The 141,038-nt window shown below is 33.0% G+C and overlaps 15 protein-coding genes and 1 non-coding gene across 23 annotated transcripts in view; 11 read left to right on the top strand and 5 right to left on the bottom strand.

Annotated features, from left to right (window-relative positions):
* The window catches only part of LOC129884755 (uncharacterized), a 2,255-nt gene extending 1,511 nt beyond the window's left edge, over positions 1-744 (top strand). The window contains exon 3 of the mRNA XM_055959039.1: positions 24-744. Coding sequence (XP_055815014.1) covers positions 24-481 — 458 coding nt within the window. The 3' untranslated portion in view covers positions 482-744. The remainder of the gene's footprint in view (positions 1-23) is intronic.
* A 10,516-nt stretch (positions 745-11,260) lies between these two features.
* Positions 11,261-14,786, top strand: LOC129886631 (UDP-galactose/UDP-glucose transporter 4-like). The gene is made up of 7 exons (XM_055961403.1): positions 11,261-11,757; positions 12,700-12,728; positions 12,831-13,035; positions 13,435-13,677; positions 13,796-13,897; positions 13,971-14,078; positions 14,213-14,786. Exons 1-7 carry the CDS (start codon positions 11,632-11,634, stop codon positions 14,456-14,458), a joined length of 1,059 nt encoding a protein of 352 aa, XP_055817378.1. The 5' UTR covers positions 11,261-11,631; the 3' UTR covers positions 14,459-14,786.
* A 2,334-nt stretch (positions 14,787-17,120) lies between these two features.
* Positions 17,121-19,612, top strand: LOC129886630 (protein CCC1-like). The gene is made up of 3 exons (XM_055961402.1): positions 17,121-17,513; positions 18,299-18,510; positions 18,975-19,612. Exons 1-3 carry the CDS (start codon positions 17,330-17,332, stop codon positions 19,356-19,358), a joined length of 780 nt encoding a protein of 259 aa, XP_055817377.1. The 5' UTR covers positions 17,121-17,329; the 3' UTR covers positions 19,359-19,612.
* A 15-nt stretch (positions 19,613-19,627) lies between these two features.
* On the bottom strand, positions 19,628-27,857 carry LOC129886629 (uncharacterized). Of its 2 annotated transcripts, XM_055961399.1 has the most exons (16): positions 27,671-27,857; positions 27,475-27,565; positions 26,795-26,969; positions 26,619-26,724; positions 26,306-26,388; positions 25,622-25,648; positions 25,330-25,496; positions 25,090-25,200; positions 24,103-24,183; positions 23,923-23,987; positions 23,077-23,133; positions 22,345-22,416; positions 21,997-22,245; positions 21,144-21,259; positions 20,351-20,446; positions 19,628-20,236 (listed from the first exon to the last, which is right to left on the bottom strand). In XM_055961399.1, the coding sequence occupies exons 1-16, from the start codon at positions 27,719-27,721 to the stop codon at positions 20,086-20,088; spliced, it is 1,698 nt and encodes a 565-aa protein (XP_055817374.1). In that variant the 5' UTR covers positions 27,722-27,857; the 3' UTR covers positions 19,628-20,085. The 2 variants fall into 2 exon arrangements, with proteins under 2 accessions (XP_055817374.1, XP_055817376.1); XM_055961401.1 differs by lacking the exon at positions 25,622-25,648.
* A 10,645-nt stretch (positions 27,858-38,502) lies between these two features.
* On the top strand, positions 38,503-51,218 carry LOC129886628 (SPX domain-containing membrane protein At4g22990-like). 2 transcript variants are annotated; one of them, XM_055961398.1, is made up of 11 exons: positions 38,503-38,676; positions 44,434-44,516; positions 45,239-45,359; positions 45,504-45,815; positions 46,027-46,131; positions 46,898-47,352; positions 48,051-48,199; positions 49,516-49,700; positions 50,177-50,367; positions 50,632-50,765; positions 50,866-51,218. In XM_055961398.1, exons 2-11 carry the CDS (start codon positions 44,464-44,466, stop codon positions 51,102-51,104), a joined length of 1,944 nt encoding a protein of 647 aa, XP_055817373.1. In that variant the 5' UTR covers positions 38,503-38,676; positions 44,434-44,463; the 3' UTR covers positions 51,105-51,218. The 2 variants fall into 2 exon arrangements, with proteins under 2 accessions (XP_055817373.1, XP_055817372.1); XM_055961397.1 differs by having other exon boundaries at positions 48,051-48,352; positions 50,866-51,217.
* A 1,377-nt stretch (positions 51,219-52,595) lies between these two features.
* Positions 52,596-58,022, top strand: LOC129886627 (ATPase GET3A). Its single transcript, XM_055961396.1, has 7 exons — positions 52,596-53,032; positions 53,550-53,674; positions 54,718-54,868; positions 55,045-55,155; positions 56,703-56,841; positions 57,255-57,370; positions 57,567-58,022. The coding sequence occupies exons 1-7, from the start codon at positions 52,769-52,771 to the stop codon at positions 57,735-57,737; spliced, it is 1,077 nt and encodes a 358-aa protein (XP_055817371.1). The 5' UTR covers positions 52,596-52,768; the 3' UTR covers positions 57,738-58,022.
* Positions 58,023-58,213: 191 nt separating this feature from the next.
* Positions 58,214-58,294, top strand: TRNAL-AAG (transfer RNA leucine (anticodon AAG)). The gene has a single exon. It is a non-coding gene; the product is annotated as a tRNA-Leu (tRNA).
* A 107-nt stretch (positions 58,295-58,401) lies between these two features.
* On the bottom strand, positions 58,402-61,196 carry LOC129884754 (ubiquitin-related modifier 1 homolog 1-like). Its single transcript, XM_055959038.1, has 4 exons — positions 61,030-61,196; positions 59,182-59,257; positions 58,988-59,070; positions 58,402-58,700 (listed from the first exon to the last, which is right to left on the bottom strand). Exons 1-4 carry the CDS (start codon positions 61,050-61,052, stop codon positions 58,583-58,585), a joined length of 300 nt encoding a protein of 99 aa, XP_055815013.1. The 5' UTR covers positions 61,053-61,196; the 3' UTR covers positions 58,402-58,582.
* A 623-nt stretch (positions 61,197-61,819) lies between these two features.
* LOC129886625 (peroxisome biogenesis protein 16) lies at positions 61,820-67,384 on the top strand. 2 transcript variants are annotated; one of them, XM_055961394.1, is made up of 8 exons: positions 61,820-62,179; positions 64,844-64,901; positions 65,258-65,474; positions 65,575-65,873; positions 65,966-66,234; positions 66,728-66,795; positions 66,910-66,971; positions 67,078-67,384. In XM_055961394.1, exons 1-8 carry the CDS (start codon positions 62,111-62,113, stop codon positions 67,137-67,139), a joined length of 1,104 nt encoding a protein of 367 aa, XP_055817369.1. In that variant the 5' UTR covers positions 61,820-62,110; the 3' UTR covers positions 67,140-67,384. The 2 variants fall into 2 exon arrangements, with proteins under 2 accessions (XP_055817369.1, XP_055817370.1); XM_055961395.1 differs by lacking the exon at positions 61,820-62,179 and having other exon boundaries at positions 64,838-64,918.
* Positions 67,385-68,882: 1,498 nt separating this feature from the next.
* Positions 68,883-69,806, top strand: LOC129884753 (transcription factor TCP9-like). The gene has a single exon (XM_055959037.1). It carries the CDS (start codon positions 68,899-68,901, stop codon positions 69,631-69,633), a length of 735 nt encoding a protein of 244 aa, XP_055815012.1. The 5' UTR covers positions 68,883-68,898; the 3' UTR covers positions 69,634-69,806.
* A 1,924-nt stretch (positions 69,807-71,730) lies between these two features.
* LOC129886624 (phospholipase D gamma 1-like) lies at positions 71,731-85,742 on the bottom strand. The gene is made up of 11 exons (XM_055961393.1): positions 85,530-85,742; positions 83,519-85,453; positions 82,743-82,859; positions 81,911-82,105; positions 80,508-80,753; positions 80,344-80,412; positions 79,864-80,011; positions 75,213-75,361; positions 74,889-75,056; positions 74,375-74,572; positions 71,731-72,314 (listed from the first exon to the last, which is right to left on the bottom strand). The coding sequence occupies exons 2-11, from the start codon at positions 85,232-85,234 to the stop codon at positions 72,021-72,023; spliced, it is 3,300 nt and encodes a 1,099-aa protein (XP_055817368.1). The 5' UTR covers positions 85,235-85,453; positions 85,530-85,742; the 3' UTR covers positions 71,731-72,020.
* A 3,083-nt stretch (positions 85,743-88,825) lies between these two features.
* On the bottom strand, positions 88,826-92,445 carry LOC129886623 (subtilisin-like protease SBT1.1). 3 transcript variants are annotated; one of them, XM_055961391.1, is made up of 2 exons: positions 92,227-92,445; positions 88,826-91,386 (listed from the first exon to the last, which is right to left on the bottom strand). In XM_055961391.1, exon 2 carries the CDS (start codon positions 91,379-91,381, stop codon positions 89,081-89,083), a length of 2,301 nt encoding a protein of 766 aa, XP_055817366.1. In that variant the 5' UTR covers positions 91,382-91,386; positions 92,227-92,445; the 3' UTR covers positions 88,826-89,080. The 3 variants fall into 3 exon arrangements, with proteins under 3 accessions (XP_055817366.1, XP_055817365.1, XP_055817367.1); XM_055961390.1 differs by lacking the exon at positions 92,227-92,445 and adding an exon at positions 91,518-91,840; XM_055961392.1 differs by lacking the exon at positions 92,227-92,445 and adding an exon at positions 91,535-91,840.
* Positions 92,446-95,626: 3,181 nt separating this feature from the next.
* On the bottom strand, positions 95,627-99,899 carry LOC129886622 (subtilisin-like protease SBT4.14). 3 transcript variants are annotated; one of them, XM_055961386.1, is made up of 11 exons: positions 99,355-99,895; positions 99,169-99,260; positions 98,975-99,066; positions 98,745-98,888; positions 98,559-98,664; positions 97,616-98,129; positions 97,364-97,461; positions 97,068-97,292; positions 96,871-96,979; positions 96,581-96,794; positions 95,627-96,405 (listed from the first exon to the last, which is right to left on the bottom strand). In XM_055961386.1, exons 1-11 carry the CDS (start codon positions 99,451-99,453, stop codon positions 95,849-95,851), a joined length of 2,250 nt encoding a protein of 749 aa, XP_055817361.1. In that variant the 5' UTR covers positions 99,454-99,895; the 3' UTR covers positions 95,627-95,848. The 3 variants fall into 3 exon arrangements, with proteins under 3 accessions (XP_055817361.1, XP_055817363.1, XP_055817364.1); XM_055961389.1 differs by having other exon boundaries at positions 96,313-96,401; positions 99,355-99,899; XM_055961388.1 differs by lacking the exon at positions 99,355-99,895 and having other exon boundaries at positions 95,629-96,405; positions 98,975-99,010; positions 99,169-99,228.
* Positions 99,900-103,184: 3,285 nt separating this feature from the next.
* Positions 103,185-109,149, top strand: LOC129886621 (CRS2-associated factor 1, mitochondrial). Its single transcript, XM_055961385.1, has 5 exons — positions 103,185-103,851; positions 105,211-105,338; positions 105,556-105,781; positions 105,859-105,986; positions 108,829-109,149. The coding sequence occupies exons 1-5, from the start codon at positions 103,311-103,313 to the stop codon at positions 109,039-109,041; spliced, it is 1,236 nt and encodes a 411-aa protein (XP_055817360.1). The 5' UTR covers positions 103,185-103,310; the 3' UTR covers positions 109,042-109,149.
* Positions 109,150-113,565: 4,416 nt separating this feature from the next.
* Positions 113,566-126,887, top strand: LOC129886620 (lysophospholipid acyltransferase LPEAT2). The gene is made up of 14 exons (XM_055961384.1): positions 113,566-114,174; positions 116,541-116,721; positions 116,938-116,997; positions 117,901-118,064; positions 118,143-118,206; positions 119,317-119,385; positions 120,387-120,482; positions 121,211-121,255; positions 122,250-122,320; positions 124,220-124,286; positions 125,638-125,688; positions 125,937-126,047; positions 126,136-126,183; positions 126,545-126,887. Exons 1-14 carry the CDS (start codon positions 113,696-113,698, stop codon positions 126,680-126,682), a joined length of 1,644 nt encoding a protein of 547 aa, XP_055817359.1. The 5' UTR covers positions 113,566-113,695; the 3' UTR covers positions 126,683-126,887.
* Positions 126,888-135,402: 8,515 nt separating this feature from the next.
* Positions 135,403-139,707, top strand: LOC129886618 (MADS-box protein SOC1-like). Its single transcript, XM_055961383.1, has 8 exons — positions 135,403-135,510; positions 135,789-135,980; positions 138,175-138,256; positions 138,360-138,421; positions 138,756-138,855; positions 138,957-138,998; positions 139,180-139,224; positions 139,364-139,707. The coding sequence occupies exons 2-8, from the start codon at positions 135,799-135,801 to the stop codon at positions 139,496-139,498; spliced, it is 648 nt and encodes a 215-aa protein (XP_055817358.1). The 5' UTR covers positions 135,403-135,510; positions 135,789-135,798; the 3' UTR covers positions 139,499-139,707.
* Positions 139,708-141,038: the final 1,331 nt, after the last annotated feature.

The following is a 141,038-nucleotide window of genomic DNA, read 5'->3' as shown; positions in this document are numbered from 1 at the left end:
AACTAACAATTTATTAATTACAGAAAGGAAAAGCATGCTCATGCAAAGAATTCAAAAATTTGAGAGTCTTGCTGAAGAAAACATCAGCTCAAAAGGAGAAGAAGAACTAAAAGAAGATGAAGAAATTCAAGAAATTGAAGAAAAGGCAAAGCAATTGTTGATCAATTGTGAAGCAAACTATATGGATGATGAACAGCTTCTCTTTGATTTCTTATGGAATGAATTGATTACAAGTAAAAATCATCAAAACAATGTTGATGAAAAGCTAATGAGAGTGGCAAAATCTTGGATCAATGGTGATTACAATGAGGAATTTGAATGGGAGATTGAGGACAAAAGAGAAGCCTATATAAAAGACATGGAAAGAGTAGCAAATTGGAACATGTTTGAAGAGGAAAAACAAGAGTTAACCTTGGATTTGGAGTTTGAAGTGTTTAATGATTTGATCCATGAAATCTTGGAAGATGTTATTTTCTCATAATTGTTAGATCATATTTATAAAAATTAGAACATAGAATTTGGAAAGAATTTCATGTATCGTATTATTAACATGTGTAGAACATGTTATACATACAAGTAAATTGTAGACCGGTTAGATATTAAGAAAGTATTATTTTTTGCGACTTATGTATAGTACTAGTTGATTTTTCAAATTTCGCAGACAAATTATGTTTCCCTTTCAATCAACGAAAGAGGAGGAAGTATAAAAATAGAGGTTTTGTTGTTGTTGTTGCTGCTGCTGCTTTTGTACATAATAAAAAGTATTTTTTGTTTCTATTATTTTCTGTTGTGACTTTTGACCCCGCTAAGGGTTAGCTAGAGTTTTTATTATTTGCAAAAGCAAAATGTGAGATACTTTCATTTGGAACGGAATTTAAGTTTTAATTGGGGGATTTTTAAAATTATTATTTCATCCGTTTCAATTTATGTGAGGTAGTTTGATTTACCACGGAGTTTAAGAAAGAAAGAAATATTTTTGAAACTTATGATCTAAAATAAATTATAAATGTTTGTGTGATTATAAATCATCTCATAAAGGACAAAATGGACATTTTAAAACTAAATTAATATTAAATATAAAAATGTGTCATTCTTTTTCGAGAAAATACATAAAGTTCCCCCTAAACTTATATCTGTTTTTTAAGTAGACACTTAAAGTTCGTGAGGGTTCTATTACCCCGTGGAACCATTTCCAACCATTATGAAGACACCATTTTAACTCATTTTCACAACAACTGTTATATCACATTTGAGAAGCGCGTGAATGAATAAAATCCAGCTCCAGACCAGTGCATAAATGACACGTAGTATTGCCAATTTGAACCCCCAATTACTGCATCTTCTTCGTCTAAGGAAGAGAGCAACAAATGTGAAGAACTCGCAAATCCTGAGCAAAAGACTTTAGCGGAGTTGAAGTAGTTGTTGAAGATGCTCTTACTGCTCCACCGCCACCCCCGCTGGCCAAGCAGGAGGAGAATAAATCAAAGGTTTAAACAATAAAATCAGAGGTTAAAACAATCGAAGGGATACCAACTAGGCGTCGATGAAATTCTTCGCCGACGGAGAACACTGTGCAACCAGTTACAACTGAATTTCTCCGTTGAAATTCAATCTGAAACAAATACCCATAACTTAAATAGTGAAATTTGATCGATTTACAACGACTTCAAAATTTTTAAAAAATAAATTAAATTGAAGCCATTAAAGAGTGACCAATTTCGTTGTATATGATAAAGATAGAAGATGTGCCGAGTAAGCATTTTTGATCAACACCGAAGTATCAATTGATAATCCAAACATCAGATTTATTCTTTGTTTGCTATAATTTGCAATTGATTTTTTCTTGTTTATGGTGTAATTAGTTTTTAAAAAAAAGAGAGAAGATTTCCACAGTAGTTTGAGAGGAAAGGAGAGAGGGGAGAGTGAAATGAGTTATCCGGTTGGTTTGAGGGTCAAAATGTGAACAAATTGGGGTTTTACCCGATTCTTTATCAATATGTAACAAAAAATAAAATTATATTATTTTATTTGGGAGTGAACACACGCGCTGGCTTTGAGGTTAGCATTGTTGTCAAAATGATGTATTTATAATGGTTGAAAATGGTTCTATGGGGTAATAGGACCCTTGCAAACTTTAGGTGTCTACTTAAAAAACAGGTATAAGTTTAGGGGGACTCTATGTATTTTCTCTTCTTTTTTAGACTGATAGAAAGTGAGTCATATAAATTGTGACAGAGGAATTACTATTTTTTACTGGATATTATTTTAAAAGACTAGGTGTATTATGAGGAATTCATATCTCGAATTAGAGAGATTTTTAGGTGGAATTTTAAAACAAAAATTTTGAAGATGAACAATTGAAGCCGCCCAATCCGACTATGTGTCCGTTTGGATTGGCTTATTTTAGGTATTTTTAAGCCAAAATAGATTTTAAGCAGTTTTGAAGTGTTTGAGTAATGTTAAAAAGTGTTTATAATCACTTATTTTTAAGCCAAAATAATAAAAATAAGTCATAAGTTAGAAATTATAACTTATGGCTTATGGCTTTTGGCTTATAAGTCATAAGGCAAAGTCAATCCAAACAGGCTCTATATCAACAATCAACTTGTATTCATGATTTCAAAAACATACTTGTATTCATGTATCTAGAAATCACGATTGTCGATGGCAATGATTTAATCTAACGAAATTGTATCATGTGTTGATATAACTAGATTGAACAAACAAGTACAACATATCTAACAGATATAGCGTGAACATATACAACTCCAGAATAATATTTATGAATTATAATTAGATAAATTATTACTACAAATGGTAATTATATTTATTTATAAAATACTTCCGATTTGAAAAATCTTTGGCCCAATAAGTAATGTAAATTTTTTAAGAATCACATAGTTTAAGGAACTAATTACTATTTGTCCCTATCCTTTTTAATATTACATAAATCCCTTCAAAAATAGTCCATCCGAATACATTAATTCAGATACATTAATTAACAAATCAGTTGAGCTAAAAAAGGAAAAGAAAGTAGCAATTATCCGAATACATTAATTTGGAAAAATAATCCATTGGAATACATTTTGTGGTATCCGAATACATTAATTAACAAATCAGTTGAGCTAAACAAGAAAAAGAGAGTAGCAATTATGTATCCAAAAAAATGGGGTTTAGGTGTAAAATAAGGGATTTTTGAATTATTTTAAAATAATAGAGAATATTTGAAAATATGGTAAATAAAGTTTCACGAATTAACTTGATGGCCAGTGTCTAGTTTCACGGCTTGGACCCAACATTTTCATTTGGGCTGTTTCTGACCCATACAATCTGGCCTCTTCGTCTACCCGAACAAGTGGACTTTTCCTTCGTTTTTAGGTTATGTTTCAACAAAAGATTGATCGATGTGCATACTTTTGAGTTTTGACATGATGCTACATAGCTAGAGGTAGATCTAGGAAGGGGCGAGGATGTTTATTCGAACTCTTCAGAAAAAAAATTTATATTATATATATAAGGTATTTTTATAAATCATAATATATATAAGTTTGAAAGACCATCTCTTTGATTTTTTTTTTTAGATATTTGAGCCAAAATAACTGGTGAATATTGAAAATTTTAATAGTCCTATAAGAGATTTGAGTCAATAATAAAATGTAACTATGTGTATGTCTTAGAATTTTTTTGCTACCTCGCACATTATTTTATTATCTGACGCCCATTCAGAATTAGTGCAAATTGCTGTCTATTACTAGTATTTAATTAAACACACATTACTTGGGAATGATAAACAACAGATTAACACTTTCTTATGTCTCAAGCAATCCTATTAACGAGTCTGATTAAGAAAAAAAGAAGAAGTAACTCTAGTCCCTATGCTTTTAATACATAATGTATTTATTCTACTAATTAGGATTATGTGTAAAGCCTTAATCAAATAGGGAAGGCGTGAAGGCATTCTCTGATGGTCCTAAGTTAGGTGGAAAATTATTTATTGAATTCCATCTTCTCTCGGTACTAACTACTATTTGAGAAAAACTAATTTGTTTGGATGGTTGTTACGTATTATTTTATAATGTATTATTTTGTATTGTATTATACTCAGGATCATCTCGATCATAAAGTCACTAAAATACTTGCTTGGGTTTCAATATTTTTGGAGCCCCCATTTTTCTTAAAGATGTATGTATATGTATACAGTATATATATTGTTAAAAAAAATCATGTATTGATAAATTTCAAAAGATTTTTTGGGTATAAAATATAAGAATTTTTTACCTCATTTAATATAAGAATCGTAGTAATAATTGAGAAATAAAATAGTGTTTAATTAATTGTAGCATTCTTTCTTATTTGGCTATATTTTTTGTTGCCTCATTTATAATCTGACGATTATCATTAACCAACATTATTATTCTTACGGTTATTTTTTTGTTCCCCTTTCACTATTTTTATTCTCTTATTATTGAATATTCTAAAGTCTATCAAACGGTCAAACCTTCTACATTATGCAAAATCTATTGTTGTGTGTTTATAAAAAGATCAAATTTATTTTTTGGTGTCTTCTTCAAATATCAAACACTAAAACTAATCAACAATTCAACACTATTTTAATATTTTTATATCAACTTATCAAATTCAATGCAACGCTATTTTAATATTTATATAAACTTTTTAAATTTTTTAGTCAGTTTTTATTATTTTAACTTTATATTATATATTTTTTATTGAAACTTTACATTGTTTACATTCTTACTACAGAACGTCCGTGTATATCCTACCTCTCCAGACCTCATTTGTAGAATTACATTGAGTATGTTATAATTATTCAATTTATATATGTCAACTAAAAAATATAAGGCCTCTTTATGAAATTTGACTTTAGGCCCTAAAACTTGTTGAGACGGTCCTGATTGTACTGTATTATTTTAATGAATACACTGTTTGGATAGAATGTATCGTTCTCCGTCGTTACATAATGTCATACAGTCATGATTTGAATGATAAATTATAAGAAAAGTTGGATACAGGGTAGAACTTTTATTAAAAAGGCAAGGTAAAAAATGAAATACAATTATTAAATAAAAATAAAGACAAAATTAGAAGCAAATATTAAGGTGACGACGTGATCACAACAGATCAGTCGTTTCATAAAATGGTTCTTTTCGTCGTTGTCTAACGGTGGATTTAAACGATATTATACAATAGAATTTAAATAACAATCAAAACAAATATTGTATTTAAATTAACAATACAATACAACAGGTAACAACCATCCAAACAAAGTGTATTAAAATATCTAAAAACATACCATTATAATATTTTCTCCATCCTAATTTAGTTATCAATGTTTCGATTTTGATACACTTTTAAAGAAATTATAAGTAATACTTTCTTGCTAATTTGTCCTTGTCTCTTTTTAATGTAAATGGAAAAAAGTTACTCCTCCTGTTCCAAAATAAATGTTAGTTTAGGAATTCAACACAAAAATAGTACTCTAATTGTTTCTAACTTTACCCTTGTATTAAAGAACTACTTCTTAAATTTTAACAATGCTGAATTCTAAAAATATAATTATCTAATAAATAGGAGTAACTCAGTAATATTATATCTTGTTACTTGCTATATTCTCTCCATCATCTCCTTTTTTATACCTGGATCTATTATATTTGAGCCGAGGATCTTTCGAAAATAATTTTTCTACCTTCACAAGGTAGTGGTAAGGTATGTTTAAATTATTTCTTCACTTGTGGAATTTCACCGAGTATATTATTGTTGTTGTTAGTAAAACCATACATTCCATTTATTACTATTATTTTTCTTAATGGGCATGAAATGAATTAAAACGATATTTTTTTTATACATATGGAGTAATTAATTTTATCTTAATTTTTTTATTTGACAAACATTTTGAACCGAACTTATTTCTAGTGATGTTGAATTGTTGATAGCTAATACTCCTAATATCTAAAAGATCTCTCGTACTATTTATAGACATGGAAAAAATCAGTTAGTTTGATTTTAAAAGAATAAATGGAAGCAGAAAAAGTAAAGGAAACAAAATCAACCTAACAGTTTTGGATTATAAATGGAATCAAAGAAGAAATAATTACTTGAAAATGATGTGAATTGTGGACCAATGACAAACTTTAATTTTCGAAAATAATAATTTACAAAAACCATTTTTTTAAGAAAAAAAAATAAAAAATCTTCAAGGATACACATTGAAAGCTAGCTTGAAAAAGGTGATTTCAATTAACCCATAATCCTATGCTCCATGTGCATTTAATGTGTCTACTAATTAATACCCAAATTACAGAAGTGGCAAAGGTATGGCAAACATGAACCTTTTACTACGACTTTTCAATATCATTGCATGTGTTAACCATTGACCATATTGTGTTTTTTCCTTGATTCAACTCTTTATTTGTTACAATAAATAGTCATTATATTTACTGTTCCCTTCGTCTCATATTAAATGAACACTTTCAATTTTATATGATGATTAAAAAATTATTAATACGTTAAATGACTTTATTATTTTATCATTTATTTATATCAATGCAATATACATAAAATATTGAAATAGCTAGTATTGAGAATTATTTACATTCAAAATGTCATATTAATTGTAGGGATAAAATCGGAAAAAAATAATTAATTATATCTTGATTTAGTAAGTTATCAAATAATATGAGACAAATATTTTTAGTAAGATGTCATCTAATATGGGACGGAGGAAATAGTAAATATTATTCAGATCTGATTTGATTCGATTGACCATCTAAATACGTGCGTGATAAAGTATTTTTATTAAGCATTTTTATTTAATGAATTTAACTTGAAAACATTTAATAAAAATATTTTATTATTATGTGTTCAAATATTCAATTAAAATAGGCCATAAATCTCCCGCCAAAATTTAAGGGGCAATACCTATGTAGCCACAAAATAAAGTAGAACTAATATGACACCATTTTAAGTACTCTTTCCGTCCATCTTTATTTAGTTCCTGTTGTCTTGACACAGAAATTAAGAAATAGTAAATAATAGGAGTAACTTTACCAAATTATTCCTATTTAATAAATAAGTCATCTAAATAATTAGGATTAATTAAATCTAACTAAAAAATTTGTGTCAACTATAAAAACTCCTTGAAATTTCCATCCCAACTTTTAAAAAAAGAATTTTAAAGTGACGGATGAGTTCAGAAGGAGCATACTCCATTTATATTGGAATGGAGGGACATGAAGGGACGTGTATTTGATCATTTGTAAGACTTTAAAAGTTTAATTTTGATTTATAATTCCAAAGTATTGAAAAATCTAATGTAATATTAAATAAGAGTAAAATGGATATAAATAAGTAAATTATTCATTAATTTTAGAAAGTGGACAAATATTGTTAGACATCCAAAAATAGTATAGGGTCAAGTAAGAATAGACGAAGGGAGTACCAATTTGAAGAAGTAATTTGACTTATTAGATATTGCTTCCGTTTCTTTTTAGTTGTTATGTTATATTTTTCGAGAGTCAATTTAATTAACTCTTAAAATTAAATTAGATTACATTAATTTGATATTTTAAACATATAAAAAATAATATAAATTATAAAAAAATTATTAATATAATAAAAAATATATTTTAAAATATTAATCAAAGTTCATATACTTTTAAAATATCGAAAATTATAAACAATTTATTACTGGGGTGAAGTCCAAGCAAGAGGTATACATTGGGAACCATCACACTTCACACCATCTATCAAGAATGCCACCTGTCTCACACACTAATGCGTGTACTCAGAATAGTGATTTATTTTATTATTATCTTAAAAAAATTTCCCCTCCAACTTTATTTATGTTGATCGCTGAAATAGTACTATATCATAGCACCTATGATTTTGTTAATGATCGTTCTTATGAAAGATGCTTTTAGAACTTTGAAGTGTTGAAAGTTATTTTTATAAATAAGCAGTTAAGTGCTTGGATAAAAGTGCTTAAATGAAGAAAATAATGTGAATTTTAGGATTAAAAGAATAAAAATGATAGTTTGAGAATTTAGTTAAAATATAAGGGATATAAAAGTAATTTTCTTGATAAAAAAAAATGACTTTAAGCACTTAGAGAAAAAAGTTAGGAATCCTAACTTTTTATTTTTGACTGACTTTAAGAACTTTATGGCTTAAAGTTAGTATTAGACAAACACGTCTAAAAGCTAAAAAGGGCGTTGGTTTTGATCAACTTAATGCTCATTCAAACGGGCTCTAAATCAATAAATAAAATGCATTAGCTTTTTATAGGATGCCGTTACATTATTTATTTATTTTACAATTCTTTAACATTCTTAATTAGAGGAACTCAATTAGAAACTAATGGTTAGAATACTATGGGTTTGCACCTTCTGACCATATTGTTAATTTTTACAAATACAGTTAGATATTTTTATAATGGTTATCATCATAACATCTCTCACTATAATAATTCAGTTTGCTTGAAATTCAATTACGTTTTATTAATATTTTTTTATAATAATATTATTAGCTAAAAAAATATTCAAACAGATGATATTATCATTAAAAAATTGACTGTGCAACAAGTCGGAAGTTTTTTTCAAAAAATAAAAATAAAAAATCACATGTTTAGTGCTGTTATCACATGATGTGATTCACATCTTTTAGTGTAATTGGCTTAGGAAAATTACAAGTGCTCAACAATAATTTACACTGCTAATATTCGACTTTTCTATGCAGGTTGACTCAGCCATATATTTATTTTAATATTAAACACCAACAAAACGTAGTTTTTAGGAAAAAAATATTTTTTTAACTTTTGAAAAATAACCTATGCTATTATTTAAATTTATTTTTTTAAAAAACTTGATCAAATACATAAACTCTCTAAAATATTATATATATATTTTTAAAAAAAATATAGAGTTTTGACTTCTCAAAAAATTGACAAAAAAAACTAGTAATATAAAATTAATGTTAATAAAAAAGTTTATCAAAATAAATAGCAGAAACTTAGAGATTGTGATTACGTGAAATTAGAGTAAAGTTTGATGAGTCCGTCCAAAGCAAGAGCATCAAAAGTTTTGTCTTGATCTTATGGCTCAAGAAAAAGGTGGACCAATAGAAGCCTTTGAGTATGTTGGTAGTACAAATTAATTTATTTTTAAGTTCTATCACTCTCGTATCATAACTAAATTTATTGGAAGATGTGAAATCATAAGCCATTTAAACACTAATATCTGATGGAGATATTTTACCAAATCATTCAAGAAAATGATTTTTATTTTTTTGGCTAAGCATATGTAATGATTATATTAAAAACTTTAGTAAAATTCATTACACAAACTAGAGCTCCGAAGAGCATAATTGTTTACCAATTAAATATTGCACATATTATGTGATAATTGTCCTAGGACAAGTAGTTTCGAATTTATCCGCAATATTATAAGTGATAAACTTAATTCATGAGAATATACTCAATTCATTTTGAGTCGGTCAATTCTACTCATCTAAAAAGGTGGATGGTTAGACGTAAACAATGTCTAACAATACATATATATGTTAAAAACTTAAAATAAAGATGCAGAAATATAGTACAAGAGACACACTTTTGAAAGAAATTTCGTCTTTCTTCTTGTAATTCAATATTCATAATATCACATCTTTTTATAATCTAGATTTAACTTTTTTGTCTGAAATACCATATTAAAATAAATATATGGAATCAACATTTTATTCGTTTTTTGTTATTCAATATCACCTCATTTTATTGCCTAGGCTTGATTTTACCTTTTCAAAGAAATCACAAGTTCATCTTTCCAGAATTTTAGTTTAATTATCAATCCTTCAGTCCTCTACTACATCAAATTCCTACCAGTCACATATAAATAAATTTAAGCACTAAATTACACCAATTATTTTTGCATTACAGCTACCAGTCACATATCCTCTATAGGAAAACATTTCTATATTTGCAATACAATGATTCATTAATCCTCGTTCAATCATTGAGTGCAAAACAAATAGAGTGCAATAACTAGCTTAATAATTTGCTACTAACTATGCTAATTAAACTAACTATTCGATCTTAATTTGCATTTGAGTTACTCAAGTATTTTCATTATGCTTGACAACAATATACAATTATATCTTATATAAGCTTGGAACTTTATACCATGCATTATTGAAATTACCCCATATTCTATAAAGATTAAATTAAGTTCAAATTTTGTAGAATAAATAATTGATTCATATGAAGTAATAATCTCTATGTATAACGTAATCATTTATAATATAACAATTTTATATATACTTTATTTTTATGGATATATAAGATTGATCAAGAGCGATTGTTGTGCTGAAAATTATGAATATATAAGATTGTCTGACATGTTCTTCACAAAATTAATATTAAGTGGAATAAGGTAAAAGTATTGTGCTTTGCTTGGTTCATGAGATACGAGATACAATTAATTTATTTTGCTTTCTAATTTAGAAATAATTTACTATATACTTTGCTTGGTTCATGGGGCAGAAGACAAGATTAAACTACTATTTGATTATTCTTTTTCCATAGTTTATGAAGGCGTTGATTGATACTCTCATATACGTTAGTAAGACTAAAGACAAAATTTCCTCCATTTTGACGTTTCAATGTGCTTAGATATGTTGACATTGAAGTTAATAGAAAACTAATTAATCTTTACTTAATTATAATAATCAAGAAGGGAAGGTATAATTATACTTTTGGACTGTCAATTAAATAAATGTTTATTTGGTCCTCAAATATTTAATAAAACGCGTTAAATCTTTAATTAAGAAAAACATGTATTTTTAGTCTTGTAAAGCAAATTAAATGGTATCTAAATTATTTTTATGATAAATATTACCTTTTAAAAAAAGAAAAACTTACAATCATACGAGAATAGTCAAATACTCCTTTTATTCCTATTTACTTGTTCAAACTATATAAATTTGACTAACATTTTAATATATTTTTTCTATCATATTGATATGAAAAAAAATTTAATTGGATATTAAAATTTTTATTTTAAAATTTTTATAATTTAATTTAATTTTAAAAATTAGTTAAATTGATTATTGGAAAGGGCAACGTGACAATTAAAAAAAACGACGGACAATTTTTTAATTTAGAAATTGGAAGGACCAATTTAGTCGCACAATTTAATAATAGAGGGTCTATATAATCGCATTGAAGATTAACAGAATCTTCTTCTTCTCTATTTTCCTTATACTCTGTCACCTCAAAACTGTGTAGACTCCCAAGTCTCCCTCACCCCACCCCCACCCCCACGCCCACTCTCCTCTTCTCTTCTCTGTTTTCTTCAAAGCTTCACATTTTCTTGATTTTTTATTGAAGCCCACATGTGTGTCTATGATTAATTCTTGTTTTGTTAACGTAATGGAACCGATACGTTTTCCTTAAATTCTTAAAATTTGTCTGTTTTTTCTGTACCCAAAGTCAACATGCAAGCTTTGAATCAGCTAAGTTGATTTATTACTAAGTTCAAGAACACTTTTTGAGGCCGCCCTTTTTAAATAAAAGAAAACAAATTGTTTGCAGAAAAGGGGAAGAAGAAAAAGAAAAAAGAATTAAAGATGAAGAATGATGAACAAGCTCTGTTTCTCTTTGGTATTTCTCTTTCGACCCGACCCAGATGGCAACAGTTCCTTTTGTGCTCTTCTGGGTTCTTCTTTGGGTATCTCGTTAATGGCGTCTGTGAGGCAAGTTTTATGAATCTGTATTTTTTTCTGCACTTTTCTTGTCTGGTGTTTGGCCACCAAGAATTGCCATAAAGGAATTAAATTGAATTGCCCTTTTTTTATTGGTGTTTGGTCACTGAGAAATCGTCATAAAAGGAAGGGTTTTGATTTTTTTGGGTCAACAAGAATTTTCTCAAAGAGAAGTAGTTGGGAGTTGTTGTTTTTGATTTCTTTTCCTTTTTGCATGTTTAGTACTATGTCTTGTGCTTAATTTTTTTTTGGCTGAAAATGGGTTTGGTTTCATGTTGATTATGTTAAGAGGAAATTTCTGAATTTTGTTAGTATTATATTTTTGATGAGGGATTTGTCTCTGACAATGTAGTCTTGAATGCACCAAGTTTGTAACATAATGTGGAGATCTTTATCATTAATGATAACTCATTTATATAATTGTTGTTTTCTAATGTCTGTACAATGTTGAATCTTTTTTCTTGGGACCCCCTTTATGGTCCATTTTGCAGAAGTAATTCTGTTTACTGTTAGATAAAGAAATTGATGTTTTCCAGCTTTTGCCTGTGTTTTCACTTCAAGAGCCCTTGCTTTTTTCCTTGTTACGCAAGTGTAGCTAGATGTTTATTGCAGTTTTTTCTGGCTCCATGTTATTCCTGGTATCAATTGACATTATATTGGATTTTTCTAGTGCAATTGAGTATTTTTCCTTTGTAAAGGTGAAGCTGATTTTAGCTTTTACAATGTCATGATTTAGAATTTGCGTAAATGCTTTCATATGTTGAGGGGCGAGTGCCTGCTAGAACATAACTACAGTTTTTCTTAGCTTATAAGTTATATATACCGAAGTATTTCTCTTTCGCAGTTGAGTTACAAAGCATGTTCTATATCTTTCATGATGAGCATGTTATGAATATGTCTGATTGTCACCTTAACTTTTATGTTCAATTACAGGAATATGTGTATAATAGGCTTCAATTCAGGTAATTTGACATGTCCCTTTTAGGATCATCATTAATTACATTTGGCTTGATCTGTGTTTAGAGATTAATTTGGTTATGTGGTGGGTATTTGACTAAATGCAGCTATGGATGGTACTTTACCTTTGTTCAAGGATTGGTTTATGTGGCTCTTATTCATTTCCTCAATGGTTTTACTCCAAAGCAAATGGTGAACCCATGGAAGGATTATGTTAAGCTCTCTACCGTTCTCATGGGCTCACATGGGTTAACTAAAGGGTCATTGGCTTTCCTCAACTATCCAGCACAAATCATGTTCAAATCTGCCAAGGTGAATAGCTAAGTCAACTCCTCTACCAACCAGCGTTCTCCGTCTTTAATAAATTTGGTAGACCAATTTTATGATAGATCTCGAAGGACTTTTAAGATGTTTCTTCTGCTTGACTTATCAATAAGAACAATAAGGGAAAAAAATAAACAACTATGATATTTCCGTTAACCAAGTGCCTTTTTGGCGCACCTTGACAACTGGCTTTCCTTTAACATGAGATTTTTGCAATAAGAGTTGTAACTTTTTATTCTTTATAGTTCATGACAGAATAGGATAAATGATAATTTTGGTAACAAATAATAAATGTGGAATAACAACTGTGTCATTGATTAGTGGAATAGAAGTTTATTAGTCTGTTGTACTTTACAAGCTTCATGTTCCAATTTACAAATATTTCAGGTTTTGCCCGTCATGGTAATGGGGGCTTTCGTGCCCGGTCTGCGACGAAAATATCCACCCCATGAATATATAGCGGCAGTACTCTTGGTAGCAGGGCTGATTCTTTTCACCTTGGCTGATGCACAAACCTCGCCAAATTTCAGCTTGATCGGTGTGCTAATGATATCTGGTGCTTTGATTATGGATTCCTTTGTGGGGAATTATCAAGAGGCCATCTTCAAGTCGAATCCTAACACATCACAGGTTTATTTCATGTTCTTTTGCATTAAATATGATGCTTAATCACGAGAATAATCGCTCATGACAAACTCATGACCAGTTCACACCTTTAATATTGTTTGTTTAACCTTTAACTTTACAGATGGAGATGCTCTACTGCTCAACAATTGTCGGCTTTCCTATCTTGTTCGTGGCTATGATTGTAACAGGAGAACTAAGGATAGCATGGCCTGCATGTGCTCAGGTAATCATCACCAGAAACATGCATCTTGTTTGAACCTTGTTTCCTGCTTACCTTGTTTCTTTATCTCCTGCAGCATCCCTATGTTTACGGAGTCTTGGTGTTTGAAGCCTGTGCTACTTTCGTGGGGCAAGTGTCTGTCCTTTCCCTCGTAGCAATATTTGGTGCTGCCACTACTACAATGGTTTGTTTCTATTTAGACTTCTCCTTTTAACGAATTTGTTTGATTATCTCATTATGACCCTGTGTGTACATCTCCTACTTGAACTCGCAATTTACTTGAATTTGTACAATCCTTAACTGCATTGACATTATCAGATTACAACTGCAAGGAAGGCTGTAACATTATTGCTTTCATACATGATATTCACAAAGCCTTTGACCGAACAACATGGTACCGGATTGCTGTTGATGTCTATGTGTATCATAATGAAGATGTTGCCTGAAAACAAGCCCCCGCAGAAAATTATCCCTCTTCAACAAACTGAAAAAACACGCGAGAATGAAGATAACAGATTTCAAATAGGCACTGAAGAGGAAGAAGAGAAGAGACCTTTGGTCTAAAACAAAAAGTAGAGAGTCTATTATTTCAATTTTTATTAGCTTATAGTTGTAATATGGCAACAAAATGCTATGCTCTTTTTAAAAAAAGAATATATACTTTATTGCAATTCATCTAAGGTGGTAAACATTTGTCAGAAGTAATTTATATCTCTTGAGGGTATTTAGCCCATCTTTAGATGATGAATATGAAGTTATATAGGTTGGGGATCTCTCCTTAGGGACAGTAACAATAAATGTTACTAATGATCCTTCTATATGAAACTTATATTATTATAGTGGAAAGTTCAAGGTACAAGTGGACAACAACAATGTACAACTTCTAAAGCAATTATTCTTTTTCTTGTCCCCTTTTTTTGTTTTGGCCAAAACTTAGAAATGTTTACTTTCAGGATCAAGCGATGAAGTTGGTAACCTCTCTCACACTAGAGGAAGGCTAAGTTTTGGTCAGACAGTTGGTTAGCCTCTTTAACTTGTTTAAGATTTAAGTCGAGCCTGGATAACATCCAGGGTGTGATCTAGCGGCCAAAATGAAGTGAGTGAATATTTCAGAGATTTGAGTTTAAATCTTAGTAGAGACAAAGTTTACTAATCTCCCCTTTCCTCCCTAAGAAGATAACCCACCATTGTAGATCGAAAGCTTATGAGTTTTAATTCGGAGCTTATACCTTATTTGTTTGCACATAAGAACAGTTTTAGTTGGTAATTAATTCTGGTTGTTTTTAGATTTGAATCTTAATCATTCAAATTTTAACGTTAAGTGCATTTATTATTATTTTATAATTATTTAATAAGTTAGATTAAATAATTAAGATCTATAGCAAAATTTTAATATCATTCAAATGTCTATTAAAAATAAATATAAAAATACCATCAGTTTATCATGACTTTATTTACTTTGTGTTAGAATATACTATTAACCATGCCTTTAGATATAGTATTATTTATTCAATTTAATAAAGTATTACATTAAATAGATCATTTTGTCATATATGTGTCCTCAACTTATATAGTAGATGATTTGGTGTATAAAGTTTGAGCTTATACACAGATGATTTTTTAAATCATCGGTTCTTATAAGTTAAAAGTTATAGTTCACAATTGTAGATGAAGATTTGGACAAACCATCAGAAAGATTGTAGCACGAGATTAAATGTAATTTATCTTGATTATGAGAATGACATAGTTCTAACTTCTCGAGCTAGTGGATTTTGTATGTATTGAATGAGACCGAATAGAGATAGATGTTTTAGACAGACTGATAAAAAATATATTCTCTAAACTATTAAATGTACTTATATTCTCAATCTTTATATAACGATTATGATCTGTATATATTAATTATCGTTTTAAAAAATTAAAATGTGAGGTTCTGAGATGAGTCAATATGCCTGGTAGATTGGATGATAATAATATATATTGGTGAAATAATTAGTTAGTTGATGGAATCCATATTTCAATATAGCGATTGATGATACACTTTTTTATGAGAAGCTTATAATTTTTCATGTGCAAACCCAGCCGGTAGATTTATGAATCTGACGCATGAAATAAGTTAAGTATTGCTCTAAAAAAAATTAACCATTGAATTAAATTTGTCAGTAATTTAATTTATTGATTAGTATCTATAATCTTAACATAGGAAATTACATAAGTGTTTAATGGGAAATTTTGAAATATAAATAGAGGAGTGCAATTACGAATTTCTAGTGAAATGATTTGTAATTTACTATGGTAAGAATAATTCAAATTAGTTTTTTGGAATTATTTTCATAATAAGAAGTTTCAGTAATTAATTTTGTGGTCCGTACAGTGCTCATATTTAACTAGAACTCAAAATTCTATTTCTAAGCGAAAAGGGAAGGAAGCACGTGGTTTTTCTATTTGTTTAGAGAAAAACCTAGTTTTCTTCTCCCTTTTGGACTGGGAAAGAATCTCTATAAATAGAGATTCTTCTAACCTAGAAAGACAATTAGTTTTCTATACGATACTTGCACACCCAAGTATTGAGAGAGTTTAGTTATTAATTAATTTGGAATCACTGTAGAAGACCCTAGAATTGGAGTCTGACTTGCTTCAAGATATTTGTTCAAGCTTCAAGAGGTATTCCTTGAGTTAATTTTTAGCATACTTTGTATGCAATACGTATTTGTAATTATTGTCTATAATTCATGTAAGCAGTAAAATTCTGAAATGCTTTCGTTGTGTGCTATTTTCCAACACTTTAACCATTAATTGACGTCATTGCTGTCGTCGTGCATACCGCTCACCACCGCCATGTCATTACTATTAGCCACTATTTACAATCATTATCACCAACCATCATTATCACTACTAACAATTACCATCATTAACCATTACTATATATGTCGACAATCACCATTATTATTCATCAATAACTAATATTGTAGTCCATCACCAACCATCACTATCCATAATTATTATTAATCACTATTTCTTTCTATCATTACCACTAACTTCTACTTGCAAACAATAGCTTTTAGCCAATACCACTCCCAATTTACATTAACCATTAATTTTTAATATATATATATATATATATATATATATATTTTGATTCACGATATCAAATATCAAATATATTCATACATGTTGATATTTATAAAAACAGATGAGGCCTAAAATGGGGTGTTGTTAAATAAAAGTAGCCCACATGAAGGGTATTGTGGCGGCCGCACGCCGTTTATGAGATGCTAAAAAGTTGTATGGACACGTGACGGAAGAAGAAACATTCATTGATGACAAATTCTTCACAACACTAAATAAGAGCTAAACACGTGTACATTTCAATTGCATTAAAATAACTCGATCGAGTTGTGAGGAAAACAGAGAGAAGTGAATTGTTGAGAGAAAATGGCGGAAACCAACAGCAACAGTGCTCCATTACTGAGATCAATAGATGGAGAATTGGAGAAAGGAAGACCCAAAGAGCCATGGAAAGGAGAAGTAGTGAAGAGCATTGTATATGCAGGCCTTGATGCCATTGTCACTTCTTTCTCCCTCATTTCTTCAATCTCTGCTGGTCATCTTTCCTCTGGTACCCATTAAATCATTTCCATCTATATGATTTTGATATATATACTATTTTTCGACAAAGGATGTTCACAACATGTGGTATCGGGTTTATCTGAACAAATTAATTTTGATGTGAAGCATAAATTTATGTATAAAAAATGGGGGTCATGGATAAGAACTTAAAGGTGAACTGGTAGAGTTTAATACATAAACACGTCCATTTAACTTGTATGCCTACGTGATGTCCTATGTGGCAATTTACACGAGATACACTCAAACTGAGTTGTATTACATCATGTAGGATGCCTACTTAGTATTTAGTGTGTTGGGAGGAAGCACTACAACTAAGTTTGATATCATAATAAATAATGAAAATAAATTGGACAAGAGAGATTGACTCACCTATGCATCCCGACTAAGGTCTCACAAACGTGCACAACTTGTAAAAGAGACAACTCACTAAGAGGACACTTTAGTGACACTCAAGACTACAATATTTATCTTGGTGTATAACTCTCTTTGTGTTCTTAATCTTTTTTATTGTATTATTTTTGAGATGATCTAAATGAGTCAAAAAGCCTCTATTTATAGGAAACAAAAACGCATAAAGAAATTCTTGGACGGTGCCTCCTTTTTTGGCTTTCTTTGACTTTCTTACATAGTGCGTATGCACGCCCAAAATTGGAGGCCTTAGATGCCAGCTAAGGCCAATTGCCACGTTTATGTATTATGCCTAGAGTTTATCCATGTCTTTGTTTATGTAGATTGGAGAATATTGCAGCTTACTGTGTACATTTTTGTTTGCAGTTGATGTTTTGGTGTTAGGTTTTGCTAATTTAGTTGCTGATGGAATATCTATGGGGTTTGGGGATTATGTGTCAAGCAGCACAGAGAAGGATGTGGCAGCCAAGGAGAAGAAAGTGACCGAGTGGGATGTCATTAACCAACACAGGCCTCAGAAGCAGGAATTACTTCGACATTATCAGGAACTTGGAATGAATGATACTGATGCTACTACAGTATGCTTCTACTTGAATTGAATGATCCTCTGTTTTTTTTTTTTTTTTAGTTTGAAGTTCTAGCTGCATCTTCTTTTTATCCGTAGACGCCACTGATCCCCTGCAGGAGTGTTTCTTTATGGTTCAAATACGATGATAAACACGTTAGGACTCTAGCTAGCTGTTAGCTATGAAAGTGATCACTTAGTGGTTTAATTTATTGATTAAGAATACAACTTCAAATGTGTGCCGTGCGTTTTCATCCCTTCTTTTCTTAGAAGGTGTGGATATGAGATGCTTGTAGTGTTCAATTTTTAACTTTGAGGTACCTTGCTAGTTGAATGTTAAAAAATGCTCTAGTTTTTGCTTCAGTTAACCTCATGTTTCTGAATGTTAAATGAACCATAAGTTAGAAAAAAGATAAGTACTCTAGTGCTTCTGTGATATAGTTGTCCATGGTTAACAATCTCTACTGTTGGTGCAAGGTCGTGAACATATTTGGCAAGTATAGGGACATCATGGTAGAGGAGAAGATGGCGATAGAGAAAGGATTATTGCCACCAGATCAAGCTGACAAGCCATGGAAGAATGGGCTAATCACATTTACTGCCTTCATTGTGTTCGGTTGTGCCCCGCTTCTGGCATTCATCGTGCTCATCCCGTTCACAAACAATGACAGGCACAAGTTCATAGGTGCCTGTGTGTTCTCTGCAGTTGCCCTTGCACTGCTGGGGATAGCTAAGGCCAAGATTGCTGGTCAGAATTATGCTCTTTCTGCAAGCATCACACTTTTCAATGGACTCATTGCTGGGGCTGCTGCATATGGTATTGGCTGGACACTCAGAAATGTTGCTGGCTTGGAAGAGTGATCACTCCACTTGTCACTATTATGTTTCAAAACTGGTTTTGCTGCTATGGGTCACGGAACGGGCGAGCCCTTGGTGATTTCCTAGTTTTTAACAATTTTGTTGACGACAAAATCATGTTCTAAATCATCTTGAGATATTACTGTCCTAACTTTATGTAGTGAGTGACTTTTTTTTGTCTGACTAATGTACTGTTATGGTAAAGGTTCTAACGTAATTGGGATTAGGAAATAAATGACATGACAACAAAATTCAAACCTGCAAAGACTACAAAATCTAAATAGAAGAAATTCATTTCTACCCAAGAGTCTATTTCAACACTTGTTTGAAGGAATTGACCCATCTATAATAAAATATATCAGGAAAATATACTGATAATTTCTTCGAGATATCAACAAGTTGCTAACAAGAATCTCGACTTCAATATGAAGAAAATTTCCCTCATTCTGTAATTATTTGGTTGATTTGATATTTATAAACTTAGTACTGTTCTTTCCTAATTGAAGACTCAGAAAAAACCAATAATATCTAACTAGAACCAATTCGCTCTCACCAGCACAAGTACAACATAACTCTATCTGTCAAGGCTTAACTCTACAAGCAAGATAATTATCAAAATCTTGGGTATACATCTAAGATTCCGTCAGAAAATGCTACCTGAAATGCAGGCTCTCTTGTCTTTTCCTAATCAGGCTATCTTGCACAATGTAAAATCTCGGGTTAGAATTATCTAGAGTTCCTCGGTCAATGCTAATTGTAATGCGTGCTCTGCTTCCTTCAGGAAGAGACGAGTTAGTTGTTTCTGCCCCCGCCGGTATATTATGCTAGATTGCTTATTTCTGCTCAGCAAATGATTCTGGGCAATGTCACTGGTCCTGGATCTGCAGCAATAAAATAAGTTTTAACAAAGTTAAATTCGCATGCTAATTTCATGTTGGTAAGCCAAGTAATAAAAACTTCTCTTAAAGGTATAAGTTTGTAGTTTTCGATCATACACTCCACAATCTTCTGGGGTTTCCACGGTGCAGGCTTTCTCAAGTAATTCAGTGTCATTATCCTCTGTTCCTGAACCTTCTTCCAGATCCAACATCCTTCAACAGAAAACAAAGTTTGGAGAGTGAGTAAGCAAGTGAAGAAAAAAAAATATGTTGTCAACTGTCGAGAGATACGAGTAGCACAAAGAATCTATAAAAAGTCTTTCAATTGGGCTCATTTCCCCACCAAATTTGATGAATTTACAGAATTGGATCAAGACGGAGTAGACTGTTCCTAAAACACAGCAACAGCCTTTTCACGAAGATTCTGTTTTTTCTACATAGATTTCTCGATGCAAATCGAGAATGATCAAAGTGAACATTCTGTTCTAATGATCACTGCCATTGTGTTACAGATGCTGGTTAGTTTGTCTGTGTGGAACTGTATTCCTAACCAACAAACCTCAACCAACTCATTTTCCCATTGTATTGTGCAGAAAAATATGAAGCAGCAAGAAATGTAGGAAGTGTAAATAGATACAAGCAATTTCAACTTTTTGGCTACAGGGAGTATTGAGATGCTCTTCCTGACGTTTCATGAAAATTCAGGAAGAAGGATGGTATAGAGGATAAACCATAATCTGTTTTTGTCCGACTCTTTGATTCAAGTTGATCTGTCATTTCTTTAGGGTTTGAGAGGTGGGCCAGGGGCTAAATAAGCATATTTTGGATCTAAAGATGAATGTCCACTCTGTAATAACTTTGGTGCTACACTACCAATGGCAGCATATGATAGTACTAGGAAGAAGGTTACTTCATGTTAAGCAGATCAACAAGAAGTTGTAAAGCTCCAGAATCTCCACAAGCCTCCCATATTGCTGCTTGAACTTCTGTGTCAGTTGGCTGCCTTTCTCCTCCAGATCCAACAAGCTTTGAGAAATATAAAAGAATTAGTGATCTGTATAAAATGGCTTTTTCTTGCTTAAGCGGTTAAAAAGATTAATAAGACAAAAAAAACCTCTACCATTTTATGTCTCACACTTCCATATTTAGTCTGTTCCATAAAGAATAACATCTTCCTATATGTGCTCTATCAAACACCTTCACAAGGAGTACTAATGAAGCATCTGTACTCTTTTTAATCTAATTAGAAGACATGGAAGTGTTCGCACCTTGGTTTCTCAGATGGCTCCCAAAGGGACACCAGAAAATACCAGAGTTTAATACTTCTTGGTAAATTCATCAGTTTAAATTCCATGGGATCTTTTAGTTCATTAATAGTAAAAGTTTTACACATCCTTTAACATGTCTCTAGATTACTCCATAAGCAGTTATATTTAAATTCAGAAAGAGCATTTTGCAGAGAGCTTGCTAATTTCACCCAGTTCATATCCATTACACATGCTTATTTTAGCATTTAGATGACGTCTAGTTCCCAACAATGGAGCAAATGAAACTACATCGTAGCAGAAGTCAAAAGAAAAAATCTAATTAACATAAGAGATTCATGAAATTCGCGCGACCAGGTATTCACAGAACTGAAACTGGAGTTGTAGGAACTATTAACCAGAAGCATATTTGGGGATTTCAGTTTTTATCCATTCTTTTCCAATTCAAAAAAAATAAATGAAAAAAGATCAAGAGATGTTGCGGAAGATGGATCTAACCTCCTCAAGTAGGGAAGAAACACGATAAAGCTCATTTTCTTTCATTGCTAATGTTCTCAATGCATTCAAAAAGTCTGCAGGAAAAACTAGCTTATGCAAGTAAGAGGGCGTCTTTCGCTGACCACTCCAACTATAATTGCAAACTTGACTACTGACGGATTTATCTTTGTCTTCCACAGATGAGTTGGATGGAGGGAAAGATCCACGATTTAGCAAACTTCTTGGTAAGAGACATCTCAATTCAGCTTTCTGCAGACAGAGATGAGCTTATCACTGCACACAGAAGGCACCAAGCCTGACTTCTGTTTAGAGTTCTATGAGATTATTTGTAAGAGAAAGCCTGCTGACCTGTGCTTCAAGAAGTTGAGCTTTGGACTCTGAGAAATCAACGTTTTGAATAGCTTCCACAGGATAATGAACCTGAAATTTGTTTTCCAATTGTGTATGTTTAATCCAGACTATTCTATCTGTTATTTGACCAGTTAACGAAGGTAAGCATCCAAACAAATTGAAGAGGATGAAGTAGTTCAAGGTCTTTACTAAGAACCTTTGGCACTTGATTCTGATCCATATGGACCTCTTAATGCCCAGTGCTCCATGAGGTTTCACTCAAAGTGACTTGATGAAGCACATTCAGTTGTCGCTATGAGGCTTGAAATTAAACAAGGACTGGACAGCATACCAAACAAAGGCCCTAGCTTGATATGTTGTTGAAGAATGCCAGCAACACATCCAATATGTTACGTGAAACCCAAAAGTTTAATTAAGACCTTGAATACAGCAATTTAGTTGACACAGACCTCTACTTCTTAACATGGGCCATGTTTTGTTTTTTTTATGATGACAAGGGAAACCCGCATCCGCTACCCTTTGGGTGCACACAAGGTAAAACCCCTGCTCCTATGCAATAGCTCGCAAAAACCACACATGCGAGGTAACCCACACTAGGCAAGCCCGATGCGAAGAGGTTGACCCAGAAGGCAAACATGGGCCATGTTATAACATGGACAAAGACGAGATCAAGCAAGCATTGCAACCAGTAATGATTCATAATACCAAATATTCATTTAGATAGATTACCATGAGATAGTCTTCAGGATTATCATTAATGACGAATCCATACAGGTACAGCAGTTCCTGTCACAAGATAACCACCTACGTTAGCAACTTAGCATGAAACATTAAAAGAATAATAGGAGGGAAACATAAAGGACAGGTTGACTTTGCTTAGGAAGTTTCAAAATCCTAATGCAAAATCATAAAGCTTATGATTCATAAAGTTAGTTTAATGAAGTTACTACGCAATCAGGCAGGATATCAGCTGATAACAACTACATTAGCAATAGTACACTCCATAAAAAAAAACATTGATCTCATAATCTGAGAACCTTGCATGTAAAATTAAAAAGAAAAAGATATCAGAGATCCATTATTCTGCTGCAAGATGACAATCATTTTCAACAACATAGGAGATTAAGATGCTGCTTGTAACCCACCCCCACCCACCCAAAACCTTTCTCTGCCAAGAAGAGTCATTCTTTTCCATTTTCAAGTAAGGATTTAACACTGTAGTCTACCAAACAGCCGAGTCAAAACAAAGATCTAAAAATGCTTTTCTACTGCTTTATGATCCAGAAAATGGCAATACGACTAAAAGCTGCATTATTTTCTAGTCATTACACCAAAGCCAGATAGACATCACAGGAAAGGGTTCATTAATGTAGCAGTTCAGCCACCATTATGGATACACCTTTCTCTCTCAGCAGGATCCTCTTTAATAATAAGTGTGATGAACAGTGGTAAACATACTAAAAGCTACCAGCTAACTCATCAATGGAGAAGGCCACATTATCAGCAAAATTAAGCAACGCAAAGTTTCAGACGCTAAATTTGGTGTATGAAATCTCACATAACAGGTGAATGTACCTCATTTCCCTTGTTACCATAGCTAATTGATATCTCTTTCTCAATCATGGAAGGATTTTCTCCAGCTTTTTAATCAGGAAACACACAAGTTAGTTGGCTAACTAGCAAAGAGTGTATGGTATGGACTGGAAAAAATAGCATATACTAAGAAAAATATAATAAATTAGTTAAGAATTCTACCAGAAAGAAGGTACATGGAGAAAGTAACTCCAGTTGTCGCTCCTGTTCCATCAACTTCCCATGTTGCTGCAGCTTTGAAATCTATGGAGCAATTTTAGCAGAAAAGGAAATAGATAAACATGAGACTCGTTGTGATCCAACAACAATTACACCTCAATTCCAAGCTATTGGGGTTGGCATATGAATTCACACTATCTAGTTCTCTCCAAATTGGTCCAGTAATTGAAAGTAAATGATGAAGCTTTTAGAAGGCCGAGAACACCATCAAGAAAGCTAGAAATAAATTGATGCACGGGAAAATTTGCCATGAAAATGAAGCTGAAATAGCTCTACCAATATATCCACTCTTCATATTATTCAACCACTCTTTACAACAAGTAGTGAAGAAAAAAAAATACAAGAAGTATAGATCCAAGCAAAAACTTGATTGAGTGTGCCTGATTGTAGTAAGCATAAATTGATACTTACTTTAAACAACAGCTTTCTGGAGATAACAGAGGTACCTCAAAAAAGAAGCTAAATCTATCATAATAAAACCAAAATCATAAATTCTTGGAAAGGAGTTTGCAGCAGAAGGAAGGTTAGTTCAACAGAAACCACACAGTATGAAAGTAAACAACAGCTGCACAAGTCTTGCAATTGGAGTCAATATTGTGATACTTTCTCCTAATTGAAGAAAATGCTTAGAATAACTTTGTACTATGGTCCTTGAGATACAACATAGCATTATACATGTATCTAAGACATTTGAAATAGTTGAAGCCAACGAAGAAAGGAAACAAGCGAAACAAACAGCCTCTAAAAATTACAGATATCAGGGAAGAAGCAAGTTGGAAGACGTCTTTTAGGTCGTTCTGCATATTCGCATTCAGGCTCCATCATACTAATCAGACAGAAATTATTAAATAGTTAAAATAAAGAACTGCAGAGCAGAATATCAGTGAACTAATCCAGGAATAGGTGGGGTACCAAAGGACTGCTAATTACCATGGTTGCAAAAATCGATGCCTGGGACCAGACCTTCCACCCAAACTATCTCTCCTTGTGAAATGGAAGCAGTAGAAGCAACTTTATCTTGAAGTGAATCATATTCCGGTACTGAAATCATAGGTATTTAAATTACAGACAGAACTATATCTCATTCTACCAAGAAAGAATAAGGTTCCTTAATTGGAGATGGGACATTGTAGGAAGAAACATAATAAAGGCAATGAACATTGTTCTCACCTTTTGCAGACTCTCTATTAGATAAACTGCCGCCACCATTAGTTTGTGTTGCAGAATTGACGATTTTGCCAGAAATGGCACTATCTTGTCCTTCTGAATCCATAGGAAATACATAGCAGCGCGGAAAAGGGATATTTAGTGCTCGACTCCAAAATATGGAGTTTGCCCTATGATATCCACGAGATTAAAACGTGTCAGTAGCTTACATAAAATTAATATAATATTGAACTGTGAAGATGAGAGCCATTGTTTAGGAAGAGAAAGATTGTCTAGCTCCTAGAAAGATGCATACCAAAGGAAGTCTTCGAATTTTACATCTCTGCCAAAAAAAAGCAACAAGTTCAGAATAAGATTTCTAAATAACCGATGCACTTTTAAAGTCCAACACATCATAAAAACCACAAGACCAACACACTGGGCTCGCGAGCCGTTCAACTTCAAAAAGGTGAAAGTGCCAAAAAAGATTATTATGTAACACTGTTTGCACTGAATCTAAGTATACTGTGTGCTAATATAATATGCATTCTCCATTACACACTGGTGAGTACAGCATATAGCTTTTTATCTAGCATTAATTGTTCAATAAACCATCAATCCATCAGTCGTGAACTCAGCATAGAGACCAACCATGAAGGCATGGAAGTATGGATTATGTCATTTTCCACCTGAAGGTACATTAACCACAAATATGATTATGATTCAAAGTAAAAGCAAAAAGCAAAAAACCAAAAAAGTTTTATTAGTGACAACAATGAAACTGAGGCTACCAAGTTTCCTTGTATGCATAGGTAAAAAGTGGTTAGCACATTATGTAACATCCCTTGCACCAAATCTAAGCAAAGTAATTCACTATGTATTCTCCACTGTAAAAATGAAGATTACAGTGTATAACTTTGTTTTTAGCAGTATGATATTGTGCAGGCAAGGGTGAATTGTACACTCAACACTAGTTATAAAAGATTGATATTGCACATACCTTTCCGGATGTCCATCGAGAGTTAAAAGCTTCTCAGCCAACCTCTTCACCTTTTCATCAAATAAAGACTGCAATGTTTTTTTCTGCAACAGAAACCTGCCTTAGGTCATGTGCTTGATAGTGAATGTGAAGAACAATTAACATTCATGCTAAAGTAGTAAACCAATTAGCTATCCAAATCCAAGAGGAAAAGAATGTCGCCAATTCATTTTATTAAGCTCACAATGGCATAGTGGCAGGTACCAGGGATTTATGTATCACCAAAGAGAAAGACCTAATTAAAAGTATGCTACTATATATTAAAAAACGATACCTGCAACTGAGTAGCCCGATACAATGTGGTTCCTTTAAGCTCTAAAAGCTCGTCATCAGAAAACCAAAGTGGATTTCCAAATGTGGTTGGAAGCATATCAAAGTACCTGTTGTCTTCTAGCAATTATTGCCTTAATTTTCTATTTAGAAATGAACCCTGATTAATTTAATACTTACGGCTTCCATGAAGAGTTTTCTCGTAGGTGTTCCACGGTTAGAAATAAGGTAATCAAGAGTCTGTCATCTACTTCCCCTTCCTCGAACATAGCCCTACATTCAGGTCCAAGAAGAGAATCCTGAAGTACCCTCATTGGAGTTATAGCCAAATCTAATGGAACCACCAGTAGTATCCCTGATACAATTTGACACCGCGCAAAATAAGTATATGCACGATTGAGAGCATTTTCCATCTTATTCCCATATAGTTAAAGTTTTCATCGAGAACCAAAGAACATTACTACAATTCAAACGGAAAACACCCCACGACACAGTATTGGACAATAATGTTGCTAGAAGAGTCATTTTAATCAATCAAAACATTTACAGGCTCAAGTAAAAATCACAGAAATTTATAGAACATCGATAATTTTGATACTCAAACTCCAGAGTTGCAATAAAGCATTATCTCTCTCCTCTTCACCCTGAAGACCCAACAGGAAAAAAGCATAACTTTCACAAAGAAACAAATGTACAATTGAAACCAAGATAAATAAAAGAGCTATCTATTAATATGAACTTGCTTTCCTATCTACAATTCCACATTTACTTACCAACCAAATAACCTTTAAACCAAGAAATGCTGCAAAAATTAAACAGCTCGTGCAAGAAAATAAATACGAAAAAAATAAAAACTTTACCATCAGATGCATGATTAGATGAGAAAATTCCAAACCCTTTACTGGAATCACTGTATTTGATTCTACAACCACGTAGTTCTGCTCTGTTCAACTGAATTTGAAGTCCAAGTTAGTGAATAGAGAGTGACCCATTATCATTTATGCAAAATTATGCTTAGGGGTATAAATATAAATTTCCAAGAACCAATTTTGAGACCTCTAGCCATTGAAGAAACTGGTCAAGCTTAGTTTCTTCAGGAGTCGCCATTGCCGAAAACACTGTTCAAGCTTCTGTGTCGCTCTTCGAAGGAGACAAAATTGTCGTGTAAAGGGCCTTGATAAAGAAATTAGGTGAAGTAATCTACCCTGAACTTTTTCCAAGTTAATAATGCACCCATTGTTATTTCCAAAACTTACTTGAGAGCCTTATAATTAAATTGAATGAATCAATTAGGTACTATTTTTTTGTAGTCTACCATTATAATTGATATACTGTATTTATTTTATTAGCTCAAAGGTCAACCATCTCCTTAAAACTAGATGCTCTTTAAATCATCACAAAAAAATATTATAAGAGTTGGATATTTAGAGCCCGTTTGGATTGGCTTTAAGTTGGTCAAAACCAACTTAAAACTCCTTTTTAACTTTTGGACGTGTTTGTCTAATGCTAACTTTAAGCCATAAAGTTCTTAAAGTCAATCAAAAATGAAAAGTTAGGATTCTTAACTTTTTTTTTCCAAAGTGCTTAAAGTCATTTTCTTTGACCATGGAAATTACTTTTATATCCCTTATATTATAACTAAATTCCCAAACTACCTTTTTTTATTCTTTTAACCCTAAAATTCACATCATAAGCACTTTTATCCAAACACTCAACTGCTTATTTATAAAAATAACTTTCAGCACTTCAAAGTTCTAAAAGCACTTCATATATAAAAGTTACTTTTTTAAGCTCATCCAAACGGGCTCTTATTATAGGAAAAAATGATCAAAAATGTCCTTAAACTATTGAAAATGAATAAAAATGTCCTCCGTTTATATTTTGGTCTAAAAATGTCATGCCGACAATACTTTGGTCCAGAAATGCTCTTATTATTATTTAATGGGTGAAAAATGAACTTGAGGTGTCTAAAATGAACAAAACTTAGTTGAGGTGTCTAAGTAAAAGTTGATGCCAACTTTAGGGGGACACCAATGGATTCCGCCAAATCATAATTTCATATATCATAGTCATTATCATAGGTTTGAAATCATAGATTAACTCATTTTCATAACATACTTGTAATGTGAGAATTATCCTTTCATCAGTACAATCATATTTGCATAATTCATATTTTTAGGCCTTAGGTCACCACATACGGTCTTAAGTCACCTTACTTCATAACTTGCGTGAAATTCATATCTTGAACTTAGAGTAAAACTCAATTGTATAATCAATTGACTTTGAAAATCATGTAATTCACTTGAAAACATGCATGATCATAAACTTTATATCAGCCTATACATAATTCATATAGATAATATCCCTTGGAAGTACAATTCAAAATACTTATAATTTACATCATGAATCCTAGAAATCAAAATAGGAGAATTCATGGAAAGACTCTTCAATTTAATGCAATAACCATCAATTTATATCAAAATAGACTCATGACCATACTTTGAATCATAATTCATGCAATTGGAATAGGGATCATAAAACCTATAAAATACCATACTTTAATTTGATAGAAAACCTTGAGAAATTGATTGAGCTTCATTGACGAAAGAATCCATGAATCAATACTCATATACCTTAAGTGAGAACACCAAATAATTTGGAAGAATTTGAGAGTTTTCATGGAGAGCTTGAGTGAATTTACTTGAAGTCTTCGATGAAGTCCTTGAGAGTCTTTTGTAGAGAGAGAAATATTTGAGTAGGTGAATTGTAGAAGAATGAATAGAATTAGAGGTTTATGTTAATTTATAGAGTTAAATTAAATCTTAAAACGTCTAGGTTCATTAGCTAACAATTTAGGAAAAAGTCTAAAGTGCCCTTACTAAAAACTAAAATCGGCCAAAAATACACTGCCAGGTCCGCGATGTGGAGGCAAGAAAATCCGCAATGATGACTTGTCGCGGACCTTACTAGTTTGCGCAGTTACTTGAGAAATCTATATTTCGATCTATGGATCCTAAAAATCCACAAAGACTATTTTTCTACAGGTTTTGACACCTTGATCGATATTACGAACTCGAATTTTTCAAAAAGATTAAGGATAATGCATTACTTGAGCGGCCTATTTTTAAGGCATTCTTAAGGCATTTGTGAGCATTTTGAGGGATGTTACACCTATGTAGCTAGTTGTAATATACTGTATTTATTGAAAATTTGCTGAGAGAACTAAATTGGGGAATTTTCCTGATATATTGAACTTATTCTCAAAATGAGAATATTACATCTATATATACAGATAGAAGATGACAATTGTACTCCACTAACTAACTTCCATTAACTAACAAATTTTATTGTTAACAAACTCTGCCCTATATTTGATCTTAAATACCCATTTGTAGCCTATTGCAGATTTCTTCTCAAGTAGTTTCACTATCAGCCAAGTCCCATTTTCTTTCAAAGCTTTGATTTCTTGTTGCATGGCCTTCACCCATTTGGATCATTGACAATTTCTTCATAAATTTTAGGCTCAATCTCTTTAGAAAAAGATCTAACAAAAGCACGATATCTAGGAGATAAATGTTGGTAGGAAATATAGTTAGCAATGGAATAAGGGTGGTTATGAGCTGAAACATTAGTGACATAATCTTTCATCCATAATGGAGGATTAGACATTCTACTGGATTGTCTGCCCCATGGTTCTAATAAAGTAACATCAAAAGCATCATATCCTGGAATATTAGGCAACATGATAGGATTGTCTGTGGTGGAATCTATGGGATTAAGTGGTGGTGGATTGTGTAGTGAATCTGTATACTTCATATTGTCTATAATTTCATGAGTGGTATCCAAAGAATCAATGGTATCAGTGGTATAAATCACTGACTGGCGAAACAATAAAACTAGTGGTTTGGTTTGTTTTTCAGCAAATAGATATACTCTTTTCTTAAAAATAACATCTCTGCTTATCAACAACCATTCTTGACTCAGGCTATCTACAATGTACCCTTTTTAAATAGCTGAGTATCCCGTTAATACACAAACATCAGCTCTTGGTGAAAACTTATCTGCTTTCACAGGTTTGGTAGCATAATATAAGCAACCAATAGTTCTCAAATGAGTAAGATTAGGAAGGTGGCCATGGAAATCAACATAAGGTGAATGTTTTTGCAATACTGCAGTAAGCATCCTATTGATCAAATATGTAGTTGTCAAGACACATTCTCCCCAAAATCTAATTGGAATAGAATCTTGAAATCTAAGAGCTCTGGCCACTTCAAGAATCTAGCTCTTTGCAATAAGGGCTTTTTTCAGGACAAATGCCAAATGCAAAGAAAGCAGCTGCTATTTTCTAATTTCGTGCCACGATATAGAATATTTATCGATGGATGAAGTTGTAGTGAAAGTGTCTGTGTTTTTTTTCCACCACTCTATTTTGTTGTTGAGTGTGTGGACAACTACTCTCATGAATAACTCCCAAAGATTCAGATAAAGAATTACATTCTTTATTAAAGAATTACATTCTTTATTAAAGAATTCAGTTCCATTGTCTAATCCAACTCTCTTAACAAGCTTACTGAACTGATTTTGTACTAAAGTAAAGAAATATTTGAGAATGGAAAAAATATCACTCTTGAGTTTCATCAAAAAACAACTAAGTCATTCTTGAATGATTATCAACAACTGTTACAAAAAATCTGAAATCAGCATGAGTAGGCACTCTATATGGTCCCCATATATCTAGATGAATCAAATTAAATATTGCATTAGCTTTATTCATGCTTAAAAGAAATGGGAGTCTAGTTATTTGACATAGGGACAAACTGGGCAATTTTTGCAAGTGACTTCATCTGCAGGCTTAAGTAATGATAAGTGCTTCAACACCTTTATTGAGGGATGACCTAGTCTATTATGCTATAGAAGACCTTATGATTCCACAGTATGCACCAATAAGCTGTGGTCAACATGCATGATCTTTTCTAAAAGATGACTGAGAAAATAATAAAGGCCCTCATTTTTCTTACCAATCCCCTTCACCCTTCCATTGAAGAGGTCCTGAAATACAAAAAACTCAAAAATTCATAGAACATTTCAGTTGCCTGGTTAATTGAGATACTGATAGTAAGTCAAATATAAAATCAGGGACTACTAACACATTGCTCAAAATACCACCATCAAGCAACCTACAACTGAAGTTGTATCACCATTAGGTAGATGTACCCTTATTTCTACAGTTGCACTAGATACTTCATTTAGATGACTAAGCTTAGAGGTCATATGACATGTTGCTCCTGAATTAACTATTCATTCATCCGTACTCTTACATGCATCCTTAGCCTTATTAGTATTTAGGGAATTAATTGATAAAACAGTAACATGAGTATCTGCTGCTGTGTTTACTACATGATCAGTTGTATTCTCTTTATCAATGATCTGAAAAATCTCATTGTACTAATTAGGAGTGAAAGTTGGTTGTGTTGCCAACAGTTGAGAATCACGACTGCCTTGTTGAACCTGCATAGCACTATCAGAATATCTTGAACTATCAGCTGGTCCTTGTCCTGGATATATCAGGTCATGACCTATATTTATAGAATCAAATGCATCCCTGGTGTCCTTGTCAGTATAAGCATGATTTGCAATTCATTTTCCTGTATTTATCATGCCTGTCCCTGGTCCAACTTTCTTCTTGAACTTCTAGTCAGCTGGATAGCTAATGAGTCTATAACATATATCCTTAGTGTGACCATGCAACTTATAGTAATCACAAACTAGATGTCAATTCTTCTTTTGCCTGTTGTTGTTATAATTATTGTTCCTAACATTTGGATAACCATTTTTTCTAGCATAGAAAACCATTGAATCATTAGAATTAGGATTATAAACACTTTTCCCTTTTTCCAACATACATCATGTAATATCTGCATTTCGCACAGATTGACTACCTTTTCCAGCATATAAAGCCATAGACTCAGGAATATCCCCAACTACTCTAGATCCATCTTTCATACGCTGGCTCTCATCAGCTACTATCATAGCATATACTTGACTTACACTAGACAATAGATCCATCATTGAAATTTGACTTTTTGCATGACTATATGTTTCATTCAATCCCATTAGAAAAGCAAACAGTCGCAAATAATGCAAGTGATAGACATATATCTTTGATCTATCACAATTGCAAGTAGGTTGAGGCACTAATGCATCAAATTTATCCCATAAGAGATGCAATTTAGTGAAATATTCTAAAACTGTCGAGTTACCTAGATATAGTGTGTATATCTCACGATGAAGTTGATAACTCCTAGATCCATTAACCTTGTTGAATCTCTCATTCAGATCTGCCCAGACCTGTAACATCCCTCAAAAATGATTACAAGTACCTTAATAATACCTTGGGAATAGGCCGCTCATGTAATACGTTATTCTTAATCTTTTTGGAAAATCTGAGTTTAAAATATTGATCAGGGGGTCAAAACCTACGGGAAAAAATAGTTTTGGTGAATTTTTAGGACCCGAATATCGAAAGATAGATTTTCGAAGAAATTCACGAAATAATAGGGTCCGTGAAAGGTCCGCGACGCGGACCTGAGAGAGTTTTCTGGCCAAGTTGAATTTTTTTTAAGGGCGTTTTAGACCTTTCCCAAATTATTAGTCAATGAACCTAGACATTTTTAGGGTCTAATCCAACTCTATAAATTCACCTAAACCCCTAATTCTATTCATTCTCCTACAATTCATCTATCAAATATTTCTCTTTCTACAAAAAGGCTCTCAAGGGTTTCCATTGAAGAATTCAAATAATCTACTTAATTTGTCCATCAAACTCTCAAGTTCTTCCAATATTTTTGATGTTCTCACTTAAGGTATGTGGGTATTGATTCATGGATCCTTTCATCCATGAAGCCCAATCAATTTTTCAAGATTTTCTACCAAATTAAAGTATGATGTGTTATGGGTTTTATGATCTCTATTTCTATTGCTTGAATTATGATTCAAAATATGATCATGAGTCTATTTTGATATAAATTAATGGTTATTGCATTGAATTAAAGAGTTTTCCCATGAATTCTCTTATTTTGATCTCTAGGGTTTATGATGTAAATTATGAGTATTTTAAATTATATTTCCAAAGAATATTATCTATATGAATTATGTATGGGCTGATATAAAATTTATGATCATGCATGTTTTCAAGTGAATTACATGATTTTCAAACTCAATTGATTATGCAATTGAGTTTTACTCTAAGTTCAAGATATGAATTTCACGCAAGTTATGAAGTAAGGTGACTTAGGGTCCTATATGGTGACCTAAGGCCTAAAAATATGAATTATGCAAATATGATTGTAATGATGAAATGACAATTCTCATATTACAAGTATGTTATGAAAATGAGTTACTCTACGATTTCAAACCTATGATCATGACTATGATATATGAAATTATGATCTTATGTTATGTATGTATTCCGTAGGATTTGACTTAGCACCAAGTGGACTTGAGGTGGGGGGGCCTACCAAAAGCCTTAGTAGCAGCCTCATGTCCCATAAACTATGTGCCACCGTAGGAACAAAGGGATTAGAGGCGAATATCCAAATCTCTAAGAGGTGAGTACCCAAAATATCAAGGCTTGGAGGTGAGTACCCGAGTCTAAGAACTAAGGGTGAGTACCCGGTTTACATGATCGCTTAGTGGATCCACTTAGGCATATAGGAGTCTACCTTGGCAAAGTAGCCTCCTCCTTCTCGATGTGGGTATCATCGGATTCCATGTTATAGCTCGCATGATCTTATTATCGGTTATGATTCCTATCCCACATATGTATGATCTCTTAAGTATGTTATGATTTTAAATTGATGCTTTTTAAATGCTTTGGTCAATATGATTTTCTCAAAACTTTACTTATTCCATCGTATTATGCGTTTTACTTGATCTTTGCATTCTATGATTTATGTTGTGTATCATGCCCTCATACTTAGTACATTCCAACGTACTAATGCATACTTTTTGCCTACATTATCTCATAATGTAGGGGTTGAGGTTGAAGATCACACTCATTTATGTGGCTAGTTAAGCTTTTCTTTTCAGCGGTGGTTGTGGTGAGTCCTCGTTTATCGAGGACTAGTTATCGAGTTGGTTATTGTTTCAAAGACTTCTCCTATGTTTCATATTGAGGGTGAGCTAGAGACATGTCTTAGCCCCCGCCCATGTTCATGAGTAGAGGCATCTAGTTGGACAAATATTTCGAGTCTATGTTGTCATATGACATTCTTAAATTTCTATTCATAGTTTAGACTCTCTTATGATGTTTTTGCTTTTATTTTACCTTGTGTATGCTTATGATATGTGCAAGAGGCTTGGTTGGAGCCCTTTGGAGTTTTGATCGCCGTGTTACGACTAAGCCCTAGATCGGGTCGTGACAAGACCATTGCTGCATCTGATGCATACACAATTTCACTCAGCAATTCTTTTAAAACAGTGTTCATGATCCATGCAGGGACAAAAGCATTACACTTCTCCCATTGCTTTTCCAATTCTTGCTTGTAATCGCACTTACGACATGTTCCAAGGACAAAACAAGCTTGCTCTTAGCACGAAGGTTGATCATCATGGATCTGCTCCATAGTGAGTAATTTTCATTTCCTGTTAGTTGAACCGATGTTAATACACTACCTGGAGTGTCTGACGGATGAAGGTACAGAGGGTGATTACGATTCTTCTCAATTCCATCAAGAGTATCTGTTGAAATTGTAGATGCAGTAGCTGCAGTATCGTTTCCAGATGCTGTCACCATTGTTCATCAAGCTCTGGTAATGGTTGAAATTTCGAGAACAAGATCAAAAAAGAGACGAAGGCTCTGATACCATATTGAAACTTTGCTGAAAGAACTGAATTGGGAATTGTTTTGGTATATATTGAGCTTATTCTCAAAATGAGAATATTACGTCTATATATACAGATTGAAGATGACAATTATACTCCACTAACTAACCTTCGTTAACTAACAAATTCTGTTGCTAACAAACTCTGTAACTAACTGACAAACTAACAACCAAGAGAGCTAATTAATTACTACATAATAAAATGATTAACTAGCTCCATTAGTATTTGCCTGTAACTAATACTTTCTTGACAACTTAACCTAAAATCCAATCTGAAAAGCTCTCATTTTAGGTTGGCTATGTTTGTCCCTAACAATTGGAGACAATATAGAGCTTTATTAAATTAAATGATGAAAATATCCATGTTAATTTTTGTTAGAAAATGATTTGATTTGGACAATTATATGTAACGTTGGGATGGAGAAGATAATATTCCTTTTTTAATAGCTCATATCCAAATTATTTTATGTACACCTTAACTATTTCATCAAATACTTAGTACTTTATAAACGATAAACATCACACATTTTGAGAAATTTTGTCCATCAAAATTTAAGGTATTTATTATTTTAACGAAAATAATGAAATTTAAACAACTCAGATTTTAGAATACATTTTCACATGGTTCATTGATCGTCATGTCACCATTTGGGCCGGGTAAAAAGAGGGTATATTCCTTTGGAAAAATTACTTGATTGAGTGCTTTTTAAAAATTAATTACTGATTTTAGCGATATTTTTTATTTATTACCATTTATAGCAATATATAGCAGTATTATGATAAATCTACACTTGTATTAAAAGTGAATTATGCATACAATATAAATGTATTATAAGTGTTTTAAAATATATATTATGTTTGTGTAGTAAGAAACTAATATAATGTATTATAAATCTATTAAAATATGTGATAAATGTATTATCCATCTATAAAACTTGTATTATATATGTTTTATAAATAGTTCTCTGCAATATGTATTAAAACTGTATTATAAATGTATTATAAGTGTTCAGTGAAATTATTTTTTTATTGCTATAAATGATAAATATTTTCTTAATATTGTATATTTATGTAAGTTTCCCAATTCCTTTTATCTTTTATTGGATGCATATCATAGTCATAATATCATTCTAATATCTGAAATTTGAGTCCACTACATATCCAATAGCCAATGATATTTATGAATTAGCCAATATATAATATCATTCTAATATTTGAAATCTAAGAACCAATGGATTTTGTAGTTCATGACCATTCATAAGAGCCGTCCAGTTGTTAGTATCTTATGTGTCAGTTATGATGTTGCTTTCCACTAGGTATATATCCACACAATAGATAGATTTACAATCACGGACCACTTCTACGTATAAAAAACGAAAAGAATAAAAATTTGATGTACTAATTTTTTTTATATGCGGGATTTGGAGAAGGATCAAATCGCAAGGTATATTATATTTGCATAGGCTTATCTTGTATTTCAGCAATAGGTTGTTTGCACGCTCGAACCTATGACCTCTTAATCACGTGATAGTAACTTTACTTGTTACATTAAGGCTTCTTTTTATCACTTACGTATGTACATCAAAAGAATTAATATGTACAATTAGCGATAGAGCTAAAATTTTCATTAAGAAGTGTCAAAATATAAAAAAATAAATTCACGAAGAAGTCAAGGGTGTCAATATTTAACATATATGTACATAAAAAATGTATTTACTTAGCTACACAATGTAATTTTCAGATGAAGATATGTCGATTAACAGCCCTCGAGTACATGTGGCTCCGCCACTGTGTACGATCAGGATGATGAACTACCTCAAAATGGTGGTAAAATGATCTTTTCATTAATTTTTCACCCGATAATTGTTATTTCCATCGGAGATACAATTAATCAAATTTGTGCCGCATAAGGCTATTTAAGAAAAACGTGCTTACTAATCAAAAAAATTCATAATCCTCAAAATTTGAACCAGACTTCTGATTAAAAATGAGAGTATTGTATATATTCAATATTATTCCACTGCCATCCTTATTTGCGTGGTAAATATATGGTATAGTACTTAATTTAATATGGTTGTTGCACTCTCCTTTTCATTATTTACCAAAAAAGAACAAAATTCTATTTTTCCTTTTTATTCCCCCCTAAATTGTAATGTGACATGATCAATGTGCTACATTTTGGCAACATAATACGAAATATATGCATAAAGGTGGAATCCTTCACGTGAAGGTACGTATAAATGACAGCAAGACCCAAAAAATTATTTTAAATATATTAGACAAACAAAAATGTAATAAAAGATATAATTTTTTATTAGTTTGTTTTTTAAAAAATTAATATATTTATATCTTTAAAAATAATTAACTTCAAACTTTTCGTTTTATCATTAATAAAAGGTTGTTATAATCCACAAAAATACCAGGAAATGTTTAGGATCATACATTTTAAAAGTATTGTAGTCTTACAAATAGTATAACCATAATTATTTTAAAAAATTATAATCAAATAAATATTATAACATATTTAAAATCATAAATATTAAAAACCCTATTGTTAGTTAAACTTTCATTTTCAATTAAACTATATAGCAAACAAATTGAAAGGGATGTCTACTTTCCTTTTTTTTTTAATGAGTAGTGTTATTTAATTAGTTCATATTGTAAACGTGTCAAATTCTTAGAGATTAATGAATTAGAGGCCATTTGAATTGACTTATAAGGTGCTTATAAGCTGTTTTCAGCTTTTTTGAGTGTTTGACTGACCAACTTAAAGTCATTTTGTGCTTAAAATAAGCCTCAATAAATAGTTGAGTTTATTTGGATGAGCTTATTTTAAGCAGTTTGTAAGTTGAAAACAGCTTATAAGTAAAAAAAAAATTGGCCTACACCTTTTTTTTTTAAACTTATAAACAATTTTCAACTTATAAGCTGTTTAAAAATAAATCAATTCAAACATGCTATTACTTGGTTAGAGCTGTTCCTACTTTCCATATGGGCCTTGAATTCCCAAAAGGCCTTAACAACCCCCCATCCCCACGCCAACCACAACTCTTCTCTTTAATAATTTGCTTACAAAAACCCCACAAAGATTCTTGTTGTGCACATTCACTTTACTCTACAAGCATTTTCCCCATAAGTATGCTCTCATTAGATACTACTCTCTCAACCAGCTTTAAAAATGTAAGCACTTCTAATTTCTATATTATGTCTCTTCATATATCATCTCCATGAATTTCTTCTTTCTGTTTGATCATCTGTTTAATTCTTATACTAACTTTTACCTTCAAATACCCGATTAGGAAGAGTAATCAATAAATCTGTTCAACTATTTGTGTAAAGATTTCTATTTCTTACTCATGTTCATAGTTAGTTGCATTTATATATTCGTTGAACAAATACGCACTACTTACCTTCCTTCGTTTCATTAAATTTTCGTGGAAATGATCTGTCATCATTTTTGAATTAATTACATTTATTATGTATAAAAATTATAAATTTTTTTATAAAACTAAAGTTTGTATTCAAAATTTTGTAGAATAGTTAAGTGAAACTTACACGGTATATCCATTGGTGGTTGGGATTTTTTTTTCCTTGGTTATATCCATTAGAGAACTTTTGGCGCATTGTTCCTCCTGCTTTTAAGAAAAGCCTAAAACACCAAAAAAGAGAAACACTTTTTATACAGAAAAAAAAAGGGAAATTGGGGGCAGAGGTAGTAAACTGAAAGGTGCTCAATTGATGTATACATATACTAGTTAGCGTTTATTTTTATATGTCATATTTTTACTTTATAAAAGTCAATTTTATTAATTTTAATATCTGAAATTTTAAATCTAGATATTTAAAAATTATATGAAAGGTACTACATAAGTTACAATCCTTCTTATATTATTTTGATGAAAATTTACATTATAAAATATTGATAAAAATTCATACAGTTTAATTCTCAAAAAATAAAATGTAACAAGTAAAAGTATATGTAATAATCTTCAATATTTGTGGTGAACAATTACTTGCTTTGTTATTTTTTATTTTTTTTCGCAATTGGCATTTAATAATTGTGTTTGGAATTCAATCAAATTCAAATTCAACTAAGAACTTTCACAGATAGGAGTAAAACGCAATCTAACAAGCCATACTAAAGAGATTCGAAATCGAACCATTTAATTGGTTAAGGACTAGCTTCGTTCTCTTCATCTCATATTAATTGTTTATTTTTCCCTTCTTTTAGAAATTATAAATAAAAAAGATAGTTTTACTAATTTATTCTTTAATTTTTTGAACAAATTTCTTTACTCTTTAAAAAAGAATTAACTATAAAAATAAAATTAAAAAAATTAATTATTTTATAAATAATAAATTATAAATTAATAAATAATTTGAGATATGTTAGGAAGTGGATGTCTTTTTTTAAGTGGGACTCACCCACTTGACAAGTTGACAACTTGGGCAAATTGTCCTCTTCTTTTTGTGCTTATATAATAGGCAAAATTTTATGAAATGTAAATGAGAAGATACAGAAAACACACGCAATACTTTCATTTTCTCTTTCTCTCCCTAGATATATCTCTTTTAATTAATTTGCTAAGTTATTTTTCTTCATAACAAGATAACTATTTTTAATAATGTGAAAAATTAATATGAGATGGATATTGTTGTGGCTATAATATACTATAAATCGACATCAAGAATCCAGGAGGGAGACAAAAACGAAAAAGGAAAAAAAGATTATGTCCCACTTGCAATTTGCAAGTGCCACGTGTAAGTCATTACTCAATATACAGTGTATCCAAAAACTCAAAAGGTGGTTGTCTCTTTCAAAAAAGTAATTAAAGTCTGAGAATGAAGAATTAATAAAGGATATGGATGACTCCACAGGCAAACATTCCCTTCCCCAGTGGCGGAGCCACCTTGTGCCGAGGGATTCATTCGAATTTCCTTCGGCGAAAAATTATACTATTTATATATAGTTAAAATAATTTTTTACGTATATAAAGTAAATATCGAATCCCCTTTAACTAGCTCGTATGTCTACTTATTTAAATTTTGAACCCTCTTATTTAAAATTTTAGCTCCGCTATTGCCCTTTCCGGGAAGGGGATTCTTTACCATATTTTACGAAAAATATACATTAAAGATATGAAATTAATTGAAGAAACCTGTTATTTAATTATAGTATCACCACTTAAAAAAATAAATGAATAAACAGAAAAGAAGTGAATAATTTATCACTTGTTGGTAAGCATTGAATATGAATTGAGTTATATTTGAAATTAGTGAATCAAAACGATAAAATATCAATATATATTTATCTAGATGTATAATTGATTTCATAGAGAAATATATTTGGGTAGTAATTAATTGACTTTCAACAAAGTCATAAGTTGTTATTTTGAACCAAAAGAAGAGATAAACTTCCGACAATAATTTTTTATATAAAATATAAAATAAAGAAAAATCATAGAGAGAACTACAAAAAATAAAATAATTAATGCAACATCATTCTTACAATCTTAATCATTAAAAAATAGAAAGAAAAAAAAAAGAAATCAGTGGACAATCTTTCAAACTCTTGTCGACACCATTCCTACAAGTCGATTAACATTAAATAGCCTTCATATTATTCTTTAAGTTAAACTAAAGAATGAATAAAATAAGTATAAAAAACACAACAACTTAAAAGGATAATGTGATCATTTCTACGAAGTTTTACAATACCTCTATTTATAGGACTATAATATGAATATGTCATGAATATGACTATTTATTATTTTAGGGGTTATGATAATAAAAAATCACGGGGGTAATGAAAATAAAGACCATTAAGTTATGTAGTAAAGAATATGAATAAACGGTTAATTGACATATTTATTATTCTACAATAAAAATAAAGAAATTAGAGAAATTGTCAAAAAAGAAGAAGAAGAAAATAAACATATTTCTTAGCCAAAAAAACTCAAGAGACTCAAGCATTATTGTGTAGATTTTAGTCTTATTTAAAACTTATAATGAAAGATTTGTAATTGAAAATTCATGGAAAAGAAATTATATTTAGACATTTTAAGGAAGTAGAAGGCCAAAAGAAAAGATAATTATGTCCTACAAAGTCATAAATCATTATTTTGAATCAAAAGAAATTATAAATTTATGACAATCAAAACTTTATATAAAATACAAAATAAAGAGAAATCACGAGAGAACTACAATAAATAAATAAATAATGCAACATCATTCTTACAATCTTAATCATTAAAATATTTTTAGAATATATGAAATCAATGCACAATTTTCTGAGTTCTTTTCGACATCCACTTTCACAAGTTACCATCAACATTTAATAGCCTTCATCTTATTCTTCAAGTCAAACCAGAGCATCAACATAATAAGCGCGGAAAACATGACAACTTAAAATGCTTATGTGCTCATTTAACAAAGTTTTACAATATCTCGATTTATAGAACTATAATATAAAATACCAAATAATGTCATAACTATTAATTATTTTGGGTGTTATAATAATAAAAATAATAGGAGTAATGAAAATAATGACCATTAAATTTTACATTAAAGAAAATTAAAAACGACCTTTTAGCTTCTTAAATTTGCATATTTAACATAATTTAGAAAGTTAAATGAGTGTTTTTTTAAATATTTTTAATATAGCACATAAATAAGGAAAAATAGAGAAAAGTCCCCTAAAATTATAAAAAAAAATAATTGTAGTTCTTGGCCAAAGAGAGGTGTGATATCACTTATTCCTAATTTTGTTATTATACATAAATATAAATTATTATTTTTCTCTTGCAGTGTATTTATCATGATGACTATTTAAAGAGCCTTTTTCTATATTGTCTCAGTTGTATTTCGAGCATTTTTTTTTCATTTTCAATAATATTTTGTTGAAGTGGAGAATTAAGCATCCTATCCTACAAATCACTCACCAAAATTCATATAAAAGTGAAAATACAATCATTAGGAAAGTTTGATGAAGAAGTTTATTTGCACAATGATTTGACTTTTTCCCCCCTACATGATCGAATATTTTTTCTATAGCAATTTTCCTTATTTGTTAATTTTTCCCCACTTTTTAAATTAAGTTTTTTCATCTTATACGATTTATCTTTGTGTCTGCTATTTGTTCAACACTTTTATTGACAGAATATATTAAATTTTGCATAACTTGAAATTTTTTTTCGAATTTTTACAATAAAATTCATGTAATAAAATTATGACTTACATGTAAGTAAAAAAAGAGAAAAATAAAAATAATTATACCTTTTCGCCAATAATTTTGTGGAGGACTGTTTAGATTTTTCTCACTAAATTGCTAGAATGAAGTTCTATCCGTTGATCAAAAAATGAATATCATGAAAAAGATGAAAAATTTTCATGAAATAAAAAAAAGCACCTGCAAAAAAGTGATCAAATCTCATATATGTAGAAAAAAAAAAGCAATATATAAGCTATAAAATACTTTTTTATAAATTTATAAAAAAATTGTGATTCTTGGCCAAAAAAAGGAGCAAACTTCACTTATTTAATCTCTAACTTTACTATACATATAATTTGATCATCTCTTTTGTAACAAAATTTTCTAATGCCTCTATTTATAGGACAAAAATATGGAATACCAAATCATTTATTAATATGATTTAGGAGTTATGATTATAAAAAGTCATGAGAGTAATGAAAATAAAGACAATTAAAATTTTAAATTAAAGAATATGAATAAATAAAGTAGTAATTGACACATTCATTTTTTGTACAATAATAATAAATAAATAAATTAAAAAAGGTCAAAAAAATGAGAAGAAAGATAAATAGAATCCTTGGCCAAAAAGAGGTGCCACGTCACTTTTCTTTTATCTATCTTTATATTATATATAGATTGAAGTTAAAAAATAACATTTGAAAGTTAAAGTCATAATTAAACGTACAGTTTACACAACAATGAACTTTTTAAACATATTTTTATCTTTTTTTTCCATTTCAAAATATCAACTCAAAAAGAAATTGAAAGATAGACTTATAAGTTATTATTAATTCAAAAAAAATAAAAATGGAATATATATATATATAGAGAGAGAGCAATGAAAAAAGGTAGGAAGATGAACTTTTTAAAAATATATTTATAAACAAGATAATATATATAGCTCTAATTGTGGGATTACTAAATTTTTTTGAAACAGATTTATATGAGGTATATTAATTATCTAAATTATGATTATGGTTTTCCATTAGTTAATTAAATCTTACCTATTAATTTTAACAATAGTGTCCCCAAGCAAAAGTTTGGGGAAAATAAAGAAAAGAGAAATGGAGAGGAACCGAGTCCTTATTTGTTATACTAAGTAAATTTTTTAATAATATATATTTTTTTGTCTCAAGCATCATTTGAATATCGACAGTCAAATTTTTCAATTTTGATACCTATAAATTATATATTTCGAAATTATTAAAAAATATAAAGCGAGTTTTATGAGCAACTTGTTTTAGTATTTGCTTCTCATGCATGATTATTTTATAGTGTGGTTTCATAAATTGATTTCTCTGTGTGAAAAGAGAGAAAAAAAATTCTAGAAATTTTGACTTGCAGAAAAGATGGAATCTTTGACGTGTTCTGTAAAATTTGCATGTTTGCCACATGTACATGCAATTGAACTATATATATTTACCATCAGAAATAGTTTATAAAGTTTCTCTTTTAGGACTCTGAATCAAGATTTCAATTGGAACACTTTGTTATGAATGTTCTGGCAAAACTAATCCCAACATTACTATAATATTCGAAACAAACAATGATAAGTTTATGTTACTTGGAAAATTTTGTTTGAGTCTATGGAGTTTGCAGAATTATTGATTTCACTTTTAGTGTATTAGTAGTTTGAATTATCAGCTCTTTAATCTCTAATTATTATCTTATCTTCATGTTGTCAGATTAACATTTCCCTGCTTCTTTATTGAAAGATGGTTGCCTTCGGGAAAAAGTTGAAAGAAACTCAAATTCAAGAATGGCAAGGGTACATTTATCGTTTTTCCCATACTTTATTCATTTTCGTATGATGTTTCAATGGTTAATTTGTGTGTAGTTTGTCTTTTGGGTTAATTTTCCATGGAACGTACTATGGAAAATTAATCTGGTACTACCATCTCATTTATTGAAACTTTAATGGGTCGGTTAGAAGTCTGTATAAAAATAGTACTGAATAGGGTGCATTAGTAATGTTGAGATTAGTTATGAAGGGGGTTATTTCTTATCCTGTTTGATTTGTTGTATTCAAGGGCAGTTTTGTCTTCAACCATACTTTTGGTATCGCTAATACCATGGGTTGCTAATAATATTGATTAGCATGTATTAGTTATATTTTCTTTGAAAACACTACCAAACAAGGTATTAAATAGTATCAAGGCTAATGTATTATCTTCTTAACCCATCCTGCCAAACGACCCCTAAGAGTCTCTAATATCATGCTTCTGCTGTTCTTTCTTTATGTCTGGTAGCCTATTACCAAATGAATAGTCAGATTTATTATAGTGTTCTTTTTATACAGCATTTTTTTTGTCCTTTTACATTACTTTCTAAACCGAAACAGGATCATGTACACTTGTAACAAATATACCCTCAGCCTAGCTGTCACAACTTAACTAACTGTAAATTAGTTAATCATCTCTAAGTTTTCTCTTCAAACAGTATTATATCGCGGAGTGGCTTAATGCTGATGGTTACACTGACTCGTTTCAGATATTACATTAACTACAAGTTGATGAAGAAGAAAGTAAAGAACTATCTGCAGCAGATTGAAGTTTCTGAACAAAGACGCGAGTATGTTCTCAAGGACTTCTCGAGGATTCTAGATAAGCAGGTACAAACATAAACAGAAAGTATCTAAATTATACCAAATATACGGATAAGAGAGGGAGTACTCATAAGAGAAGTGCAAATGAACTATATATGTTATACAATTGCTGCTGCTGTTAATTAGTTAAACATTACCTCATGATTTCAGATTGAAAAGATTGTCTTATTCCTGTTGGAACAACAAGGGGAACTGGCAAGTAGGTTATTTATTCTTGGGCAAGAGCATGATGTCCTAGTACAGCAACAAGATGGTTCAAAATTATCTGAACTTCAACAGTCATATAGAGACGTAGGCATAGAACTGCTACGGCTTCTCTTTTTCGTTGAAATGAATGCCATTGGTGTGCGCAAGATACTGAAAAAGTTTGATAAGAGATGTGGTTATAAATTCACCAATTACTATGTGAAGACTCGAGCAAATCATCCTTATTCCCAGCTGAGACAAATATTTAAGCATGTGGTATGACAACTGAACTCAACTTTTCTAGTTTTCCGTTTTCATTACTTTTCTTGAGTTCTTTAGTAGCTTATTCTGTTTTCTCTAAATTACTTTAGAATACAACTTTTAGGATAATAATAGTTTTCAACAGAATTAGATGAGACATTATTTCTGTAATCTTTAGCATGAATAAAAAACATAACTAGCTTACAGCCATGCAAGTCACATGCAGGGTGTTTCAGCTGTAGTTGGAACCATATCTCGCAATCTTGCAGATCTCCAAGACAACAAGGGGAACTATACTTCAATATATGATCACCCGGGTCTGCCCTTTCAGGTTCTCTCTTGTCCCTTTAACCAATTCAGGTCACTTTATTACTATTTAATTATCTTGTATTAGTTGGCACAAGATTGTAAATTTCTTTTGTTATTCCATTGTACTTACATAGTTTGTCAGCTATTCTTCTCTGTAACTTATGAGTTATGAGCAGATAGAAAGATAATTCACTCTTTACATCTAATACATTCAAAAGATTGACACAGACTCCTCTTCCTTTCCACACACAAATTCATATTTGATATGACTGCACAACGGCTCTATCATTTGTTAAACCTTTATTTTGTCTATAGTTAAACTAAATTTGGTTCTAGAAAGTAAATCCCGTGGGAAAAAGTCACGAAAGATAATTCTCGTTGTTTATTTCCCTGGGGTAACACTACTTTAAGAAAATACATGAAGTAACTCTGCTCAATTATATGTATGCCACCCAATAGTTTGTATTCTGTGATAACTCCACTTGTTTGGGCAATTTCTGTAAGTTCTAGTCATCTAGTGATTTAAAGTGGAAATTTCAACCTTCTTGTGTTAAAACCAGTCTTGTGACGGACTCTTGTTCAGGGTGTAGTTGCACCTCTCGTATGAGAGTGAGGACTAAAGAAATCCGTCAAGGTTTGTGGTATCAGAAAGAAAATTTCCTTCTTGTAACTTGACTGACACCATTAGAAGTGAAATATTCAGAGGCATGAGCTAATATAAATATCACTTACCTGTAATTCCAATCATCCGGATATTGTTTCTGAAAAATCTTATTGCTACCATGCAGGACCCGATCATTGCTTCTATTAATCAAGCAGTAAATAGACTAACAAATTCAACTGATTTCCTTCACTATTTGGGGAAGCATGCACTTATTTTACCGGAAGAACTACCAACTCCTTCTGAGAATCATGCTGCCGATGAGAGATATCACTTGATGTCACTTCTTCTGAACTTGGCCAATGCATTCTTGTATATGGTTAACACATACATAATAGTCCCAACAGCAGATGACTACTCTTTGAGTCTTGGAGCCGCAGCAACTCTTTGTGGGGCTGTGATTGGGTCTATGGCTGTTGCTCAGGTGTTCTCTTCAGTGTATTTTAGTGCATGGTCAAATAAATCCTACATGAAGCCTCTTTTGTTCAGCAGCATTGTCCTTCTTGTCGGGAATACCTTATATGCACTGGCTTATGATTTCAACTCGATATACTTACTTCTAATTGGACGTCTATTTTGTGGGTAAGTAGTCTGTAATTCTGTATCCCTTATTGTACAATTATACTTTTAGCTTTTGGTCTTAGCTTTTTTTATAATAGTAATTACTTGAAAGGATATCCTTATTTACCAGAGGAGGATATATCCATTAGAGTTCATAAGTTATACAGTAATATAGAACATTTTGACGAGTCTGACTTGCACTTTGTTGGGTATAAACAACATAAGTTGGTATATTGTTTGAGTTGTGGAAATGATCTGTTCCTCTAATTAAGCTAGAGCCTTAGATATCTTAAATTTATTAAGGAGTCTGGGCATTTTGGATGAGACGGCCGAAGATCCTAGGAACAATTAGGGAAAACATAAAAGGAATTGGAAGAAATCTTGTATTCTCTTTGTTGGAGTCTCAAAAGTTTATCCATCACCAGGACAATAATTTCTTCTTGGTTTCCAAAATAGAGATTTTGTCAATATCAGGAAAAAGAAAAAGAAAAAAGGGAGTAGCTCTAAGTATCTATTCCATTCTTGTTTTCATTGGTCTTAAAATATAAATCTGAATAGCAATTGGTTTTAATACTGTTCGTTCAATTGAAATCATCTAGTTATTGATGCACTATGTGTTTGTTTTCCACATCATCCAGAATAAATTTTCAATTAATTATTTCAATTGCATATTCAGGACCAGGAAGTCTTTATCATTAGATAGCTTTTTACTATTTCAGGCTTGGTTCGGCAAGGGCAATTAACAGGCGCTATATCACTGATTGTGTTCCTCTGCACCTGCGAATGAAGGCTTCAGCTGGTTTCGTCAGTGCAAGTGCACTTGGAATGGCATGTGGTCCAGCTGTTGCCTGCTTACTTCAAACTAACTGTAAGTTCCTGAGGATCACTTTTAACCAAGACACTTTACCAGGATGGATCATGGCTCTTGCATGGTTTCTTTACCTGTTATGCTTGTGGACTACCTTTAGAGAGCCTCCAATGGAGGAAATAGAGGATGTTCTGCTACCAAAATCCAATAGTGGTATGTCATCTACACTAACACTTAGGTTAAATCTTCTTTTTGGGGGCTCTTTCACTTGATTCGTTATTCACTTCTTGAGAACCTTCTATAAGTTGCTGCACCAGGTGCCTCCTAACTACTTGCAAATTACTTGTTGCGTATCTAGTCTCATGCATTCCCAATATATATACATAGACCAGTTTAATGGACAATCTATTTGATAGAGAAGTCACATGATTGTCATAGTGAGATGAATATATCGGGGAATCTTAGTAGCTTTAGTCGGCTACCTGACTTTCACTTTGGTGAGGGTTCGATTCCCCACCTTGTAATCCCCTTCCCCACCAAAAAAAATAAGTTAAAAAAGAAAAAAATTGAAGATGAAACTATCTGTTGTAATGTATACTATGCACTAGTGCATTTGTGATATGCATTACTTTGAAAACTCAATCATGGAGCAAAACAGATTTTTAGAGTCTTGTTTTCCATGCCCCTTATGTAGCAGAATGATTGTTGCCACCTGTGAATAACACTAGAGATGTCATGATCTCGCGGTATACATTTCCTACTCTTATGATCACTTGAAACCTAGTGATATTTCTATTCATTTTCTTTTGTTTCTTCCATAAAGTCTCAAACCTGTTGTTTACTGTTTGTATATTTTCATCTGGAAGACTTTGAATCTCTTAGGAGGCCTTGTAGATCTAGTCCTTACATTGGTCAAACACAACATATAAATGCCAAATTGTTGGGATGACAGTATGCACATGATTATATGATACAAACTTTTAAATGGCTCGAATCTGTTATTTTGCCTTTGTAGTTTAATAGATGATATGATCAATCCCTTTTACTGCTTGAGAGTTTTCCCAGATTTCTCTGCTCCCCAATAATCAAAGCATATAGAATTTTGTTGTTCATTAGGTAGACATTCCAGTTGGAGCAACCAAACCAAACTCCCCTTAATAGTAGCTCCACATGTGGAGTGCTTATTTTTACTTTCAAGTAATCCTTTCTAAAGTTGGTTACCACATTCAACAGTTATACTCTTACCCAATATCTGTGACAGATGAGGCACATTATATGCAACAGCTCCTTGCTCGTTGTTTATGATTTTCGCTCCAGAAATTTAAAATCTGCTGTAATCAGAATTCCATCTGAAAGAACTGTTTTTTGAGTTTCAGGGAAGATTGAAAATGGCTTAGTGCAGAAAGGTATTACCCAGCCACTGCTTTTAAGTGCAGAGGAGACGAAACAAGACGAAGATGAAGACCAAGATTGTGATAATAGTGAAGAATCAGCAGAGGAGATCCAAAAACCTGTTACTTCCATTGTCTCTGCGTATAAGTTGCTTACCCCATCAGTGAAGGTTTAAATTTAAGTTGATTTCATCAAGTATGATAGCTTATAAAGGGTTAACCAAATCTCTATAAGAATTTTAATAAACGACAGATGGTTTGTTGACATCGAATGAAGACCTTCTATGCACACGTCAAAATGATGATAGTTTCTGGGGTGATATTGAACCATTTTATCTCAGATTTAAATATCTTACCGTTGTGAATATTTTAACCATGGATTTCTTGATAAATGGAATCATTAGGTTCAGGTGGAATGAAAACACAAGGCTATTGTGCGAAGAATTGTTTAAGTGTGATAGAAAGTCAATCGAAATTGGTTTTACCCATTAAATTCTCTAGACTCAACCTTGTACACAAATTGGTAGCCTTAGGAACACATTGGTGCCTCTGCATCTTTCTGTGGGTTGTGCAGACAGAAATTGCATATTTAATTTCTCTCTATCTGTCTTCTTTAACGGGATCAACTGTTTATGTTTCTGAACAGGTTCAACTGCTCATATACTTTATGCTGAAGTATGCGATGGAGATTTTACTTGCTGAATCAAGTGTTGTCACCACGTACTACTTCATTTGGTCTACAAGTAATGTGGCCATTTTTCTTGCATGTCTTGGGTTGACTGTCCTTCCAGTGAACATTCTTGTTGGAAGCTACCTCAGCAACATGTTTGAGGAGAGGTAAACACAGAAGCTGTCTTATCTATCCTGACATTTTCATCAATAATGCATGCATTGATGTTAAAAAGAAAGTAGTCACGAAACAAAGGTAAGTGCACATTTGGATTCAGATCATAACTAGTTGAATTTGTAATCCATCAGCAGCCACTAGTTTTCCATAATAGCCCAACAAACTAATGTCGAAGTCAATTTTGCTATGCAAGAAGAGCAGACAAGTTTGTCTATTATCTGGTGCTGATACTAAGTTTCAATGATTTCCTGCAGACAAGTTTTGCTTGCATCAGAAATCTTGGTATGCTTGGGAATAGTTCTGAGTTTCCATGTCGTAATCCCTTATTCGGTACCACAATATGTCTGTTCAGCTCTAATCACATTTGTAGCTGCTGAGGTACTCGAAGGTAATTCGTGATATATAGCACCAATGACTTCAAATGCAACAAACATAACTAATCATAGTTAACAATATACAATAACACATTTGTTTCTTCGAACATGCAGGCGTTAACCTTAACCTTCTATCTCGAGTCATGTCTTCAAGGCTTTCTAAAGGAACCTATAATGGTGGACTACTTTCAACAGAAGCCGGAACTTTAGCTCGAGTATTTGCAGATAGTACAATAACCTTGGCAGGATACTGGGGAATGAGTAGGCTTTTGAATATCACATTGCTACCTTCACTATTTATCTGCATCTTCTCCATTATAGCCACTTGTTTTACTTACAATTCTCTGTATTAATAATTATCATCACAATCCAACCTTTTTCTAGCTCTTGTACATAGTAACTACATGTAAGAGAACTATCTAACTTGAAAACTACGAATATAAAGTTATATTATGACTTTCAAAATCTCTCTTTCAATCAATTTCAGGTGATACAATAAGGATCATTCCAGCCTTTACTTGCATATGTTGGGGTATTGGAAAAATAGATTAGTTAGTAAAGATCGATAAAGCTGTTAGAAAATTATGAACTTTTACCCCTAAGTTTTGTAGCAGTAGAAGATGAGGCAAATATAGTTAGCTAGCTGCAGTAAATTTATTTCCATCAGTTGCTATACAATTTCTACTTTTGGTAATAACATCCATATAATTACCAAAACAAAAAAGACTTTTAGATAGAATTGACACAATTATTACATCACAGATTGAGCGGTCTAAAGAGATTATCTTCTAATTGATAAAATTTATAGCTATTCATAAAAAAATAAAAGCTAAAAAGTAATATGAACTCAAACCTTCTTGAATGTGTAGTTGAATAGGAGAAATAACTCTTTTTTCCTCAATTGAATGTATTCTACTCTGTCACTGTGAAATCACGAGATAAAAGGGAAAAATGTTTGATATACCTTTTACTTTGCAATTGTTGATATATTTTTAGTTAAAAAATAATTTACATATATTTTTATTGTTCTATAATTGATTTCAATATACTTTTTTTGGCTGATGAACAATTACTTCTTGGGAGTAGAAGCATTAAAGCTTGCCCAAGCCTGTAAAGGGGCTTGGGAATAGAGGATTTTTTTGGGGGAGAGAAAGTTTTTAAACCGATTTTTTTGGATCAAATTGTACTAGTTGGGTAGATGGAGATGGTGAAATCTAAGCTTTGCATCGATCTTCTTTACCAGGCAGATAGCTAAGTGAAAAAATTCACTTTAAATTTGTTTTTATGATAATAAAATAAAATTTATATAGCAGTATATTTGATTTTTTTTACACGTGATTTTTTTCTTCTTTAATTCAATGCTAATTTTAATTATCAAATTTATTTTTCACTCAAAGATATAAAAAAATAAATTACAATATGATCGCACAAAAAATTAGTTTTAATTTTTTCTTACCTTTTTCTTTTGTCTTTCACTCACGCTTTATTACTTTTATTTCTCATATATTCACATGGAAGAATGAAAGCAAAAAATGAAATAAGAACACGGAATTTGAATAATGATAAGCAAATAAATTCATAAGAAAGATATTAAAACTTAAATTAACCATTAAATTAAAGAAGTTGATAAAGATTCACTATGAAAAGGAATATAAAATTTTGTGAGAAAAATTAAATATATTTCTAAAAGAATTTTGTTTTAATTAAAAAATAACTTTTTTTTTTTTTACTTTTGTAAGCGGAAAAAAGAGTATATTTGAGCGATATGTGTACAACATAACAATATATGTGAAATATCAATAACTTTCCTAGATAAATTAGATTTGATTGTGAAAATCTAATCTTAATATTATTGAGGTTTGAAAGATTGTTACTTTTACCCCTAAACCTCTTGTACAAGTCGTCCAGATCCCTTACCGCTGTCTCAAACAAACAAATTCGAGTTTCAACTATAACAAACCAGGACTCTTCTTGCTTTGGTCTCTCTATTTTCTCTCCCTGGTCTTCTGAGTTATCCATGGCTTCCAATAATCAAGATTTACCAGAAACCACAGTCCAAAACGTGCTAGAACAAGATACCCTTAAGTGGGTATTTGTAGGGGGTAAAGGTGGGGTTGGAAAAACTACATGTAGTTCAATTCTTGGTATCCTTCTTTCTCAGGTCAGATCCTCAGTTCTTATCATATCTACTGACCCTGCTCACAATCTCAGTGATGCCTTCCAGCAACGCTTTACCAAGTCCCCCACCCTTGTTAATGGCTTCTCCAATTTGTATGCCATGGTATTTTCTTTCACGCCCACTCCACTTCTCTTTAAACAGATTGCATTTTTACTTGGATCTTGTTTAATTCTGGGAATTAATTGGATAGCTTGTGAATTAATAGTTGTTATGTTGAAAAATGATACCTTTTCTGTTTAGGGAATGGAAGGTAGTTCAATTTTGTTATATGTTATGCTTAATGTAACAAAAAGATGTGTCTTTTCGTGTATGAATTAAGACAAAAATAAAAATAAAATGAAAATTGAAAGACCTCAAAAGGCATGTTATTTTTTTTTGGGCAGTGGGTTGGGTATTGGGTGTTGAGGAGTTGTTTGTTTGGGATTAAACCTTGGCCCCTTGAATTAAGGTAATACTCAGCTTTACCAAGCCTTCTGAAGTCCTGTGCTTATGTTGGGGGTGTATCATTGTATTCAAAGAGTGGCCTTTACTTGAATAAAGTTGACAACTTTTTTGCAGTTCGAGTGTATGTTCAATTTCTTTTTGGTCATGATTTTTTGATTGAACTTGTGTTCTTTAGGAAATCGATCCAACTGTGGAGAAAGAAGACTCAGTCAGTTCAGATGGGATGGACGACTTTTTGTCTGATTTGACAAATGCAATTCCTGGAATTGATGAAGCTATGAGTTTTGCAGAGATGCTAAAGTAATTGGTATTCCTTTGTAATAAATCCCGTAATTGTTAACTTGTTTGACAAGAAATGTTTTATGAACCTCCAATGAAAGTAATAAAGAATTATTCTTGGCTCCTTACAATTGAATTGTCCTTCACTTGCTTATCAGGAGAACAAGATATTAAACCGGCCTTTAATGGTTTTTTATGCATACATGAATCATGATCTGCTTTTGTTATGTGGTCAATAGACTCACCGATCTACTTTAGGAGATCGCATAAAAATCTTCCTATCTTGATGATTTTTTTTTAAAAGGTTTCTTTTAGTATTTAGGCCTAGTTACTTATCAAGAAAGTGTATAGACCTTATCCCGTATTAAAGGAGCCATATCTTTACCATACTAGATCCCACTAGAAGAGGAACTATCTCAAAGCACGCCACAACTTAAGGGTAATCTCCATGTGATCAAGGAAGCCTCCCCAATTGGGTGTATGTGGATCTATAATACCTGCCCCCATCATATATATAAGGAGCCCTCCTTGAATTTGAAAGGACACGAGTGATTCCGCTAGATGATGTTTAAGCATCAACTTAAGGAGGTACCAAATTGAACATGTTAACGGACCCTGTATTCACACTCCTAGCTATTAATGAAATAGGACAAGGGATGTTATTGAAACTGAAAGAACTCATCGTGACTATTCTTTTTCTTGAACATAGTGGTCAATGAAGTGGGTTGAATCTCAGGTTCAATTCCCAGCAAAGACAAAAAACTAGGTGATTTCTTTCCATCAATTTCTAGCCTTGGTGGACTGAGTTACCTATTGCCGGTGAGAGGTAGCAAGTATTCCGTGGGATTAGTCAAGGTGCGCGCAAGCTGGCTCGGACACCACGGTTATCAAAAAATTAATTTGCTAAGGTCCTCCTAACATTTTTGGTTCAAAGTGCATTTACTTATGGTACATCTATAGTGCTTAAATGTGACTACTTTCTTACATTTGTTTATCGGTAGCTTAACACTGCTGGTTTGTTAATCAAATTTGGCTATAAATTTTTGGCTTTTATTTCTTTCCAGATTGGTGCAAACAATGGACTATTCTGTAATAGTGTTTGATACGGCCCCAACAGGACATACTCTTCGGCTGTTACAATTCCCGTCGACTCTAGAGAAAGGGCTTGCCAAAGTGATGAGTTTGAAGAGTAGATTTGGGGGCGTGCTGAGTCAGGTAATCTCTCCTCCAAATAAAATCACCCATCTAACCCCAAACACACACAAAAATCCATTTTCCTCTTTTCTATAAATGCCTGCTTCTAAGCTTTGCTAATTTGAAGCCCAAGTTTGATGCTATTTGCGGGAAAGGAAAACATGAAATTTACTGAAGTCAATTTCTGTCCATCTCAGATGACTCGACTATTGGGTGTTGATGAAGAATTTGGGGAGGCTGCTATCCTTGGCAAGCTTGAAGGCATGAAAGATATTATTGAAGAAGTGAACAGACAGTTTAAGGATCCAGTAAGATTCTTACCTCGAAATCGTAGTTCGATTTAGTTTTGGGGGTTGGTAACGGAGAAATCTGCTGTGAGATAGCTTATCCCAATCCAGTTGGTCCACAAGTTTGAATCTCAGGGAGTATTGACCCACCCCTCTACCCGGCTCCCACATAAATTCCAGGTTTCATTTCAGTGGTAGGTTTTGAACCCGCGACGTGCGCTCCAATGTGCATATTCCCAGCTGCGTGTCCTTACCATTGGATCAAAGTCCGTGGAGAAAAATTGTCATTCTTATATAGACATTTTTTATGTGCTCCCTCTGTCCCAGTCCATTTTGGCACTCTTCCCTTCCTTTTTGTCCCGGAAAAGATTGGAACCTTCATGTATTTTGAAACTTTATGATCTTTATGTTACCATTTTGCCTTTAATAATATGCTTTTATAGGAATCAACATGATTTTCTATGGACCCCACTAGAAAAGTACTATTGGTACTTTGTGTATATTTCGCTTATGAGTTATGTTTTAAAACTTAAAAGTCTTCATTTCTATCTTAAACTTAAACTTCATGTCCAGTTAAATATTGCCAAACAATTGGGAAGAAGGGAGTAATTATTGCTAGATGGGAACCTTAGTGGCACAAACTAGTTTAATGTCAGAGTCATTTGCTGTTGAACCTAGGATAACAGGTTAAGTTTGAGATAGCAATCAACAAATCAGGGAAACTGGTGGCACAATATCCTTTAGCTGGATCTGCTCTACTAAAATCTGTTGTGGTTTAGTGGAAGTACATCTCCTTTACTTATTGATCAGAGAGAACCACAAATCTGTATAACTAAATTTGAACCTTTTCTTTGGTATTTTCTCCCCCTGTTTCACTTTATTTTCGTGGTGTTTTGGGGGGTGGGGGGGAGTTTATTCTATTATGCTTCTTGAACTTGAACTAGAGTACCATGGGTGAGATCGGCAGCCACTAAAACCTAAAGACTGAAGTAATGCAAGTAATGGACTCATTAAATTTTCTAAGTCTTGCATTTATTATCTCTGCCAGATGCTTCTACTGTTTCGAATATATGTTTCACCGAAGAAACGTCATCAAAATTAGTCTCTAGGTGAAGAGTTCATGCAACCTTGTGTTGTTTGTTATATAACTACTGTATGACTGTTTTAGTAGAAAATAGTTCCTCTAGTTATTCATTTAGTTCTTCATGACTTTGATTATACCAAACTGGTTCCTTGTGCTTTTTAAGTTGGAATGCTGAGTATTTTTGAAGTTGGGAGCGGAGCATGTAGATATAATCAATGCATTTCTTCTGCTTCTTTTACTTTGATTGTGGAGAAATCTGCTCTTGTTTCTGGTTGATTCAAGTTTTTGTGGTATTTTGATTGCTGGAGTTTACCACCTTACCCTTTAAAAAAGAAAATAAGGATTTTAGTATGTCTCATTACATTCACAAAGCTAAATATCCTTTTCTTCTCTGTTCTCTTATGCTGCTTCTATGTTTTCAACTTTCAAGTTCAACTGATGCATTAACACAACTTTCTTTTTTTTTCTTTTTCTTTTTCAATAGGACTTGACAACATTTGTTTGTGTTTGCATTCCGGAATTCCTCTCTCTATATGAGACTGAAAGACTAGTTCAGGAACTTGCTAAATTTGAGATCGATACACACAACGTTATAATTAACCAAGTGATTTTTGACGAAGAAGGTACATTTCCCGTCTTAACTACTGCTATTTCCTCCCCCCCCCCCTTTTTCTGTTAATTCTCTCTGGCTTGTAGATTTCGCTTGTTAATTCTTCGTGTGTCCCGTCACCAATTTATATGACATTCTTTCTGTTTTGCGAAGTTCCAAAAGTGTGACACCCTTCTATCAGTAATTTTATTTATTCCATTTTCACAATGTTTCAAGAACTCAGATTGATGTATCTAATCAAATTTGAAGTTTTTAAACTGTTCAATTAGTATTTTGATTTGTGCTTCAACTAGTACTGCTTAACATGCATAGTAAACCAAATATTTCAAGTCCCCAATTGGTCTTGTATAAAATAGGACACAAGGAATTGTACTTTCTTCCACTAGAAGTGATAAACTAATTCATAGGAATTGTAATCCTTTTCAGTTGTTGAATCCAAGTTGCTGAAGGCTAGAATGCGGATGCAACAGAAATACTTGGATCAGTTCTACATGTTATATAACGACTTTAATATTACGAAGTTGCCTTTGCTTCCACAAGAGGTATGAAGATGCTGTTGCGCATAGCTGGATATCAGCTTCTGCCTTTTCTTTCTGATTTATATTTCTATGTACTACAAAAGTATCGACGATAAATTCACGAGTCTTCACTAGTAGCCATGGCATGAAAAATACTGAAGTATACGACCAATGTAAGAACCTTTGCCAATGTGCCACTGATGAGTTATTTTTTTGATAGGTTTGTGGTGTTGATGCCCTGAAAGAATTTTCGCATCATTTTGTAACGCCATACCAGTCTTCTCTTGCTCGAGGCTCGGTGGAGGAGCTGGAGAATAGAGTTGCTGCGTTGAAAGAACAGTTGAAAGATGCTGAAGCAGAATTAGAGAAAGTTCAAAAAGGCAAACAGTAGATATAACCAAATCCCAGACAACTTGGGCGATGGAGCGTGCTGTTTCGCCACCTTCGCTTTTATATATTTTTTTTAGGAAGTGGATCGTTGGAACATATAATTCTGTATTCCTCAAGAGGATTTTCATGTACGATTGTTTCATTTATTGTTGAGGAAGTTCTTTTGTACCTTTGACGAAGCAAATAAGTCAGGTTATTTAGTCTTACAATGTACTAGTAGAGGAAGGAGGACCAGTGGTATCTTTAGAGTAAACTGATTTATCAAGCCAGTGTTTATTTAGTGAAACCTAAAGCATTAAAGTTTTTTTCAAGATGATGAGCAATTTTTATTCCAATCAGGAATTACAGTGTGAAGTTTATGTTACCTTGTTATTATGATTTGTTCTTTAGAATTAAGGTGTTTTTATAATGTAATCAACCGATTACCAAATTATAAACATATGTACAAATAAATGTATTACAAATAATATAATCAAAGTTGAGATGGCCGAGTTGGTCTAAGGCGCCAGATTAAGGTTCTGGTCCGAAAGGGCGTGGGTTCAAATCCCACTCTCAACACATTCTAATTTTTTTCCCCAGATTGTTATATCATTCTTAATGCTGTTTTCTTGAGCAAGACTAGTAAATCTTAATGCATTTTTCTCAAATAAAAAATTTCTTTGTAATTAATCAAGGAAAAACATTTATTATCATTTTTCTTATATTAGCCATCATACATTCAATACAGTTCATTCTGTTTTTCTTGAAACTCAATACACTTCATTCTTGACTAGTACATGACATAATTAATGACCAAAGTTCTATTAGACTCGAGGTTTCAGAAGCTCGGGAAGTATAATATCAATGTCAACCGCCATGCAATGTTGAGATGAAAACCACGTTATCTTTCTCTTCCAGCACAGTTTCAAGCTGGCCACTTAGTTCCCAATCAGTGTCATTTACAAGGACGAGAACTCCAGGCCTCCTGCAACATACAAGTTATAAAAAGCTATCTTCAGTTACGTCTTGGCTTGTGCAAGTATGTGCTGTTCAAACAAGACAAGGATAAGGTGGTATCAACATGATTGGCACAATATTTGAAGGTCACCATTTTACTTAACGTAATATTCTGCTATGCCATAAGGTAAGGTATGCATAACTGGAGGAGTGAACGAGAGGACTTTAACATGGGATGAGGTTGTCATGACAACAGCATAAAGAAAACGTGTATTTAAGTGTTGCTGAGGTGGGTAAAAAGATATTTTAACTTACACTGACTCTCCTTTCATGAACATTTCAGGCCTCTCCTTGATCACATTGGTGCGTACCCATGAGAGCAAGTTTTTCATCGTCAACTGGTTAAAGAAAAGAATGACTACAATCATACCAAATATTCCCCCTAGAAACAAAATTATATGCCAAATCTGTTCTATGTATGAACACAATCATTAAAGAGGAAGTTGCACCTGCTGCTCTCCATTTTGAGGGTCAACATTAATGTTATGGCTCTTCACAGAATCACAAAGAAGTTCCAGTCCTCCCCTGTGTTTTGAAAGTAAAAACATAATTGAGAGATGTTAATAGAGATCAGATGCATATGGTAAAGCATTTTACAAGGAAGCAGAAAGACCAACACATAAAGAATGTACAAAAGCTAATCACTCAGAGTCATACTGACAAAAAATGATAGTTTCTGACTATACTCTCAAGTACTTCATTTTAGGGTCACGAAGTTTGGTGCTAGATGATTGAATGCTAAGCTGTTTTATCAACAACCAACATCACTACTAGATAGAGTTTCACAATTGTATCCACATTAGCAGAACACAAAAGTTATCCTTGATACAGTGCCAGGTCACTGAACAACTACAATAAAAGTAATCAGGTAGAATCATAGGCAAGAGTCACTTAACCATCACGTCATATATAACAAGTATTTGCGAAAGATGGTAAATGACCACACTGGTAATAATGATGTCTTTTAAAATTTTGGAGTCAAAATTCAAACATTCCTAGGTGCTGAACAAAATATCATTACACTGAAAAGCAGACAGCTATATCTTAAATGTGAAGAGTCTAAGCCTTGAAGGGTTATTTATTAGAACAACATCTCTTACATGTCACATGTTAGAACAAAGTCCAAATTATCAACCAAAAAAAAAAAAGGATTTTGGATGCGGTTTAACTAACCAACTTGAGAGAGAAAAAGAAAAGAGATTGAACAATGTACAAAACTACAAATTCCATCTCTCGAGAGTTTCATGAGTTACAACCGATTTCCGTTGTCCATCACTAACGTGCTCATTATTTATCAAATTGCCAGTACTAACTTTCTTCATGATTTTCACAAACTAATCACTTCAATTGTAAGATCCCAATTTTCCCTCGGGGCAAGGAGAAGTAACCTTTAGAGCACTGTAAAAGAGTAAGAACAATTTTCACAGGAAGCAATAGGAGCTTCTTTTAAAGTCGCAAGGCAGATTCAGTTTTTGGAGTTAGACAATGTGCGTGCTCTAGTTTGTACTATTCATCTAGTAAAAAGACAAGCTAAATGTAGCATTTAGTATAATATTTAGAAAATCATTTAACTTAACGCTTCATAACAAACAAGAGCAACTCTTTGTAAATTTTTAAAATAAAATAAAAATCTCTTTGTGGAGCCTTGGATGCGAACTATTAGCCTCAACTATCACATTTTATGCACGAACAGCTGAAACTACTATCTTTAAGCAAACATCATTTGCATACATTATGCTGATACTCAAACACAGTTCTCTTTCGTCTAGCACAAACAAGCACACAGTGATATTACAGTGGGAACCGACTATATGAGTACCTCCAATTTTTCTCATCCAATAGACTGCCAATGTTACTCAACATGGGGAAAACAAAAATCAATATTGGATAAACTTCTGGAGCAGTGAAGAAGAATTTCTAAGTGCTCTTGCTTGGATATTTCGTTAGCACTCAAAATCTGATATGGCCTAACAAGCCTTAAAGAGCAAGTGTCACTTTCTCAGTAGCATGGCGAAAACAAAGTACTACTAAATATCATATACAGGAAAGAGCCAGGAATTACAAGGAAATTAAAAAAAAGGGAAACATATATTGCAAGCAAGATTAAATCTTTCAACAATTTGTTTAGTCCCAAATTTAAGTCTTCCCTTTCAGCAATCGTCACTCTACAAAATACTCTGAAAAGGGTTTCAGCAAAAAAAATCTTATCTTTCAAAGATTACATCCCAGAATTGGATCAAATATTGATAATTAGTTGAATTTGGTTGTAACATATGAAAGAAAAATATAAAAATTACCCGAATTCAAGAGTCAGTTGCATCTCTAATCAAACAGAACGGAATTTGAAGTTTATGAAAATCTCAAAACCCTAGAGGGATGGATGGATGACTTGATTTTGTAGGGTTTATCAAGAGGGTTGAAAGTTGAAACAGGTCTGCCTTTTAGAGCTCTTTATTCCCCTATAATCTTTTTTCTCTTCCTTTCCTCACTTTTTCTTCAAAATTTAATTGAAAAATTAGACCTCAAATTTTAATCCTGATTAAATTTATGCAAATATTAATAATAATATATAATTAGTTATAAAAAAATTATATATTATTTTATCTAATAATTAAATAGTCATTGTTTCTAAATTACAAATCAAACACTACATTAATTTTATACATGATCTTTTAATCAGCTATCAAATATAATATTTTACTTGTCCAAAAAGAATTTAATACATACATTCGTCATCTGTAGACCAGCTACCAAACAAGCCCTAATGTATAAATCTTTTCAAAATAAGTGATAATTAATTTAACTACTATTAAGTAATGAAATAAACAAGTTAAAAGGCAGTTTCAATTATTTTTTTTTAAAAAATGAAGTGGTCCATCTATGATTAGTGAAATTAACTTCTTCTTTTTTTATAATCATAGTGCTGGTGCAAAATTAAGAATAGATCATCTAAAATTTGTATTGACATTTCAAACTAAGAACCACACCCTTTGGATGTATTCAAATAACTTTCCCTAATTCAATATATTTTTTAAATAAAAATAAAATTAGTTATGTTTGGTTTATGCAAAGAAATGAAAGAGGAAATAAAAAAATGTTTTAACTCAACAAAACGACACCTCTCATCACAACACTCTCTGTTGTGCCCAGTTCTTGTTCATCCGTTCGAGACGATTTTCTTTACGGGCCCAGACTGCAACTTGCTGTAAATTTCAGCACAAGGGGCAATTCCGTCACCGTATTATCCATCTGGGTTTGATCTGAATTCTTGAAAGACTTCAGTTTTAGGTCTTTGTTTTTCCTTCCAATCGAGAGCTGTTAAAAAGGAGCTACAAAAAGACACTGTTCTTGGAATAAAGATTCAAACTTTCTGCTTCTATGGAGGCTTACAAGAGATGGGTTCGAAGGAATCGCGATTATGTCCGCCAATTGAGTTCTCTAGCCAGTGTATGCCCCTTCTTATTAAAGTCTTTACGTTTATTGTTCTCAAGTAATTTTTGGAATCTTTTTTTTTTGCATCTTGGTTGTTTTTTTTATGAGAAGGAAAACCGCAGCCGCTACCTTTGGGGTGTGCACAGATAAAACCCTTCTCTTATGCAATAGTTCACAAACCACAAGGAGAGGTAACCCACATTAGGGAAGCCCGGTGCGATGCATCTTGTTTTTTTATGGAGTTAGTTATTTGGCTTCTGTCAACTTGCAATCTTGATAATAGTTTTGTTAGTGGCAAACTGGCAATTGTGTGTGTGTGAGAGAGAGAGCTATTCGTGATTCTAGTTCAGTTTGGGATGGCAGTTTCAAGATTGGCACTGATTGTGGTGTATGGCTAGTTACATAGCTGGCTCATAATTTATGATAATTGTTGATGAACCAATTGTCTATTATTGTAATAACATGTCTCGAATGGAACGGAATGGCATGGAAATAGCCGACCCCAACTAATTGGGGATTGAGACATAGTTTGAATATTCTTAATGAGCCAAAATATCTTTATTAAGTTGGATGTTTCCTTTTTCTTTTGGGTTTAGATGTTTCTTTTGAATTTAAATAAGGAAGAATGGGCATCTAGGTTTTGATACAGCTAGCGGGCAGTAACAGAGTTGGTTTTAAATCTCCATTCAGACTTCTCTTGGATATCTTTTCTAATTCAGCTCGAGAAATGAATCTGGTTACAACCATGGATTGTTAGCAAGATTCTATGGGATGTTACCATGCAAACATGTGAGGCATATTTCTAGAGGTTTAGTTAGTTGAAGGAACTCTGATATCTATACATGATCTGCGCTGAAGTTAATTTTGATATTACCGCTCGTAATTTCTTCTTATGCTTTACCATACCTCTCCTCCCCTCTCTCCTGGTTGTCCCAATCATCAAGAAAAAAATGAAAAGCATGTATTTGTGCTGCCCCTATGTTTGCGGTTGAGAAAGTCAAGATTGTAAAGATTATGATTCTATGTTACCTTTTCCACAAAAAAAGAAAAGAAAAAAAGATTTATCATTTTCAAAAGTTTCTCGGTCTCCACAGCTCAGATCTTGACTTGTTAAAGTAGAATTTTAAATAGGAAAGATGTGCCTTTCTGGAAATTATTAATAGTTTTAACTATGTTATGTTGTTCAAAAAGAAAATAGTATCTGTCCATAATGTACTTTAGAGACTTATGATAGGTATAAGACTGAGAATCTTATCTTTAATTAAAGGGGGGTTCTGGTGCCTTTGTCTTATTACGTTTGTCTTTATCTAAGACAGTATGGGGAGAATTACTGAGGCACTAATTTACAAATGGTAATCAAACAGTCCAAAGTTCACATACAACATGGTCTTAAGGATTTAAATGTTTATTAATTGAGCACAGGTTTTTCCCATTCTTGTAATAGTTGAATCTTGTTATTCACTTCATGACTGAATTACAATGTGTAAGTCCTATATATAGTTGAGATAATTAACAGAATGGATACACGATTATTCAACTAACTAGTAACTGAAAACTGGAAAGATAGTTACTAAGTTATAACTGTAATTAGGAACACATGTTTAAGAGCTGTTTAGCTCTCGTTCTGCACTGCTCTTATCATCCTCAACATAAAGTGTATAAGATACTTTGGATGAATTACCATTACAGCAGAACATTCTTTTCCCCCTAGAGTAACATTAGATCATTTTTGGTAAATTAGTCTATTGGTCTATCAAACTGAAGAAATAGATCACAACATGTCAATTATTTGCTAAGGCTAATTGAAAAATATTATTCCTTTTCAATTTTTTTGTGTTACTTTCCTATTTAGTCCGTTTAAAAAAGAACGTCTCTTTCCTTTTTTGAAAACTCTTTAATTCTAACTTTCCACATGACACGTTTGAGACCACAAGATTAAAGGAAATTTTGGTACATTCTGCATATCTTTAGTTTAAGACCACAAGAATCAAAAGTTTTCTTTACTTTCTTAAACTCCGTGCCTACTCAAAACCGACAAGCAAATTGAAATGGAGGGAGCATCATTTTTCTGCACTACACTCCTATGATGAGAAACAAATTTGAGCATGCATCACTCCAGTCATGACAGAGATGACACTTCTGTTATATATGCCTTTTACTTATAACTTCACTCGCTAAACCTTCACCAATGACAGGCTATTTGAAGAAAGTGCCTGAGTGATGGCAAACATAGGGGATCCCATTTTACTCCATTCTTTATAAAGATTTTCCTTCTACACAAATGAATCAAACATTTTTTTCTCTCTTTTGCCAAAAATATACTCTAGCATAAAGACAATCATTAACTAATGACATGTATTCTCTCGCTTCACTTTTTCCATTAGAATTGGATGGAAGGCTTACTATGCTCCCATTTTGTGTAGTGTAATGGCTTGATCAAAACATAAAGAATAGATTACCAAAATTTGCCTGGTCTCCCTTTTTAAGACATTTGTTTGTTTTTTTACTTTTGTTTACTGCAATGATATATACTATGTAGTTTTTGTCGATATTGTCATTCACTTCTACTGATGAAAAAAGGTTCGTCATTACTTTCATTAGCACAGTTTGATCATCAGTTTGATAAAAATCTAGTAGATGTTGATAAATGATAATCTTGTTTTTATAATGTATATCCAGGGAATGACATGGCTTCTTCCAGAGCGGTTTGCTGCATCAGAAATCGGGCCAGAAGCAGGTTTATTTGAAATTTTGGTAACCTTGAGCTTCTTCTTTCTGCTTATAAAACTCAGAATAATACATTACTTCTTTTCAAAATACATCTACCATTCTTATCTTCTTAGAAAGTAATCCACAAAATATCGGCAGTTAATATTTCTGGTTTAATCTTGTGGAAGTTTTGCACTTTTTAACCAATCAAATTGAATATTGGGTTTTCCGATTCTCTTGATGTAATGTTTTACTTTCCTTGGTAAGTGTTTTCGTGAGCAGCGTGTTGTGTAGATAAGTAACTTATTGAAGTTATTGGTTTAGCTATGTTGGTTTTCCTATCCCGCATGGTTGTGTTTACTTATTGCCCCCTATTTTTGGCAGTCTCCTCGATCCTTGGAATGGTTACCACAGTAAATGAGCATATTATAGAGACAACTCCAACTTCAGTGCATACAAGTTCTGCAGAGACTTCTTTTCTCCCTTTGTCATTATGCCTTACTTTGTTGAGAGACTTGGAAACATTAATTGAAGTAGTAGCTGAGCAGCTCTATGGCGAAGATAAAAAATGGAATTTGATTGCTCTTACTGAGGCTGCCAAGTAAGTGATATATTTAATTTTAACACAACTTATTTACTTAAACATTTGGTAATTTTTTATTAAAATATTTGTACCACAATTTGTTTTGAATGGATACCAGGGTGTGCGTGAGGCTGGCTATTTTCAGAACTAAAGGATATAAAATGCTTTTGCAAGGTGGGGAGACTGAGAATTTGGAAGATTCAGATGATTTGAGTCCCCAAGAAAAAATGGGGTACTTAAGGAAGCCTATCCAAAATCAAGGACTGGGTGCCAATCACCTTCAGGGTTTGAACTCGTGGAATCTTGAGGGTAGGGCAATGTCCGCCTTAAGTAGCTTTGGTCAGAATGCTAGGACGGTTTCTGAGCCGACTTGGTTGCGCAGGGTTCAACAGCAGCAAGCAATTTTGGAACCTCCAAGTAATTGCTAGTTTCAGCTAAATTAAAACCTTTTACTTCCTGATGATGACACCATCATTTTCTAATATGTTAGCTTCCTTATATTATTACAGCTAAGATAATCAGAAATCTGAGTCTGTCAAACTTTTTATCTGAGAAGGGTATTCGTGGAGGGTTATTTGTGACTGGGGAGACTATGTTTGTCCTAAGACCACTTATATATGTCTTGCTGGTAAGGAAGTATGGAACACGATCATGGTTTCCTTGGTTCATCTCCTTGGCTGTGGATCTCATAGGAAACAGCATGCTCTCAGCCATAACAATGTCCCAAGATAGCAGGAAAGATCAGCATTTTCAATTTTCTAAATCCGAGAAGGATGAGGTAAGAATATTATAGATCATTGCACAAAATCTTTGTATATATACAGCTTAAAGCATTTTGCATGTTGCTTTAGACACATTTCTTTCAATGGTAGATGGAACAGCGAGTTATTTGGTGTCTCTCACTCTGACTTGACTGTCCTGGAAATCACAGTTCTTAAACCAATCTGCATATCTTATGTTTTTGATATGGCAAATACTCCATCTCCCTGGCGGCTAAAAGTGGCTTTTTCCCGATCCCCCTTGGTGATTCGTACTTCCAGCCTGAGGCGGAGGGCCCTTTCCACTAGGAATCCTTCACTTGTCAATCTCTCTGTATTTCTTATTTTGTCTTGGGGAAACTGCAGATTCTCATTCCAATTCTTGCTTTCTTTCACACCCTTTCTTCCCTTTCAAGATCCATCTGATTTGTTCAATAGCTTTTGAATTTATCTATTGTAGCAATTTAATTTTGCTTCATCATTAAATGATATGATTTACTCCAAACACTGCAGTTAAAAAGGAGGAAGCTGTTGTGGGTGCTTTACCTCATGCGAGATCCATTTTTTAACAAATACACCCGGTAAAGATACTCTTTTCCTGTAATTTCTTGCTAATTTCTTTATATGAGAAAACAGCATAAAAGAGAACTAAATGGTGATCAAAGCAAAATGCTAATGCCTTAAAATTATTTCAGGCGAAGACTTGAAAGCACTCAAAAGATTGTAGAACCTGTTCCTATAGTTGGATTTTTCGCAGGTATTTTAACGCATTTATGTACCAAGTTTCTAGAGTTGCTTCATTTGACTTTGTTGGTATAAATTGACATCATCCTTCCTGACAAAAAAATTTCCTTGATGTACAGAAAAACTTATTGAACTCCTTATTGGAGCCCAGACCAGATACACCTACATGTCTGGTTCTTGAAGGGAAGCCACTGAATGTGTTGATGCATTCTTTGTTACTTGAAAATGGGGAACAAACTTTTTCTCTTTTTTTTTTTTTAGCATTTTAATATCACAATCATGAAAAGCTGTAGCATGTTGAAATTTAGAACTAATAAAGGTGTATAATTTTGTTTTTATCCAAACGTGCATGCGGGCGGACTCTTTCACTTTCGATGCCGTACTCGTGTCGGATTCTCAAAAAATACACTTCTTTTGTAGAATTCACCACTCACTCGTTGACATTTTTAAAGAGTCTGAGCAACGTAGGCCGCTTGTATCAGATGGAGCAACAATGAAATGCTATTGCTGGCTGTCTATTTAATAAGGATTTAATTAAAGAGATGTAAAGTCTGAAGAATATCTATACTATCATAAGTAACTTGCATTATTTTTCAGTTGCTAATGTGGAAAACGTAAGTTGGAAACGACTCAAAAATTATAGTGCATATAAGGAGCCATGCGTTTAAGAAACATATTATATTTGAATTAATAAAACAATTTAGTGGAACATTTCTTCTGTATAAATTTTGTTTGAAGGTTATTCCTGAGATATCCCATCATCTTTATACCAAAAGACCCCTAAAATTGTGGTGGAATGGTAAGTAACTCCATTCTTAATTTTAGATTTTAGCGTCTAATTGTGGAATTAGAATCTCTTTCGGTGTTAATTTTAAATTAATTTAAAAGACTTTTCGACACGAAGTCGGATTAGTGATGTTTTATCCCTAAAATATGATTTTTTAGCGAAAATTTAGATTAATCAAACATTAAAGCAAATATCATACACTTGATAGGGCCAATAAATGTATGATTATATAATTTGTCTTTTTTCAGATAATAAAACTCTTTTACCCTTTTAAAACTGTTGTTTCATATGTCTTTTATAGTATTTGGCTAAAGCGGTGTAAATAACAGGTGCATACCATAGCTAATTTGAACGTAAATTAAAAAATAAAGCAAGGAACATGTTATAATCGATTAAATATAATGATAGTATAAATATTTCTTAATTAAACGTGGCTTAGCTAAGTTTGGGGTGGGCTACAAACAGAGTTTGGGACCATTTAGTAGAGGGGTGAGTTCCCACTCTATATAGGAGTTTGGTCTTGTAGGTGAGCCATACCAAATATCAGTCCTATAGGTGTTGTTTTTTTTTTTTTCATGGTTTAGTTTCAGATTTGACTTATATAAAAGAATTCCCACAAAAAATATGACTCGATAATATAATTTAATGTAAATATCGAGCATAAATAAATGTACCCTAGCAACAGTTGTTTTCAATGTTAACATTGGTTTCCCAGACCAACTTAAAAGTTTTGAGCTTCTCTAGTTTTGGGTGTGGATGATCTAAAGATTACAATGTAATTGATTCATAGATTAACTTATTCTACCTTAGTTAATTATTAGAGGCTAAGATGATGGTGGACCATTTCCATCACCTACAAACCATTACTATTATATAGCCTCACTCCCTGCTCTACTTCTTAGCCCTTTTCTAAATTTCAATATATATTTACATATTGAGTTATAAACAAGCATTATGGGAGTAGGATAAGGATATTTATGTATATTCACAATTTAAATAGAAAAGAATCTCTTGCATGTAATATATAGTTTATTTATTTAATTTTCGACGTGTAAAAATTGACTAGAAGACATTTATTTCCGTTTCAGCGTTCTATTTATAAGCTAAGCTGCATAAACCATCCAAAGCGCATCAGTATAAACACATATCTCCAATGGAATCTAAGTCCTTCATGGCCTCGCCACCGTCGGCACGGCGGCGACAGATGGCTCCACCATTAATATATCCCAAGCAAGAGCCTCATGACATGGCTGAGAAATCACGGGCACCACCCATTATCAAAGTCACACTACCCACCCCAACAACGAGACCGTCAGTATCACCACCACAGACGAAGGTAGACGGAGGAGGGCGGAGGATAAGAATACCGGCAACATGCGCCGCCAGAGTCTTCCAGCTTACTCGTGAACTCGGTCACAAAACCGACGGCGAAACTATTCAGTGGCTCTTAGAACGTGCTGAACCGTCCAGCATCTCCACTGAAAATAATGACACTTTAACGAGCAAACGCAAACGTTGTGATTGTGGTAACGCTAAATTTAACGACGTTAAACAAAGAAATAATCATCCAATTACTACAATTAGGGAAAATGACGCAAAATTACCCAACAATATGGCTACAATTTTAGCTCCGGTGATGTCGATAGTACCCAGTCAGTCAATAATGGCAGTGGGATCTATGTTTTCCGTTCCGGCGAGGATAAACTCACCGTCAACGGTGTGGTTAATTCAGAAAACACCATTGATACCATCAACAATGCAAAGTGCAGCTCAGGTGAATTGTGTCAATATAAGGCCAGCAGATTCTTTCTTGGGTATTTCAAGTGCGTCACTCATTCCTGCTTCTGCTCCCAATATCTCCTCCTTCTGCTCGTTTGGTCATTGTTGATCGCGCTGAATTCAACAACAAATATACCAATGTAATTTCGTAAGTGAAATTCATTGTTTCTTTATTGGCCACAGGAATTTAATTATAAATTCCTAATGATCACTTTAATTTACTGTTTGTATGACCCTTCTTCCATAATAAGTACTCCTAGACGAAAAATAGTAATTATTTCCAACAGTATCTTTATATTAAGGAACTATATATGTTCTTAAATAGTGCTGAATTCTCATGAAACATCTAATAATTCATAGGAATAACTTAGTAAACACTATATTGTATTTATTATATTTATTAATGGACATAAAATGAGCTAAAACGACACTTATTTTAAAATGTAGAGAATATGTAGTTTAGAAAATTGGACAGATTACTTTTAGTGGAAAATGTTCAAAAATGTCCTTAACATATTAAAAATGGTTCAGAAATGTCTCCTTCCATCTATGGGATCAGAAATGCCCTTAACATATAGAAATAGTTCAAAAAATGCCCTATTTCCACCTATTAGATAAAAAAATGCCCTTAACCTTATTAAAAATGATTCAAATTTGTCCTCCTTCTACTTAAAAGTATGTTTATCAACTATTAAAACCTATTTAATATGCCCACATTTCCTGCAATCTCAATATATTTTATCAATAAATATAATATTTTTATAATATCAAAATATTTTTAAAAATTCTTTTTAGCCTTCAAATTTGAATAAATTGAAACTCAACTTTTTAATTCATTTTACTTCTAAAAGCACCTTAGTTATATATTTTTTCATTCTCTAACAATTTTAGTCTTTTAAAACTACTGAAATTTTTATATAAATTATGTTAACTGATACTGTATTTACACTCAGAAAAAAATTCAACAAAAAATATCTTTTTTATGGAATACATAATGAAATTCCTCTTCTCTATGACTAAAACAATGTTTTTATACAACATACATTTGAGTTAATTCGCACGTTAGTTCATATATTTTATTTAATTAAAGCAAATACTTCTAGTAGGTAAGACAAACAAGCAAGAATTTTTCAAAAAAAATCCAAATAAAAAAACTAAATAATTGTCGAAGTAGTGTTAAAAAAATTATTGACATATATAATTAGAATTAGTAAATTTTTGAGTCATTTTTAATATGTTAAAGGGAATATTTTATCTAATAGGTAGAGGGAAGGGCAAATTTGAACAATTTCTAATAAAGACATTTTTGATTCAATAGGTAGAAGTAGGGAATCTTTGAACTATTTTTAATACGTTAAAGGCATTTTTGACCAATAGGTGAAAGGAAGAGCAAATTTGATCCAATAGATAGAATGATGACATTTCTATTTCTGAACCATTTCTAACACGTTAAGGGGCATTTTTTAACCTTTTCCCATACTTTTAGCACAATATATAATCAGTGGCCACTGCAGTATGTCTAGTGCTGCTATTGTCTGGGTGCATGCTGTGAAGTATATTAAGTAGCCTCTAGACATGAACCAAGTGATACATGAAAAATATAAAAAATTGAAGCTCAGTTGTAACAGAGGGCAGTACGAAGCACCCTAAGGGCACGCATGTCATCCCGCTTGACCTGGCCTAAAAACCTATTTAAAGTACTCTCAGAGAGAGCCACCCCACCCCTAGAAAGGTGGTTAAAAAGGAGGTTGCGGATTTCTGACCTCAAAGCCAGAACTATCTGAGGAAACCAATCCCACGCCTACGTGGCCTCAACCCTCTTTTCCAAGAGGAACTGCATCTCCAAATTACCCAAAAAGAGTTTGGGGGGGAGGGTGTTTGCTTGGGCTCGTTGCTCCCTATAAAATAGAAGGGCAGCCGGAGTTGAAGCTCCGCTCCCCTATGGATAAGAAGGAGAGGGCGTTCTAATTTCGGAACCAGAACAGCGCGGAACGGGGCAAGCTTGGGCTCGGGAATGTAGAGTATTTGCATTTGTTAGTTGAAATGATCAACTGGCTGCTATACATATCCAGCTTGTCATATATATCATTCAAAGGAAGTCATATCTGAAAGCAAAATAGAAATCATACACACTAACCTGCAATAGGTTAGGGTAAAAACAAATTATTGTATAAACAGCTAAACTAAAAGCCCTTCAATTCTTACGTACAACAACAACAACAAAAAATAGAGCCACCTTTTATTTCCTCAGATTAATAGCTCAATGTATGGCCAAAATTCAGAAATTGTTGTAAACTTGTACACTCAAAATCATCAAAAAATAATAGAACAAACTGTACAACTTCTACTGTACTCAACGCGGTCACCATCTTCCTCTGCCTAACTGTTAACTCTATTGAATGGATCGAAAACTGCTGTAGATACCAATCAAGGATGTATTAGTTTTTTCTGGGTTCAAAAATCTCTACGAATGATGTAAAGAAAAAAAATAGGAAATCAAATGGTAAGATTTTCTTGAATTGCCAAAAATGATCCTATTATGTTTCCACCAACATCTGGGAAATTTACACATCCCGGAAGATTCTTCACCTTGCCTTCGCGACCAACTTCAACTGGGTATTTTAAGAGGTGCCCTCTCATTTCTGTTACTTCATCAGATGCAAATTGCTTCCAGTTAAATTCACCCATGGACCTAACCCGTCTTACACATTCTAATGACTCCGGCTGTCTGAAGCAATCCTCAACAACTCCAAGATGCTCCGCCCACAGAGACATTCTATATCCATGAATCTGCAGAAGATAAATTTGCACAGACCACGGTAAACGGATCAGATGTGCGCACACAAACACAAACACACACAAAAAAGGTCTTTAAGCTTCCTAGTATACATATACATATAACCTAGGTTATAGAGTGTGTGAATGGATGTGCAATCACTGCTTATATGTTGAATACGCCTCGAGGTGAATTTATCAAAGTAGGGGGAATCACAGAAACACTATTTTGCAAATATCCCTAGTAGTATGTAATTACATTTTCCAGAGCACAACTATTGCAACAAAAAATAACTCAAGGTAAAGCATGGAATAAGAAAATGTAGGAGAGATGGATCAATTTAAGCTCTGTTCCACATGTTAAAAGAGAAGTACGAAGGCTTGGAGGATTCCCTAGCAGATATGTCTTTTTTTGGTCTCAGTTTGATATTGGCATGGCAGAAATGTGCATTGTACAGGAAACTGGATCATTTATTTAACAATTGGTGAATGAGGTCAAAGACAGACCTCAACGATTAAATTATTGTTCATTGATCATGTCCCTAAATGAGAAAGGAGCTTAAAGGGCTGGTTGTCCTAAAATCTTCTGATTATACAAAGACTCAAAACAGTGAGATTAGACGAGATTGTGGTGAATAAATGCAAACAACTTATAATATATCTAAACTGTTCCCCACCCACCCCCACCCCAGGAAAATGATATTGGACTAAGACGTAACACAAATTACACAAGAACAGGAGAAAAAACGGAATGCCATGAGAGTGCTATGCAATAGGAAGATACTAGTAAAGAAAGGAAAATTTTATAAAACAGTAATGAGACTAGCACACGTTATATCCGAATCAATGTTGGACCTCTGTGACTCAACAAACAAGATGTGTGTGATTGAAATGAAATATTAAGATAGATGAGCAGTCATAAAATATTAGACAAAATTAGATGACCACATCTGATAGAGGATGCAAGTACATAGAGGATAACATGGAGAATGTCACTCACGAACGAATAAGTCTAGCTTCAGGATGTTTTTAATAGTTGGTGAAGAGTTTATGAGTGAAGGAAAGCCCAACTATATATGATCCTAGCTGCTAGCAAGGCAAGTGCCCTATCAAGCTTAGCTGCTCAAGAGCAAGGGTAGAAAGAATATACGGAAGAATTCAAACCCCCTCCCCATTTCTTCCATTTCCAGTGGTTGGATGATTGTCCAGGATGCTTTGATAGTTTGATTACGCCCTACATTTACCTCCAAATGCACCGGTTCATAAGTGCAATACCATGATGATTTTGTTTTATGCCTTACTACTAAATTTCATTACTGTCTATGTCTTTAAAATATGAGAAAGTACCGACCAATATTGTGAGATTGAAGTACTAAAAGGGAAAGAGATCCTAAAACACACATGGAAGGAAGTTGTCTCAAAAGATGTTTCATCTCTTGGAATCTATCTGGATTTAGTTGTGAACAAAATACAATGGAGGCAAAATTTAACCATATATATGATACATATTAATCAGAATTAAGGATTAATTCTTGTCGTTACACTTACACAAGATCTCATGTTTTCTGGAAGTCTTTTTTGAGTGACAGATATTTGTATGTCAGTATAGGAATAATTGTGAGATAATCTCTAGTTCCATAGAACTCTTAATTCGCCGAGAAAGACATATATTCGGTAATTATATTGAAAGGGCCCAAATAGAGCAGAACTAATATCTATTGTCGACCCCAACTATTTTAGGTCAAGTATAGTTAATTGATTGATTGATTACAACAACAACATCAAACCCAGTGTAATCCCACAAGTGGGGTCTGGGGAGGCTGTTTCTGAAGACCCCCGGCTCAAGGAATTGATTGATTGATTGAAACTAGTAATTGACTGATTGATACTAAGGCACATAAGTGAGAACTGTCAATTCCTCTTTCTTTCTCAGGGTGCATACGTTGGTTCATTTCTATCTACAATATTAGCTAGCACACAGATCAAAAAAGTATCATATGATGTTTAAGTAATGTTTTTCCAGGATTGATAATGTAACCAAATTATTCAGCACATATATTGATATTGCCAATCACCTGTCCATAGGGTGTTGAATGTTTTCTTGCCCATGTATGATGAGGTTGATATGCTCCCATTGCGATCTCGGTGTCTCTAGTGCCCTCCAGAGAGCGCTGGTTGATGTTTGCAGATCCCAATATCACATACTCATCATCCACAATCATGCCTTTAGAATGAACATAAATCATGAATCTACGGGATTTTCGGCTGAACGCCTGCAACAGATTCAAACCATTAACTCTGCAAGTGATCAATAATATGCAGTACATGACAAATCGAGGGCACAGCTTTACAACATAGGAGGAAACTTGAGAGACAAAACCAGCTACCTAGTAATTTGTGTTTTAAATTTTGTACTTTAAAAAAAAGAAATAAACATCTTGCAACAGCACAATTAGGAAAAAGAAAAGAAAATTCAATAAAATAAAAATAAAGCGAAACTTCAAAGAATAGGTAAAGTGGAATAACTGTCGTGTGATAAATAGAATTTTTAGATGCTTTTTTTAGGATAATGGAGGTCATTGCAAGTACCTGAGGAGTGTTTGCTGCGCTAGGACTCTCCTTCCCCTCAACTTTACCAGCCTCACGGTTACCAAGACAGTAAAAGTTCAAATAATCTTGCGGAGAGCATGAGTTCTCAAGCCCAACCTCCTCTAAAGCCTTGTAAATAGTCTCATACATCATTTGCATTGTCTTGTTCTGCAAACCAACCATAGAGACATGGGGTTTCACTAACACTTGTAATAATTTGAGAGCAATTGATTATTCGATAGGCTGAACACATATGCTAGCATACTTAGTATGGCACGATTCTTCACCATCAACTCAAGCAGTTTAAACTTTAAGTAGCTTTACCTGCCAATAAAGTATTCTTTGTGTAGCAGCCCCAGTTGGATTACCCTCTGGCCACATTGGGAGGACAATGTATGCTGCAAACCTCTCATGCGCTCTTATCTTTTCAGCTATTTTAAGTGCAATTTCCATGGGAATCAGATTATTTGCACCTGCAGGCAGCAGACAGGTAATTCAAATATTGGAATTGCTGACTACCAGAAGATAGCTATAGTACTTTATAAGATATGTAAAACTGTTAAAAGGCAGAATCATTTTGCCAAATAAAGATACACCATTAGTGTTGGACTAGTGGAGACCACTTTTTCTTTATGACTGAGAAATCCGTCTGGGTCCAACTCTTAGGACCAACCGCAACATTCAAAATTCGGGGACAATGGGCCCGCCTCTCCGTGCTTCTCCACTTAAACACCACGCTTAGTTCGCATGATGCAAGGCTCGAGCCAGTGACGTGAGTCACAAGTCCCTCAACCTTTGTCACTTAAACTAAGCCCCTATGGACTAGCAGAATACCACCACACCCTCTTTAAAGATTTTCATAATAATTGAGTGGTAAAAATGTAAAATAATTAACAGGATAAGGCCTATGTTGCTCGGACCATTCAAAATTTCAACGTATGCGTGTCGGATACTCCAAAAGTAATGCACTTTGGAGAGTCCGACACGGGTGCAACAATAATTTTGGAGAGTCCGAGAAACATAGCCTATGGCTAAACTAAACCCTCCTCAGCTGCTCCAATCCCCCCAAAAAAGGAACATGCCTCTTACCCTGTTTCTTTCATTACTGAAATGCCTTCTCAGTTGTCTTTTCTAGAAAATATTCACTTCCCTATCTTTTAGGATTATGCTCAAAATGCTACTTCCTTTGTACCAATTTATGTGATGTTGTTTGACTGGGCACGAAGTTTAAGAAATATGGAAAGACTTTGCAATATTCCAAAACTACCCTTAAAATAAATGAACTTTTAAACGGAAAAGGGCCAAATATACCCTTGTACTATTGAAAATAGTTTAAATATACCCTCATTATACTTTCGGGCTAAATATACCCCTCCCGTTATACAATTGGTGCAAAAATACCCCTTTTCCGTTAAGACCCTCCAACATGGCAAAAATTGGTCCAAGTGGCCTGATGTTTCATTGAGGTGGATGCCACTTCACCATCCCAAAACCCATTTTACCCCTTCCCCTGTGTTTTCTTCCACCACCTCCTCTCTCTGCATCCAACCACTGCCACCAACTCATTCTGACTTTTATTCCTCCCTTTCTCCGGTGGATCTCTATCTAGGAAAGAAGACCCATTTCCTAATTAACTTCAATCTTCTTTTTTATGGACTGAAAATCAATTTTAAATTAAAATTCTTCCATTATAGCAAATTAATCGTCTATTGTTTATCTTCAAGATTTCAACTAAATTGAACCCAGACCATTAATAGAAATAAGAAATTGTGTTCTAATCCATCTATAAAGAAATCAAAGGAAAAATAATTATTTAGGATGATATTTTAATTTTTCATGATAACGAGAAGAAGGTTCATATTATTAATAGGGCAAACGGTAAAGACTTGTGGCAAATTGGGTGCTTGAAGAAGACCCAAAGTTTTGATTTTGCCACCAAGCCATGTGACATTCTAATGAAACCACAAGGGGAACAGTAAACTCTATCGAAAGAAGCAGATAACATCACAAAAATATCAACAGTGTGTAAAAGCTTAGGATTGACGGTTCCCAATTTCCTTATTTCAGTTTTACGACTTTGAACAAAATTTTAAGGTCGTCAAATGTTGGAGCTATGAAATCGATGGAGGTCCTAGGGTTAAATTTGAAGAAATACTACACTAGCACACCTGTTTGAGAATTGCACGAGTATGAGAGAGGTGGTGCCGTGGTGGTTGTATGAAGGGGAGGAGGTGCTAGAAGAAAAGCTGGGGAAGGCCGGAAGGGATAAAATGGGGTTGAGACGGTGAGGTGGCATCCGCCTCAACAAAATATCAGGCCACTTGGATTGGTATAGGCCATGTTGGAGGGTCTTAATGGAAAAGGGGTATTTTTGCACCAATTGTATAACGGGAGGGGTATATTTAGCCCGAAAGTGTAACGAAGGGTATATTTAAACTATTTCCAATAGTACAGGGGTATATTTGGCCCTTTTCCGATTTTTAAATAGAAGAGTGCACCTTTTTTGGACTTTTTGCCAGATAAGTGGGACCCAATATGGGTAAAATGTTGATAGTGCCATTAAATATGTGTCAAATTAGGAAATGTGTCATTCTTGTAGGAACTAACTAAAAAGGAAAGTGTGTCAGAGGGAGTAAGTAATATCCTTATATATGTTTACCTGAGCTTAAATTGGGTTTGATAAATAAACAAACAACTACAAAAGAACGAGGTCTCTTGGAGTGAGTTATTGGTTATGTTGTTAACTGGATTGCAGGAATATTATGTAGATATCGAAAGAACCAAAGTCTTTAGAAGACTGCTGATCAGAAGCTGCAAAGCTGATTCCTATTGCAAGTTGGATTCTTTGAAGAATTTGGTTTATGGGCTACACACATTGCATCAAGGAATTCGTGAATAACAAGAAAATATTGATACACTTGCACAAAAGGAAAGAAATTAAGAAATAGGAGAAAACATGTGGAGGTCGAAGCAAATAAGGAAACCAAGTCCAAGTAGGATTGGATTCCTTAACCAAAATACTTTTGGTTTTGGAGAATAAAGTGTAGAAGAATTAGACCAACCTCACTCTTATATAAAGCACCATATTGTTGTTGGAGGCTACTTCTATTTCGCACAAATACGATTATTACTCTTGATAAATAGCAGTCATTGCAAGGAGGTGTTGATTCAAGCTACTCAACGAAAGAACCTGTTCCATAAGAACAAGTTTTAGTTCTTGAGTTGGTTAGGCTTGAGTCTTTGGTTCTAAATTGTAACCTAATTTGCTTTTCAGAAGTATTATTGTAGGTTATCAATTGTGAAGTTCATTTGGTTTCTAGACTAGGAGTATAGTATTGAAAGGGGTTGCTACAACTGGGTTGATTGTAGGAGTTCAAGGTACTAGAGTTTATAGTCCCTTTGATTATAGAATTGTAACCTAAAACTACTCTTGAAGTCAATGATGTTTTGAGGTAAATCCTACAAGGGTAGATCGTGTTTCATTACTCCCTTGAGTAAGGAGTTCTCCACATAGAACTACTTGTGCACTTTAATTGCCGCACTTCACATTCTGTTTGTGCCTAGTTTACTGATGTTTAACTCGCGAAAATCGGGCAAGACACAATTTACCCCCTCTTGGGTCTGGGTGCATTGGTAAAATAACAATAGGCAAGATAAATTTCCCCAATAGAGTACCAAGGAGGTAATCCAAAAAGGAGTTACAACACTGCTTGTTACAATTACACTCCCCCAAAGTCAAGAAAATCAAAATAATGAGTCATACTATCAATCATACAACTCCTACACCAAAAATATGGATTCTGTAGGCATCTATTCTTTAGGGGGGAAAATTATGTTTTTGATCTTCAAAGCATCTCTTATTCCTCTCTGACCAAATAGTCCAAATGGTGCAAAGAAAAGGGTCTTGCAGATCTGTTTCCATCTTCTATTCATTTTTTGAGTCTGCCATCATCACACCTCCAATATTTTGTGGTATCACCCAATGCACCCCGCAAATGCTTTAGTTCAAGTCCCAAATGCTAAGTTATATCCTTATATGTGTCTTTCAGTTAGATATGGGGAAGCCTGAAATTCTATTTAACATGTTAATCCATCTGATCTGCTCTCGCAAGTATAAGATATTTGTCACTTCCAACCCTTCCCAGCCCCACAAAATAAAGAAGACAAGCATACAAAAGGATTAGGAAGAAGATGATATATTAACCATAACATAGAGCTGGTTATGTCAAAACCCAAGGACATAAGTTATTTACGTGATTCATGCAGGTGTCTGCATAAGTAATCTTTAGTGGATCTAAATAAACTACCAAAAAGAGAGGACTACTGAATACAAACAGTTAGACGCATCAGAATTTACTATCCATACTCATGTGCCTGCAACATCAGACAAAAACTTGCAGAACCTATGCATGAACCCAGCCATTATTTGTTGCCAAAACTCTTATGTCTCTAGCTAGTTCCTGCCCTATCCTTGCGGTGTTCCAAAGAGCCATTGTCTCCCACATAGCGAGCTGTCCTCCCAAAGAATCCTCTGCATATGCACTGCATATGCAGTTGATTGGACTTGAAACTCAGGAATGAGCTTGACACTGGATCCATTAGTGGGTAACAAGGATGTAAAGGTACCATAAAAGCTATTGTGGCAAATTAGGAGTATCTAGTCAGAGATGCAAATAGGCCACAAATAGTATTTTTTTCTCTTTGATGGTGGTGTCTGGACCAGCTTGAGCATAGCTCGACTATTCTATCGGGTGCCTGCTACCTCCCACTAGCACAGGCACCGACGAACTTTGCCCACCAAGGTTTGGACATATGAGAAGAATTCACCTAATGTTTTTGCCTCCGCTGAGCATGAATGATGAATTTTTAAATCTACTCCAATGGGCTTTTCTATAATAAGTAGCAAATGACAATAATGGATTTGCTTAATCGACATTGACAAATATTTATACACAGCAAGAAAACAGCTTCTCACCAACATCTTTATGTTGACTCCAGTTGTATGAAGAACCAATGAAATATTGATTTTCGATGTAAATGAAGTGTTGTGCAGCACGAATGGCCTTCACATATGCTGTGTGTATGCTCATGTCAATAAGTACATTTTTACCACACACCAAGTTCTGAAAAAAAGAAGGGAAAAAAAATGAGTTTCCTTTAAATTAGTAAACAAGTACTCCCTTCGTCCCATTTTATGTGATGCACTTTGACTATGCACCGAGTTTAAGAAAGAAATACTTTTGGAACTTTTGGTCTAAAACAAGCCATAAATATTTGTGTGGGTACAGATTACCTTGTTAAGAGAAAAATGGAAGTTTTAAGTTAAATTGTCTCTAATATAGAATGATATCATTCTTTTTGGACAGACTAAAAAGGAAAATGCATCACATAAATTGGGATATAGGGAGTATATGTTTTGGTGCACGCAAACAATCCTTCCATCTATCTTTCTCACCTTCATTGTAGCTTCTTTAGGATCCTTTGGAAAGCCTTTGACCGAGTTTGAGTCAATTGAACGGAATATCTGCTTAATGATTGAAAAAGAATATAAGACAATAAGATCAAAGACAACACACAAATTAAACTTCCAAACTGTTGATATTAAGTTAACCACTCAACCTGTACATGCCAACCGTTAGGATCATCACCGCTCACAGATGGAGCATCAGAAATACCGACAATTTCAGGCATTCTTTCAATTCGGAGCAAATCATCATCAAATGACGTCTTCAACTTTCTAATGCCATGAGGCTTTGAAGTCTTCAACCAGCGCTCCTCAAAGTTTGTGAGAACATCATATGCTGCTGGACCATCAATTTTAGAGTGCAAGTCATGCCATGGTTCTCTTGGACAACCAGCTACACTCTGTTAAGTACAGGTATGAAATACTATTTAAACAACAAGTTACTTGTAGGGTGAAAAGGGTAATTAATGAGGAGAACTTCATCCAAGAAATATATCAAAAAAGAAAACAAGAAAAAACACAATGAAAGGTAAGTAACAAGACAAAAGTTTTCATCACAAGATGCATTTTTCAACTTAATAATTGTGATTGTAAAGCCTAGTAAAACAAATTAAGTTGATACGGCTCACTAATGATCAGTATGTAAAATCTTCTCCTGGTGCAAAATTGAATTATATTGACTAAGGATAAGTACTAAGGCAAGAAACTGAATGTCAACTGAGGAAGATGAAAAAAGACAAGTCTCATTCTCTTCATTTGGCCAAAAATTTTAATCTGTTCCAAAGGTTGAAAATGGTATAAGCTTTTTACAGTATTGGTCTAAATCACAGTCTTCCATTTTCTAAGTTCTAGACCGTACTTTGACCAGACATGATCATTAAGATGATAGTCGAAAATGTGTTCCTATTTTGTAATACTATTTGGAAATAAGGCCGAAGAGCCAGATCTTGAATCACTCCAGTGAAAAAATGGTTCTCATATAACTTGTTGAACAGAGACATAAAAATAGGGGAACAATGATTTTCATTTCGAAATCAGGAAGAGATTTTCAACTAGATGGTTCGGTACAGGAACCACAAATGACAATTACCTGCTCTCTGGTCATTATCGAATTTATAACAGTTCTTACATTTAATAAGCTTTTAAGGAAGATGAGATTCACTATATGAAAACCTAAACTGCTTCAGTTTCACACAGAAAAAAGATCCCACTATTGTATATATGTATACCCATTATTCTACAATAGCTAGGGTTGGCCAAGCTCAAAGATATTGAAGAAAGGTATTGATACCTCGGGGTAAGAGAATCCTAAAGAATTAAAAAATAACCATGTTTTTTTAAAAAAAAAATGAAAGAAAAAAAGTAACCAAGTTTTATACTGTACATGTTACTGACAAATCCTATATAGTTAGAACTTGCAAGTTACCAAGAAAAAACTCATTGTGAAGATCGTCATACTTGTTCATATAACTACAATATGTGGTGGAAAATCAGAAAATTAACAACAGCAAACAATGTTCTGAAAACAAGCGAAAGGATATTAAGGATGATAAGTTACAGCATAAGTAGGGTTATGATAGTCCTCAGAGTGCACTGTCTGCAGTGTTCGAAATAAAGGATGCTCCGGAGTATCATATCTCCCATCACACAAGTCAAGTCCTCCAACAAATGCTGTGATTTTTCTTCGATTGTTGCCAGCATCAGCATCCACTATCACAGTTTTTTGATGATGTGTATAAATTACTCCAACTTCCTGCACACCAAAACTCACAAGAGAATAGGCTTACGGAGTATTTCAGATGATTAACTTAATTGAAGTAGCCTAGCAATATAACAGCATCAGACATCATCAAATGTACCTTAGTGGTAACGACCAAAAGGTTTCAACTCTTTTAACGTATTGGGAAGAGGCATGTCATACAAAAATAATATCAAACAAAATTGTTCTATCCACATGATATAAGGGACTTGAGGCACACCTTCAATGATTGGTACCAGAACATGCCAGCAAAGAAACATAGTGGGAAGGAATAAATGAAATGCAGTCAAACAAGATTTATTGTTCAAACAAACTTTACTTTGGGGAATTATTACTTAAATGGTCCTCGCATAGAAAAGGCAATATGGGATTAGTACTAGGAGAAACTATAAGCTCAGTAAAAACTGTTTGGAAAAAGGAAGTTATCCATCCACTGAACAAGAAAGCTAATTCAAAAACAAATATGCAAGTATAAACATTTACAGATGTATTAAAACAGTGAATGATGCTCAATGGCAATAATTCTAATCTAGAATTCTTGCAGGGCTACCGATCTCAAGTAACTCCTTTTGATAACTGGTCTCATATAACTTACCACACAAAGAACCAGAAATGTCAAATTCTAACTTACCCTCTGCTTGACCCAACTGTGACGCTTCCCTGCTACTCGAGGACAAAGCAGCACTTTCACGGAAGAATGCTTGAAAAAACTGCGAGTCTCTTCATCATGGGTTGCCATAACACCATCCTGCAGCTCAAAGTTAAGCATTAAAAACTACAATTACATGACGCCTTTGGGGACAATCTAAAAAAAAATAACAAGAAGATAAAAATAGAAATTGGTTAGAGTGCCACCATCTGCATTGCAGAAAAATGCTAAAATAGAAGTCCACCATCAAATAATCTTATTGAAATAAATGGACATCAAGATATGCATAGGCTGTAAGTATAACAGAATCACAAGCTATCTTGCACGTCCAGGGCATGGATTCTTTCCAGTTGTCTTAGTTGATACACTAGTTTTACAGGCTGAAAAAAAGATAAACTTGCCCTTGACTGTAGTTTACTTGGCAGTCACAGTCTCACAGAACATTAACTTAAAGCAAACTTTTGATTTACTTTATTAATAAATTGTCTATGAATGTATATAATGATATTTTAATTGATTAATGATTAGAATTCTGAGTAGAAGCATTGTTGAGTAACTAACAGCATATAAGCATATGATGTGTGTATCAGGATACATGTACGATTTCACATAATATTTTCTCCAAACATATATCTGAGCATGTTGTTGATAACAACCTAAGACACTGAAATTCAATCTAAAATTTAGATGATGCTTGAGTATTCAGTTTATGCACATACAAAAGTCAAGAAGATCATTAAGATTATGTTATCATTTACCGTTTTATAGCCAAGGATGCTTCTTGATGTAGGGTCATCCCATATTAGAAGCAGCACCCTAACACCTTCTTGTGACTTCAACTTTAAAAGATCCCCTAGAGTGTAACCTTCAACAGAAGCATCATCTCGAACAAGCTTGACTTTGTGCCATACTGACCAACCTGTAATGTAGATCAACCGCCTGGCTTGGCGTATGGCGTCAAAGATGTCACGCCAACACTTTCCATGTACATATTGCATTCCATAGTCAAGCATCAAATTTGGAAGGCATCCATCAGTCACATGAGCATCTTGATACAGAGTAACTGTTCCACCCACCCGCAGTGGAAAATAAGTTCCAGGAACCCCATAATATTCAGGACCAGCACCAACTCCATGATGGTAAATACTTAACTTATCCATGGGATAATATTGGACTGATATCCTCAAAACTGCTCCAGCCTTGCAAGGTCTTCCACTACTGTTCAGGATCGGAAAGAACCCCTCTACTTTACCCCCTCCATATATCTGTTCTAGTGGGACAGCCACTGTCCCCATAAGCTGAGAACCTACTATATCATCATCCTTGACAAGAAATTGTACTTCCGCTGCATAGTGTGCAACAGGGACATTAAAATGTTGCATCCACACAGGATTTTCGTTATTGTTTATGACATAAGTCCGGCCAATCGTTGCATCAGCTACATTAATTGAGACGTATGGATCACTTGTGATCTTATTACTCATTTGCCCAAACATATCCCCAATGGTTTTGTGGAACATGTCCATGTTTGGGAGATTTTTTGCTTCGCATACCCAAATTTCCAGATTTCCATGTAAGAGCAAAACTTTTAAAGAGCTTTTAGAAGGCATGAATGGCACAACCTGCATAGCTTGAGTATTCTGTGGTTCAGCACATGAAGTTGTATAGGTTGGTTTTGCAGACTCATCTTCCCACCTTGAAAAGGATGAATTAGGGTGTCCATAAATATTCCCTTGAGCATTGTAGTTTGCGGGAGCAGGGTTCGGCCCCAAGTGATAAGTTGCAGGGGAACTAGGAACTGATGCTGATGCAGGGGCAGGAGGAGAAGCATGTGAAGGGTGATTTTCAGACAAATTCATATTTGCAACGAGATCATGTATTGGTGGATAAGCTGAAGGGCGAGTGGAGGAGTCATCTTTACCATAATCATAGCTTGCCCCAGAACTACTAAGAGATGAAACACTATCCTGGCGATGGAGAGAGTCATGAACTTTGGATGGTTGGCTCTCCAAAGGCCTTTCTGGCCAGGAATGTTGATAATGCTGAGGTGAAGCATATTGATAACCACCTTGATGTTCAGAAGTAGGTACAGTAGATGTTGGAGGAGGTGGATATGCATGGGGTGGATATGGAGGAGAAGCACCATGTGAATGTGATGGCGAAGGGTAACCATAGTCTAAAGAGTTGGAGTGATGGAGAGTGGGTACTGGAGGTGCTGATGGAGCTGATGGAGGTGGTGGATAGGAGTGATAGTTATAATGACCAGAATGTTGAGTGCTGTAAGGGGGAGGATATTGAGGGGATTGTTGAGGATATGGGTATGCACCAGAACCTGGTGGAGGGTATGCACCAGAACCTGGTGGAGGATATGCACCAGAACTGGGAGGGGGGTATGGTTGATTTGAAGGGGGTGGAGAGTACCCATAACCAGTGTTATATGGGTATGAATATGAAGAATTGTTATAATTTTCCATTAGTATACACTACCAGGTTGCACTATTCTTGTTCTTTGGTGTACACTAACATAACAAACTGATCAAACCCAACCAATAAATCAAGAGTCAAGAGGGTCTGTCCAAGGTCCTGAATTTTACCCAAATTCAATACACTATTAAAGGAAACAAGCTTACACAAACTTTGATCACATGCAGAAGACGATATCAATTCGTTGAATCGTGAAATATACTCATAATCTGAAAGAAAAATAGGAGCTAATTCAGTAAGGAAACGCAAAAGATCAAGAAAAGAAAGTACCTTATGACTAATTACTTTTAAGAAAAAGAAGATCACAGAGAATAACAGGATCGGGTGAGAAGGAGAAGATTCCCAAAAGGTCAGCAATTGAACTTTATGCCACAAAAATGGCGAATTTGTGCGTGTATGTAACGCGTTTAAGGTGTTTCGGAGAGATTGAAGAATGACAGGGATTCAGTGTGGGTGCCGTTATCTTGACAGAAAAGGAAAGGTGATTTGACGGTGACAGATTTTTCTGCTACTTTGCAGATTTCACTCACTTAACGGCGTCTTGCTGGCAGTTTCATACAAGAATAGAAGAAATTACAAATAAGTAATAAAATTTAAAAGGTATAATATATGTTATTTAATTTAATTTCGGCTGATTTTATGTCTTTCTCATTTTAAATATGCATAAAAAAATAATTAAATTTATATAAAATTGAATAAGTATACACATATAACACGTGGCAAATCGTGTCTTATGTAACGTCCTACATGTATTATGTTAGGTAAAACGTCTATATTTATTTATTTAATTTTATACAACTTAAATATTTATTTGTACGTATTCAAAATTAAAAAGAATAAATATCAGCTAAATTAAAGATATATTACAACAATTAAAAACCAAAGATTCAGAATTTTCTAGTGAGTTTGATTTTGTCACGGTATAAAATCTTTAGATTTGTCTTATGATGACGCCCCTTATTCAAGATTCTGGTAAACCACTCTAACTTATTTGCTTATTGTATTTTTAATTAGAGTGATAAATTTTTAAATTCATCTTGAACTCAATAAACAAGTTAAATTATTAAACTGTTGATGAGTTCAACTAATTTTAGACTTTTAGCTCTTACTTTTCGTTATAAAATAGTTTTAAAAATTACCTAAGTGGCGTAATGGTGACGTTACTCTATGCATATTTGGCTTTGTATTTATTTTTGGCTAATAACCAATTGTCAACATGATAAAGAAAGTTATTGTAAAAGCTAAAACTCAAATCTATTACGTTGTTCTTTTTTTTCAACATTATTGATTACGTCCAAAATTTATTCTAAAATAAATAAATAATTACTATAAATAGAATTCTATTTTTAAGTTCGAAATCAAATCCCACATAAATTTTTAGCTCTTACTTTTAATTATAATATAATTGAAACATTAACTTAAGTGGTGTAATGTTACTTTATGAATATTTGAGCTTTTCTTTATTTAAGGCTAATCAATGATCAATGAAGTAAAATAGTTGTAAAAGCTAAATTGAAGCGTATTAGGCTCTCCTTTTTTATGATTAAAATGTACACATAATTATTAAGATCTTATACCAAATTTGAATAATAAATAATTAAGAACGTTCATTTTCTCATTTGAATATAGGAATTTGTATTTATTGAAAATTAATAAGCACAAATGCAAATAAAATACTAATCAATCTAATATTATCAACAAAGTATTAGAAAAAATAAATTTACATAGTAGTTAGGTGTGGATTTTGACCGATGAAAGATGATTGTTGACGGTGAAGGCTAATTGTGTTGGTTTAGTAGTAAGTAGTTGTGGTGATGTCTGATGATAATAGATAGACAATTGATGATTGTGGTGGATAATGGTGATAGCTAATAGTAGTGTACTAGTGTTGATAGTAGTGGTTGACGAAATATGTTGGTGATTGGCTGTCAGTGGTGATAATTGTAAATAATGACTAGTGATGGTAAGTACGACTCAATGTGACAATTCACGATGGTGATGGCTAATAGTTGTGGATGAGGAATAGTGTTAAAAATGGATGGAACAATAGTAAAATGTCTTCTTTCAAGATATCGGTGAATGAATAGCATTTCAATAATATTATGACTCTATTATATGTACTAATCGTTTAAATGTATCTGAGCCATTAAGTGGTTGTACAAAAAAATACTCTTAATATTTGAGACATAAATAATTAAAATTCAAATAAATAAAATAAATACATTTAATAATTAAAATTTAAAGTTCTTAATGATTTCAATTTTTTTTTAAAAAAAACTTTATTAAATGTGCCTAAAAGTATCACATCCTCAACAATGAGGATAACAAAGCTAAAACAAGTTCCATTTCTATTGCCGGACCAAGTGACTATTTTATAATTAAGTTGCTAATAGGTATATATTTTTCTGTATGATTTAATAGATTTCTCAATATAAATAAAGATTCTACATGAAAGTTATTGGATTCTCATGAACCCACTTCCACTATAGATTCGCCCAGACAAATAACTATAATAAATAATTAAATATACCATATCATACTTTGAAGTGAGAATATTTTCGAAGAAAACGTGATAAATGTATATTTAGAGAAATTATGGGTCGAAATATGATAAATTGTTAATTGCAATATGAGTAAATTAGCCTCGCTCAAAAATTACCGTAGATCAATTGGTTAACTTTCTAAACTTTTAGTTGAATTTATTACCTCGTAATCATTTTCCTTAATTGACCTTCCCTCCCCCAAACCATTTGTCGGTAAAATGAATCCAGGGAATAGGTTGGCATTGATCATTTAATTTTTGCTTTATTACACCAAAATCATTAAACTATTTTTTGTCATAAAAAATTATTCAATTTTGATTAAGTATCGCATAAAGTAACTAGACCTTTTTGAATAACGAAAATGTCACTCAAGTTAGCTAAAATATCATAGAAAATATCTCATTTATTTTCTCTTAGTGACCATCTATGAAGGCAAAATTGAGTCGTTTTATTAAAAATAGTCTAGTAACTTCAGTGATACTTAGATAAAATCAAGTAGCCCTAGAGTGAAATAGTTCAAATGTCACAAATAGAAGAAAGAAAATCCCTAGAATGTTTCAGAGGTTAGTGTTATGGCTCGCCACTTGATCTTGAAGAAGGTAGAAGAATCTAGAGTTTTGGAGAGGTTAGTGGAAGACTCTAGATCCTTATAGAAGCTTGTAGAGAAGTCTTGAAAGACTTGGAATTCTCTAGAGTGTGTAGAGAATTCTACAGAGGGACTTCTTTGTAAATATGGAGGGACTTGTATAGCAATTTCTATTTACACTTGAGCCCCTTAGGAGTAGTATAAATAGAGGGAGCATTCATTTGTAGCAAACCATCAGGCAAACAAGCATTCTTCTAAAGCAATACAAAAGCCTTCTTCATAAAAACTCTCTTGTCTTCTTATAATCTAGCGTTCTCTTAGCGATCTAGTCATAAAGGCTTACTTGAGCTTGCAAGATCGTGAAAGATTCGTGAGTAAGTTGTCAAGTGCCGCACGGAAGTCTTAGCGTGAAGTCTAAGTCCGTGACATTAGGCTCCCTAATAAGATCACTTATTTCTTTTCCTGCAATACAGTATTTGTTTGAACAGATAAATATCTCTCCAAGGAGACACATCAATTCAATAATTATGCTCTTGTTGAAACAAGGGAAAACTAGAGAGAGAAAATTAATGACTAATGAGGCCTATGAACTCAGAAGTAGTTAAGCAAATAGTAATATTTTGATTCAACTAGTTAGTTTTTATCCAGAAGAATACATTGACAGTTTCAAGGATTGGATGTTGTCATCAAATTTTACCCTCTTTGAGTTAATGCCATGTGGTAGCAATGGGGCTTCTAACTATATGTGTTCTTGAAATCCAAGTCAGTGATCCAAATGTTGAATCACCAGGACTCCTTTTTCCCTTTGCAACAACAAACCTCACTTTGTATCTCATTTTCTGACCTTTTTTCTGAAATTTCAGAATTTTTGGCTTCACAGTGACTGATACTCCATAAGGTGCCTCCACTTGTACACTGTAAGTACTCCTAGGGGTCCCAACATTTGTCACAGTTCTTTTAAATGTCTGGATCACATGTTGGTTCTTGCTGTCGAAAAGTACAGCGAAAGAAGGGTAGTTTAGATCACCAGGTGATTGAAATGAATGACTAGTAGGACAAGTATAATTTTCTCTCAACAAAAGGGCTATTTGGGAAGAGTTGTAGTTTAGGCTACAGATATAATGTAGGTAATCCTCGGTTGAGATATCGTAGATAAGGCCTGGATCAGAAGCCCTTTCAGGATCAACATGTCCCGAGCCAAAGGTGAATGGTGTAGCTGATATTGAAGTCTCGGAAACAGCATCTGCTATTGGAGTTCTTTCTTTGTCAAGGGTATAAGCAGTTGTCAGTAGTGCTGACTTGATTGCTGCTGGTGACCAATCTCTATGGACAGATTTAAGCAATGCAGCTAGTCCACTGACATGAGGACAAGACATGGAAGTGCCAGAAAGAATGTTGAATTGCATGCTTCTCTTATCGCTCTTTAGCATTGATGGGCTGATATTTGGAGGCCAGGCAGCTAATATGTCCACTCCTGGAGCAGTAACATCCGGCTTTATAATATCTGGTCCAGCTGCACTAGGTCCTCTAGAGGAAAAGGCAGCTACTATTGGTGCGCGATTGCCATAAACTGTCCCCTCAAATTTGATTGAAGCTGTGGCAGTTTTTGTCAAGTTAATGTAATTCTTGATAGCAATGCCAGCTGAAGCACCCAAAGATGTGGCAGGCAGGACATGAGCATCGGCATAAAGTTCATCTCCTTCTTCAACTCTATTAACCATAATCATTCCTGCTCCACCAGCTATTTTCACTTGCTCTCCCTTTTCAGCTCTGGCATTGATTCCTTTGTCACAGACAACAATCTTGCCTTTGACTAATCTTGAAGATAGTGTCCCATTGGTGCAAAATCGAGCTTCTTCCCCACCTGCTGTTCTTCCATAAACAAGTGGCAATTGCATTGTAGGCTTGCCTGTGTACAATGAAGCTCCTTTAAAAACATGTCCATCTCCAAGCTTGACAGTAGTTGGAAAGCTGCGGTCCAACGAGCTTGCTGCAACAGTCATAATCCACGGTGCTGCATTGCCAACACTTGAATTCAAAGGCCCTGAATTTCCTGCTGAACATGAAACAAAGACCCCATGTTGGACTGCACCAAATGCAGCAATAGCTATATTATCTACATAAAATGGCTTTGGCAAGCCTCCTAAAGAAAGTGACAATACATCCACCCCATCAATAACAGCTTGATCAATAGCTGCTAAAACGTCAGAGCTTGAGCAGCCTAACATGAAACAAGCTTTGTAAACTGCAATTCTTGATCCATAGCTCATACCACCAGCCAAGCCTTTAGCCAAACCGAAAAGGTTGGCACCATTGACAAGATTTCCAGCTGCTGTTGAAGCAGTATGTGTTCCGTGTCCTTGTGAGTCTCGCGGTGATCTATAATCCTTTTTTTCATTGATTTTCCCTGCAGCAGCTTCATATCCTTTGGAAAAAATCCTTGCACCAATAATCTTCCTATTACAATTTGATCGCATAAATTTAGTTCCAGCTTCACATTTGCCTTTCCAATGAGAAGGCACCGGTGGCATTCCAGAATCATGGAAACTTACATGTTCAGGCCAAATTCCAGTATCAATCATGCCAACAATCACATCAGAGGTCAAATTTGGAGCACCCCAAAGTCCTCTGCCACTTTTCAGCCCAAGAAACTGAGGTGAATGAGTTGTGTGTAGGCTTAACATTTCATCCAGCACAGCTGTGAGGAATCCATCAACTTGTTTTAGTGATTCGAGTTGTTTCTTGGAGAGTTTTGCTGAAAAACCAGAAACGGATTTTTCATATACATAGAGAAGTTGAGGAGGCTTTTCTTCTTGTTCCTCTTCACTATCAGCAGATATAGAACTAATAACATCTTCATACCATCTTTTGGATATTCCAAGATAACTGTCTAATGATCTGACTTTTGTCTTGTCCATATGAACAACATATATGTCTTGTTCTGCTAAAGTAAATGAAATCACTGAAACTGTATACGCTAACAAAAACACGCAGTTCCTGAAGTTCATCTTCACTGCCAAACAGAGGGAAAAAATTATTACTAGTAAGAAAAATATGAGAAAAGTTCATACATACACCACTTTATTTATAACACGTTATTAGCAAACGAAAAAAATTAAATACTCCGTACAAAAGCATTCATACTTGAAGGATTTAATTACATGAACAGAGTGGCTGTGAATTGCAGTTACTTCTTGTGAACAAAAGCTAAAATTGCTCACTCTTTAAGTGACAAGACAATGACAAGACCATCTGAATTTCAGTGACAAATTGTAAAACAAGGAACAACGCGAGGCAGACAGAGTTACTCAATACGTGTGTTGTTATAACATAACAAGAGCAAGCTGGCCAGACACCACTGTTATATCTTTAGGACAAAACTCAATTTGCTAGTATATATTTCTTATAATGGACCATCAAAAGTGGTTCAAGAAAGAGGATTGATGAAGCCATACTCGTGAAGCAATAACTTCAACCACAAACCACTACATCTAATTAAGGTTGAAAATGTGAAGCCATTAAAGCAAAACCAACTTATACTACTGTTCTAACTATAACGTTAGACATTTTATACATCACGACCATAAAGGAAACTGGTACCTGCATTTAATTTCTACCTAAAAGGTCTACCTAATTAAGTTGTGTACCATGGCGAATCTAGAGTAGACACAACAAGCTTAATATTATGTCTGTGTGCGTGAGAGAAAAAAGATATAAAAATATGTACATATAAAAAAAAAATCGACTAATTTTAAATTTTGAATCCGTCACTACTCACTAGTACTCGTGTACATATATTGGAATGCTATAATGTGCATGGTGTTGTAAACATGAATGTAAGGAGAAAACATACCTTTCTTTTGGGATATTCAGCTCAAAGTAATGAAGGAATATTTCTGAGGAAATGCTAAAGGTTGATGGAGAATTTAAATAGGCCAAGGGAAAGAGTGTGACAAATTATGGCACTTCATTTTTGCCAGTTAGCAACAATGGGAAAAAGGAAAACAATCTTTTTTTTGAAAAAAAAAAAAGAAAGGTGGAAAAGCAGCTTAAACAATTGAGAGCAAAGAGAGATATGATGGAGTAAATGTTGGCTTTTAGGAACTTCAATAGTGCTATATATAAAATACGTTCGTGCAATCATTGTTCAAAGAAGTTGTATTTCTTATTCATTGGGTCACTTAAAAATGGTGATTCTAAATATAATTGTTAAACCAAAAAAAATGTTACTTAACTTCATGTTCTTCATATTATTGTCTTTTAAGATTCTTGTACATTACTTAAGAAAGACATTTAATTAATAGTTTTAAACATAAAAATATTTATCTAACGTCTCACTTAATTAACAATACTCCACAGAGTAATAAGTAACTGACTTTTCTTTTTTTTAATTAAGTTAAAACTGTCAATTATTCTGAAACAAATTTAGTTTGACAAAATAACTATTTTCTCCATTTCAATTTGTTTGCTTTATTATTATTTTTTTCCATTTTAAAAAGAATATTTAATTCCATTTTCTTAGAAACTCATTGATTTCAAATTTTCATATGGCATATCTTAGACCACAAGATTAAAAGACATTTTTTCCGTACATTCTACGTATCCTTAGATAAAATTTAAAAATCTTCTTTATTTTTTACAATTTTATGCTAAATCAAAACTAGACAAATAAATTAAAATGGAAAGAGTATATAAAATAAGATGTAGTACTATCTTGAATAAGGGGGCAGAGCTACTATGGTATTTATGAGTCCAACAGAATATAGTAATTTTGGCTTAATTCTTAAATTTATGTTTCAAAAACATTTGAAATGTACTAACAATCTATTTTGTATCCAATACGAATAAATAATTGTGATTTGTGAGTCGTAATTTATAAACTAAAAATTTTGAGTCCGCTCCTAATTTTGAAGTGGGTTAATACATATAATCTATTTGCTTAATGATAAAAGATTAGGTGCCGGAAAAACATTCGGTGACGTACGGCCCTCATAAATGTGGCAATCTAATTGCTGTTTCGTAACTGTATTTATTTGACTTAGAGCTGTTTGCTTCTTCTTCTTTTTTCTTTGTTTTTCCTTGGGTTCTGACCAACCAAAAATGTGAAATATAATCAATCATGTGTGGTGTTAGGTTTTGGTCAGCTCCCAATAAATTGCATTCTTACTTGTAATCAATTATACGGCTGAAAATCTGTATAATTTTTTTTTTATGACGAGGAAATCCGCAGCCGCTATCTTTTGGATGCGCATAGGGTAAAACATCCGTTTCTATGCAATAGCTCGCAAATCACACAGAAAAAAGTAACCTGCACTAGAAAAGCTTGATGCGACAAGCTCGATCATAAGACATCTGTATAATTAATTTGCTGACCTCTGTTGCTTGAATTGTATTTTAATATCTCCTGTGTGGAATAAATGGTACTTTAATTTCAAGATTTCAATTTTATACAGCAAGCAAGCAACAAACCGTGTTGCCTCTTTGGGTTGGTAAAATATAAATGCAATGCTTTAATAGTAATTCAAATATAATGCCTAATGCAGAGCTCTCATGGCTTGGTAATAAAAATCTAGAGGTGCGGATTTAACTATCTCAAGTTAATATATATAGATTCACAGTTAGATATTTATAGATATACAATAAGTTTCTTAATACATATATATAGTCTGTGCAAAAAGTAGTAGATTCTCGTGAACCCATATATTTCGTGACCCCATACTCTGCATCTAGGGTTGCATATCAGTCGATTAGGTTTTGAAGTTTATTAATTCGACTTATTGGTTATTAGTTTGTAGCTATGCTAAAACGTTATTGAACCATTAAGATATTGGCTTATCTTGTTATTAGTTTAACCGCTAAGATTTCACACAAAAAAAACACATTGAAATTACTTAAAAACAAGGTGATAAACCAAATGAACTATATATACACATGAGTTGACAGATTACATTTTGCTCAAAAGCAAACACTGACACCTTGTAGAATAGCCGAGAATTTGAGACAACCAAAAGTGAAAGTATGAAACTAACCCTAACTTTATATGCCGAATGGTACAATTTTGAGAATGGATAACCGATATAAAAAAAAATTAAAATCGAAACTCCTAAATCAATAATTTATTACCAACAAATCAATAACTTTTTTCGAGTTAAATTATTAGTTTCAATTCGATTTTGAATAGCCGTATCTGCTCGAGCGGTATGATTGGCATTTGGCACCGAATAACCCTGTATGATAAAGTACAAAATTAATGCATGCTTGTTCGGTTACTATAGAGTTGAAAAATGTGAGTGCTGCCAAAATAAAAGAATGCTCTTGATTTTTGGACCATAATTTTGTTGGTGCACCTAAAACCTAACCCTCCTTTTGTTTTTCATCATTTGCATATATGCTATCTTTGGCACTTTTCTTGCACTGCACGGCTGCCAAAAGCACGACGACACCCTTTTCTGCCTTTTCTTGGGACCAAAATCATACCTCATGCTCATCATCAGAGGGAATTATATTGATATATCAGTAAATTAAAGTTAATGGACTATCATTCTGTATCTGGCTCTTGCTTGGTTGTGCACCTGCTTTCTCCTCCTTTTTTTTTGGTATGTTCATTTAAAGTTGTGGATTATCAATCAATTACCTTTCCATATATATTTTGATTAGTCGAGGTCAACTATATAAATCGTCTATATTCATTCAACGTGTCTTCAATATAAGTACTCGCATGATTTACTAATTATTATAGTGAGACTAGTTTTATATTGATTATCAACCTATAGTGACCCTTCTCCTTTATTATAAGTCTAGAATTGGTTATGCACTCAACTACATAGAAAAAGATATTATAGAGATTTGTTGGATGACATTTCATACGTTACTAGTAAGAGTTTATAAATCACCTTATGCTGAAAAGGGGACCAACACGATGTCCTCTTAGCTTTATAACAAATGACTTTATGCTCCCCTAATATAAATGATGCAACTTCTACCAATAGTTTTATTTAAAGATGTTTTTCAGCTCTACCTAATTACAATGTACCTATAATCATGTATTAGGGAAAAATTGGGTTTCATTTGGTTATCTCTGGGATGATAATTGATAATGACCTACATTGGTTCAAATCTGATGTAGTAGGTAACCAATTTATGCGCAATCATTCCAGATAAGGCTTGCATCCATAGGATTCACTGCAGGAAAGATTAATGTGCAACTTCTAATTATCAATTATATCCTTTATAAAATGGCATCTATCGATCCAATGAATATCTAGCACAAGTATTCAACTACGTAATTCAGACTTGTTTCTTGAAGTCATTGGTAAATAGGAGTGTAATGTTGCAGAAGTGATAATAAAAGTAATATATGAAAGAATATACATGTAGAATTATTCACAGATGTCACATCCCTTTCAATTTCATCTATCGTCTCTGTTTCTTTAATGTTCTTTTGTGACTCTTCTGTATCATTTCCTTGGAGACTATCACATTACAACTTCATCAAAAACTTTTGGATCATAAACTACTATAGGACTTCTTACAATGTGCCGGGAGCTTTTCCAAATGAGTGAACCTGACAATATTATAGCATTTGACATTGGTTTTGCCTTTACAACAACCTTGAAACTTCTCTTCTGCATTGCACGTGTGAAGGAGAGAGTCATTGGTTGTACAGTGATATCCACTCCCTTGGGAGCTCTGATGGTTGCATTATAAACAGACGTAGCTTGGCCAACATTGGTAACTCTCCTCCTGAAAATGCCTATGGTTGGTTCTTGATCACTCTTTAGGCCAAGCTGCATTGTGGGATAGTTGATAGCATCTTCCCCATTTGCAGGAATCAATGTGGAGCAATTTACCTGTTGTCGAAGTAAACTGGACACTGATGATGAATTGTAGCCTTCATGGCATAAGAATTGGATATATGACATATCATCCATGTCATAGACTAATCCAGGGCTTCTTGCTTTCATCGGATTAACTTGTCCAGCACCATACGCAAACTCTGCTTCCCTGTCCACCTTTGAGCTCATAGATCTTGCTTCAAGTTCATACGGAAAAAGATCAAAATTTTAGAAACTACAATCTGACATGTATTTGTTGTACAGTCTTAGATTATTTGGTGCTCGAATGGACTAATTATTTTTTTTCGCTATACTAACTATTTGGTTTTGGGGTATTGAATTTTATACCAAATGACAGTGGATAGCAAGTACCAGTAGTGATGATGGCAGACTTAATAGCAGAAGGAGACCAGTCAGGATGGAATGACTTTACATAGGCAGCTGCACCACCAACATGAGGGCATGACATGGAAGTGCCAGACATGAGAGTGAATTCTGAATATTGAGTATCACCTTTCAGACCGGTGAGTGATTTCATCGGGGTGTAAGAAGCCAGAATGTCAATTCCTGGAGCTGCAATATCAGGCTGTACAATGCTGCATCAGAAAGCTAAATTTGAAAATTTACATCAACAATGAACTCTGACTTCCACCAAAATTTACCTTCAGAAGGCGCTTTGTTCCCGGATTTGGACCTCTTGATGAAAATGATGCGATGAATGGAGCTTTGATCTTGACTTCTTGTGATCTGTATATTACTGCTGAAGGTAATCTGCATTTTCCGAAAGCATCACACAGCTAAGTATAACAGTCAGTAATTTCAGTTCTGAAATGGACTAAACAGGTTATAACATTTTTACCTTTCTGAATGCATATAGCTATTCAAACTTTTCCCTATGCTGCTGTTAACTATTGTTGACGGAGCCATGAAAATTTGGGCAGAATCAAGAAACTGATCACTCTCAATAATAGTGCCAATTCCTCCAAGCTCTTTTACAACAGAATCAGCACCCCAAGAACCTAACTGGCAATAAACAAGCTTTCCTTTTACCTTTCTAGGGTCCATTGATCCTTCAGTACAGTACCTGTGACAGTGTCATATTATATGAAAGGCTACTTTCAAGAATGAAATGCCTAGTAGTAACCTAATTAGTACCTTGAACTTTCTCGAGTATCAGAGCTCTTGGCTATATCAACTCCCATTGCAAGAGGATACAATTTCTGCTTTGGATCAAACGTGTTAACTCCAATCCCCTGCACAATGCTGCTATGAGTAAATGCATAAATGATAAGGGAATAGAATACAACCACCCAAAGACTGTAAAACTTTGATCTAAACCGGTGCTCAAATAGACTAGCTTTTTCTCCTTTGCATACTCGAGCTTTCGTAAGCAGGTAGAGGACTTACTGAGACTGTTCTCCCATTTCCCAACAACACCTTACTCCTAAACTCCCTATCAATGCCACTAGCTGCCACAGTTAGCACCCATGGTGCATGGTTCGCGACAGTGTTGAGGTTAGGTCCATCATTTCCAGCTGAAGCCACAGTAAGAATCCCTTTTCTCATGGCATGAAATGCCCCAACGGATATCACATCAGTCGTATAACCACCAGCAAGACCACCAATTGAGATGGATATTATGTCCACACCATCAATAATGGAAGCTTCAAATGCAGCTAGAATGTCAATATCTGAACAACCTGATGTCGCCCAACAGACTTTGTACATAGCTACTCTAGCAGACGGAACCGCTCCACGTGCAGTCCCTCGGGCAAGACCAAATAAGCTTGCATCAGGTACCAGACTTCCCGCTAGGGTGGATGATGTATGTGTTCCATGGCCGTGCACGTCAATTGGTGACATTATGTCATTTGGATCAGGAACTTTGTCCAGCTTGAAGTATCTTGCCCCTATAAGCTTACTTGATGATCATAAAAACAAAACATGCACAAAAATTATCTCTTGCAGGTCTATTTATATAAGTTAGGATATACAGGTAAAGAAATTTTTTGATTCAGAAAAAATAATATAAGCCAATGGCTGAGATTATTATGTCTTCAATCCTAGTAAAACATAGATAACAGTTTTACTAATATGTTCTACATTTGAGGAACAGATTCAGGCTAGGTTACCATGTGGACAGCATAAGAAAATAATAACTTCAAATTTCTGACACACTTTTCGAGCTGTGGCTGGTTGGTTAAGTGAGACTCAGAACTACCTATTATTTATGTTAAATGTTGTAAGATTTTACATGTATTCTATTATAATTCCGGATAAAAAGTAGATTCCAAAATGGATGTCAATGATGTATAAGACAAAACTGATGACAAGGGCATGTATAATTTACTTGTTGCATCCAGAAAAATTTGCAAAATGGTGACAACTTCCTTTCCATTTTGCTGGAGGGGGACCAAGACCATCATCCTTAAAGCTTTTTGATTGAGGAGTTATCCCTGTCCAAATATTTTCAAGAAAATATGATTTCTGCATTCTATTTTCTTGGCCAAAATGAAAAATCCAAACGATATTAAACCTGTATCGAAGACTCCCACGATAATGTTGCTCTCCCTTTTCAATCTTCTTTTTGCTGTTGCAGGCAAACCAATAAATTCCCATGATCTTGTAGTATGTAGCTTCCTGTATCTATTTGGTATGACAGAAACCACTTCATCCATGCCTAGAGAAGAAGAACTCAATTTTTAGCATCAAAGAAATTCGCCAAAGACTAACAAAAGTTATAGCAGAGGGATCCTAGCTACTTACTGGATAACTTATGAACTTCATGTTGATATAGCTTTGCTGCAAATGCATTGAAGATTTTTGTAAAGCTATAAACATGAAATTCTGTTGCATCCCTATTATAAATAATTACAACATAACAAGTCAAGAGAATTCCTTACAAGAACTGCATTACCCTTGGATCGCATGAGAGAATGACAAAGACTAATTCAACTAACCTTCCCTTTAAAGATGACAGGACACTAATATGTCTCTGAAATGCAGATTCTTCGTTCACCGGATGATCTTTCAAGAAAACAATGTAAAAGTCCTGCAATGGAAATGATCACATCAATACAATGCAGATCAGCACAACCAAAAGCAAGATTATGAAAATGTACATGAGTAGTGTAGAAAAAGAGTACTTCTTTACTATCTACTTCAACAGCTTCAATGCCAGTCAAGATCAAGATAAGAAGAAGCTGATAAGATAGAAGCCAACAGAAGTGGTTGTTCCTCAACATTTTCACAAGATACAAAAGTTTTTGTGTCAATAGAGATATGGAGGGTTAGTGACATGCAAAAGTATTATTAGGTACAATATAATGGTAATAGCAATTAATGAGAGGAAAAATGATCTGCAGGACACTTTAACTTAACTTCATATTGAGGATTTTGATTGGTTGTCTTAGAAGAAAGATGGATAAAGATTGGTTGATTATTATGTGCTACTTGTTGAGAATGAAAGGAGTAATATTCTTTTGCCAACTTTCTTAATCTTTTTCTCCTTTTCTAGTTACTAATCTTTATTACTACTCTGTATAAAATTTGCATGCCACCATATGAGCACCTTTGTAAATAATCAGAGACGAATGTAGAACTGGTTCAACTGAACTTTTACTATCGACCAAAACATTCATTCTGAACCTACCGACTCTAAAAATTGAATACATTTTCATATACAATATGCTCAATGATTACGGGAAGCAACAGCAATGGTAGTAAACTAATTAAACACACTTTATAGAATAAATCAACTGGTGAAATCTTGAAGCATTTATATACAAAAGAATAATTAATATCCATGAAAGAGATTATATTGTAGTTGTATTGCATGGAAAGATGTGGCTGATATCCAAAAAGCCATTACATAAGGATGCCTCTGGATAACTTGGATTTTAATGCAAGTTTTTCACTTTGTTTCCATTAGTAGCAAAGTTAAAAAGCTTGAAGTTTAAAATTATTCTCATCTGATTTTCAAAAAAAAATTGCTGTGATAATATCCCATTATCCAATGGCAACCAAATGACATAAACATATAATAAGTTTAATTTTTTGTTCAATATTTAAGGACTTTTCCCATTAGTTGTTGATGTATCTAGACTATTCAATAGTACATAAAAGCTTTAGTTATGTGATCAAGATTAGCTCACAATTAATTAAATATAATTATTTATAGTATAGTACCAATTTCAACGCTTTACATTTTCGAAAAATAGCCTTAAGAATTACGGTTTGTGAACAAAAATTTCGGAAGAATTCATGGCTTTTGCACTCAAGAAAAGGAAAAGCTACTTTTTTCAAAAATAAAAAAATTAAGGATTACTCCTTTTTTATACTCTTCCTTGAAGCAAATACCGCCCACTAAATGACAAGTAAATTTATAAAGATAACTATATCGAATTGATTATCTATGACTAGATTTCAAACTAATTGTAATTAATTATAGGTAGAAAATATAACCCTTATTTTTAGTGTGGGGTTGGGGTAAAGTCTGATTCGAACCCCAATGCTAGAGTGAAAGTATGAGTAGCTCTTCAACTGAGTTGCACCTCACGTGTATGTTAAAAGTATTATCATAAGCTATTTGACTAAATTTAACTCTTATTATACAAGTTTTTTAAAGTATATGCAGTTCTAAAACGAGATAAAGGAATTATGATAAGTTGACAATCAATGTAAAATAATCTTACTAAAAAATACTTTCATATCAATTTTAATCCCAAGAGATCACATTGCTTATATTTCCATTGGTTAACAAGAAATTGAAATGGAATATTTATGTTCTGAGCTATGAAACTCTTTAAGAAAATGAAAACTAACTCATTTGGCCTGAGATTTTTTTTCACTTTATTTGTAAATAAGTGTATGTCATAAGAAATTTAAATATAACTTAAAATTGTAATTAAAATTTGAAAAACATCTAAAATTCTATTTTTACTAAATAACTAAATATTATTTATAAATTTATAACCAAATTTAAATATTATTTATAAAAATTATAACCAAATTTTACGAGACATGGAGAAGATTTTCCATTAGCCATTTGCTTACGGGCATACAAATTTTACTCCTTTGTGTTGAAGAGGTAGTAATAAATACTGCTCATTACAAAGAATATATATTACTATAATTTAGATTAGCAATTAGAGAAAATCAAGAATATAAAATTAACTCATATCTCGTCAAATAAAATGAGAAAAAACTGTTAGCTTCTTTATTCATCTCATTTAAAGAGGAAGAAGTTCAAATCTTTCAAGACTACTTATATTTATTATGTCAATTAGGTGATGCTTTTTTCTGCTAGTTTTGTGTTTTATTTAATGATTTTAATATTCAATTAAATCATACATAAACTCACATTCTAATGGAATTTAAAATACATTTGTACATTTTAACTTGTTAATAATTATGTCAAGAGTTATTTAGCTAATTTATGTACTCCATTTTAAACAAATTTTTAAAAGAAAAAGAGAGAAAATAGTCAAATGACCCCCAAATTTATTATCGAATTTTCAACTACACACTTATACTTTACGGGGGGTCCTATCACCTCCCTGAACTTCTTAAATGTGAAATATATACCCCCTTACAAAATCATACCCAATTTTTTATCAAGTAATGGTGTGCACCGCCATGCCACATAATAATGCTTTTTATATTAATAAAAAAAATTAAATATTTTTATTTATTCAACTTTTCCTTTATATTTCCATTTTAACCTTTTCTTTTTCCTTTTCCATTCCTCTCTTTCTTTGGCTTTGATAAATTGCTTTTTCAGATTGATTAGGAGAATATCGTCCATGACTCTACTTCCTTTTCGACCTTCACGGGAGTTCTAAACACTAGGGAAATCTCGATATTCTCTATTGAAGCTAAATGGGAATGGAAAACTCTCTCGCCCGAAACTGCTTCTACTTCCACTGCTATAGTATTATAACTAGAGAACGAAGCTTCGTTGAATCAATAGTAAACAACATCAGCTAGTCGTGATGAAGTTTTCGGGTTAATGAATAGACTAGTGCTGATTTCGATTTAACAATGTTGAGATGAGAAATTCGATCTATGCTTGAAACAATTTCAATAAATGGGTCTTCTCTGTTAGTGTGTCTGTTACTCAATGATTTCGTTAATGAATTTTTCTCCATTGATAAATTTGTTAACTAATGAATTCATCATTAATTAAAAAAAGTTAGATTCTCTTCACTTGCAATTTTGATTTTGAGCTACCGACAAATTTTTTAAATTGATGAGAAATAAACCTACAATGAGAAGTGGGTGATTTAAAGACGAGAGTTAGGTAAGTGGTAAAAAGCCAATAATAGCGGAGACCTGATTGTGAAGGTGAGGATGAGTTGCAGTGATATTGCTAATCAATTAAAGAGAAAAGGGGTAAGAAAAAAGAAAACATTATTTTTCTAATTAAAAGAAACAAAAAATTAATATAAAATAAAATAAATCTATATAAAGTTAAAATTTTAATCATTGTTCTGAGGGTGAACCATACTTTTTCGCCATCTCAACATTTAAGAAGGAAATAATTGTGCTTTAAAATAGTGTAAGGAGTGATAGCATTGCTATAAAGTATAAGTATGTAGTTAAAAATCCAATAATATTTAGAGGTTATTTGACTATTTTCTCAAAGAAAAATCGATTAGCAAAAGCCCGTTTGGATTGGCTTAAAAAAAGTAACTTTTATGTATGAAGTGCTTTTAGAATTTTGAAGTGCTGAAAGTTATTTTTATAAATAAGCAGTTGAGTGTTTGGATAAAAGTGCTTATGATGTGAATTTTAGGGTTAAAAGAATAAAAAAAATTAGTTTGGGAATTTAGTTAAAATACAAGGGATATAAAAATAATTTTCATGGTAAAAAAAAATGACTTTAAGCACTTTGGAAAAAAAAAGTTGGAATCCTAACTTTTCATTTTTAACTGACTTTAAGAACTTTATGGCTTAAAGCAGCATTAGGCAAACACGTTCAAAAGCTAAAAAAGGGCTTTAAGTTGGTTTTGACCAACTTAAAGCCAATCCAAACGGGCTTCAAATCACCTCACCTTTATATACGGAGGGGAATTTACCCGATTTCCGCTGACCCGTCACAATGCTCCGCTTATTCTCCCGCCAGGAAAAACAAATTCTCTCACTCTCCACCACGCGACACCTCTTTTCTACCGCCGCCGCGGCATCTTCTTCAAATCTCTATTCAAAATACTCCTTCGTACCCCCGCCGTCCCTTAAACCCCCAAACCCTAATTCTACTCAGTCACCACCCAAGAAGCAGCCCAAACCCCGGTACCGTCCGCCGTCATCACTGGACCGGACTGGTGAGAAACCGCTTCAATCCAAATTGCCCTTTGACTTCCGATTCAGTTACACTGAGAGCAGTCCGGATGTGCGGCCCATTGGGCTTCGCGAGCCCAAGTACTCACCTTTTGGGCCTGGGAAGTTGGATAGGGTGTGGACTGGAGTGTGTGCACCTGTGGTTGACCCAAAAGTGGGGTCCCCTGATGATGAGAAAACAGTTGAGGCGAAGAGAAGGGTTGCGAGAGAGAGAATTCAAGGAGAGCCTTTGACGAATGCGGAGAGGAAAGTCATTGTGGAAAGGTGCCAGAGGCATAAAACCAAGCGGCAAGTCAATTTGGGTATTCACTTTTTTTGAAAAAAAATCATTTCTTTTGTGATTTATTGTCTTTTACTGTTATTGTGTAGTATTTCATTTTTTGCAGAAGTATTTAAGTGGAATCGAGAAAGTAAAGATTGGTACTTTGCCCATGCGTTAACTTGATTATGCCACAGTATCGATGCCAAAGATTTTCTGGTATTGCTTTACATTATTGCATATTGTAATTGCATCAAGTGAAAGGTGAAAGTGAAATTCTGCATAAAGATTGGGCTGGTTTTCTGACTTGAAGGCAGTACTCAGCTGAGTTTGATATTAACTCTTTATTGAAGTGCAATGGTTGTACTGTTGTATATGTATGACTTGAAAATAAACATCATTTCACATTGAATTTGGGAAGTTTGACAATTCAGGAGTTATTATACTACTTATTTTCATTGGCCTTTTGTTCTTTTCTTGAAGATGGATCTTTACAATCTAAACCACTGCATGAAACTTGTTTGCCAAGCACATATTAGGCTATTCAAAGAAGTCAATGTTGATACTCTGATGGATTTAGTATTGCTGCATCTAGATGCATATAAAAATGCTTTATGTAGAGCTCAACTAATCATGTATCTAGCATGAAGAAAGGGAGTCAAAAATAGGATGAATCAAATGTGTTATTAGGATTAATGTTCAATCCTATATGGTTGGAGATTTTTAAATAATAATCACTAAAGTTTTTTTTTTCTGAGTAATGTTTTTTAAGAAAAACGAAGAAGCTCTGAAAAGTTATGGATTGCCTAATATTTTTGGAGAGGGCATTTGGTGAAACAATTTAGTAATTTAGGCACTAGGCATATTACTATCAGTAACCCAGTTGTCCTAAGTTCTTGTATATAACTGCTTGTTACACATTACATCTTGGTGTTCTTTTATAATGCAAACCATGCTTGACTTCTGTTATTAGTGTTGAAGTTTACTCTCATTGACTGGGAAATTTAGTGTTGTGGAGAAACACAACATCTTGTGTTCTTTTATAATGCAAACCATGTTTTACTTCTGTTATTAGTGTTGAAGTTTACTGTCATAGACTAGGAAATTTAGTGTTGTGGAGCAACATAACATCTTGTGTTCTTTTATACTGCAAACCATGCTTGACTTCTGTTATTTGCATTAAAGTTTACTATCATGGACTGGGAAATTTAGTGATATGATGTGCTTCATGCCTCCATTTGGTATAGGGTTTTAACCGTGTAATGACATCACACACTTTTTTCCTTCTCTAATTTATTGAGAAAGATGTTGAATATAACTTGACATAAATTTTATAGTGCAATTATAATAGCACATTATCCGAATGTCTGCTTGCTGATTTCCATCATCTTTTGTTTTGCAGGGAGAGATGGCTTAACACATAACATGTTGAATGACATTCATAATAACTGGAAACATGCTGAAGCTGTAAGAATAAAATGTATGGGCGTGCCTACAGTTGATATGAAGAATGTTTGCACTCAGTTGGAGGTATCTCCGTCCTTCTAATGCAATCACATCCACTTCATTTGCTTAGTAATCCCGTCTTATTATTGTTATTCTTCAGAATTATGTTGCTTGAACAGGTATCTATTTACTCTGTTTAGGGGCTTTATCCTCTAAAAATATGCTTCACTCAACTTTGAATTTCTTTTTTATGTTTTACTGTGTCCTTGGTTAGTCATGTGGGTTATTGCATGTCTTCTAGGATAAAACATTTGGTAAAATCATCCACAGACATGGTGGTTTACTTGTTCTCTACAGAGGAAGGAGTTATTATCCCAAGAAGAGGCCTGTTATCCCCTTAATGCTATGGAAGCCTCACGAGCCTGTATATCCTAGGCTTATAAAAACTACTATTGATGGCTTGAGTATCGAGGAAACAAAGGAAATGAGAAAAAGAGGATTAGCTGTTCCTGCATTTACAAAACTAGGTATGCCTTCTTGTCAACTGTGTTTTTTTTGGTGAGGCCATCTAGATTTGGTATGTGACATGTATGCTACTATGCAGCCAAAAATGGTTACTATGGCAGTCTTGTACCGATGGTACGAGATGCTTTTCTCACTGAGGAGCTGGTTCGGATAGATTGTAAAGGCCTTCAAAAGAGTGATTACAAGAAAATAGGCTGCAAACTGAGGGTAAGAACTTTCTCCTTCTATTTTGTATTGGACTTGGTTTTGTTTATATGGAATACCTTGGTGCTACTAATGGCCATAGTTTTTCTTGTATCTTTCCTGTGGAGTACTATGATTTACGAGAAGAGTGCAGTTTCTGTTATTTTTTTAAGTACAAGTTACTTGCAATGATAATATATTTGTTGAATTCTAGACTCCCTGTGTTGCCAAAACTCCAAACTTTTTTGGCCCAATTGTTAAGAAGAGGATGGACCTGAGATTTGGGTCTTAGGTGGTGGCGTATGGGGCACAATTATGGTTGAGGTAAGAGAAGACCCGGGTTAGTATCCATTGGGGTTTGACTGCTGAGATTTGGATATTAAATCTCCAGTCAGAGATAGTATGATCATGCGGGTCCCTTTCATTGATAATTTATGAAAAGAGGCCTTTCCCGTGTTTCTTGAATTGAGCAAAGGTTTTGCTTTCGGTAACTTTTCCGGTGACGTTGCTGGCTGGAATAGGCAAAGCTGACGTAGAAGGAATTTCCGAGTGTATGGGGCTTGATTCCTCCAAACAGGGATGGCCATATAGATCTTCCAAATTTGGTCTCAACAAATTTGAGGATTTTGTGAGGGGAGATTTGACTTGGATCCTGGCCCATTCAATAAAGATCCAGTCACTAGTGCAGTGGTCGTTGGCTGTGAGTTCCCTGAGAAGTTTCCCGACCTCGTGAAAGAAACTTTCCGACCAGATATGATTGAAATCTGACCCAAGTGTTTTCGTTTTCTCCCGATTCTGCTCTGAAGCCAGTTTCCGAAGTCCACCATAGCAGATGAGCAGGAAGCCCCTTATCTCCATTTCCGTTTCATTGTTGAGGTCACAACCTCAGCGAAGGGACATTCTGTGAGAAAAAGAGAGCCTTTCATTTCTCTAACCAGTATGATGAATTTCCAGTTATGCCTGTCCATGATCGAATTTCATCTGAAGAGAGTGCGGCTGTGGTAGCCTGGTAGGGGAACTCCAAGCCAAACATCTCTTGAGATACAGTTATCTGGACTTGGTAGACCTCCTATATTAAATACTAATTTGAGTGAAGTTCCAAACTTAAGGGATGGCTTTGGGCGTTTTTCCTCAGAACTTTATGTATTCTGTTGGACTAGATGTTCACAGCTTTTAAGAACTTGGAGGACTATCACTGCTTATCTTGTATATTAAGGACCATTTTGATTGAACAGCAAACTTAATGGACTATTTTAGGAATTAGGATTTTCTTGAGAAAAAGCCCGTCAAGGAAAAAACTCTTGTAGTCTTCCTCTTTTAATCTTTTACAATGATAAGATGGGCTGAAAAGTGGCAAGCATAAACTACTTCGAATTATGTATTTATACCAAGTAATCAAGTATCCGGTGTGATACGTGGACACTTGGTAAACAGTATGGTATCAGATTTTTCGTTTTAATTTTCAGGATACAAATATCCTCATTTTTAGATATAATAAGTATCCATAAATCAGGTATATTCGGCAACTTTGATATGATTGGGGCCTGTGAAATCTTAGAGAGAAGATAGAGGGTCTTATTTTTAATGGATATAGTGGCCTAATTATTTATGTTTAAAGATGTAGCTAAGTTCCTGGCTTTTTTGGATAATATCTGGTTAGTAATTTATAAGAATTATGTTGGTTGACTGCAATTTATAGTTTATATTGTTAAAATTTGTTGACTTGATGAAATGTGTGTTGTTCTTACTTCTTACTTTAGTTTTCAATAACTATTAATGCTGCTTATAATATTCTTTAGATTGTAAATGTATAACGAAAAATATAACAAATATACTTAATAACTCCAACTTGGTGTTATATTAGTGAATTTTTTTTACTTGTCAGAGAGAGATGTATACATTATAGTTTGGGCCCCAACGATAGCGGTGCCAATGTCCAAAGCATGACAGTTCTGGTAAAATTAGTAGCTTGCCATGGAGATAGGGTTTTGATTCTTGGACCGAATATCCACATGGAAGCTCCATTCTTGAGAGTCTCGGAACCACAACCATTTTTTCTTGAATAAACACATGAAATGGTTGATAAATTCTTTTCCAATAATGAAATAAATCAAGAAAGAATTAATAAGCAAAATCACTTCATTTCGAACATACAAAAGTCACTTTTATTGTATGCTCATAAAAAGAAATTTCATATTTTGCTAGCTGACTCAAGCTGGTAACAATACTCACATTTGTTCCTGTGTGATGTCACTATTAATGTCTCTTCTGTTACTTTTTCATCCCCCCCCCAATCGAACAATTGATGTTCGCCTTATTTTAGGCATCTTCATTGTTGACCAGCGGTGATTTCTATAGTGGTGAGAGACTGAGAGACCTTTAGGAGTCTGAATCACCAAGGAAGAAAGCTGTGAAAACCACTCTTGGCCTTGGGGATGAGGAGTTGGAGGGGTGGGATTACCAAATCACAGAAAAACAGAAGAAACAATCATGGTCATCTTCCAAAGATGCAGTGCTAGTACATTTGAGACTTCTTAATTGGCTAGTAGTAAATAGCCCCGGGGCTATGGAACAAAGGATTATCTCGGACTTGTTTACTTTTAGAGCTCTTTGCCTCGGGGTGGCAGTGGGTTAATATTCTTAGAACTGCAGTTAACTGCATATTAATTTGGTTGTCTACCTCCAGTTTACATTTGCTGTTTGAAATGAAGAGTTAAATGTTTGGAATAATGCTGTGATAACCATTTGGATGATATAGTGATTGGCATGCTACTAAGACTAAGATGAAATTGATGTTCAAAGATTGTTCTGATATGTGATTGTCATACTGCTAAATACTATGTTTATTAACTTGTGTCAATGTCAGGATTTGGTTCCTTGTATACTCGTGACATTCGATAAAGAGCAGATTGTGGTATGGAGGGGTAAAAACTACAAGCCTTCTGAGGACGGGTTCTTCCTTACAGAAAGAGAACCATTTGATCATTCCAGTAATGATTTGGATAATCATGAGGTTGAAAACAAAAGCGGAGAAGGAATTACGGGTGACAATGATTATGATTCTGGCGACAGTGATTAGATCATTTTTTGATGAATTCGCTAAAATTATTGGTCTTCAAGCAGTTATAGTTGGCGATAGTCAAGCTGAGGGAAAATAACGATACACAATACAACTACCAAATACAAGGTAAATGGTTAGATAGATAGATGTTGTGTCTTCCATTCTTCTCTGAAGATTACCTGACTGTACCATACTAAATTGTATTATTTACAGAAAACACTTGCACAGCTTGGTGAAGAATCAAGATACTTGTCAACGGGTGTCATTCATTGTATATATAGATAGCATGTATTTTTCACGTCTCAACTGTTGGCTCTTCCAAACGTTGGAAACTTATCAGGACATGGTGGGCATAGATAGGTGTAGTAGATGTATTGATTGGCACATGGTTTGCTGGGGGTCAAGAATATCACGTGCGTCCTACATCATCCCAATCTCTCACCAACTTAGGTGAGAAATTTCTGCTGCAGTATTATACTAACCTGACAAATGCTCTTTGTGGATCTCAATGCAATCAGATCCCAAAATCACTTGTTTATTTTCCACGCCTGATCCTCCCTGCACGTTGGTTTGGACTATGGATAATACTTATTGTTTACACCAAATCATGTTTTTTAAGTGAATAATTTATGTGAGAATGTGAGTGATCAACCGTGGTTATTGTCAAAAGTTCACTTGCAACCATATATATCATGCATCTATTGGTATTAGTTTATTTAGTTTTTTTTTTCCCATAGGTAACTTTTGGCCAAAAGAGCAACAAGTCTTCCCTACTAGTTTACCTGTGGAAAAAAACGTCGATAATTAAGTTCAAAATATTTTCACTGATCCAAGAAGAATGAGGGGATTGGAATTTAATTCTTGGTACATCATAAATATTGGTGTTTAAATGTTATTGCAAAGATAATTGACAAATAACATGTGTACGTTCTAGATGAGAAGAGTGTCATTACTTTAAGTTATCCCAATTATTCCACCATTGAAACGCAAAATAAAATTGCAGTCATAGCAGCTGCGGATACTGGAGTGGGACCCGGTCATACTAAATTATCTCTTGGTAAGATTTTAACAGAGTGTATTTGAATAAAAAAAAATCCATCCTTGTAATAAACCTTCTGCGGCTCAAGATTAATCAGGATTCAATATATAATATCAGATTAGAATTAATAAGCTTTGTGTAACTTGAATCTGAATTAATGGCGATGTTTGGATATGAGTGGGGGAAAAAGAAGATTGTCCACGTGTAAGTAACGTGAGAAAAGAAAATGTCGGAGATTCACAGATAACACCTTGACATGTTGATACTTCATAGGTAGTCCAGATTTCTGTTTCAAGTTTGCTGATGCCGCACGTACTATTTTTGTCCTTTTAATTACTTCATTCCGAATTTATTATTTTAGAATTACGAGATATATAAATAAATAAAATATATAATTTTTTTTTTGCAAAATCTTATCTGACAACTAATTAATGGAAGAGGAGGGAGTATGATAATGTCCCTTGTAAATGAACTTTCGTTGAACACGTTAGGCATGCTGATTGAACACGATGACCTTATATTCGGATCTCTCGTGTCATTTCAATTTTTTAGTATCACTGGATAATGACTTAATAAACTTTGATTTTGCTAAAATAATGTTTTTTAATACATACATCAAATGTGGATAGGTTTTTCCCTTTCGCCAAGACTACCGATCGATTCGTCTTTTTCTAAGGATGCTTATTAATTTACTCAATTTTTAAACTTGAGAAATAACATCTTTTGAAAAAGGATAAATCATAAATGTAAATATTATATTATAAAATTATTATTATTTTAAAAAAAAATTCCATAGTAAGTTAAAACAGATAAACAAATTAGAAGGTTGATACTACTTGTTTTTTTCAATTTTTAGTCCAAACTTCTAGGTCATTCACACTGCTACAAGAATAATGATGTTTTTCCCTCTTTTTATTTGGTCAAAAGGACACGATGTTATGCCAACAAATAGGAGTAGTAATTATAGTAGATGGCTTCATGTTTCTAGTTCATATCGTTACTCTTTTTATTCTCAATCGTGTAAATAGATTTTTTAAAGGAAAAATGAGCAAATATTTTTTTTAATTTAGATTTGAAATATATTTGTCATTTCACAATGATGTATGTTTATACTCTTGTTATCTAACGAATAGTGTGTGTACATATATATATATATATACTTTTGATGTTTAATAAATGGTGCATGTATATTCTTTTCATCCATATATTTATATTTACTAAATTAAAAAATAATAATTTTAAAATTGATTTTCATTATAGAAATCCTATCCGATAAATTGCTATTTTGTGCCAATAAATATTTTGTCTAATTTTCCCTGTTTGAAATGGATGAAAAGATTGACTTTTAGAGTGTGTTTGGTATGAAAGAAAATATTTCTCGTTGAAAATGTTTTCTTGGAAAATAAGTTAGTTTCTAATTTATTTTCTTATGTTTGGTTGGTGAGTGGTAAATATTTTTTATTTTTTGGTTAGTGAATGAAAATATTTTTTAGAAAATATCTTTTATTTTTTGCTAGAGAGTAGAAAATATTTTTTAGAAAAATAATTTCTGACATGAAAATCAACCTTAGTAATTGACTCGGAATCCGATCCTTACACCTTATGTAGTATCCAACTTAACTTTCAACCCAAGATTCGACTTTTAAATTTAAACTTGATCTCGACTTTCAAACCAAATTCTAACCACACCCGAATTCAGACCTAACTTTCAAATAATTTAATTTTTAAAAAAAAATTAATTAAATTTTTTTGAGGGGGGGTGGGGGGCTGGTAGGAGGCAGGGTTAAGGGTGGGTAAAAAAATAAAATTTTCAAAACTTGAAATATTTGTCAAAAATAATTTTTCTAATTTTTTTTTCGTGGGAGGTCAGGGTAGGGGGTGGAATAAAAAAAATAAAATTTTTAAAATTTAAAATATTTTCAAAAATAACTTTTTATTTTTTTTTGTATGTGGAAGGGGGGGGGGGCTGGTGGGGTGAGGGGGCTGGTAGGAGGTGGGGTAAAAAAATGAAACTTCCAAAATTTAAAATATTTTTTTAAAATAAAATTTTTATTTTTTTGTGGGTCTAGGGAAGGGGGCGGTGAGGGTGGGGGTGGGGGCTGGTATAGGGTGAGGGGCGGGATAGGGTAAAAAAAGAAATTTTAATTGTTTTTTGGGGGAAGAGTTGTGGCAAGGGTGGAGTAAAAAAAAACATTGTAATTTGAGGTTAGGGAAGAGTTTTCGAAAATATTTTTCTTAGTTTTTGGAAAAAAAATATTTTTCTTAAATTTTAAAAAAATAAATTAATTTAAAAAATATTTTTCAAAACATACAAGCCAATCAAACATTAAAAAATTTAATGTTTTCCTTCCTACCAAATACACTCTTAAAGGAAAAACATTTCACATATTAAAAAATAAGAGTTTAAAAAAAACGTTTTAAAAATCACATTTATGTTGGTCTATGTAGCTTTTACTTTGCTATTTTAGGAAGGAACAAGAGGCCGATGTATTCGTATAGTATATAAGACATTAAAGCGAAATTTCACAGAACTTGTCTTTGTGCAGGCATGGAAGATCATACTTAAATAATATCTACGATGTCTTTTAATTTTTAATGTACATAAATATACTTAAATTTGTATAAAGTCGAATAGACATATGCGTTCTATGTAACAATTTATATTTTACGTGTCGTACTCTGTGTATTATGCTAAATAGTTGAACATGTGTGACTATTTGTTTAACTTTATACAAATTTAAATATTTATTATTATACATTCAAGTCAAAAATCACGTTTATATATTATGCCATATATAAGGTAAATTGTTTTCTATGAGAAATTTAAATCCGTTTGAATTAATTGATTATAAATAGCTAGTAAAATTCAAATATTGAAAATTAATTTATAGTTCAATATGTCACTTTAACTTTTAACTGATCAATAATTATTTAATTTAATATAAGGGAAAATTATTTGATTGAATGCTTTTTAAAAAATAATTACTGATTTTAACGATATTTTTTATTTATTATCATTTATAGCAATATATAACAATACTATGATAAATCTATACTTGTATTAAAAATGAATTATGCATACAATATAAATGTATTATAAGTGTTTTAAAATATATATTATGTTTGTGTAGTAAGAAACTAACATAATGTATTATAAGTCTATTAAAGTATGAGATAAATGTATTATTCATTTATAAAACTTGTATTATATATGTTTTATAAATAATTCTCTGCAATATGTATTAAAACTGTATTATAAATATTCAGTGAATTTTTTTTTATTGCTATTGATGGTAAATATTTTCTTGATATTATATATTTATGTAAGTTTCCCTTAATATAAATACTCGATAAATATTACCCTTGTCTCTCATTATTCACGGCCCACCAATGTGAGCAATCCACCCAAAACAAGTGAAATTACCCATTTGTCCGAAATTTTTGTCGCTTTTTCCAATAAAAAAGCATTAATAGCCACATAAATCGTTAATTTGTCACTCTTTTCCCCTTCTCCCTCACCTTTTCCACCGTCCCTTTTCCCTCCCATTCTTCCTCTTTTTTTTTTTTTTTTTTTATCTCTCTCTCTACTTACTACTCCCCCCGCTTCAGGTCACCGGCAATCTTTTTCCGGCAATGTCGGACCACACTGTATTCGCTCCTCTTTTACCTTCCGACCACCTCCCGCACTCATCTGAAGGAGACGATCAAGAACACGCGCCTGAGCCGCACGTGATTCTCACCGTCGAAGACGATGGGGTGCATCAATTATCAAACGGCGATCATCTGGGTACCCATATTTCGGAGGTAGATGATAACCCATATGCGTTTCTTGGAGCGAATAGGTTCGACATGCTCGGATCCACCACAGTTGACCCGTTTAGGAACAACACACCTAGAGTTGAAGGGGTCTATGAATGGTTAAAGATTGTCGTGTGTTTGCCGATTACCTTGGTGAGGTTGGTGCTTTTTGGGTTGTCTTTGATGGTTGGTTATGTGGCTACCCGGATTGCTTTGCTAGGATGGAAAGATAGAAGCAATCCTATGCCCAAATGGAGGTCTAGATTGATGTGTGTTACCCGGTTGAGCGCGCGAACTATCCTCTTCTCTTTCGGGTATTTATCCAATAGCTTTCAATCATTTACTTGTAAATTTGGTCAGTCAAAGAATGCCGCTTTGTTTAATTTGCTTGATAAAATAAGATTTCCGTTAATCCCCACGTAGAGGAGTAGGATTTCTTGATTTGTGTTGATAAAATTCCCTTTCTTCAGCAAGACAAGACGTGGTTTTCTTGTGAAAAGGGTGAAACAATTATTTATCTATTTTTTGGTTACTTGTGAAAAGGCGAAAGAATAATTTATCCACTTTTTTCTCAAATTGAGCTGCTAAGTTAACTTCATGTCTCTTTCTGTGTCATTGTGATAGCACCTGCATAACATTGAACCTTCATTTATTACATCGATCCTTGACATGCATCGAGTCCTCGACACACACGGTTGGGGATGGGTGTGATATGGTTTTTGAATATTTCCTGTGGATCATCAAAATACACTAAACAAAAGAGCTAGATTTACTTGTATTGGATACTTACACACACCTGACACCCCTATTGTATTCGTTGCTGAGACAAGTCCAATAAAATGGATCAGTGCAATGATTGTGGCAAGACCAAAATTTTCTCCTACTTTTGAGTCAACAGGATAGAATTTTAACTTGCAGTAAGTATAAACCTACAATCTACGCTATTCTATTTTTAGAGACTGGGGAAGTTTCGCAAAAGACATTTCTGCTAATTACATCAGGGTGATGCAACTGTATGCATGGAAGAATACTAAGACCACACTAAACGTCATCCATCTGATTTCAGTCGTGGAGTTTTTTTTCCTTTTCTTAAATCTTTTAACTTCTTACTGATGTATAGTTTTTATCTTTCTTGTCTTCAGTTATAAGTGGTAACATCGATTTTTGGCAATTAGCCCATAGAGCTTTATCCTGAAGTTGAGTTAGTCTCTTCTCTTACTCCCAAACAGTTGCTATCATGGAAAACATAGGCGTATTTCACCTCTTTTTCGACTTGCAGAGTAAACCTGTTTTTCTGGCCCACTTTTGTGCGCCTACCTCATCTTATACAGCTCTTCCAGCTACTCCTTTTATGTCTTTCTTGGTGTGGGTCATTGTCATCCTTCTGTTAATCCGCCTTTCCCATATTGCTAGATGGATTTTCGTAATTCCTTTTGGTCACACAGTCTAGGCTTCTCTCTGTCTTTGTTCCTACATCAGCCTTTTGTTAGTATTAGATGAAAATTAATCCTTTATATCTCATTAAGAGAATATGATGCTTGGAATAACTTTGTGATCTGAAAAGACTTGCTTTTCCCACTAGTTTTCCCATTTCTTTATTGGATATGTTAATATCTATTCTGTCTTTACTTGGTGAAGATATGTCTTTCCTTCTCCTGCTCTTGGTGTTTTGACGAAATCCCTTTGTTACCTTCTTTTAATCGAACAAGATTACTTCTTGTTTGGATTGGGCTCGTCATGCCAGTCATTTATCTGAACTTTCATTTCTTTATTGCCATAAATTCTTCGTGCATCTAACACTCAAACCTGAAGTTTCAGATGACCTATGACTGTTAAAAGTATTTTTTGAAATGAAAAGTTCGTTGTTCATTAAAAGTATTGAGTTGTCTCCTTTTGCAAAGTGCTTTTTGGTTTCTTGTTTACTATTTTCATCAACCCCATTTCAAGTGACTTTTCTCAAGATGGCTGCTTTTCTGAGGTCAAGTGGAAACTAAGTGATTAAATAAAGCATCAGTCACAGTAAGCTTGAGATTTTTGTTCTTTTCTCTATTGAAGAGGTGGATGGGGCAACGGAGGGGATGAGAAACCTGGGATATTATTTAGCTTGCAGTTGTTGGAGCTCTGGGGAAACCTGTGGGTGTTATGTACTTATGTCGCTTGCAGGTGTTGGTACTCTTGTGAAATTTAGTGGCAGATTTATGTTATTAAGGGAAACTACTGGCCTAGTTCACTCAATTAATTGAGTTTTTTCCTTACAAGACATTTTTTGATCATTAAATATACCCTTACAAAACTTATTAGTATTCTTTTTTTTTTAAAGATCAAGTAACTTTTTTAGTATTCCTTTCCCATGTATTGAAGTTCTTCTTCAATTAGTCTTTTTTCCTTTGTTTCTTGTAGCAATATCTAGTGTAACATGGATTTATAAGATTAGTGGTTTCATCTTTTATGTAAGAGGGGTAGAACCCCATTGTGGTATTCAATGTGATAGTAGCTTGTTAATTGATAAGTCAGGCATTTTGTGCTGTCCAAGTTGAACAGGTGGTTGCATGTTAAAAGAGGTCATGTTAGCTTTTGTCAAAGTTAAAAGGAATTTGTTTTAGTAGATTTATCTCCATGCATTGTGTCTTACAATAATTGTTTTTTTGGTTCTTTTTCCCCTTCCTATTTACTGTTCCAGGTACCAATGGATAAGGCGAAAAGGAAAACCCGCACCAAGGGAGATAGCTCCCGTTGTTGTATCTAATCATGTATCGTACATAGACCCTATCTTCTTTTTCTATGAATTATTTCCTACAATTGTTGCCTCTGAGTCCCATGATTCCATGCCTTTCGTCGGAACCATTATCAGAGCTATGCAGGTAATGGGCACAACAACACTATCTCAAATTTTCTTTCCACTTGTTAGCCTATTGGTGCTATTACATATAGTTTATGTTTTGTCCTTTGTAGGCAGACTTTCTTCATTTGATTCTAGCTTCCAATTCTGTATCCAGTTTATTCTTCCTCAGCTTGCTTGGTATATATTTCTGTAATTAGGATACTGAACTTGTTTATCCCCTTTCCCATTTTTGCAGGTGATATATGTTAATAGATTCTCTCCCACTTCAAGGAAGCACGCTATAAATGAAATAAAGGTAAATAGTATCTGTCTTTGGTCTCTTGCCTTTTCTTTGTTTACAAGTTGGTCTCTTGTTTTTTCTATCTATCGGATGATAAGACTTCTTTTTGGTTATTATGGTAGAGCATTTAGTTAAATATACTTCTTACACGTAGTAGTCCCATGATCACTTGTTGTAGCTGTATGAGAGATGTTTTCAGAATGTGTTATTGAGGTTAACTTGGACATATGAAATGTTATGTTCCATCCCAGGTAAAGCCTGCTACTTTAATTCCATGTCTCGGGATCTTAGGTTGAGCTTTATACTACATATCGATGCAGATCTGTTGAAGTCTGGAGGTAGTTTTTGAGCAAACTTTTCTTGTTCAACCACTTGCCATTGTAGAAGATCGGCAAATTAAAATGTCTGATCCATAAACAACTCTTGATCCTTTTCATCAACAAGTATTTTCCATTTTTAAATCCTTAAACTTCCAATTGGTGTATCTGACAGCCGTCATGGTGATGACTTATTTTACAATTATTCAATTGATATTGAGGTAAACCTTTATTTAGAATTAAACTGACACATGAGAAGTTGCCACTAAGAGAAGAAATGTCAGCAAAATTTATAATGCAGAAATTTTATGAAGTCCATGTAGTACTCTCTTATTCAGTTCAATAAAAAGGTCTGAAGAAAGAATTTTCCCTTTAGCAACCATCTATTTAGCTACCTTCATGAGAAGTACTTGGCACATATGTATATGCATAACTACAAAAGTTTCACTTTGTACTTGTCTAAGAAATAGAATTAGTGAACAGCTCCATCCATAATTTGTAATTAAATAATCTTTCCTGAATGTATAAATATGAAGATAAAGTGTTCTAGCAATATATAGCTATTTGATACAGAATTATGCTTTCAAGGATCTGAAAACAGAGAAAGGCTTCTTGCGATCAATTTCCCCGAGTGCTTTTATTTCCTGAAGGGACTACAACCAATGGAAGATCTATTATTTCCTTTCAACTTGGTGCATTTATCCCAGGATATCCTATCCAGCCTGTTATTGTGCGGTATCCCCACGTACATTTTGATCAATCATGGTATACTCTTCCTTCTCATCAAGTACTTTGCTGCTGATTATTTATATCGCCCTCATGTGGGTTTTCACTGTCGTGCAGGGGGAATGTTTCCCTAGCAATGCTGATGTTTAGAATGTTCACACAGTTCCACAATTTCATGGAGGTATGTATGACTCGCAGTAAGAAAAGATATGACTTAACTGTTCATGGGCATGTATGCACTGCTCAATGTGGTGACTTCCTCCGGTGTCAAGTTTCAAATCTGTTACGCTTTTCTGCAACGAGTCATATATTCTGATCTCTGCTCCTTTCCCATATGAAAGTCTGCTTTATTACATGTATATGCATCTATTAGGGCTCGGTTATTAGGCAGAATGACTTATCAATGTGATGGTATATGACTGCCAATATTTACCTGTTCATGACCTTATAATTTTTTTTGGTTAATGGAAACCATGAATATTCTTCAGTTCCAGTGAAATTTGGGGATTAATCTGCTGATTGTTGCTTTAATTTGGTACACTGGCACTTTTAAATGTGTGTTTATCTTTATATTAATCTATGTCTGGTATAGTCTAGACAAACTTATCTTCATTATGGTTAATCACGAGACCTGCCGGTCTTTTCCAGTTGTCTTGTAGGCCTATGTGCTCTGGTTCATTAGCTTTAAGTATTTTACAACATGTTCTTGATAGTTTTAGAAGTTGTAGACCAATTTGCACTGATTCATTAGTTGTAAAGATTTAACTGGGAACACGTTATTATGTGCTTTCAGTGTGCTTGTTTCATACTTTGCCTTTTTTACTTTGCTAAATATATTCTTTAAAATGACAAATATATTTTTAATTATGACCTAGACCTACTTTTGGAACTCTGGAAGTCTTTAACTTTTACATCTTTGGGATTCAATTAAACTTTCTGCTCCCCTAAAACCTTTTTGAGTTCTGCTTTAGTTACTTTTCTGGCTTCATATGCTCAGTTTATTTTGGAAACCAATGGCTAAATTAATTTTTTTTTCCTCCTTTCTCTAAAGCATGATTACGTAATCTAGAAATAAAATTCATTTGCACCCAAAAGTTGACCATGTCGTTTCTCTTTCACCTTTCAATTTCCCTCTCCATCTTCTCTGCTTCCCTGTGTAATGATCAATATTGGGCTGGGGAATGGATTTAGTGACACGTGGTTTATTGTCCTTGGATTTACTTAACATTTTCTTTTACTGGTAAGGATATTACTGTTGAACAATTGTCTCACTTTGTTTAGTAATGTGCAGGTTGAGTACCTTCCTGTTATTACACCTCATGAAAATCGGAAAGAAAGTGCTGTACGTCTCGCTCAAAGGGTGAGTCTAGTCTGTAGCAGAATTTATTCTTCTGCTATCTGGACAAGATTTTATTTTTCATGTGTCATGTGTGTTTTTGCGTATCAAAACTTCTTGGATGAAAATATATGCAGAATTCATGTTTGTTTCCAGCTTCTTTTAATTAATGTGCCTGTGTTTTCCATTATAGAAATCCTACCCGGTAAATTGCTGCATATTTCTATACAAGCTGTTCATGTCTCTCTCTCTAGTCTGGAGTAGTCTTCTGTTTCTTTCCTTTTACACTGTCGGAACAAAAAATGCAGTGGCATTGTTCTTGCGGAGTTGGGTGTGGATTTTGTATGAGTATTTCATTTCATATTCTTCAAATACACTAGTTAGCAACTGCATATACCCGCATCAGATATTACATACTTGTAAACAAATCCATTTAGGATGAGTGAGGTCAGTGGTTATTCATTGATGTGACATTTTTAGAATCTTTTTTTCAGCCTTTCACCCGATTAAACTTGTCTGTCCATAAAAGTGATGCCCATTTATAATTATCCAAAAGACAAGGTTGAAATCCGTTTGTTGTCTCATTTATCACCTCTCCTTTAGAGTACTCTTTGGATGGTTTCTTTTTAGTTGGTATAGCTGCAGATGAGGTCACTGTAAACGGACAAGAGGGCAGAGTTAATAATTGTTGAAGCTGGGGACTTCTTTTACAGTTTTAAGGCCTGATTTATCTAAATTTTCTCCTTGTAGTTTATGTAGTGTGGTTCGCATTTTTTATAGGTTTACTATGGTTCACATTTGATTGATGAATAAGTTATGTTTGTTGTACCTGAAAGACTCTTATATTGACTTGACACACACAATAAAAGAACAGATTTTATGTTATGCAGTTAAATGTCATGTTGGTTGATAATGGATGTGGTTAAATGTATCTAAATGTGTGAGCTTGTCTTGTCAGTTATCATCTTTTATACGTCCTGTTTACGAAAGCTTGATCCTTAAATTAAAACGTATGAACAATACAGACTGGACATGCTGTTGCAAGTGCCCTTAATGTGGTACAAACATCTCATTCTTATGGTGATGTACTGCTTCTTTCTAAAGCATTGGAGGCCAATCAGGTATATGGTTCTTTACAAGAGCCTTCTAACTAAATCATATTCATATTATTTATGTTGATGTAATGATTTTCTTTTCTTCCTCTGGGGGGTTATCTTAGAGAAACTAATGTTGGAATCTGACTTCTTGGCAATATTTCTGGGAATCTTTCTTCATAAGGAGCTCATGTAGCTTATTTGAGACTAATATAAAACCTCATATGCTGTTCGACTGTCAGCAAATAGATGTTGATGCATGCAGCGCTGCTATAGTACTCCCACCTATTGCCAATCGCTACATGTCTAGTCCCAAGAGCAGTATGGTTACCTCCAAGAATGCCCTCTTGATAGTTGATACTGTAATATCTTTTTTAATATCTGGGTTGCTGACAGCACTATGGGATTTCTGGCCCAGAAGCATGCCAATTTTCCCTGCATTCGGAAATTCTTGTTGTCTGCCTTTGTTTTAATGCCATTTTAACATGGAATGTGCATATTTGACGGCAGAGAAAGAGTTTTAGGTTCCGTCTCATGATAAAGGTTCTTCTTTCTATTGGTGATGTTCAATGTTGAATCAGCGCAGGTGCAACCCTTTAGAGTTTTTTCTATGTTTTAGTCAGTGAATCGCTTGCTTAGGAAATGTTGAATTCTTTCCACTTGTTAATCAAATCTAATTTGTAGTTTGCTTGTTTGTACATGGTATTTCAGTTGAATGTATCACTCTGGAGTAATGTCTTTTTATCCGTTTCCAGGAAAATCCCTCGCTCTATTTGGTTGAGATGGCACGGGTTGAAGCGGTGAGTTTACTTTAATTACTTCATCTCCTGAGAAAAGCAAGTTTACTTTTGTTTAGCTATTTTCTTAGAGTATGCTTATTTTGCGATATGGTGTGTTTGTAAGTTAATTGTGAGGCAAAACTGGGCATGAAGTCCATGCCATGGATTAGTACATTGACATTTCTCAAAATGCAAAATGTTTAGCCTCATTGCCTCTTAAATCCGCCCCTGAGTATAGCTCCACGTTGTTGTGCATGTTATGTATACTGGCCTTTCCCCCTATTTGCTACCAATAGGAACACGTACTTACCATAATATTAGTGCATTGGGTCTGATGTGGATCTAGTTTCCGTGTTTAGTTTTAGCACATTTAGACCCTGTTATTTTAGCATTTGCCTGTTAGAAGTTCTTTGGTTATTTTACCTAGGAGATATATTTGTATTGATATATTCTTTATTTCTTGAGGATGATTACATTTTCATTGTGGTGCGATATAATGTTGATATAGGTTGATGTTGGGAAAGGGTAGAACAAGGAATGCAAGTGATGTAGAAAGAACCTCGAAAAAGGAGTTTTGACTTTTGTGTGAACAGAGTTACAAAACAGAGTCGTAGTATCCCAGACATTTGTTGTTGTCAAGTTAATCTCACCTGTTGTAAGTGATGATAAAAAGATTTGGTTCAAGAAATAATTGGTTATCCTTTCTCAATTCCGTACACCCATAACTACAAAACAATAAAATTGTGTAATTATAGGTACTCTATCATTGAATTATCACAAAGAAAAAAGAAGGTATTATTCCCGTGAATGAAATACCATTTTTCTGAATAAGCAGTCCAAAACTTGCATTGAGTAACAAAATTATTTAGTGGCTTATTAAGATATTTGAAGCAGTATTACAACCTAATTTTATGCAGATTTTTGTGCCCTTGTGGCGAAGTTATTTTTTAAAAAATGTGGACTGATCATGATGAAGGATATATGATCCTTTTCATTTCTTTTTTTTTTTTTTTAGGAATTTCATTTGAGCTCTTTGGAGGCTGTAGATTTTCTGGATGTTTTCCTTTCAATGAGCCCAGACTCCAGGTAGGTCATTTTTCTTGTTTTAAGCATTTCGTTTGAGCTCTTTGAAGGCTGTAGATTTTCTGGAGGTTTTCTTTTCAATGAACCCAGATTCCAGGTTTGCAGTTTTGGTTTTTGGGTTGGGCATGGAATTTCCATCTTAAACAGGGCCCCTTTCTGTATGTTACTGATCTGGTTATTGTGAATTATTTGTCAACGAATTTAACACCAATTGTGGTTGTGGACTTTCGGAAATTAATTTTAAGCAAAACAATAATAATAAAAGTTAAAATGAAGGATAAAACTTGTCCTTAAGCATTGTGGCTTTCGATCAAGAGTGCTATTGGTGGGCGGCTTCATTCCTCACAAGACTATATAGGCATTTTTTCATGGGTGCTCTTGAACTGATGATGCTAAACAACACAACTTGTTCAACTTTTTCTCCAATTTCTGACATTATTACTCTTTAATACATTACTACGTGGAATATCCAACAATATTCAAATGTAAAGATTGTCGGGTGCTGATGGCTCTGGTAAAATTAAAGTTATTTGGAAATGTTTGATTTCATTTGACGGGATCGCAAAGCTCTTATTAGCTGGCTATGAACAACATACATGCCTTCATATCCACAAGGGATTGCGAGCTGGACAAATTTCTGGGTACTGGGCCTTGTGGCAAGGGCCTGATTGTATGTATGATGCTTGTATGTTGTTGACTTATGACTTTAGGTGTTCCCTGTTACAAACTTGGTAAAATTTGGATGTCTATGTAATGTATAATTATTACTGGAAAGAAAAATACCATCAGTTTTGCTATACTTTTCCTGACCCTTTAAAACATCAACAACACTCAAGTGTAATCCCACAAGTGAGGTCTGGGGATGAAAGTGTGTACGCAGACTTTACCCCTAGCTTGTAAGGTTGAGAGGCTGTTTCATGATAATACTCTAAGGGGTCGTTTGGTGTGAGGGATAAGAATAAATAGTCATGGGATAAAATTTTGTTATCTTGTTTGGTTGCCAAGTTTGGGATAACTTATCCCACCATTTATACCATAGTGATGGGATAAGTTATCCTATATACATGGTGGGATAACTTATCCCAGGATAGCTAATCCCATGATAATTAATCTTTGGATAACATGTTCCCGACCGAACGACCCCTAAAAGCTAGAGGCTTAGTCAATCTGTTTAGTTGGAACTTTTTGTCTCATGTTAATAGTGTTGACAATTTTTCTGATTTTGTTAGCTCTTTGATCCTAGCTTAGTACTCATGTAAGGAAACTAACTGTCTTTGTACACATTTGCCTTGAGCATCACACTGATGCTCTTTAATGAAATCTTTTACTTAATTTTAAAAAAAAAAGCCTTTTGAAAAAGGAAAATAACGGAATTCATGAAGTCATGACAATACTAAAGAAAGTATGACTAAACATTTTAAAAAGGAATAGTAGCTACAACAGAATAAGACCCTTTAAAAGAAAAGGTATAACATGTCCTGATTTATTTCTTTATCAAAAAAAAAAGAAACACGTCTGGATTTATTTGTGCTCCTCATGGTCTTTGTGTGATTCCATGTTTTGTTTGTTCGTGAACTGATTTGAATCAGATTAAGTCTGCATCTCTTTGCTCAATTTCATTGGTTTTCTCCTGTTAAAGGTCTATGCTTAAACCTATTCTCTCACTCAGAATCTCTTTTCATTGTGAGTTCCTCCTATTCTTATGGTGTACCACTGTTTCATGGGATCTTCCTTACCCCTTCCAAGTTTAACTTGTCTCAAGAAAATATAAAATTTGTGGTTTCCAATAGTATCACTATTTTTTTTCCTCGTCTGATTAGGTTTTTGGGATTTGTAGTTCTGCTTTGATGCAATTTTTGTAATTGTAAATTGTACTTGCAGTAATTTCCATTGTGTCTGCAGGGGACAGGTCGAGATTCATCACTTCCTCAAGGTCTTAAGACTGAAACCCTGTACTCTTTCTGAAAAGGTAACAAACATTGGTTCTGATTGTCATAGTTTGGGACTTTGAGCATTTGTCCTCTTATTGCTGCTTTCATCATTCATTCTATTGCAGCTGTTTCCCTGGACATTATGGTTTTGTTTTTCACTGTTTACGTCGGTCTATACGTTTTAGGAGTTGCTTTCTTGGGCTTGTAAATGTCTGTTCTGTCTTCATCTTTGTGTTTGCTGTCATTGCTTATCAGCTTTTGAGAAGACTATTCTACTTAGCGTCCTTTTTTCCGGTTCAGTGCCTTTGTTGATGAGATGAGAAGGGTCAATTTTCACCACTGTTAAATTATGTGAACCGCCTCATCAACAACATACCCAGAGGAATCCCACCAAGTGGGATCTGGGAAGGGTAGAGTGTACGCAGACCTTGCCACTACCTCGTGGAGGTAGAGAGGGTATTTCCGAAAGATCCTTGACTCAAGTGTATCAAACTCAAGTAAAAGAAGAAGAAAATAATAGAGAAAGCATAGCGGCTAAAAGAAAGGCAATGTAAAGTCTACAAGAAAAAAACAATAACAACAAAATAATGTGGTAATCAAAAACAATAATAACACAACTATAGTGACACGACTAAATCCAACCTCTCGCACCTCCTCACTGAGGATCACTCTTTTTTAATCTTAGGTACGCAGCATGCCTTTTCATGTGCAGGTTTAATTCTTTTTTCTCCGAAGAATGAGGACAGCTAATGGGTGGCGTGAGACTCAAGCCCAAGGAGAAGAATCTTTGCTTACTTGAATACCATGTTGAATTGTGTGAACTGCCCCTTTAAAATATTAAGCTGATATTGAGTGGCTAGAGAGGAGCCACATTAGATTGGAAGACATTGAAAGCAAATAAGGATACCAAGTAGAGTAGTCTTGGGTCAAGTTTGAAAGCCACCCTTCATTAGATTAATGTCCACATGCTTGGTCCACATAAAAGAATTAGGCCAAGCATGTGAGGGGCCATTGTGATGACATAATTAAGTAAATGAAAGTGTTGCCTCACTAGTAGCTTTAACTTTTAGATCATAAGGCTCACATAAGTACTTCAACAATCATGATCAACTTGACATATCAAACATTGCAATTCTACAAAATATACTAATATTTTCAGGATTATCCAGCTTTCAACTAAATGCCACATAAGAGTGAAGATTGTTGTTTTTGAAATTCATATCAGTTACTGTCAAATAATAGGAAGCTTAAGATATGTCAATGAGGTCAATTTTATTGGTGAAGTACAATAATTTTCTTTAAAAGAAGTCTATTTTGTTGAAAGAGATTGCTGATAAGAAAGTATAATAACTTGCTTCATGTCTCTGAGCTATTCTTCTTGTATTGTAGATATTCGACTTCATTGACATGCAGAAAAGTGGTAAAATAACATTCAAGCAGGTGCTCTTCTTCCACAAATTACTTCTGAAATCTAGCTGTTATCTGCGTACTAGTTATAGCTTTAGGAACTAGATTCAAGTAGGTGCTATTATTGCTTCGGCTCCAATTGTATATTGAGGGAAATTAAGCTATTCATTTTCTGATAAAATGTACAAAATGGGGGTTGGATGGGGGTCGGGGTGCTGATTTTGTGTCATGAATGGAGCTCTAGACATAGAATTCATGATTGATCTGTCTACTGCTTTCAGTTTTTGGTTGGGTCAGCCCATATCTTGAAGCAGCCGTTATTTCATCACGCCTGTGAATCAGCCTTTACTGCATGTGATGGTGATGGGAAGAACTACATTCTGGAGCAAGAGGTACTATCACTTGCATTCGTTTTGTTTGATAGCTCTTGTTATCAGCTTCTGTATGACTTGTCCCTATAAATTTCCATATGTTTTTCAGTTTGGGGATTCTCTTATGATATCGATTCCTGGCTTGAGTAACAATGAGGTGAGTTGTTTTTTGGTTAGTCTTGGAAAACTATAAATCCACACAAATATTGTTGTTTGGACTGGATACATATCTGTACTATTTTTGCATGTAAACTAGGTCAATTCAAGTTTTACAACTCCAATCGGTGTTATTGTTTTGTAAAATCGACAGGTTTGTTTAACCTGTGAGAAATGTTTAGTGAATGAACTGAAGTGGAGTTTCAATTGGTCAGACAGGCAAATGACTGAGTGGATTACTCTCTGCTTAAATGCTATAGCTAACTTCTCTAGAAATTAGGTGCTTAGATAGTAAAAAAATCTATGGGCTTTCTTATTGCAATACATCTTATTTAAGCTTCATTACCTCGATCCCATTGTAGTTCCATGGACTCTTCACCTTATTTGATGGAGATGGCGATGGGAAGATCAGCAAGGACGATTTCATCGGCTGTTTAAGAAGATATCCATTGTTGATAGCCCTTTTCTCACCATGTGTATTGCAACAAATTTGTCCATAGCTGGTCACTTGTATGGAGAAGTGAACTAGATTGATGGGCATAGGCACCGTCAATTGTTGGTTTAGGCCTTCTACCACACAGATATATGTAAGAAATTTTGTTTATTACATAGTGTGTTTTATCCTTGCAAATATGACTTGGGTGTTATTAAAGTCCCATTTGAATAGTAAAGTTATTTGGCCAATAGATACTATTTTTATTAAATCTGTCTTCACATGATTTATCAAGTTCTTACTAGTCAAATAATATTTTTTTCTCCAAACCAAGTGATATATATACATCATAGAAGCATTGTTTACATGTAAAGTTTGATTTTTCACTTAACTCTCTTTTCCTTCTTACCTCGAATTCCTCTTTTGAAAGTAAGCGGTTGTTTCATAGCAACATATTAGGTAATTACTTGTAATCCGAATTTGAAATTTTCTTGATAAACTTCAAGTAAAAATAAATAATAAATAATAGGTGATGATTGATCAAAAAGATTCGACGAAAACCGGGCATACATTCGAGAGAGATGATTGCTAGGTAGTAAGTATAGTCAGTGCAAAAACGTACTCTATCTATATATTCCATTTTTTTTTTATGTAATAGGAATATCAAATATGGAGCAACTATATATATATATAATGGGGTAGGATAACACAATTCATGACTTTCAGATTGATTCTTTTGGACAAATCAATAAATAAAATATAAATTAATTTTTTTATGAAAATATAACATTCATGACTTTTCATACTATGCGATTTTCCTAAATTTGACACATATCTGACAAGCATCTTCAAGCTTTTAACTCACTCAATTTTTTTTGCTGATGGTCCAAAGTGAATAGAGAATAATGTAGGGGTCAATTTGTGCAATCCAAAACTGTTGAGCACGATTAGTTTCCAAAAAGGGTACGAATGAACGAATATTTTCATATCCACTCTAAAAGCAATTATATTATCTAAACACTCAACTAATTTTTGTTAATTAAGTGATTAATTGGTCCCGGAGAGAGAATGATACTTAATAAAAGCACTGGCTAGTAGGTATTTGGAATCATGAAGCAATTGGGCAGATGAATGCACCTATCGAGAAATTATATAATTTAGGATTAGTGTATGATAAAGGAGTTATTGTCTTTGATTATCACATTACTTTGCTATCGTTATTATTTTTATTATTCATTTTTTGTGCATTTATGCTATACATATTATTTTTTTTCTCTGTTATTTGGGACTGTGACTTTTGAGCCGAGAATTTTTCCGAAACAACCTCTTTATCTCCATGAGGTAGTGGTAAGGTATACGTACATCCTACCCTCCTCAAACCCGCTTGTGAAATTTCACTAGGTATGTTGTTGTTGCATGATAAAGGATTAAGAAATTAAAAGTACTAATCACATAATTATTTTACATTACATGGGGTTTTTTAAAAAAATAATTAAAGTTATAGTACCGACATCTGTCACCACAAGGCACCCACCATGATGATTAGGGCCTGTTTGGGAGCCCATTTATGGGTTTTTTTTTTCTCCAGAAATTGGTACAAGAGTTATATTGATGTGTGATTTTGGGACCACTCTTTAAGTTTTAGTTGCTTACCACATATAACACAAACACACCTTGCATTATTCTATTCCTTGACAAAAGTAAGTAATTAATTTACTGAAAAATTATATAATTTATATATGAATTTTGAATATTATTAACAAAATTCTTTATCTCTTCATTGAAAGTGTTTTGAATCTGTCATATTTTCTTAGGCATAATACATAAATATGATTCTTAACTTGGCTTCAGCTGACAACTATGATCTCTAATTTTACTAATGCACAAGTAGATACTTTCATTATCCAAAACTTGAACAAATAGACACATTCATCCTACATGACATCCTACATGGTAATTTTGTGTCCTACGTAACATCCTACGTGTATTGTGTCACATAAGATATGTGTGTCTACTTGTTCATTTTTATACAAGTTTAAGTGTCTACTTGTGCACACTCAAAGTTGGAGGACATAAATGTGAAATAAAACCAAATTAAAAGGCATATTTATGTACTTTGCCCTTTTTTTTTTACGTAGCATTCTTTTTAATTCTCTTTTTTTTTAATTATCAATCCACCTTTGAAATTAAAATTTGAATATTGATTTTATTTGTAAAAGATATTACTATTAGTAGTAACTTTTCTGAACAGTATGACAAAGAGAATAAAAAAGATAATTCTTCATTTGAAATAAAGAAAGCTGCAACTTTTCTTCTTTACCTCTTTTACGTCATGAATCTATGGCAATAATATTAGGGTTGTCAAGTTAACTAAAGTTTCTGGAAGATCAAAATTATTTATCTATTTTTAATAAAAGTCATTATTATTATTAAAACAAAAATTAAAAAGTGAGGTGTTTTTTTATTTAAAAAATACGAAATGCGTTTGGTGTAACAGCTGAATTTTTTCTTAACAATTTTCACGTAATACTCCATATAACATGCATTGTAAATTAAAAAGGAAAATAGAAAAAGAAAGAATTAAGCATATTTGGGGTGTAAATTATTTAGGAAAGTCTTTCTTCCTGAAATAGAACATAAAAAACCTTGGTGTTGGTATTTCTGGGGGGAAAATAGCAATCTTTATTTACTATTCATAAAGAGGTAGGGATATTCTAGAAAAAAGAGAGTACTATTAATTAATGAGTTTGAAGTAATGTCTGCCATATGGATACTGAACATATTTGTACGTTCTTTCTCACCTCCACAAGCTAAAATAGATAAAAACCAAAATGGTTCTGACTTTTCACATCACTAAATTAAAACATCATACAAATACTAGCTCTCTTTTTTTTTTTTTATTCAGCCCTTTCATGAGTTTCAACCGGCACTCCTTTATCGGGCGGATAATTTTACTTAACGATTTGATTAATTGGATATCGATTTTTAAATTTATTAATTCACTAGCCAATTTATAAATATCGATTAGTTCGGTAACGGATTATCAATTATCGGACGGTTATTGAGCGGTATATCGGATAAATTATTAGAAGTTCGTAGACTATTTGACAACGAGAAAGAACTTAAGTTGACATTGAAAAGGTGAAGCTGATTGAAGAAAAGATATACCATACAAGCAATAGTTAAAAATACATTGACTTCAACTTGATGACTCATATTTTTAGAGAATTGCACACAACCAAAGTAAAAGACTCATGTCAATTGGCTAAAGACCGAAAAAGAAGTGTAAGTATATGGTAATTCTTAACAAATTAACGGTTTATCCGATAAAAAAATTTAATAATCCGCCTCCACACTAATAAATCGTTAATTATAAAATTTTAATTCATTCCCCAACCGTTTATTCGATAATCCAATACTAATAAGTCAATTTTGCGATTGGCTTATCGATTACTATTCGATTTTGAATACCCTTATTTCAACAAGTTAACAAGTAAAATTTCAGTAAAAAATAATTTATAGTGTGTTTACATTAATTTATCCATTAAATGATATTAAAAAAAAGATAATATATTAATCACGGTTAACTGTATCAAGCGTACGTATAAAAAAATGTCATGCATCTTTTAATCTAACAGGGGTCTTTTGATGTGAATGATAACATCAAATAATTTCAAAATTAAATTATAGTGGTATTTAAATTGGTGTTTGATTGGCAAGTTCGAAATAATTTATCCCAAATTTTAATAAATAGTATCGGAATAAGTTATTCCTCCTCTTGAGTGGTACATTAATCCCAGAATAAGTATAGATAAATGACAAATATACCCATTTAAATATTTTTTATACATCACTTTTCACATTCATATATATATTTATATTATTTTTAATACCATATATGACAATATTCACTCCTTATTTTTATGATAATTCTTCATATTTTTTCAATTAAAAAATTACACTATATAATATAATTTTTATTTGAATAATTCTTATATTTATTTATATTTTGATTTTCTCATAAATCCTTTTTTACTTTAACAAATTAAAAATGAAAATTCTATTTTAAAATTAAATAAGAATTTTTTTTTAAAAATACACACGGACATCATAGAAATGCACACATAAAAATATTTAAGGTAAAGAAGATGGAAGTTTTATTTTAAACAATGAATATTGAATAACTCAAACTTGCAAAGAAAATATAAAAAAACTAAATAAAGTGAAGAGTATTTTTATAAACAAACAACCTATTCTTAAAATTTATGCAATACATATTATTTTAAATACAACAAACCAAACACTCAATAAGAAATAATATAAGCATAACTTATTCCATTATAACTAATCCAACTTAATTTATCTCATCATAACTAATCCTATCATAACATGTATTCAAACCAAAAATATGAATATGCTTTTATCACGCTCTTGGGTCATTCACACATATGCCTCTATTTTGGGGTATACTTTTATTTTTGACCTTGAACACTTTAATCTAACTAAAAAATAAGTGGACGAATATTTTTCAAACACCGAAATAACAAATAATTTTTATGGGACATGTACGCTTATATTTTTTTATCATAATATCTCACAAGTTACATTCTTAACACCAAAATAACAAATAATTTCTTTTTACAAAATAGAAATTTATATTTTTATATTATAATATATCACAAATTATTCCATTTGTTCGGAGGGAATAATGTATTTTCAAAAAAAAAGAAGAAGAGGAAAACACAACATATAACAATCTCTCTCTGGGTAAGACAAATATCTAAAGAGCGTATGCCCCCAAAAACATAACTTTAATTTCTAAATATTACAATAAATACACAACTTATGTTATATAACTTAACTAGTTAACTTGGTCTTGCTTCGCGCGATCACATAAATTGTTAAAATTTATTAAATAAGTTTTAAAAATATTCTAAAAGGAATTTTAATTCAGTTTATTATAGTACTTAAAATTTATATTTTTTGTAATTTTAAATCATCTAAGAATCTTTGGTCTTTTTCGAAGATGCTTTTAGATCGATGAAATTATTTCTCTTTATTTTTGTAAGTTGAGCTTTTTATGTGCATGTGCATATATATACATAATTTTTCTTTGTTTGTCTAAAATATATATACGCTTATATGTTTAATGTTTAATATATATATATATATATATATGTGCGCGCGCGCATGTATATGTATGTTATATAATTTCTTTTTATATGATTTTTTTAGATATCTATTTGTGTTCTTTCTTCTAAAATAAGTGCTGAGTTTTTAAGATTTTATTCCATAAAGGTAAAAATATATATTGTATTTACATTAAATAAATCAAGGCAAAACATATGAAAATATTATAAAATCTTATCGGTAAATAACTAAACAATAAAGTAGAAGCCTACTATATGATCTTAAGGAAAGTTAGTAAACATATATTTTGGAAATCTCAAATAAGTATTGTCTTTTTATTTTTATGATATACTGATTCTTTATTTTAATTGCAGTATTATTATTGAGTTCTTTTTGAAATCCAAGAAATAAAATTTAAGTTAAGGCACAAATGTATATGGTAGTTTTATGCAAGTTTTTTGGGAGAAAAATTAAAAAACCTCATTTCTTTTTTTAATCTTGCAAGAAAAATATTATGGGCATTTCGTGTTTATATATTACTATTTCTTATCATTATCCTTTGAAATTAGTAACTCTTATTTATGTATCTGGTCTAAACAAAATGTGTGCATTTCATGAAATTTAAAATAAATAAAAGGAAAGTACTAATAATTTTCTCACAACTGTCTTAATTAGTTAAATGTTACATCATATTACATAGAAAGCTTTTCGTTTTCTACATTCCATTACATTCTTATTGAATAATACTTAATATATAATTGCAATAGAGAAAAAGGGATTATTATATTAGACATATTAAATTATTTTATCTTATAAAATTGAACTATGCATCTAATAATCTTCATTACAGATCTTTCTCCTGCAAAATCAAATCAAAGAAGACAAAAAAATGACAAATCAAAAAGACAAAAGATGAAGCATAAAGAGAAATGAAAATAAAATAATCATCATATAAGTCTCAAAATAGATTTTTAATAGAGTGATTTTAAGGTGTCTTCAATTTGTATATTAAATTATTTGAGGGTTATGAATATGAAAGGTTAGGAGTTATGAACATTACTAATATTAATTAAGAGTAAAATTTATGTATTAAGGAGATTATTTTATAAAATAAAATAATTGAATGAAATGAGAGAAAAAAGCCAAAAAAAAAAAGAAAAAAGATAAATATGAATGGAGACCACAAAGATGTGTCATATCACCTTATCTATAATCCTCCTTTATTTATATATATATACAGAGAGAGAGAGATTTTTATAGAAATTATAATAAGCAAAATAAAAATTCAATTTTAAAAGATAAAAAAGCTCAAAATTTATGTCAAGCAAATCAAGTTTGAATGGATAAGAATGTTTTTATTCGTAATTTTTTATTAAATGAATAGCTGGGGAAATAATTAAACACCTAAGATGGGAGGAGGAAAATTAAACACCAATCAGTTTTAAATATCCTTCTCTTTTCCTGACACATTATTTTTCTACATCCATTTTTATTTATTTGTCAAATATTTTTTAATTTGATTTTTTAACTTATTAATTTTGATAAATCAAGAAAGAATAATTTCCTCCTCTTATTATATCCTCAATTTATTAACATTGAGTTGATATTTTTGAAAAATATAATAAATAAATATATTTAAAACTCTATTAATTAATATGAGTAAATTAATAAACTCATTATATCAATTATTATTTTTTTAATAAATATATCAAATTAAAATTTGATAAGTAAATTTACTGGCTTAACACCTAAATTAATGCGTAAATTTATCTGGAAAGATCTCTACTTGATGGAATTAAATAAGTATTACCCCTCAATAAAGACCGTTGATCATAACTTGCTACTTTTTATCGGTAAAAGTTGTAACTTGTATTACGTGTTTATATGAAATAAAAAAGAATTCTACTTATTGAGGTGGAAAAAAAGTAGTACTTCCTTCGTCACATAATTTATTTGATAATGTTTGATTGGATATGGAGTTTAAGAATAGAATATGAAATATTTTAAAATTTCTAGTTTAAAATAAATTACAATAATTTTTTTTATGACTAAGGACCGAAATTATTTTTTAATTTATTTGAAAATCAATATTTGACCATAAAATTTTTAAATCTAATGATGAATTTCCATTTTTTTTTAATACAAGAGAACTTATAATTTGTTTTCAACCTACTTTTCATTTTTGAAATTATATTTAACTACATTTAAGTATAAATATTATTTCAAATACTCTTTACCAAACATATAACCAAACATAACTTCTGCTTCAATATTTACATAAATATAAAATAAAGCAAAAAACTTTAGAATTTATGGCCAAACACCTACATATAGGGTATATGTACTAACCTACTTTGGGTCTAAATTTAGAAATATCTTTCCCCAGAAAATAGAATTAATCCACCTTTTTCTTACTATCTCTGAAATATATATATATATTTTTAAAAATACTGCTAGTATTCCTTACTTTTTATAGTGAGGATATATTAGAAAAAAAGAAGAAGCAGTATATGCGTAGATGATTGATGAAGTGAAGAATTGTATACCATTGAAAAAATAAACATATGCCATTGATATTCAGAAACAGTATGCTTTGTGCTTGTTAGAGAGAAAAATGTTTTCGTCAAAAATTAGTATTTGTTTGTTTTCTTTTTGATATTTGGTAAATAAGTGAAAAATATTAATATTTTAAAAAATATTTTATATTATGATTTAGGCAAATACCATGAGGGCAGATGGCGAGGGTAGGAGTGTTGGGAATGACAGTAAGGGGTGACGTGTGTTGGAGGGTGGGTAAGAGATAATTAATATGAAATACTATTTTATTAAACTTATTGTCTCTACTTTTATTAGCTAAGTCATTTTTTCTCTTTTTTTTTTTTTTTTTATCTTTGAGAAAACTAAATATAGAAAATTTGGAAAGCATATTAGGGTCTGTTTGAATCTGCAATATGAAATCATAATTAGTAATTATGATATAAAATCAAATTGATATGAAGTTAAAATTTTGTTAGATATACAATTTAAATTTGTTAATTTATATTTTTCTTATAAACATGAAAATCAAATTAATTGGGGAAACTATCAATATTTTGACGTCATTAAAACAGGCTAACCACTAGTTATTATTTAAGAGAAGCAATGCATATTTGGCACTCTTTTTCTGTTTTTAGTGAACTTTGTAGGAAAACCAAAACTAGCTAAAGATGAGAGTTTTGTTACTACGTACCATTCCAATTATATTATTTGTCGATATCTTTTTCTTTTTCTCTTTTTCATAGTGGGGTTATGAAAACGACCTTAATGAAAATGAAAGAAAGAAATAGAAATATGTGGCCTTGGCTCTTTGTTGCTTTTGATAATTGATGATATCTACCCGTCTTTTATTTTAATTATCAAATTTTGACTTAATATATTTATTAAGAAAATAATAATTAATATAGTGAGTTTATTATTTTTTTCTTATTAATTAATAAAATTCTAAACATATTTAATTATTATATTTTTTAAAAAAAATATCAACTCAATATAAATAAATTAAGAATATAATTAAAAATATATATATATTTTTTTAATTTGTCAAAAATAATAAATAAAAATAAAAATTTAATTATAAAATATTTGACAAGAAATCAAGCAACAAACTTTGCACACTACCCTTCCTTACTTACCCCTTCCACTTTTTATTTTTTGCTTCTCTCTCTCTAGCTCTCTTACATTTCCTTTGGCAAGCAAAATCATCTTCTCTGAGATTTTTCTATATTTGTAAGTCCTCATTATCACTACTCCACATGTAGATAGCTACAACTTATAACCCTTTAATAATTTCTTTTTATTGTCTCATTTCTTCTATTGGATGTTTTTGTATCTCTTCCTTATAAAAACATCCTTAATTTCTTGTATATATGTTGTATGAAAATTGTTACTTACAACAATATTTCCTTCCTCGTGATTTTAATTAAGTTGTAGGTGATTATATTATATTTATCCTTGTTCAATCTTTTGCTGATTTAATTTGTGTTTTGTGTGTTGAAATTATTAAGATCTAAAGAGATGGTGAGAGGGAAGACTCAGATGAGGCGTATAGAGAACGCCACAAGCAGACAAGTCACTTTCTCTAAGAGAAGAAATGGTTTGCTCAAAAAAGCTTTTGAGCTTTCTGTTCTATGTGATGCTCAAGTTGGATTGGTTATTTTTTCTCCAAGAGGAAAGCTCTATGAATTTGCCAGCTCTAGGTAACTAAATAACATATATATATTTCTATGATGAGTATATATATTCTCTCTAATCATTTTACATCAGCCTTAGGTATTTGTTTCTTGCAGATCTCATTTTTATTTGTACCTTGAAAATCACGAACTAAATGTGATGATCGATGTAAATGATATATGTAGATGTAGATCCAAGCCCTTTTTATAAGTAGTTCTTAATTAATTAATTACCTAATACTTAAACAAGAGAGCCAAGTACAAATTTTAAGGAAATAGACTGATATTTTGTCCTAATTCATTCATGAAGAGGTACTTAAAAAAGTTTCTACTTAAACACGTTGGTAATCTTTATTTAGAAAACTTAACCCTAGTTATTAGTTAAAAGATTCCTCTTAAATGACATGTAATTTTGTTCCATATCTCATAGGACCAAATTAAGTTTTTCTTGAGTAATTTGACAACAGAAAGAGTATAATATCTTGTTTAATTTGTTGTAGTAGATTAGTACTAGTTATCCTCATCTCATGTGTGGTTTAAGGGTGTGTTCCATAGAAAGGAAAATATTTTCTAATTTACTTATATTTGATCGGTCAAATATTTGGAAAATAATTTTTCTCTAAAGAAGCAAGCTCTTAAAAGTGAGACTTAAAAGTGAGAAAAGTAACTTCCTCCTTAAAAGTAAGGAAAACAAATTTCAATATGAGTGACATTCTACGGGATTCTGTCATCACCACCTTTCAATACATCTCATTTTATTTGCCACCATCTTTAGCCTTCATCCCCACGGTAAGAAATCCACTTATTTTTCTAAAAAATATTTTTCTACATACCAAACACACCCTAATAAGTAATTAGTATACTGCCTGATATTTTAATTTAGAATAAACGGTAAGGAGGTACTCCATCTGTCCCATTTTTTTGACTTTTTTTCTTTTAAGTTCAAATTAAGTTTTTATTTTTTTGAAGTATAATTGGGAGCCAGTTGTCAAAATTATAGTACTACTAGTTGATTTCATGCTCTATATACGTTCTTGGGCTGTTCCCATTGTAACAGACGAATCTTTTGGGTAGACAATTACCTATTTCTGAATGGACATCAATCCTCAACGTTGCAGTCTAGATCACTATGCTTATACATAAGCAAATATATGCCTTTTGTGCTTCTATATATGATACTATATATGTTTCTGTCAGAAAAATCATAATTCTGTTCTCTTATTTTCTTTGTTAATATATGGACTACTTGGAAGAATATTCATGTTATTACCCATAACCTTGACATCCTAGTAAAAGGCATGCTTCCATAAGTACAAATAAAGAGACAAATTTGAACAACATGGTAGTTTTGTCTCCTTTTTTCCCCTCAAATGTTCATGTAAGTTTGCGAGCATTATGATCGTTCTACAAAACGCTTACTATCTCTCTCATAAGTTACAAACAACTTTGACTCCGTCTATCACGTTTTTGACAAATGAGAAAAAATCATCAAATCTTTTATTGTATCTTATGAAATTTGAACCCTAATGCAACTATTCTACCTGTTGTTGTCGCGATCTCTTGCACTATAACAAAAATAGTTTTTAGTGACAATAAATATGCACATTAATAAAGAATGCTAAAGTCTTTACCATTATTAGTTAATTGTCATTGGATCCAATGTCGCTTATAAGTTTTAAGAACATTTACAAAGAGTGCTAAAATATAATTCTAACTAGTTATTGCCTCTAAAAAGATATATTTAATAGCAAATAAACTAGATATGCCTTCATTCTTTTTTATTTGTAAAATAATACCAACCACCCAGGCTTTCATCTCGTGTGGTGTTGGAAGGTTGGACTTAGACTCCTAACTTGTATATTATCAACAAAAAAATAGAATACAATATTGGTGACATAAACCTTACCTCCAATGCAAACAACAAAGTAGAAACAGCATAAATGGTTCTTTAGAGGATACACTTATACATAAAAGCTCTCGAAATGGTATGCTAGTTATTGCTAAACATAAGAATCTTTATATATATATATATATATATATATATATATATATATATATATATTGAAAAATATTACCCTATTTTTTTGTGTGTGTTGTAATTCTAAAGTTAGCAAGACCAACTTTGTCCATTCTATATGTTCCTCTCACATATAGGTCGATCCACGGAGTACATACCTATATATGTTCATATTTATACATAAGTGTTGTTCAAATTTGGCAGCATACCTGAGGTAATCGAACGCTATAAGATGCATACTAAAGGCAAAGTTCAACTTGATGAAAATCAATGTGTGGATATTCAGGTAACCATGCCTTGTATAGTATATATATGAATGGCAAGCAATTAGTGTATTTGTAAAAAGTAAATAAACAAATAAAGGCTTACATTATGTATGCATAATGCAGCATACGAAGCAAGAGACAGCAAGTTTGATGAAGAAGTTAGAGCTCCTTGAATCATCTAAAAGGTTCGACTATATAGCTGCTATTTCATTTTACTACTCCCTCCGTCCCGTTTGATCGGGTATGATGTTAAAGAAAAAAGGTAAGACTGTTACGTTATCAAATTGCCCTTCTTAATGCTTGCTTTTAGTTGACTTTTCTTCACAAGAAAGTGTTAAGTTAGTAAAATGGAGATGGCGCCAAATAATTAAGGAAATGTGACATTTTTCCTAAATAGACTAAAAAAGAAAATGGTGTTACATAAATTGAGAAATATCACATATGGAGTATCTTTTACTATGTGTCAACATTGAGAGTAAGTTTTAAAAGAGCTTTTCAATATTGTAAATGGCAACTCAGGAAACTGTTGGGAGAAGGTTTAGGGTCGTGCAGCCTTGAAGAAGTACAACAAATAGAGAAACAGTTGGAGCAGAGCGTCCGCACTATCAGGGCTCGAAAGGTTTAATTTCTTTACTCAAATAGCTGCATTAATTAATCATCTACTTTGAAATCTAGGGAATCAATTAATTACTACTTGTTATGCAATTTTGTTCTTTTCAGATGCAAGTCTTTTGGGAACAAATGGAAAGATTGAAAGAAAGGGTAAGACTAGCTAGCTGCAACGTTACAATTCATATATTCATGCATGATGTCATAAGTGGGCAATATTTTAAGAGAGTCTGAACACCATAGCCTATAATAATTTTGTTGCTTGTTATGCTAAGAATGTGTAAGTAACTTAATCTAATTGTTTGTTTCTTACTTTCTTGTGTAATATATGCAGGAGAGAGCTCTTACAGCTGAAAATGTGATGCTGAGGGAGCTTAAGGTACAATCAATATCTTTTCCTTTTCGTCTAGATTGCCAAATCAAACTTCAGATCTATACATCTGAGTTTTTTTTGAAATTTATAAACTTCAATTATATGTGGCTTAAAATAAATGCGTCTAATTTGGCTTTTGTTTTAGTTTGGAGGAAAATCAAGTGGAGAGAAGGAAAGAGAAGTAGTAATTTGTATAGAAGGTGGTAGTGATAAATCAGATGTGGAGACTGAATTGATTATCGGACCTCCTCATGACTCCAGAACAAGGCGTTTAATTTAAAACATGTATAAATTTTTATCAATTATCAAATAGAAAGTAACTAGTATTCTATCTCAAGTCCTAAATTATTTTGGACATGTATCAGTGGGTTTCTTTCTTAATTAAGGAGTTTAATTATTTTGATCCTTTCTTCTCAGATGCAATTTGTACTTATTGGGATGATGTATGTATGGATTATTACACATTAATGAAGCTTCTTTCTTTATCAAGTTTAGCAGTACATTTTCATATTATATTTTTCAATGAACATATTTTTAAATTTATCGAACAACTAGAAAGAGAATACATTTAACTCTAATGACGACCTAAGTTACGTACTTCATACTCGTCCACTTTAGGTAATCAACAGATATAATTGTCTGGTATTCCATAGCTATTGGCCTAATTTAATTCACGTTCATTAAGTGAAAAATTACTCCCAATATCTATTTTTTATTGTTTGAATTTAAATTCGAGAATTTTGATTAAGAACAAAAGTCACCATCAGTTCCATAATATAATTCACATTCATTAAGTGAAAAATTACTCCCAATATCTATTTTTTATTGTTTGAATTTAAATTCGAGAATTTTGATTAAGAACAAAAGTCACCATCGGTTCCATAGCATCACTTGTTGGTACCACTAAAATGCATCAGCTAGTGGTATCCACTTACTTTTAGCATCTTTTAATTCTTCTTCTTATAATTTCGTACTATGGTTTTATTTTTATTTTACATTAGAAAGGCTTTTTTTTTTCTTCTGATTTCGTACAAAGGTTTTGTGACCACTTTTGAAAATGACCTCTACTTCCAAATTTTAATATACCACTCGATAACAGTAGATTTATCAATCTTTCTTTGATTTTGTTATAGCATATCAAAGTATTCTAAAAATGTTTTCCTATAACAGGGTAAAGTTAGAACAATATAGAGTTAATCGATTAAATATTTAATGCAAACTGAGCCTCAACTTGTTCATTCTCTAAAATAAAATAAGCTCTTCTGATCATAAGACCCCCCCCCCCCTACCCCCACCCCACCCACACAAAATAAATTATGTAAAAGAGATGAGAATTTTTTTCAAAAGCATAAAAATAGAACAATTCATTTTCGATTTCTCGTTGACATATACTGATGCTTTCCCAACACTATATATATACGAACTTGTATGGTCTTGTCATAAATTTAATCATTACTTGTATTACATTTTTATGTGAGAACTTTCCAGGTTGCTAGGAGAGTCAAATCACCTCATTATTAGACAACTTAAATTTAATTAGTTTGCTTTTCTTTTTAGTTATCGATTTTGAAATTTACACTCTCTTATCTATCAGATAGCAGCACTCCTTCATACTGTATTTTCCATGAAATTGAGTTTTGTTCACGTCCTAAGCTTTAAACAAAACAGGTAACAATGTTCATATGTTAGGATAATGACATGAACACCCTGTTATCTATTTTGGTTTGTCAACCCGATTCCTTCTTTGTTTCAATTTCAACCAAATACTATTATCCAACAGGCAACTTAAATATTTCTCGTTCAGAGTTAAAAGATTCTGT

Source organism: Solanum dulcamara, chromosome 4, assembly GCF_947179165.1.
Source record: "Solanum dulcamara chromosome 4, daSolDulc1.2, whole genome shotgun sequence".
In the NCBI taxonomy this organism is placed as follows: Eukaryota; Viridiplantae; Streptophyta; class Magnoliopsida; order Solanales; family Solanaceae; genus Solanum; species Solanum dulcamara.
The sequence above is the reverse complement of the archived record's forward strand: the minus strand, read 5'-3'. Positions and strand labels throughout refer to the sequence as shown.

What these genes read in the sequence shown, in the direction of transcription:
- LOC129886627 (XM_055961396.1), top strand. Translation starts at nt 52,769, where the DNA reads ATGGCTTCCAATAATCAAGATTTACCAGAAACCACAGTCCAAAACGTG. An exon ending in AGTTTTGCAGAGATGCTAAA is followed by an intron (nt 53,675 to 54,717) that starts GTAATTGGTATT and finishes ATTTCTTTCCAG; the next exon opens with ATTGGTGCAAACAATGGACT. An exon ending in ACAGACAGTTTAAGGATCCA is followed by an intron (nt 55,156 to 56,702) that starts GTAAGATTCTTA and finishes CTTTTTCAATAG; the next exon opens with GACTTGACAACATTTGTTTG.
- LOC129886629 (XM_055961399.1), bottom strand. Translation starts at nt 27,721, where the DNA reads ATGGCGACTCCTGAAGAAACTAAGCTTGACCAGTTTCTTCAATGGCTA. An exon ending in ATCCTGAAGACTATCTCATG is followed by an intron (nt 22,417 to 23,076) that starts GTAATCTATCTA and finishes AACAAATTTCAG; the next exon opens with GTTCATTATCCTGTGGAAGC. An exon ending in CTCAACTTCTTGAAGCACAG is followed by an intron (nt 22,246 to 22,344) that starts GTCAGCAGGCTT and finishes CTCTGTCTGCAG; the next exon opens with AAAGCTGAATTGAGATGTCT.
- LOC129886622 (XM_055961386.1), bottom strand. Translation starts at nt 99,453, where the DNA reads ATGTTGAGGAACAACCACTTCTGTTGGCTTCTATCTTATCAGCTTCTT. An exon ending in AATTTTTCTGGATGCAACAA is followed by an intron (nt 98,130 to 98,558) that starts GTAAATTATACA and finishes ATGATCATCAAG; the next exon opens with TAAGCTTATAGGGGCAAGAT. An exon ending in AGCTATATGCATTCAGAAAG is followed by an intron (nt 96,980 to 97,067) that starts GTAAAAATGTTA and finishes CGGAAAATGCAG; the next exon opens with ATTACCTTCAGCAGTAATAT.
- LOC129886628 (XM_055961397.1), top strand. Translation starts at nt 44,464, where the DNA reads ATGGTTGCCTTCGGGAAAAAGTTGAAAGAAACTCAAATTCAAGAATGG. An exon ending in ACCCGGGTCTGCCCTTTCAG is followed by an intron (nt 46,132 to 46,897) that starts GTTCTCTCTTGT and finishes GCTACCATGCAG; the next exon opens with GACCCGATCATTGCTTCTAT. An exon ending in TGCTTACCCCATCAGTGAAG is followed by an intron (nt 49,701 to 50,176) that starts GTTTAAATTTAA and finishes GTTTCTGAACAG; the next exon opens with GTTCAACTGCTCATATACTT.
- LOC129886630 (XM_055961402.1), top strand. Translation starts at nt 17,330, where the DNA reads ATGGCGGAAACCAACAGCAACAGTGCTCCATTACTGAGATCAATAGAT. An exon ending in TGCTGGTCATCTTTCCTCTG is followed by an intron (nt 17,514 to 18,298) that starts GTACCCATTAAA and finishes TTTTGTTTGCAG; the next exon opens with TTGATGTTTTGGTGTTAGGT. An exon ending in ATGATACTGATGCTACTACA is followed by an intron (nt 18,511 to 18,974) that starts GTATGCTTCTAC and finishes TGTTGGTGCAAG; the next exon opens with GTCGTGAACATATTTGGCAA.
- LOC129886631 (XM_055961403.1), top strand. Translation starts at nt 11,632, where the DNA reads ATGAAGAATGATGAACAAGCTCTGTTTCTCTTTGGTATTTCTCTTTCG. An exon ending in CGAATCCTAACACATCACAG is followed by an intron (nt 13,678 to 13,795) that starts GTTTATTTCATG and finishes TTAACTTTACAG; the next exon opens with ATGGAGATGCTCTACTGCTC. An exon ending in GTGCTGCCACTACTACAATG is followed by an intron (nt 14,079 to 14,212) that starts GTTTGTTTCTAT and finishes TGACATTATCAG; the next exon opens with ATTACAACTGCAAGGAAGGC.
- LOC129886625 (XM_055961394.1), top strand. Translation starts at nt 62,111, where the DNA reads ATGGAGGCTTACAAGAGATGGGTTCGAAGGAATCGCGATTATGTCCGC. An exon ending in AATTGAGTTCTCTAGCCAGT is followed by an intron (nt 62,180 to 64,843) that starts GTATGCCCCTTC and finishes ATGTATATCCAG; the next exon opens with GGAATGACATGGCTTCTTCC. An exon ending in GCTCTTACTGAGGCTGCCAA is followed by an intron (nt 65,475 to 65,574) that starts GTAAGTGATATA and finishes AATGGATACCAG; the next exon opens with GGTGTGCGTGAGGCTGGCTA.
- LOC129886621 (XM_055961385.1), top strand. Translation starts at nt 103,311, where the DNA reads ATGCTCCGCTTATTCTCCCGCCAGGAAAAACAAATTCTCTCACTCTCC. An exon ending in CAAGCGGCAAGTCAATTTGG is followed by an intron (nt 103,852 to 105,210) that starts GTATTCACTTTT and finishes TTTGTTTTGCAG; the next exon opens with GGAGAGATGGCTTAACACAT. An exon ending in AAATAGGCTGCAAACTGAGG is followed by an intron (nt 105,987 to 108,828) that starts GTAAGAACTTTC and finishes TGTCAATGTCAG; the next exon opens with GATTTGGTTCCTTGTATACT.
- LOC129884754 (XM_055959038.1), bottom strand. Translation starts at nt 61,052, where the DNA reads ATGCAACTGACTCTTGAATTCGG. An exon ending in CAACTGACTCTTGAATTCGG is followed by an intron (nt 59,258 to 61,029) that starts GTAATTTTTATA and finishes TTCAAAACACAG; the next exon opens with GGGAGGACTGGAACTTCTTT. An exon ending in CTCAAAATGGAGAGCAGCAG is followed by an intron (nt 59,071 to 59,181) that starts GTGCAACTTCCT and finishes TTCTTTAACCAG; the next exon opens with TTGACGATGAAAAACTTGCT.
- LOC129886624 (XM_055961393.1), bottom strand. Translation starts at nt 85,234, where the DNA reads ATGGAAAATTATAACAATTCTTCATATTCATACCCATATAACACTGGT. An exon ending in ACAGTTGGGTCAAGCAGAGG is followed by an intron (nt 82,106 to 82,742) that starts GTAAGTTAGAAT and finishes TTTGGTGTGCAG; the next exon opens with GAAGTTGGAGTAATTTATAC. An exon ending in ATTCAACACCCTATGGACAG is followed by an intron (nt 72,315 to 74,374) that starts GTGATTGGCAAT and finishes TATCTTCTGCAG; the next exon opens with ATTCATGGATATAGAATGTC.
- LOC129886620 (XM_055961384.1), top strand. Translation starts at nt 113,696, where the DNA reads ATGTCGGACCACACTGTATTCGCTCCTCTTTTACCTTCCGACCACCTC. An exon ending in CCTGTACTCTTTCTGAAAAG is followed by an intron (nt 124,287 to 125,637) that starts GTAACAAACATT and finishes CTTGTATTGTAG; the next exon opens with ATATTCGACTTCATTGACAT. An exon ending in ACTACATTCTGGAGCAAGAG is followed by an intron (nt 126,048 to 126,135) that starts GTACTATCACTT and finishes TATGTTTTTCAG; the next exon opens with TTTGGGGATTCTCTTATGAT.
- LOC129884753 (XM_055959037.1), top strand. Translation starts at nt 68,899, where the DNA reads ATGGAATCTAAGTCCTTCATGGCCTCGCCACCGTCGGCACGGCGGCGA.
- LOC129886618 (XM_055961383.1), top strand. Translation starts at nt 135,799, where the DNA reads ATGGTGAGAGGGAAGACTCAGATGAGGCGTATAGAGAACGCCACAAGC. An exon ending in ATCAATGTGTGGATATTCAG is followed by an intron (nt 138,257 to 138,359) that starts GTAACCATGCCT and finishes TGCATAATGCAG; the next exon opens with CATACGAAGCAAGAGACAGC. An exon ending in GCACTATCAGGGCTCGAAAG is followed by an intron (nt 138,856 to 138,956) that starts GTTTAATTTCTT and finishes TGTTCTTTTCAG; the next exon opens with ATGCAAGTCTTTTGGGAACA.